Source organism: Emydura macquarii, unplaced genomic scaffold, assembly GCF_026122565.2.
Source record: "Emydura macquarii macquarii isolate MOO-44397 ecotype Brisbane River unplaced genomic scaffold, CSIRO-AGI_Emac_v2 contig_3113, whole genome shotgun sequence".
Lineage (NCBI taxonomy): Eukaryota > Metazoa > Chordata > Testudines > Chelidae > Emydura > Emydura macquarii.
This window is the reverse complement of record NW_027133250.1, coordinates 120827-263084: the sequence shown is the minus strand read 5'-3', so window position 1 is coordinate 263084 and position 142258 is coordinate 120827. Positions and strand designations below refer to the sequence as shown.

Genomic DNA, 142258 nt, shown 5'->3' with positions numbered 1-142258 from the left:
GGGTTTGTACTCAGCATGGCTTAGCCATGCCCGTGCAGATGCTACCCGTGCTATACTGCTATTTATACTCGCACTAGCTCAATGAGAGCTTCATGACTATGTGTACATGAACAGGGGAACCACACCCTCAGTTTGCATTGTAGTCATAGCCTGTCAATACAATTATGTGCAAAAAGGTCCAATTTTCAACTAGAATACTCCCCATAGATTATTTTACATGGGAGGAAGTGGCTCTTTATTAAGACATGCACGCACGCACGCACACACACTTTGTTCTCAAAGCAAAAGTTGGAAATAGTGAAGCAATATTGTGTGTGTTATTCTTTTCTTTTAGATATATTTATATATATCTTGTATTTCTCTTAACTCTGGTATTTCATAGTAGTACAAGCATCAGGTCCTCTTTCTTTCAATGCAAAAGAGAATGCAGATTCAACAAATCACAGAATTGAATATTGTGTTATAGCATTATAATGTATAATTAATTTAGAATAACAGGTGCAATGCCAGTACAATTTTTCTACCTAACCTAGAAGCGCTCCAAATAATTCTAAAGAATTTCTATATTTTGGAAGGCTTATTTCTTATCTTTGTTACATAAATGTATTAAATAGAAGAAAAAATATGATAAAAAGCAATTCCTAAGAGTTAAAATAAGTGGGGTTTGAAATTCACTTAATTAAACATAGAAAATCTATACCAGTTATGTTTTTAGACTCAGAACTTGATCTCCTCTAATTAAAAAATGGACTAAAATTTGTAATACAGCATTACCAGTTATTTGATACTGCAGAGAATACATTCAGAGTTGGAGTGCAGAGAATACAGAGTTAGAGAACTATTTTCTTTATGATAATCTGGAAAAGATAAAAGAATTGCTAGTAAAGTTTGCAGGTGACACAAGGATTGATGGAGTGGTAAATAATGATAAAAATAGGTTAATTCTCCAAAGTGATCTGGATTGCTTGGTGAGTTGAGTTCACTCAAGCAACATGTTTTTTTGTTTTTTTTTTTAATATGAGCAAATGCAAGGTCACACATCTAGGAACAAAGGCTATAACTTTCCAAAATGGCCTAAGTGACATAAGTCTCACTGATTGATATGTTTTTGAAGAATGTAGTGACACAGAATAAGGGGACTGTATCCTAGAGAAGTAACGATTCTGAAAAGGACCTATGGGTCATGGTGGAAAACAATTGAACGTGAGCTTCCCATGTGATGTTGTTTGAACAGGGTTAATGGGGTTATTGGATGTATAAGAAAGGAACTATTTAGCAGGAGTATTACCACTGTACGCAGCATCAGTGAGACTATTACCAGAGCCAGTGTCCAGTTCTGACATCTGTACTTCAAAAAGGATGTTGATAATTTGAAAAGAGCCTTACAGTGAGACATTAGATAAGATCAATATTTATTTAGCTTATCAAAGAGGCATCTTGATCGTGGTCTGCAAATACCTTCACTGGCAGAAAAATTCTGATAGCAGAGGGCACTGTAATGCAGCAGACAAAGGCAGAATAAAACCCAGTGATTGGAAACTGAATCTAGAGAACTTCAGACTGAAAATAAGACACAGTTTTTTTTATCAATGAGGAAAATTAACCATTGAAACAACGTACCTAGGGATTTGATGGATTCTCAATCACTTGAAGTTTTAAAATCTAGATTGGATATTGAGACACTGGGCCAGGAAGGGTTAAGCCCAGCCCACTGAATAACCCAAACGCAACCTTTGAGAACACATTGAAAGGAAATACAAATGGGAGTTAGAGCCATTCATTGTAAAATCAATAAAACTTTGAAGTTTAAACGTATATGTTAGAAATTGGGACATAAATAATGGCTATGTATGTCTGTATTTACCTATAATCTTATTAGTGATTACTAATGTAACCAAATAGTTCATCTATCACCATATTCTGTTAGTTCAAAAATCAAAAGAAGGTATTAACATTTAGATGAAACTTGAGTGTAATAATACTATTGGTTTTATTTCTCTTTCAAGTTTAAGTAGTAACTACCTGTGAATGGTTGTAAATTGCCAATTGCCTTGTGCTAATGTAGCTAGTTACCAACGTGCATAGAAAATAGGAGATATTACTTCAAAGCCATGAGGAATTACCTATTATGCACCCAAGGACTACCTGCTGTGATATCTGCTGTCAAGATGATATCAATAAGCTTGCACAGATCTATAAAAGACTCTGAAGTCATGATCCTTTTTATCTTAGGACTGTTTGAATTTCATCGAGGGGAGTTCAAATCACTAGCCTAAGTTCCCGGTTATGAGATTGGTTCACCCTGCTATTTCTTGTGGAAGAAGTTATACAGACTTTACACATGGATTGTGTATGGGACTATAACCTGTGAAATTAATCCTAAAATAACTTTGTAACTCAGTTATCATCTCTATTTTGAAACTGACTTATGGACTTTTATTCTCATCCATATGTATAATGATCTTTTAACTAATACTATCTCTTTCTTTTTAAAATAAATCTTAGTTTAGTTAATAAGCATTGGCTTTATGTGTGTATTTGGGTAAGATCTGAAATATTCATTGACCTGGTTGGTAATGTGCCCGGTCCTTTGGGATTGGTAGAACTTTTTTATATATATGATAGACAAGATCTTCAGTAATCCCTATCATATTTGACTTGGCTGTCTGGGAGGCAGCCAGAGGACTGGATAGCTTTAAGGGAACTTGGTTTTGGCTTCTGGATAACCAGTGAGGTAATTCAAAGCTGTTAGTTGCTGGCTTGGTATATCTTATCGAAAAATAACCACCAGTATTTGGGGGTTTGCCGGTCCCATTCTTTGCAGTTTACCCTAAATTGAGCAATCTCAGCATGGCTTCCCTAGAGGCCAACATCACAGACATCTTTCTAGAAGATCTGGTCTAGCTCAGCCAAACGTTAGGGACTGAATGCAGCAAATATTGGGTGAAACTTTAGGGCCTTTATGCAGAAGCTCAGGCTAGATGATCAACTGTTATCCTCTATGTGGATCTGTTACCCCGGGGTTCTGCCAACCCAAAGCTTGTGGTAACTTTCCTTTGTGCGAGGTGATGTCAGGAAATAAGTCCAATGGAGACACGGCTGTCCAGGCGATAGCTGGACTGGTAGAAACAGTATAACAACAGTGCTCCTACTACAAAGCAATAACTTTATTTAGGCTCAAGCACCACATGAACATGCTCTTATTTTGAAGGTATACTTTTACTTAGGGTCAATCACTTACACATGTCTGCAACAGGTTAGTAAAATACCCCAACCCTCAATCCTTAATAATTACCGAAGTCTGGGGCAGCTTTCGAGTGGAAATTGTGACGGCTTTCCAATTGGCCAGATTTTCCAGCTGTCATTGTAGGATCCCAAAGCTGAGCCCAAACAGACATCCCCCGCCTATTTATTCTTGTTAGTAGACAATAAAACATCAAAGAAAAAGAAAAAAAAAGTTTCAAAAGCTAGATCTAAGGTTACCAGAGTACTTAATTAGCGAGGTACGTTCTGACAGAATTTGCATATTTTGAGGCCGGGACAAACACCTCCCAGAGAGCATGCATAAATCAGCTTATTGGTCTTTTCCTGAAACGCAGATCCCAGCTCATCCACCAGAGCATCAGGGAGGGGCACAGGGTTGGGCAAAGGTTGCGAAAGGGGCTCTCCTTCTCTCCCGGCTTAGTCATGCCGAGGCTGCACAGGCCTGCTGAAAGGCCTACCAATTTTGACTGCTGTTAGCAACGAGTATGATACACTATCACATGGTCCTTGGCCCTTTTACTGATCTATTCAAAATCTCCCCATACAGATCAGCCCATACAGGGAGATACAACACGCACATTCCTGGTGGGTTACACACATTGATGAGAGCGCAGAGAGGTTCTTGGTATCACAAATCTTGGTTTTTGTTTCTGGTTCTAGGAGCATATTAAAGACAGCACAGGTAAGTACAACAGCAGCCCCGACTGTCTTCTGTGGGAGTAAGCCTAGGACTGCCAGCTACAAAAACTTGAACTAAAGAGCCAGACCTCTTAGCACCAGTAAACTGCTATGTTGTGCTGAAATGGATCTATAGATGTAGTCTATGCCCAGCCAGTAACTAGTCCCTTTCGTGTACCCCTGTAGTGTGCCAGACTCCAAGACTCCACTCATACTCAGGTCTCCACAACTCTGAAACTGGGCTTTAAGGTGCCAGCAATCTGTGGCTCCTGCAGCAAATCCAGCCCATCCAAACTCCCGTGGGAGGCTTGCTCTGCACCCATTCAGGTCACAATACTCTCAGTAAGTATTTGCAGCAACTTATGGACTTTTAGCCCCATTAGCCACGTGGGATACAGAATATGACAGTCTTTAGTTAGCTGAGAAGCAAAGTTTAAGACACAGGCCATACTGGCCAAATGCCAGGGCTTTACCCAGCCAAGCTACTGTGGAACACCTTGGCTCTGTCTCTTGTCCCTGTCTTAATCCCAGGTCAGCCCCTGTGCCTCTGTGAGCATAACTTTCAACACAACCACTGGACCCTTTCCCCCTTTGCTCTCCAGCTTGGGGACTTTGCTTTGCTTCCCTGCAGAAAAGTGAAGGGAAATCTTTTTTCTTGTTTGTTGGCTGCTTAGTGTGAATGTCTTGGACACCGAGGTTTCCATTGTCTCTTCTGGATCCTCCACTCACACATGTAGAGACTTTATTTCAGTCTGTTTCTTAATGACTCTGGTCTCCCCCCAGGTACTTATGTGGGTCCAATACCTTACCCCAGTGATTCTCAAACTTTTTACCTCACACCTCCCCTTACCCCTTTTACCAACCACAGTTAAGAGCTGGGGCTGGGAGCAGGGCCGTGGGCCAGGGCCCAAGGCCGAGGCTACAGCTGGGGGTGGGTTTGTGGCTGGGAACAGAAGCGGAAGCAGAGATGTAGCTCGGCTGCGGTCGGGGCCTGAGGCTGCAGATGGGAGTAGGACCACGGTCAGGAGCAGAGCTATGTCCAGAGCAGGACTGGAAGCAGAGCCCTGTCCAGGGACCGTGGACAAGGCTAGAAGTGGAGTTGGGGCCGCAGTTGGAGGGGGCTGGGTGGTGCTCCCTCCTTGCCTGCTGTGGGCACTGGCTCGGACCCTCTCATGCCCCCCGGAACATTCCTCCACACTCTCTGCCCCACAGTTTGGGGACCTCTGCCTAATCCCTTCCCTCAGTGCACAGGATAGCAATAGACAGTCCACAAGGCATGCACAGGAATCATAAACATATCAGCAAACCACATTTGCCACATGTGGTCTTGCTGCCAGAAGGTGACACAGAGTCATACTGTGAAGGTAACTTTATAGGTCATTGTGGGTGGGGGGGTCTCAGTCTTACATTTTGCTTCTCAAAAATCATATGACAGCCAGAGCTTTTCACACCTGCAATAGGGACAAAAATAATAATAAATTCACAAAAGTTGTCACCATTGGCATTTCAACCTAAGCACATGAGTCAAAGAGCGGATTAAATGAACTCACCAAAGATGACGCATGGCTAAGAAAGAGTAAGAACCTTGAGTAGTGACCCCATTACCTTCAAGCTGTGATCCTGGCTAAAAGCGACATAAGCTGTCTAGAGGTGATTTTGTGTCTCTCCTCTGGACCTGAAACTCGAAGGTGACAGAAAAACTATATTTTATGAAGGAATTTTTAAAAATGTTGAGCTCTGACTCCAAAAATCCTAATTTAAATGGACTAATTATCTGGATCTAAGCCACCTGCTTTGGATGAAGACACTAACACTTGGGGGAGAACCACCATGCACTAGATAATATCTTTCATTGTTATATAACCAGAATAGTACCTAAATTAAACAAGAAGCCTGAAATCATCTTCAAACATTTGATCACCCAGGGGAAAAACGACTTTTTAGGCACAGGGCTGGTACCTTACTGAGACTACCCCAAATGGCTGGATGAGGCTCACTCAGATTTTCAAACCAAAAATTAAATTGTAAAAACTAATCTTGCACCTTTGACCATCTCATCTGCATTCTGAGCACTAATTTAGCTCTTCTACTACTTATTCTAATAAGCCAAACATGTGGTGTTAAGCGGGGGAGGAGGGGCGGGATATGTGATACAGCATGGTCAGAAGGCAGCAAGAGAGTGATCCTATTGGGTTCTGGGAGGCAGGCACCCACCCACTGCTGTAGGCCCCTCCACAGCCAAAGGGGATGAGCTAGTGAGCCCAGGACTCAACTAATTATGGGGGACAACAAATGAAAAAAACCAGGAACAGGTGTGGGGGTCAAAGGGTCACACACAGGGAATCAGAAGGGGACACTAAACAGAGAACTCCAGATGGCGCCCACTGCTCCTCAAAGGTGTCCAAGGAATCAGTGGATGCAGCCCAGAGGAACTCTGCCTGGATGTGTGATGGATAGAGGAATGAAAATAGGCCCCACAGTCACAGAGCCAACATCCTCTCCCTGGTGTTATAAATGGCCACTTTGGCCAGGGCTAGGAGGAGGTTGATGTGGAGGTCTCACGACTCTGTGGGGCCTTGGATGTGGTGTGCATACATCAAAAGGTGTGTGGAGCAGTGCAGCCAGAACCTCTGGAGAAGGTTCTGGAGGAGCCGGAAGAAGGGCTTTAACCTGATGCACTCCAGGTAAATGTGTGCCAGGATCTCCCTCATGCTGCAGAAGGGACAGGTGTCGGGAAGGGGAGTGAACCATGTCAGGTACCCGCCCGTGCTCACAGCTCCAGAAGGAGCCACTAGCTTATATCCCCTGCTTGCCGTGCACCCAGGGTGGAATACAGATTGGCCCACTGGGGTTCCTCACCCTTGACAGGTGGCAGAACATCCCACCACTTAGTATCAGGGCAGGACATGAGGGCGAGGGAATGAAGAGTGTGGAGCACAAATATGTACAGATGTGCCCAAAACCGAACCACCTGTAGCTCTCGCAGCCAGCTCGAGGTGTGTGGAAGGTATGACTGGGATGGGAGGCCTCACGGGGCAGGGGCCTGGTGAAAAGATCTGGAGGGCCCAGCGTGAGAGGAGGGTGGGGAGCACCCTCTTGCAGGACCTGCTCGATGTAGAATCGAGAGGTGGGCAACAAGGCTGCCCTCACCTCCTAAAGTACATGCCAGGGGGTTCAAAAGGTGGAATCCCATGCACCAAGCTAGTGCCTGGGAACCCACTCAGTCCCCCCGGTTGTAGTCCAGGAGGTCCTGATCTTGGTGACTTCCATCAGGATCAGCTTCTGGCACATCGAAGGGTCTCCGCCACCCACACACCAAGATGGGGATAAGGTAGCAGGGGCTCCGCGAGGGCATTGGACCCCTCAGCGGTTGCCACAGACCTGGTTGCAGAGAGCAGCCTCCAGGTCCAGAGGAGGCCCTGGTAGAAGACCGGCAGCTCAGAGAGGACTTGAAGAAGACCTCTCGGATGGAGAAAAAAGAGCTGCCGGTCATATCGGAGCCCTTGGAGGCGGTGGAGGAAGGTGTGCGGCAGCGTACTCCATGCCAGACTACCTGCACCATAAAGGAGTCTCTGAAGGGCCTGGAGGTGGAAGACATGGACCTGACTGCGGAGGCAGCACAGGACCTGCCCCCCTTATTCCAGGGGGAGATTCAGAACCCCCATAAAGAACTCCAGAATTAGCTTCTGGAGATAGGCCAGGAAACTTGGGGTTGGGCACAGGATGTTGTGCTGATACCAGAGCATGGACAGGACTAGCTGGTTAACCACCAGTGCCTTCCCCAACAGGGAGAGGCACCGGAGCAGTTCTGTCACCTCTGCAGCCACTCAGACACCCTGCCCTCCAAACCCTGCCAGTTCTCCAGCAGGGAGGGATGGATGGTTGACAGATAAATATCCAGATCAAGCAGCAGACCCGTACTTCACTGCATTGCCTAAAGCACGGGGGGGAGGGAGCTCTCCTGCCATCCAGCCCCGACCATTAGGCCAAAGCTCTTGACGCAGTTGACCCGGGTGGAGGAGGCCACCAAGTAGACAGACTGGCAGGACTCCACCTGCACTAGGTCGCTCGGGTCCTGGAGCATGAAAAGCACATCATTGATGTACACGGACAGCACCACCCATAACTCTGGTTCATGGAGCATCACTCCCATCAACCTCCAGTGGAGGAGACAGAGGAAGTGCTTGATGGCCAGAGTGTACAGCTGGCCTGACCAGGGCCATTTTAAGACCTTCGTAGGCCCCCTGACCAAAATAACTAATTTGATTTTAAGCTATTATAAATAGTTTTTTAAATAAAAATAAAAAATTATATATACAGTTTTTTTTGTAGGCCCTGAAAGTTTCGTAGGCCCTAGGCACTGTGCCTATTGTGCCTAATGGATAACATGGCCCTGAACCTGACAACGGACAGCCATGACGTACTCCTCGCCTGAAACAGACTGGTTCAGTCAAGGCGAAGTTGAGCCTCACCAGGTACTCTGCGGGGGCGCACAGCAGCTGGAGAAAACCCATGAAATGGGGCCTGAAGTTGAACACATGCAGAGTGCCCAGGAGACACCCGTGGCCCATCCTGTCGAATGCCTTCTGCTGATCCAGGGACAGGAGGGTGAATGACAGACCAGCCCTACACCTTAGCTCCAGGAGGTCCCAGACCAAATAGAGGTTGTCAAAGATGGTATGGCTCGGGTTGGTGAAGGTCTGGTTGGGATGGACCACATCCACCAGCACGGACTCCAGCGGCAATGAGAGAGCCTTCGCAATGATTTTATAGGCTGTGCAGAGGGGCGAGATGGGATGCCAGTTCTTAAGGTTGCAGAGGTCCCCCTGTAACAGAGACCCACAGGAACAGTGCTCTGGAGTTAGGACACAGCCAGTCAGGACTCTAGTGCTTCAGAATCTGCCCACTCGGGTCTCCACACACCAGTGGAGCCGGCTCCTGACTCTGGCCTTGCAGCATTCAGCACCCGGCTCTGTCTGAGATGCCCCTGGCCAGGATTCTGGGAGCCCTAAACATCCCCCAAGGGCCATGCACCCCGCTCTGCAGTAAGAAGCAATTCACAGGCAGCGTGGAAGTCAGAAGGGTTTATTAGTTCTCAGGATCACAACACAGACAGACTTTGTTAGCAGCTTAACTAGTAGTTACAGCAACCACCAACTGGGGTATCGGAGCTCTGCTCTCGGGCCCCACTCCTCTCGACCTCTCACATGCAACTGACTCTGCTCCCAGCCACCCCCTTGCTCTGGTCCCACCCCGTCCTTCGTCTCTTTCCCAGGCAAGGTGTTACAACCTGTTGTGGCTGGTTTGACCCAGGAGGTCGGGGGGCGGGAGGGAGGAGTGTCTGTCCATGGTCTGCATACATGTGGCTGGGAAAGGCCCATCTACCCGCTAGTGGTCTCTGCAATGCTCACACACCGAATCTCGTCACTAGACTACATGAGTAACATATGAGGGAAACTGAGGCATAAACACAGCCCTCAGAGGAAACATTGGGGCATCTCCACTTCATCACACCCTCTTCTTTGGCAGCAAGGTGAGCACAACCCACCTGCAAGACAGGGAGCACTCCACTCATGGACACGAAGATCAGAAGGGACCAATATGATGATCTAGTCTGACCTGCACAACGCAGGCCACAGAACCTCACCCACCCACTCCTGTAATAGACCCTCTAACCTAAGACTGAGTTATTAAAGTCCTCAAATCATGGTTTAAAGACTTCAAGATGCAGAGAATCCACCAGCAAGTGACCCATACCCCATGCCACAGAGGAAGGCGGAAAACCCCCAGAGCCTTTGCCAATCTGCCCTGGGGGAAAATTCCTTCCCAACCCCAAATATGGTGATCAGCTAAACTCTGAGCATGTGGGCAAGACTCAGCACCCAGAAAAGAATTCTCTGTAATAACTCAGAACCCATCCATCTAACATCCCTTCACAGGCCATTGGGCATATCTACCACCAATAGTCAAAGATCAGCCAATTGCCAAATTAAGCTGGCCCATCAAAGAATCATAGAATATCAGGGGTGGAAGAGACCTCAGGAGGTCATCTAGTTCAAACCCCTGCTCACAGCACAATCAATCCCAACTAAATCATCCCAGCCAGGGCTTTGTCAAGCCTCAGCTTAAAAACCTCTAAGGGTGGAGATCCCACCACCTCCCTAGGTAACCCATTCCAGTGCTTCACCACCCTCCTAGTGAAAATCTTTTTCCTAATGTCCAACCTAGACCTCCCCCCCTGCAACTTGAGACCGTTGCTCCTTGTTCTGTCATCTGCCACCACCGAGAACAGCCTAGCTCCATCCTCCCTGGAACCCACTTTCAGGTAGTTAAAGGCTGCTATCAAATCCCCCCATTCTTCTCTTCTGCAGCCTAAACAAGCCTAGTTCCCTCAGCCTCTCATAAGTATTGTGGCTCCAGCCCCCTAATCATTTTTGTTGCCCTCCGCTGGACTCTCTCCAACATCTCCACATCCTTTTTGTAGTGGGGGGCGCAAAACTGGACACAGCACTCCAAATACAGCCTCACCACTGCCGAATAGAGGGGAATAATCACTTCGCTCCATCTGCTGGCAATGCTCCTACTAATACAGCCCAATATGCTATTAGCCTTCTTGGCAACCAGGGCACACTGCTGACTCATATCCAGCTTCTTATCCACTGGAACCCCCTGGTCCTTTTCTGCAGAACTGCTGCCTAGCCCATCGATCCCCAGTCTGTAGCTGTGCATGGAATTCTTCCATCCTAAGTGCAAGACTCTGCACTTGTCCTTGTTGAAGCTCATCAGATGTCTTTTGGCCCAATCTTCCAATTTGTGTAGGTCACTGTGTATCCTATCCCTACCTTCCAAGGTATCTACCACGCCCCCCAGCTTAGTGTCATCTGCAAACTTGCTGATGATGCAATCTACCCCATCCTCCAGATCACTAATGAAGATGTTGAACAAAACCAGCCCCAGGACCGGCCCCAGGACTGACCCCTGCGTAGCTTGCATAACTCCCGTTGACTGCCGCCGAATCTCCAGGTAAGTGAAGACCAGGGCTTAAAGAGCTCCAGTTACTGTAAGGTGAATAACCACTCCCTGTTCAAGTGGTTGGTCACGCTGTGTGGTGCACGTCAGATAATTCAGAAGCAGTGACTTTGTTCAGCTTGTAGCACAGCATTAAGCAACCTGAGATCCATTTTGACAGCCTTGGAGTGGAAATGGCCACATCCTTTTTGCAAATTAGACAAACAGAACTTGAATGCCTTAGTCTTCTGCAATAAAAGGCCAGGGCCCTAAGAACATCCAAAGGTGTGTAACCTCACATCCTACCTGCAGAGGTGCCACTTAGCATAGGACCCAGGTTGCTATGAAAGTTCGATACCATTTTAGGAATGAATCTTGGGCGCACTCTCATAAACACCTTGTGCTTGTGGAACATTCTGGAGGGGATCTGCCACTGACACCCCAGCTTCTCACTGACATGATCAAACCAGAAATGCCAATATCATGGAAAGATGCAGGAGGACGCATAATGACAACTGTTCAAATGGCACCCCATCAGAATAAATAAGACCAAGTTCAGGTCCCAAACTGGCACATAGAAGCCAGAATAGGCACAGTGAACACTTGTGTGGTGTATCTTGGGCCACAAGTGGTGCAAAGAAACTGAGATGGCAATGGTCCAGCACAACTATTCACACAGTCTGCCTGGGGCATGAGGAGAGCAGGGGTGTTGGCACACATTGAGCAGATGCTGCTAGAAAGAATTCTTCCGTCTCAGATGCATGCACAACCTGACATGCAGAATACCTAGGGACAGGCACGCCAACATTTAAAAAAAAAAAAAAAAACAGTCCAGAGAGAGTCATTTTATTATAGAAAAATAAATCAACCAATCCCATGTGTGCATTAGTTGGATTCAAGTGCATGAGAAGTGCATTTTTCATCCTTTTGCATTCAATCACTCAAAAACTGCAGCAACAGGCAACAAATGCATACTCTGGAGTGGAATGTTGCTACTAGAGTCTAACTTAATTTTACTTTATTTGTTAAGAAGCCTTTTTAAAAACCAGTGATGGGATTTATATAACATATCATGACACTATGAAAAGAAGTTCCTAGCAAAAATGAAACCCACAGTGAAAAGGTTAGAATACATTTTTCTACAATAGAACCTCAAAGATACAAACACCTCAGGAATGGAGGTTTTTCGTAACTCTGAAATGTTTGTAACTCTGAACAAAACATTATGGTAGTTCTTTCAAAAGTTTAAAACTGAACCTTGACGTAATACAGCTTTGAAACCTACAGTGAAAAAGAAAAACGCTGCTTTTAACCATATTAATGTAAATGAAACAAGCACAGAAAGATTCCTTATCTTGTCAAATCTTTTATTTTAAATTTTCTTTTTTAGTGCTATAGTTTACATTTAACTATATTTCAATTTTAAGTAATTTCTCTTGCTTCTTTTCTTAGTGTTCGTTATGCACGAAAAAAAAAAAGCCAACACAAATGCTCACTGATTTAAAAGTTCACTCAAATAACACTCAAAAAATGCTGCAGCAAAACATGCTGGCACTAGTCTTTATAACGACAATTAAACTAAGTTTGGATACTTTTTTTTAATTCTGTAGTTCTTATTCAGGAAAATTATGTGTACTTGAAAACAATCTTTAATGGTACTCTGTGGCCACCAGCCCACTACCAGCACCCTTCCATTCCCCTCCCCTGGCACTGCCAGAGGTGCTAGCAGAATCCTGGAGTGCAGCCGCAGGCAAAGCTTGGGCTGCATTAGGGAACAGGCTGTGGCCCTTTAAAACTTCTCCAGAGTGCAGCCTGCAGACAGCAGCTCTGATTCTGACTCCCGCTCCAGGCCAGGCTTTGGCTGCAACACCAGTAGCTTGTCCCTCTCCTGAGGCCAGTGGGGAGGATGAAAACAGTGTCCCGCCACTCACATAGGGATAGAGTTGGGGACAGGAAACCCAGATGTGTCTATTGTAGCTTTAAGATGCAATCCAGGCACTGTGTAGTACCGGTTTGTGGTTTTTCCCCCTCTGCTGCTTACTTCTGGGTTCACAGGGTGTTCGGTTGATTGGTCAGTTCGTAATTCTGCTGTTCGTACCTTTGAGGTTCTACTGTACTTTGAATACAGTTGCTTACTAAATTATTTTAAATCTGTTTTCCAAACCTTCGTATTTTCAATATAACCTGTATTTTTTTCTAGTATGTTCACATTAGAGTCATGGTCCATGAAAACCCACTTCTACATTATTTATGTCAGAACCCACTGTCACAATTATTTTAAAAATTCAAACGGGCTCTGACCTTCCATTCACAGGGAGTGGAGAAGTGAGGGCCTACTTCCAAGTCCTGCTGCCATCTCTGCTGTTTGGACGTGAACAGAATTCCTCTCTCTCAATCTCACACTTGACTTATATGATCTGAGTTAGAACTGCAATATTGATTTGTTCAAAGTTGTTGTATTTCTTTCAAGTGCTTCTATTGCTGCCTCCCAGCACGGAAGTCTGAGAAGGGAATGTTCACTGACTAGTAAAAGTTTTCATTACATGTCATGGTCTAACAGGTCCATGGGGTTTGTGACTAAAAGGTTACTGCAAAACAAAATAGCATGGACTGCTGGAGTCACAGGGTGTATCCCAAGGCAATCCTCAAGGAATAAAAGGCAGAAGAAAAGCTGGAGTTTTAAGTTATTAGGAGGACATAAAACCTTCCATGCTAACACATGATGGCCTTTCTTCCTCACATTCCCAGCCCCAGGAGTTGGAACAATTGTTTTAAATTCTCTTTAAAGCTAGATTTGGAATACCCCATACTGCTGATTATCCAAATAGTCTGAGGGAACATGGTTTTTATTCAGATAATCGGGAGGGCAGGAGCCATTTAGCAGTGGGGTGACCTTCCCTGGGGCTGGGGACTCCTCCTCAGTCTTGGCCAGGGGGCTCTGATCTGCCCCCAGTCACTCTTATGACAGCAGGGCTGCAGAGGGCTCTCTGTGCTACCGCAGGGCTGGTGACACTTGATCCCTGAAGGCGTAAGATGCAGGGGGAAGGTTGAAGTTCTGGCTGGGTAGAGACCCATGGTAAAACTCTGTTGTGCCTCAAAAGGACCACAGACTCCCTCCCACCATCTTGCTCCTACAGGGATAGGGTGTCACCATCAACACAGGGAGTCCACTGTATCTCTGCTCACTCACTCCTATGACAGCGGGCCGAAGAAGAATCCCTGCATTGTCGCAGGAGCTATTGAGCTGCAGAGTGGCCTCCTCCATGGCCAGGGATTTCTCCTCCCAGTCTTAGCCCATGAGCTTTGCTCTATTATCCAAACATCCACATTTGACAAATTCCTCCCTTGCCCCTCAGCATGAGCTCTATGGGGGAGGAGGATGGGATTCAGACAGTGCAGAGGTGCAGATAACAGGGTATTTGGGTAAACAGGAGTATACTGCACTGAACACCTCATTTTAGTGTTTCGTTAGAAACAGAACTAAGTTTAGTGGCTAAGTGTGCATTGGCTAATTAACAGGGGCAATCTAAGCCAATGTAAGGCAGGTTTAAACTGCTCTAGCTGTCCTCAAACAAAGCTAGACTTCTCACTGAAATGACTTTAAAAATCACAGTTAGTTAAACGAGTGCAACTTTTTTGCAGAGCAGCCCGATGCCGTGATAAGGCCCCACATGTGAACTGTTGGGAACTGGTGACCAGCTATGACACAAGAAATATCCAACAAGCCAATCAAAATACATCTTTGAACAGTCAGTCAACATTTTACCTCTCTCCCCCTAATTAACGATCTATTATTTGTCCCTATCTATTTGTAACAGCTCTAAGGCCTGGTTTACACTACAGAGATTTTGTGGACCAAAGTCAGCTTTTGGCACGAAAACAGTGGTGCACTACATACACTACAATACCTTCCTCACCACCCAAGCTCCCCTAATTTGGCAACAAAATAAAACCACCTCAACAAAAGGCATAGAGCTTTTTGCAGTAACCTTTTAGTGACAAAGCATCAGCGTAGACACCGCGCTTAGTTATGTCATGGTAAATGATCTCCAGGTGTCACACACTGCCCATCCCGACTGCTCTCGTCAGCAGTGAACTCTGCTGCCCTGCAGCCAGGCATCCACCCTTCCCCCTTTAAAGTCCCGGGAATTTTCAAAATTCCACTTCCTGCTTGGTCAGCATGGAGAGCTCACATCGCATCTTCCCAGCTGACCAAGGCAGCTCCATGCAGCAAACGCTCTCCTGCATGGAGCACACTGGAGTTGGATCTGCTGAACATATGGGGTGAGGAGGCTGTGCAGTCCCAGCTCTGCTCCAGCCATAGGAACTTCAATAGCTAGTCAGATTTCTCGTGGCCTGGTGGAGAAGGGCTGTGAATAGGACATGCTGCAGTGCCATGCAAAAATTAACGGGCTGCGGCAGGCGTACCAGAAGGCTAGGGAGTTAAACCATTGCTCTGGTGCAGACCCAAAGACCTGCTGCTACTATAAGGAGTTAAAAGCCATCCTTGGCAGCAACCCCAGCTCCAGCACCAAGAGACCTATGGATACCTCTGTGGGTTCGGAGACAGTGGACACTGGACTCAACACACAGGCAAGCAGCATATGGTCCTGGTTTGAAACTGCTCACATGGAGATGCACCCTAGCATTCCTCCTTACTCTCAGGAAATATCAGCTTCTATGGCTCCTGTGCAAGGAAAATGGTGGCAGAATTTATAAGTTTGTCCCAAGCTACCTGCTATCTTTCCCTTAACAATCACCCTTTACTACAACTTGAGGGGCCCCCCTTTTAAGGTCAGAACTCACCATGCTTAGGGCATTCACCGAGCTGTGTGTTTGCCAGGGGACAATGAGAAAGAGGTGTATTTTACTGTAATGAATCAATGTTGTTATGGTACTAACAATCATGCTTCCGTTCATCATTTCTTGTGCTTCTACAGATGTGGCCTTGAGGGGTACCCCTTGCACTCCAGCAAAAAGTCTCTCTGCTTCATAAGAAAGTGACCATGGAGGAGCAAAGAGGACATATTTCAAGAACTGTTCCATCCTGAGAGGCAAAAAGAAAAAAAACCAACACAGGGCATGGAAAGTGTGTGTAAATGAAAATCATAAAAGAGAGGCAGGAGAGGAGGGGGAACCTGGAGTGAGTGTTAGCAGGTCACAAGCGGATTATAAAAGCCATAGAGGAGCAAATGGAACTGTTAAAAAGTCCCTGATAACAATACAGACTAAATTCATGTGTGCTCATTTCCTTTCCTCCTCCCCCCCTCCAATACAGAACTGCTTTTCCCAAACTCCACCCACACATTCCTTCCAACCTCTTGGCCTGTCTTGGTACCCAATTCACTCCAGCTCTTCAGAACGCTTCCAATAGCTGGAGTTACACACAGCTGTGAGAGCCCACACTGCCTCTCAGTCCTCTCTCCCTTCCAGCCTGGCATTTTGTATGTGTTGCAAATTATTTAAAAAAGACACTCTCTGAAAGATAAGCAATCTTCATTTATCTTCTACAGATGGCGGTTGCTGCTGAAATACAGTTGCAATTGGATCATTTGCAGACTACAAATCATGGCCAGGAATCATCCAAATGTTCACACAAACTGGCTTGCAGTCATGGCACAGTGTTTACAAAGACAACTTATTGGTACTCATTATCAAAATGGTTCCTCAAGGCCTCCCTGATTTGAATGGCCTCTCGTGCTCCTCTAATAGCCCTGACTGATATCTGGTTGCTCCAAGTCAGCCACTAGGCGATCCAAACAAACATTATGGAGCACATGGTAGGCAAAAGACAGTTGCTCACCTGTAGTAACTGTTGTTCTTTGAGCTGTGTTGCTCATGTTCATTCCATTCTAGGTGTGTGTGCACCAACGTGCACAGTTACCGGAACTTTTTTCCCTTTAGCAGTACCCATAAGGCCAGCTCCAGTGCCATCTGGCATTGCATGCTCATCCTGTGGTACAGAAGGGACAGCCGGCCGTGCACCCTCTCAGCTCCTTCTCACCATCAGCTCCGACAACAAGGATGGAGGGCGGGTCACGGAATGGACATGAGCAACACATCTCAAACAGCAGCAGAAACTACAGGAAAGCACCCATCTTTTCTTCTTTGAGTGCTTGCTCATGTTGATTCCATTCTAGGTGACTCACTAGCAGTACCATTGGAGGTGGGCTTGGAGTTCATTGATTCACTGTCTGCAGTACCACTCTTCTGAAGCTGGTATTGCCTCGAGCCTGCTGCACTATAGCATAATGGAATGTAAAAGTGTACTGAGGACCAAGTACTGCTTTATAAATATCCTATACTGTAATCTGCACCAGAAAAGTTGCTGACGAGGCTTGTGCTCTGGTGGAATGAGCTGTGATAGCTGAGGAGGCAACAATCCTGCTCTCTTAGCATAGTCTGATACAGGAGGATATCCATGCGGAGATCCTCTGGGACGAAACAGGAGAACCCCTTCATTCTGTCAGCTAGGGCGACAAAGAGCTGGGAAGTCTTATGAAAGGGCCTAGTCCTCTCAATATAGAAGGCCAATGCCCGCCTAACGTCAAGGGTGTGCCATCTACGCACTGGCAGGAAAATGTCCTGGTTAACATAGAATTGGGAAACTACTTTAGGCAGAAAAGGATGGGTGCGGCCGCAGTTGGTCCTTGTCTTTGCAGAAGATGGTGTATTGCAGTTCTGAGGTCAAGGCCTACAACTCAAAGACTCTGTGTGCTGAGGTGATAGCTACTAGGAAAGCCACCTTCCATGAAAAGGAGCATGAAGGAGCAAGTAGCTAAAGGCTCAAATGGGGGAAATTTAGGTCCCAAGGGGGGAGAGGGTCCTGGACTTGAGGAACGAGTCTCTCTAAGTCTTTAAGGAACCTGCCTGTCATATAGTGGGAGAAGATCGAGCTCCCCTGTATTGGAGGATGAAAAGCTGAGATAGCTGCAAGATGGCCTCTTATTGAGGAAATAGCTAGACCTTGGTGTTTTAGAGGCAGTAGGTAGTCCAGAACTGTCTGTATCGAGGTTTGAATAGGTTGAAGTCCATGCACAGAAGCCCAGAAAGATAATCTCTGCCATTTCGTCAAATACAATGCTCTGGTCGAGGGTTTTCAGCTGCTTTTTAAAACTTCTTGGACCTGCGAGGAACATTCCTGCTCATCCTCGTTCAGCCAGCCAACCTCCATGCTGACAAGTGCAGAGGTCAGGTCTGAGTGCAGCAACCTGCCCTTGTCCTGCGACAGTAAATCTGGTCAATGCGGAAGCTCCAGTGGCGGGGAGGGGGTGATAGAGCGCTCCAGCAGGGTGGACAACCAGTGCTGCCATGGCCACCCGGGTGCTATTAGGATAACGTTTGCTTTGTCCTTCTTGATTTTCAATAGAACTCTGTGAATCTCCGGAGTCGGCGGGAAAGCATACATGAGAGTCCCTGTCCAGGACAGGAGAAAGGCATTGGACAATGACCCTTTGTCAAGCCCCCAGATGGAGCAGAACTTATTGCATTTCCTGTTCAGGGTGGACTTGAAAAGGTCCACTTGGAGTTCCCCACTTCCGGAAGAGAGAATGTGGCACCTGAGGATGTTAGCGACCATTCATGGCAAGGTAAAATTATCTGCTGAATCTGTCCGCCACCGAGTTCCTGACCCCTCGTAGGTGAGAAGCCATGGTGTGGAAATGGTTGAGAATGGACAGGTCCCACAGGTGAATAGCCTCCTGACATAGCTTTGAAGAGTGGGCTCTGCCTTGCCTGTTGATGTAATACATCGCGGTGGTGTTGTCCATCAGAACCTGAACAACCTCACCGTCTATATATGGAAGAAACGCCTGCCATGCTAACTGTATCTCTCTGAGTTCCTTGACATTTATGTGGTGCTCACAATCCCCTTGGGACCAATTTCCCTGAGTGCTGAGCCCTTTGCTGATGTAAGTGCCCCACCCCAGATCTGAGGCATCAGAGTTCAGCGAAGGACTCAGGACCCCAAATGGCATTCCCTCTGTAACAGACTGAGGGTTGGACCACCAGTTCAGGGAAACCAACACCCAGGGGACAGTCACTACTCAGTGCAGACGTGCCTGCTCGGGGACTAGACAGACATCAGCCATGGCTGTAGCAGTCTGAACTGCAGCCAGACATGCTGCACTATGTAGGCCAGCGACAATGTTGATTTTTGTTCATTTATCAACAGGCCTAATCGGTGGCACGTGCCGATGACCAGTGCCAGACTGCGTTGCATCTGGGAATGGGATCTGCCTCTGACTAGCTAATCATCCAGGTAAGGGTAAATCTGAACACCTTGACATCTCAAATATGCGGCCACCACCGTCATGCACTTTGTGAATACCCTTGGGGCCGATGAGAGGCCAAAGGGGAGCGCTGTTAATTGATTGAGGTCCTGACCCACCACAAACCTGAGGAACCTTCAGGGAACCTCCAGGGAAGATTGATATATGGAAATAGGTGCCCCTCAGGTTGATGGCTGCATACCAGTCTCCCGGATTCAGGGAAAGGATGATGGAGGCTAAGGAGACCATGCGAAATTTCAATCTCTTGAGATATTTGTTGAGAAGCTGCAGGTCGAGGACGGGCGTGAGTCTGTCCTTTGCGTTGTGGACGAGAAAGTAGTGGGAACAGAAGCCTTTTCCCCAACGGTCTGCAGGGACTTCCTCCACTGCCCCTAAAGCTAACAGGGCCTGCATGCTTGTGAGAGGGGTCCCTGAAGAGGGACGGGGAATGGGGGTGGTTGGGTGGAGTTAAGGAAGATTGCAGGTATACCCTTTTGCAATGATGCTGAGGACCCAACAGTCCGATGTTATGCAGTGCCATGCCTGGGAGAAAGGGAAAAAAACGGTTTAGGAAAGGTCTGGGGGTCAGATCCTGGAATGAGACTGTTATGCCGCCCTTGGGTGCAGCATCAAATCTGCTCCCATTGGGGTGGCTCAATGACCCCAGTTGTGAGGCTGAGGGGGTTAGGGCCTGGTGGTGATTAGATCCTCTATCCCTCTCTTCTCCTATAGGAGATCATGTAGGTCCTTGGAACTGAGGCTGCTGTGGGGGTGGCGGAAACTGCCTTCTCGATGAACTATGGGGCGGAGAGGCCTAGGGATCGCAAGGTGGCCCTTGAATGGCCCATGAAGCCTTGCACCCATTTGGTCCGAGAAAAGGGTAGTGCCATCGGACGGTCCTGGATGGAGGTCTGCACTTCCTGTGATAGACTTGTGGACTGTAGCCATGATGACCTGCACATAGATATGGCGGAAATCATTGATTGTGCCGCCAAATCTGCAACATCCAGGGACGACTGAAGGGCTGCCCTTGTCACTGCCTTCCCTTCTTCCAAAATGGTGGTGAAATTCTGGGAATGTTCCTGTGGAAGGAGTTTGGTGAACTTAGCTAATGAGTTCCAAATATTAAAGTTGTATCTCCCCAGGAAGGCCTGCTGGTTGGCTATTTGGAACTGCAGGCTTGCCATAGAATAAACTTTACGGTCGAACAAGTCTAAGCACTTCGCCTTGTTTTTTGGGGTGGAGCCTGGTTGTTCATATCTGTCCCCCTCATTGGCTGCAGCCACTAAGAGAGATCCTGGTGGAGGGTGGGCAAAAAGGTATTTGAATCCCTTAGTGGGAAACATAATACCTTTTCTTGGCCCTTTTCGAGGTTGGAGGTAGTGAAGATGGGGTTTGCCACAGGGCCTTAACTATTTTAACACTCAGTCGTGCACAGGCAGTGCAACCTGGCTTGGTGCCACTGTAGCCAACACATTGAACAAAATGTCCAAGGTGTCTTGGAGCTCCCCAACCTCTAAGCCCAGGTGGGAGGCCATCATCTTCAGAAACTCCTGGTGTGCCCTGAATTCATCCAAGGGTACCAACAGTTCCACCACAATTGCCTCATCTGGGGACGATGGGGATGAATGCAAAGCTGGGGGAAGAAGGGGTGGTCACATCTTGGTTCTGGGCTCAAAGAGATGCACGTGGCTCTGAATTGCCCTCAAATTCCGAGTCCTGTGACCTGGTAGGCAGCACTGCAGACTGCTTCACTGAGAAGCGGAACTAGCAGGGCCCCAGTGCCATGGGAAACCCCCACAGATTCCAATAAGGCCAATGAGTCTGCCATTATCTCTGGGGCCAGAGAGATGTTGAAGGCATTGCTCCTCCTCTGTGTTCCTTGTGGCAGTGCTGGTGCTGGCTTAGCTCAGGACTATGCTCTCTCTCTGATGCCAAGGAATGGGAGTCTGTTCCCGATGACCAAGGCGGGGCTGCAGACTCCTCCATCTAACCCTTCCGCGGTACCGGGGAGCGATGGTGCAGGGAGGGGGACTGGTGCCTGAAACCGGTGGGTCGGTGCCTTTCTGATGACTGCCCTTCCAGAGACTGGTGAGGAGATTGGGATTGACGGTGGGAATCCCCCCAATGGTGCCAAGTTGGTGGTGACTGGTACCAGAGGATAGACGACTGGCGGTGCCAGAAGCATGACCACTGTCTGATCTTTGCGCTGATGAGGGAGAACTTGAGCAGGATCTTGAACAGTGGTGCCAAGGGTGGGGGGGTGATCTTCTCCGCGTTGGTGATCAAGATACCAAGGACCCCTTTTAACTAGGCAGAATGGGTGAGTGAAGCGGATGATGGGGCAGCCCCATTACTGGCTCTCCCTTGGAGGCTGGTACTTTGCCTTTGTCCGGTACAGAGGACCCCAGTGTCAGGGGCACAGGCAAGGTTATATGGTCCTGTGCTGCCTGAAATTCCAGTGTCAAAGGAATGGCCAGGTGGACAGAGCTCCTCACACTGGCGAGGCTGAGGTGGTTCCCTCAGTGGGGAGCTGGTCATTTGGGGTTCCGGGGAGGGTAATTGGCCCAATATGGGTCCTGTACCCTGAGCTCCTTTCTTGCTCCTCTTGGGCACTGATGAGTGGCCCCTCTTGGCACAGTGCTTCTTTCTGTACCCCGACCCTGGCGATGCCCAAGCAGTGCTGGGAGGTGCTCAGTGCCAGCTGTGCGCTCTGTACTGAAGCTGTCATACTCAGCACTGAAGCAGTCTGGGAGGGCTCCGAGGTTGGTCTCAATGCTGCCTCCCTGAACAAGTCCTTCAGGCGAATATCCCTCTTTTCATGTCCTGGGCTTGAAGCTTTACAAATAGCACACGTGTCTTTTCTATGTGCTTCCCCCAGACACTTAAGGCAGCCATCATGAGGGTCCACTCTGTGGGAATGACTTATTATAGGTCAACCAGGATTTAAACCCCAAGGTCTGGGGCATGGCCTGACCCCAGGCAAGAGCCCTTAACTATCTATACTAAACTATTTACACTAATCACTTAAGATTAACTAATCTAAACCTATCAACAGAACAAAGAGAAAAAGGAAATTATTATCTACAAACACAATGCTTTGCAGTTGCAAGCAAGGAGGAGTTCCAGCAACCGTCACTGGTGGAAAGAAGGAACTCAGAGGGCATAGGGCCAGCTGCCCCTCTTATTCTGCAGCATAAATGTGCAACACCAGAGGGGGCCGGAGTCAACCTACAGGTACTGCTAAAGGGAAAAAAGTTCTGGTAACCATGCACATTGGTGCACACACACCTAGAATGGAATCGTTATGAGCAAGCATTCAAAAAAGAACCATGGGAATAATTTCCTCATTTAGATCTAACCTACCACATGGGCATCACCAGCATGCTTTTAATCTGCCGAACGCATATTTCACAGTCATTCAGCACCTGTTCATCCTGTTATTGAAGCATTCCTTGCTGCTATCCAGGTTGCTCATATAAGGCTTCATGAACCATTGCAGTAAGGGGTAGGCTCTCTCTCCTAGGATCACTACAGACACTTCAGCATCCCCCACTGGAATCTTTTGGTCTGGAAAGAAAGTTCCTGTTTGCAGCTTTCTGTACAGGCCAGCATTCCTAAAGATGCATGCGTCATGCAGCTTCCCTGATCACCCAAGTGTTGATGTCAGTGAAATGTGCCCGGTGATCCCCCAAATGCCTGTAGTACGATAGAGAAATACCCCTTTCTATTGATGCACTCCGTTGCAAGATTGTCCAGGGCCAAAATTGGGAAATGCATGCCATCTATCACCCCGCCAGTTAGTGAATCCCATTAATGGCAAAGCCATTCACTATTTCACGCACATTTCCAAGAATCTCAGTCCTTCATAGCAGAATGTGATTAATGGCCCTGCACACTTGTGATAACACAGGCCCAACAGTGGACTTTCCAACTCTGAACTGATCTGCGACCAACCAGTAGCAGTTTGAGTTGCCCACTGCCACATGGCAATCGCCAGGCGCTTCTCCATTGAGAGGGCCGCTCTCATTTTGCTGCCCTTGCTCCGCAGGACAGGGATGAGCTCTGCACAGTTCTGTAAAGGTGGCTTTGTGCATTTGAAAGTTCTGCAGCCACTGCTCGTCATCCCAGACGTGCATAATAATGCAATCCTACCACTCAATGCTTGTTTCATATGCCCAAAAGCGACAGTTCACCATGTGCAGCTGCTCCATGAATGCCAAAAAGTAATCCAGTGTTGTTTCTTTCCATAGCACACAGCAGGTCAGGCTCCTTGGATTCCTGTGTAGATTGGGAGCCCATGTTATATTGCATGATCATCTGCAATGTGTTCAGAACACTCATCACAACAATGGAGAGCAGTAGAGGATCCATCCTTTCAGAGGTGGGAGGCACATGGTAAACAGGAGCCACTGAAAAATGCTGCAAAACGCAGTCGGAAACCCACGGGATGGAAAACACTGCATCATGGAACATTGGGCCCACACCCGTGATGCACTGCAATCATCTCTGCCTTTCCACAACTCACAGCTGCAGAAGATGGCAAGTTTCACAGTGGGATAGCTGCCCACAGTGCACTGATCTCACTGTCGATGCCAGAGCACCAACTTTAGACATGCTTCTGCGACAGAACGAGTGCTTTGTGAACAGGCACAAGGATTATAATTATAATGCTTTTTGATCATTGCTATAATTTGCATCGACAACACTAATGTAGACAAAGCCTTATTCTCTCAATTACTTTGCCTCGCATTTATTTATTCTACTTCCCTACACACCGTCTCTTTTTTTCCCTGAAAGCCTCATCTGACAAAGTTCTTGTTTGGTTTTCTTTTCCATTTCCCCAAAGTTTTTTTTTTTTATTAGCCTCAACTTTTTGAAAATTTCATCTTGGAATTAACCACTTGTTCCTTGAGTTCTTTTGTCAGAAATTGTAGATTTGATAAATGTAATAGGATTTCATTTTGAATTTGAATTGTGATTCCTCATTCTGCAGTACTATCTGAGTTTCATTCCCATCTGTATGAAGTCTTAAGGTATAACATGGGGCTATAATTCCTATTATTGTTGATTAATACATCTTTATTTGGTGATCTTATTTTCCTATACTCATATGTTTGAACACTTTTGACCCTGTCAGGCAGAAAAAGATCTAATGTGGTTTATCTTAGTTCTGGATAAAGTTATCCCCACAATATGCAATGTAAGAACACTTGTGAATCTTATGGATAAGCTGTATTCATTACCCACAAGGTAACTAGAGAATTTAGAATCCCTCCACATATTGTTTCTTGTGGCTGAGGTAGTTAGAAAGCTGGTCCATGAACTCCTCCAGTCATGGGTAACGTAGATGTAGCAGATACCTAAGGGTAGCTTTTAAAAATTATTCTGTCTTAAATACATGCCTGAAATACATAATCCCTTTAAAAAAAAAAATCAATCGTTTTATATTGAGAGATAGCAAATATATACAGAACGTATTAGAATTAAAGTAATAAAGATTATGCCATCAGGTTTCAGTTATGTTCACTATGTGACAAATTCCATCATACTTTATATATCTGTTTGGTTCAAAATCTGGAAATTGCCAGAGTGTTACACATTTTAAAATGGGATGTGCTCTTTGGCTATATGCTCTTCTCCTAAGTCCTTTCATTGTAATGCTTATTGAAGAGAGTTAATGAAAGTTTGTTTAATTTATGTATTTTAATAAAGTACAAAACCATGCGTTTCAGGTATTTAAACTATTTGCAGAATTTTCATATTTAATACATTGCCAATGCATGTAATAAATAATGCCCCCCTAATTCACTAACTACAACCAAAAGTAAACCAAATTAAAATTTCTGTAACAAAAACTAGGAAGATTTACTGTAGGGTAAAACAAATACAGGTGAAAAACTGTAGTTTATTGAAACTCATAACTCAAAAAATATAAGATGCTGTAGTGTACAATATGTTACACAACGCACCCTTAGGTGCACATTCAAGTCAAGTAAGAACTCCATCTTTTCCCAAACCCTGGTACCCTAGTACTTGTTCCATATACAATCATGCACATTTACTTTGCAAGAGGAAGCCCCCAGTATTCTGAGGTGTTAATTAGCACCAAAAACAGCACATTTCATTTTTAAAAAAAATGAAACTGGGGAGCTAAATTAACTTAGCTAATACTTTTTGACAGACACATTCATGGAATTAAACAGCCTACTCTAACCTAACCAGTGTGTGTACTGTACCAGTTTCTGTTCTAGTTTGCAATTCTCCCCATATAGCAGTAGTGGAGAAGTCTGTTTCTAAACAAACTACTTATGTACTTCCTACACAAAGTTCATCTGTCTTTTTTGTTGGAAATAAGTCTATAAGATGTGTGGAAAACCTGGATCTTTCAAGGACAACTACTGGTCGTAAGTAATGAAGCTGTTTTAAGGCAAGGTCTCCACAGTCTGTTAGTGCCTTGTCCAATATGGCCCTCAAGTTTTCTAAAGAAGGGACAGATGTCGACTCAGTTGATAATAAAGGCTGGATTTCTGTTAGCTGCCCATGCACTGCAGTCCCATGATTTTGAGGTATGCTTACTTCTGTGTTTTCACACATAAAGTTGTTTACTATCACACCCCTTTGTAAGTCTCTATCTTTTTGTAAGACACCATCTATCTGCAATTGTTCTGGAGACTCCCATTCATCTAGTTCATCATCATCATCGTCATCATCTTTTCCCTCACTTTCCTGAATAAATTTTAGAAATGAAGATTCAAATCCCATTGGTTTATATGCCTTTAAATCAAATGGTCTGGCCAATGAATGCTTCTGAAACTTGTTTCTTGTGGTGTGGAGTGCATTTTTTTTAGCATTCTGATGTACTGAGCTGTGTTGCCAGCCTTCTGTCTCTTTCTCCCTTGGTAGCTGCAAAGGTAAACTGGTAAAATAAGAGCTGTTTTCTCTTCCACTAGTTTCAGGCAAACCTTCAGTTTTACACAAAGGCTCTGTTATACCACATTCTTCAAAACAACTGGTTTTTGAACTATGGTTGTATTTTAAAGTGCCTGAATACAAAAAAGCACCCGTGCCAAAAACCACATTGTTTGCTGCACTTCTATTTTGATTTTCATTGTCTGTATCTTGATGTTCATAAGCAGTGTTTGGAACACAACATTTTCCACTTTCATTCAGGTAGTCTGTGTGCACTGTATTTTCCTGTTTAAACTCTCTGGCTTCCTCTTTATTTAACGATAGCTCTGTTTCCAAAGAGGGTTCCTTTTTAACCATCGTACCACTTTTAACACAAACTACCAGATTCTCAGTCCGCTGTTCTATATAAATATTGGTCATCTGATGTGTGCGTTTATAATGCCTCACTATACTGCTTTCCAATTTTACTACAGACAGACATCCTTGAACCATGCAAGGGTACTGAGTCTGGTTAGAGTTCTCTCTGCACATTTTCAGGGCTTCCTCCTTTGTTTTAAAATGAATCAAATGTTTTTCTTTATTTTTGCCCATTTTTTTAGATTTTTCTTTTATCCGTTTCTCATTCTCCTCATTCATATTACACTGATCTTTCAAACAGCCTTGTTCATTTTTATCTTTAAGCAGATCATCCTGCTCCTCTTTATGATTTCCAAAGAGACTACCATAATATTCACTATGGCGGAAATATACATGTTGAGAGTAATGGCTGTAATTTGTGAAAATCCTATCACAGCCATTAAGGTCACAATGAATTTCAAAGTCTTTGTTTATTTCTTCTTCATTAGCATGCTGTTCTAGCAAGTGAACTTTTAGCTTGTTAAAAGTATGAAATACAGCAGGGCATTGAGGCTGATTACATCGAAATCTTGCAGATTCAGTTTCAGAAAGCACTTTTTGATCCTCTAACTGATCAAGGTTATGAAAGTCACTGCAATGCTTAGCAAGAGTCTTAGAACATAAAAAGCGTTTACTACATTCTTTGTATTTGCATGCAAATATTTTTTTACATTTGACAAGTTCCCTTTTAGTTCTTGCTTTGTCTTTTTCTAAACAGAGCTGCTCTTTGTTATACTGATGTACAGTTCTATAGTGACGAATCAAGCCTTTCTGATTGGTAAAGGCAGAGTTGCAACTTTTATGAATACAATGGAACGGTTTGTGGTATTTATGCAATATATAACATAAATTTCCTTTGGCAACTGTTCTTTTACTTCCTCTCCCTTCTCTTGCTTCCAATTCTTCCCTGTGGCTGTCAAGCGAGGATATTTTAGAGGGTTTTCCAGTTATGTTACTATCCGTGTCTTCACTGGACTCCAAATCAGTTTCTGAACTACACTCTTCCTTCTTAGGGCGGCGCAGTTGTTTAGCAGATTGCCCAGTTTGTTCAATATGTTCTTCATCTCTATTGGTATAGAACCCAGGTGTTGAAGCAGCATTATTTTTTAGCTTGTCCTCTGCACATGCACCTATATGCTCACATTTTTCATTAGGAAATAGCTTGTGTGTTACTCTCTCATTGCCAATTTGATGTTTGTTTCTATAATGAATTCTAAGGTGTGTTTTTCTTGTAAATGATCTTTGACAAATATGGCATTTAAATGGTGAATATCGATGTTGAAACATATTTAACTGAAGAACCATTTCCTTGGAATAATTATGCTTTTTAACATAATGCATTAAGAGAGCTTCTCTGGTCACAAACTCATATTTACAACCTTGACGTTCACAGAAAAATGGTTTAGCTGCCAGTTGAGTGAGATACTGGGTAGGTAAGTTGTCTTGTTGGTCTTCAAAATGAAGTTCTGAGGTAGTTTCATTGACAACTGATTGAGGACACTTGGCATCATTAGATGGATATGACTGTAGTGACCCTAAAAAAGGCTTGTGTATTAAAGTGGAAGAATTTGCAGTGAAGTTAGACTTTAAACTTAAATGTTTTAAGCCCAACAGAAGTTCCAACATGGCATCCTCAGTATTTGGCACCTTAGAACCTTCATAAAAGGAAGTTTCTGGGAAAGGACAAATTTCTTCTTTGAGACAATTTTTTTCTTTAGGATTTTTTGTATACGGACTTTCTGGAGAGCCAGTATTTGTATCCAAATTATGCCTAAGATCCCCAATAATTTTGCTGTTTTGACTATCATTGATTAGATTAAAAATATCTTTACTTTTGATCCCCATCTTTTTTTTAGGTTTGAAATGGTATGGATGAACCCTTCGAAGATGTTTTTGCATACTTCTGGCATTTTTGTATGTTGAACTACATCCTTCAAAACCACAGGTAATTTTTTTCCCATCAAAACAAACTGCCACATTGGAGCACTGTTCTTTTAAACCTGAGGGGTGAAAGATTCCCTCATGGGATATTAAATTCCCAGGAATTGTCTGATTCTGAGCTATTGTTTCTCTCAAAGGGGATACCTGCTTTTTGGTTACTACACTGGAGGTTTTGTGGCTTCCAAAATAAACACTGCAGTTGCTTTCACTATCAGTTTCGTCATTGTCAGAGACGGTTTCTTCCTTAATTTGTAAGATTTCTTGAGAACTTGTTGACCCCACAGACAAAGAAAGATTTTCATGTGAACTGAAATTATCTGCTTGATCAAGCAATTGAGACTCAGGAAGATAACTGCATCTCTCTTTTGAAATAGGCTCTTCAAATTTAACTGATATCTCCTTCATTTCGCCATTTGATATTGCAGTATTATGCATTGCAAGGTGATTCTGAAATTCTGTTTTTGAGTAATAGAACTTTTTACAACCAAGAAAATTACATGTGTATGATGCATCCCTAAAATGCTGAGCTTCATGGTGGTAAAGCTGTCCCAGGTCACTAAAAACGATATTGCAGCCATTTAATTCACACTTATAACGTAGATCTTCATGCATTTGCTTGTGATTAAGTAATTCATTAACTGACCCAAATCTAGCATAACAATCCATAGACACACACATGTAAGGCTGAGGACCACAATGCACTCGTTCATGCTCCTGCAGATGAAAGGATGTCATGAAGTGACGTCGGCAAAAAGCACACTTCTCTCTTCTGTTTTTCATATCCAAGTAGTGTTTTGCATTTTCATCATTGTTTTGATGTTCAGCCTTTAGATGTACACTTAAATATTTAAATTGCTTAAATACTCTAGAGCAGTCTGTGCCAGGACATGGATATATGTCTCTATCTTGCAGATGATAATTTTCTAACTGGCTAAATGTGACATATTCATTTATGTCATTTTTGCTTTTTTCAGGTGGTTGCGGTGGCTGCTGCTGCTGTTCAGGTAATGCAGAAGTGTTCCTGGATGTACTGGTCTTTTGTGATGATCTCTCTTTTTTCAACAGTATTTTCTTTTTTGGTCTGTGTGTTCTACTAGGTGGCATTTTAACATGTTCCATTACATGTGGTACAAAAAATTCCTTTCTCTTGAACTTTTTTGTACACACTGGACATGTATAAATACCATCTTCCATGTGCATCTTAGAATGATGTAGTATTCTAGCCTCTATACATTCCCTTTTGCATAACACACAGAAGAATTTGTACTGGAGCCATCTCTGATATCTTTCAGACGATCCGATTGGCTTTTTCATTCTTTTCTCTTTAGGTTGATTTGTTGCCTCTTTTCCTTCATAATATTTATGTTCTTTAGTCTCCTCGCAATCACTCAAAAGAGTTTCTAATATGTCAGTTTCATTGACTAACATATCATTACAACTTGCATCATCTTCAGAATCAGAAACTTCTTTCCCTAAGAGTTTAAGACAATGTCGTTTTAAAGTCTTCCAGTCCCAAAATTCAGGATCAAATGGCCAATATGCTTTTAAAGCTAACAGAAGCTCACAACGGAGTGAGTTTGGAACCAGTGCATTTTCTTCATCAAATTTCTGATCTGGTTGCAAATACAACTCTTCCAGCACATTATATCCATCCAAACTTGGCTCGAGCAAAAACTCTGTGAGCTGGCATGCTCTTCTAACTTCAAGGTCCACTGGTAAAAGGCATGCAATTGTTTTACATACAGATGTCTTCATTTCATCATTTCCATTTGATCTGATTTGAAGCGCTCTCACACATAACAAAATAGACACAGCAAGACCTGCTTCTTCTGCCTGTGTGAAAAAAAACAAACACAAAAGTTACTTTTCAGTTCTTTGCTAGATGCATTCTTTCCTGAATCACACACACTGTGGAACAACTGTATTTACATCTTGAAGTCTGCTTGATGGTAGAAGTGATGTTTAGGATAGGTACTATAATACTCTTAGTAGAATAGGCAATGCCATATACAGAAATAAAATAATGGCTCTAACTCCTACTCCCTTGTTTGTACATCTAAGGGCCGTAATAGAACTTTTTTCCACTGCCTCACACCAGGAGCTCTTGATGAGTTGTTTTTCTATTATTCCTAAATCATTTTCAGTGTCACTGCTTTCCAAGGTACATTCCCCCACTCTGTAGGTATGGCCTGTTGTCCTTGTTACTAAATGTATAACTTTGTATTTGGATGTGTTAAAATTCATTTGACTAGCCCAATTTACCAAGCAATACAGATGGCTGTGTGTGACTGCCCTGTCATTATTTACCATTACACCAAACTCATCTGTATCAGAGGTGATTTCATATTTACTTCCAGTTCATCAGTGAAATTGTTGAATAGCATTTTGCCCACTACTAAATCCCTTCAAAACCCCGCTATAAACACCACATTGACAACTACTTTGAGATCTGTCAGCCAGTTCAGAATTCAATTAACATGTGCTTTACTGATAGTGTATAATGCTAATTTTTAACTCAGAATATTGTGAAGTACTAAATCAAACACCTTACCAAAGTCTAAGTATATTACACCTTTGCAGTTACCTTTTTCAGCAAAACTGGTAATCTCCCCAAAGAATGAAATCAGATGTGACAAGATTTAGTCTCCCGCCATAAAACCATGCTGGACTGATATTATCCTATTCTGTATTAATGGAATCCCTTATCAGCTTTTTCCATTATTTTGTCTGAGACTGAAAGCAGGTTAACCTGTCTATAGTTATACAGGTCATCCTGCTTGCCCTTCTTGAATAATGGCACAACATTAGCACTCCTCCTATCTTCTGGAATTGCCCCAGTATTACAAGATTAAAAATGTATTTAGATGCACGTTACCCTATGCTTTATTTCATTACGGGCAACAGAAATATGAACACAAGCATTTATATTTACTTGTATGTAGATGTAGGAAATAGCTTCCTGGTGTGGTAGGCCAGTTAAATACAAGGAGCAGCATCTGAGGTGGTAGGTCCTCATAGCTGGGATTGTAGCATTTCCCTTGCCTTCTTTAAGGGTGGCTAGCGGTGGAATGGATCATGGGGCAAAAGGTTTGTAGGCAAGGGCTAAGCACCCTTCTTGTAAAATAAGGTATCAATCTCCCTCTCCCATCAAAGGGGTGGGATTTGATTTGCAGGGATTCCAAAGCACTTCTATGAGGCTTAGTAGTAATTCCTGGGTGGCAGCATACCAAGGATCTTGGCTGTGCAATGAAGAATCACATCAGCTGTGATTAAGTGGGTTGGTTATGCCCTGGAATTTTTTCAGAGGGTCTGGACGCAAGCCAATAGGAAAGATGTGCTATGGGGAGCCTGGAGCAGCCCTTCCCAGGACATCTTTGCTCTTAGCTGTTGTCACGACATGTGGTGTCTGAAAAGTTGTGTAGGAATTACTGTTTCTAATTGTGCTTTTGAATAAAGTTCTGGCCTTTCAGTCAAAAATTCCAGATATCTGCATCTTCACTGGCCCATTTCCCTTTGCAAATAGTAATTAAGATAGTAATCACAGTTGTTTCTCAGATGAATATGAAGCACACAGCTGTAAAATAGTATTTTTAATGACTGTGGCTGATCTGTTTGACTGTCCTTTACGTAGCAGTGCAAATATTTTGTATTTTTGGATGTGACGCCCTCAATTCATGTTAACAATGTCAAATATTTTCTGAGCAATGAATGCACTTTATATTGTTAACATGTAATGAGAATGTGTAAAGAATTTATCGGCATGCAGATTTTAAAATTCAATATATTTCCAGTTCAACAAAGACAAAAATGGAAAACAATGTTTCCATAAACTAACATAAGAATGTGTTTCCAGGCACAAAGTACTTACCTGCACTTAGTAACAGCATAATAAGATGTATTAGAGCAAAATACTGATAGAAAGTAACTGATAATGTTAATGATGTAATTTAATTCTATTGTTGTATGTGGTGGTGTTGTAGCCACGTTGGTCCCAGGTATTAGCAAGACAAGGTGGGTGAGGTAATATCTTTAACTGCACCAACTTACGCTTGTCTGTCTCACCAACAGAAGTTGGTCCAATTAAAGATATTTCACCACTCACCTTGTCTCTCTAATTCTAAACACTCACACACTTGCATATATACACACCTACATATGTATGCCAAGGTATTTTAAATTATTCTTGTGTCATACTTTATCTCTATACTATTTCCTACAAAAGCTTAGAAGACCATTAAAGTTTGCAAAGTCAAGAACTCAAAAGTTGGGAAATATCAAGATTAAGACTGCCTGTGACACATTCATTCTGCCTAGTCTGTGTGTTTAACTACATGATCAGATCCTATTTTTCCCCCCATGAGGACTCTATGGTGCTCAGTGAATAGGGTGGCTGTTCAACATTTCTTTTCAAATTCATAAAATCAACCTGTGGCCTTATTTGCTGCCCATTCAAATCCTGTACTGAAAAAGCAATTTTTAGATTTCTTCATGGACTTTTCTACAATGCACTTACCCTCTGTAGTATCTGAGACTTCACAAACATTAATTTACCTTCACAACACGCCTGCCAACCCTTGACTACACTGGAAAGTTTCTGGTATAAACTAAGGTGTGAATTTAAAAACTGCTATAGTAATACCAATATTAACCCTCACATGGTTGCTCCTATCCTAATATGGAATGACTTTTTTCAGTTTAGCTTAAAGCACTTCCCAAACTAAATATAAAAAAGCCTCTCTTTTACTGAAATAGCAGTGTCTACACAGATGGCTATATCAGTATATCTGGTAAAATCTTCCAGGCATACAAGGCTTCAGATAAAGGAATATTAGTCCCATTTTAGAGCTGAAGAACTGAATGAGATACACACAGAGGTCAACATTTATGGAACTGTCCACAAATTTTGGGTGCTCAATGTCAGATATCTACACTTATTATGAGGTGCTGATTACCTCCTAGCTCCCACTGCCTTCAGTAGGAATTCTGAATGTTCACTCCTTCTGAAAATCAGGTTCCCAGGTATTTCAAAAGCCAGGCACCAAGAAAATGAGGTGCATGTTATTGCACAAGAATCTTCAGATATGACTGCTAAGTGACTTGCTCAGCAAAACAAAGGAAGTCTGTGGCAATGCCAAGAATAGACTAGTTCCCTTGCATCCCAGACCAACACCTTAACCATGAGACCATTCTTTTTCCTCTTGCCACCCACTGTCTTTTTCATCACATACCATATAAAATTAATGAGGCAGGGATCCTAGAGACAACATTCTCAAATACTACACACTCCTGTCTCATTCCCTGAGTACTGAATAAGGCAGTGTTCTGTGGAAAAAAATAGTATGTGAACATGTAATTAAAGACTAACGTAATGCATAGACAGATAGATGGGGCAGAATTAAGGTTGTACAGGCTATATACAGGCCCCTAAATGTGCCCTTCCTTAGCCTTTGAGTGCTTTCCTTTGCAACCTTTATGTCTTTTTGTATGGAATGTCCTAATTTTAGTTAAACAACAAATTCCATCATGTGCAACTGTAATGACAACCCACATAATTTACCATGATTTGAGCCTAGAGCCTCCACATGAAGCCTCTACCACTTTAGCTGAAGGAGTAACTATTAGTTGGGAAAGGAATGTGGTCTAGCATTTAGGGCAGAGAACAGAGAGAGGACTCCTGGGTGTCATTTGCTTGTAAATGATGTATTACATTACATAACGCGAGTCCTGTGGCACCTTAAAGACTAACATTTATTTGGGCATAAGCTTTCATGGGCAGAAACCCACTTCATCAGATGCAATTTACATAGTGCTTATACAAGTGTGGATCTCAAAAGGTGGGTAATGCAGGAGTAGCCCCATTTTACAGAAAATGGAGACACGCCATAGCATATTCATTCAGAGAAAGTGTTCATTCAAAACCATGCTCTGAAGTGTCCGTAGCCTCTGTTTGCCAGGGCAACAGGGGCTAGATCACTTGATGATTACCAGTTCTGTTCGTTATCTCTGATGCATCTGGCACTGGTCACTGTGAGAATACAGGATACTGGGCTAAATGGCCAATTGGTCTGATGCTGCATGGCCTTCTTATGTTGTGGTTAAGTGGATGAAGCTTGCGTGTGACATATCAGAAATCTTGGTTTTATTCTTAGCTCTGTCAGAAGATATCTTGTGCAACCCTTCAGATTGTTACCTACCTCATCTGTAAAATGAGAGGATGATACTTCCCTTCTTCCTCTCAGGCCTGCTTAATAGGCTGTGATGTGCACAGAATTTATTTTAGGCTGTGGAAGAGAAGGCTAGTGCACCTAGGTTGTGATGTGCACAGAATTTACTTTAGTCAGTGGAGGAGACAGGCAAATGCACCTTCTTAGGCCATAGGATATCTGAGAATAGGGAAAAGCAGCAGCAGCAGTTTTTTCTGTGTCCCATTTTGAGTTCTAGCTCTGTGCTTATACGAATATGATGCAGGAAGCTCAGTGGGATCTGGGAGTATGCACAGTGAGTTGGAACATTCAGAAAATTAAGGTACATGTATACATTTCTACTGTGCATGTGCAAGTGATTGGTTTTCAGCATGTAAGTCAATGAAAACTGGATGGTTTTTCAGAGGAACAGCAAAAGGCACATCCTCCAACATCAGGACAAACAGACTTAATTTCAATTTTCTGCTCCGATCCACAAAGATGTTAGAGCAATTAAAAAAATTATCAGAAAACATTAGCAATCAACCTAGTTTTTGTACCCTTGTCCTTACAAAGTGTTAACTTATTTTTGCTAATTTCTTACTCCCCCAAAAAAATCCAATCTGAGGCAGAAAACAAGCATGGAAAATTTCAGTCCAAACAGCTGATATATATCAAAGTTATAAGCATTTGGAAACAAAGCATTGTAAAATAAAGTATTAAGATACCTTAACTATAGGCATTACTGTTGCTTTGCCCATTAATAGTGTCCCACCAGATTTGTCTCCTTTAAACTACACAATCCTAGTCTTTTCTATCTCTCTTCTTGCAGAAGTCTTCCCAGGCCTATCATAATTTTGTTACCCATCTCTGGAACCCTTCTATTACTTTTTACAGTCATAGTGACCAGAACTGAGTACAACATTCCAGATGAGGCTGTCCCATTGATTTTACATGATGACACCAATACTTCCATTGACATAGAAAGTAACACATCAGATTGTTTGCTTTTAGACTGTCGCTGCACATATAAAAAGATTTTTTTACTGAGTTATGCACAGTTATGTTTAGATTGTGTGTGTGTATTTACAAATAATCCAGAACCCAGCAATGTATATAGCTCAAATTATTCCTTCTAATGTGCATTACTTTGCATTTGTCAGCAGTGAAATCCATCTGCCATCATGCTATCTGTGTCAAATCCTGTGTGGAGTTCCTCAGTCTTTTCGAGTCTTGACTAACCTAAATTACTCATCTGCAAATTTTAACTATCTTAATGTTTACCACCTTTTCCAGTTCTTTATCATACATTTTGAACATCAGTTATAGGATATATCTTGGGCCCACACCATTACGCTTTTGGGAAAAAAGGGATCAATGATAATTTTAAAAACTATTATTACAAGTCATACTTCAAAGCAGACTTGTATTTTAAAGTTAGTGAGTATGGTGCTCCTTGTTTGAGGAAATGTTAGTTGAGCAGTCTATGAAAAGTGCCCAGGTACTACGCTGATAGGTGAATTACAAATGTATGTAATAATTATAAAATAGTGTGATGATTTTTTTAATGTTTTGTATGAATTCAGTATGTGCCTCAGTTTCCCTCATGTGTTGCACAAGTATCTAGGTGGTGGGACAAGGGTGGGTGATCACTGCAGAGAACCCTAGAGGGCAGGTATGAATGCCGTCTAGCTCTCTGGATGCAGAGAATAGCTGGACACTATGTAACTTGGCAATAGAGGGCTGGGGCCCATCATCTGTAAGGAGCCAGCCCAAGGAGCTGAAGAATAAAGAGAGATGGAGGCCAGGTGGCCGGTTTGCCCAGGAAAGAGACACAAAGGATGGTGGAGGGACAACTGGGAGTGACTGAAGGAGGGCTGCTGGAAGCTGGTCAGTCTGCTGGTTTGGGACTCAGGTAAGGAGACAGCTGAGGGCTCTGGGTCCCCAAGTTGGACTTTGCTGAATATTCCTTTCTGTGCTAATGAGAACTGTTCTTTGCTATGTCCCAGACAACTAAAAAAACCTTTCTGTTTTCAATGTTGGCTGAGAGCCACTGCTGACTGCAATGTTGGGGTGCATGACTCTTTCGGGTGGTGTAAGGCTTCCCCAGGTGTCCTATTCAGGTGAACTCACTGCAGGGAGCTCAGTGTGAAGATGAGTGCTGAACGCTCCGAGGTCAGACCCAGGAGGCACTGAAGCCAAGGAGGCTTGACCTAATGAGTGTGCACCCTGAGAGGTTGTCACACTACAAGAGAGTCCTGTCTGAACTTCATTCAGAGCAGTTCCCAAGCACTGAGCCTGTGCACTCATGACACGTAGTAAACAATAAGATTATGACGTCAGTCAAAATTATGTTTTTTAAAAACTTCAGTTATTCAAATTTTATTGTTATTAGCAAAGCAAAAAATTAAGTTATGTTCTCTGGTGCAGTTTGTACATGCACTCAATAATAAAATGAAATTAACTGCAATCAGCAGACTGCAACAAATTACTTACTTCAGATTGTATGACTCTAATCAGGAAGAATAAGTGTTGGAGAGTTTTAGCTATGATGCCAAATTGCCGACATCTCTCCAAAAAGGAATCTAAAGAAGGATCAATTCTTCTTTGCAACTTGCTCCAGAACAGAGTCAGCTCCCTGGGAAGAGAGTTCAAAGCAGATTGTAAACATAATACAAGGTGATGGAACTGTGAGAGATTTGTTTAAAATCTTCACAATATGGTGTCAGTCCTAAAAGCTACATTAATTACTTGGGAAAAATCCTTTTTGTCAGATATTATTAATTAGGCCTCTTCTTCCTACGCAGCTAACATAAGGTTAGTACTACCATAATCTTACTGTTATTAAACAGAAATCAGAACAAAACATACAAGCTTACTATTCTCTCTTCAAGAGTGGAAGATTGTGTTCTTTGAAGATTGTTACGGGAGAGAAAACTGCTTCCCAGATGCATGCTCCAACCAGTAGGCTACAGAGTAACTCTTATGGTTGTGTGCGCTCTCACTCTCTGGCCCAAATGACTCAGAGCATGCACAAACTCATCCAGGATGTAGGAGACCAAGGATCCAGTCCCTTGCTCTGATTACTAATTATTTATCCAGAGTGGAACAGCTTCAACAGGAGAAACTGAGGGAGCCTCCTATCAGAATATTCTGTATCCCAATGGTTGGGCACTCACCTGAGAGGTGGCAGATCCCCATTTAAATTCCTTCTCTCCCTAAGAAGGAGGGACTTGAACTGAGGCTCTCCCACATCCCACGTGAGTATCCTTACCCTGAACTAAAAGTTATGAGGGAGGTCCTCCTAACTCCACCTTCACCACCAGCCAGTTTGTGTGAACTCACCTGAGAGCCTAATCCTATAGGTGATCTTTGAGAACATCTACTGGATCAAGCCCCACACACAACTTAGGCATTCAGCCATCTATCGTCTTGATTTGTGAATCTCTCTAGGACTTAGGCGGAAGATAGGCATCTGGATGCCTAGAGGAAAGCAGCAGAGCACACACCCAGAGGCAGAAATATAGGTGCCTAGGGAGCTTTTACTGCAAAACTTTAGGCACCTGATGAGATCAGAAGCCTACAATGTTTAGTAGGAGTTGAAGTGGCATTGCAGTGGCCATTGCCAACACCAGGACGTGGGCACCTAACACCTTTTGTATATTCAGGCCTATATTGGATCCAGCTGACATTAGGTATCCTGGATCTGTGCACGGCAAGGATCCGTGCACGTGCTTCAACGTTGAAACTCACTTCAGAGGGCTAAACCGAAGAAACCTGTGCCAAAGTCAGTGCTCGCCACCATACCCACAGCAAGGGACCTGTCAGAGGAGAGTTCTTCAGTGTTGATAGGCCATCAGTGCTGGAAGGTAGCCTCATGCTTCTTCCAGCAGTGAAAGGATCTTGAAGAGTCTGCCATGTTGACTCCTCAGAATTGGTTGACCTATTTGACTCTTCCCTGGCCTCTGGTGCCAAACCTCCTTCAGACACCAGGAGGCCTCTTCTTTCCCCTGACCTAAGCATAAAGCCAAGAACATGTTTTGAGTGTCTCCAGCACTGAATGTGTTTATTCAGCAGCACACATGCAGGGAAACATGACGTGATGCTGATCCAGATTCTCCAGTGCCACAGGCCCCCTGAGCCCCTTTTTGTGCCACTGAATATCCCCAGATCTCAGCTTTGAAGCTAAAAACTATTTCCTGTAGCATTGCCATCTTGTTTCGGGCCAGATCCATTTGGATCTCTTCCTGGATCCAGACAAATAGGAGAATTCTTCTTCTGGGTCTCCATTATGTACAGTTGGCCTACTGTCATATGAGGTGGCTTCTGGAACAGGAATTCCCTCAACTCCATGGGATTTGCTTCCTCCACTGTGTCTCTCAGGAATCAATGTTCCAAGATTTGTTGTGGGCGATTTACTACCTGCACCAATGTCACTGGACTACCATCCCCTTGGATGATGGATCTCTAATGCCCTAGAGCCTTCACACTATAAATACAGGAAGGCCAAGCCTGCCATTTTCTTGCCCACCAGGCTCTCCTGCATCTCCTTTTTTTACATTTATTGGTGACCAATCAGACCCTTGAGCAGAAGTAGGTGCATTTCTTGTTTGACTTTGTGTAGAACAAGTCTATTTGAGGGGTGCCCCACTGAAGAAATACGTGGTGCAATGTGTTGGAGTCTATTTCCCACTCAGTCTTGGAAAAAGTGTCTGCTGAGTGTGTCTGTAGTTACATTCCGAATCCCTGGGAGATACGTCACTGTGATGGTGATCTCGTTGCATATGCACCAGTTCCAAAGCCTGACAACTTTGGTGCAAAGGGCGGGGGACCTTGGTCCTCCCTTGGCGATTAATGTAAAACATGCATGATAAAGATCATAATGAACAATATATATGTATTTGCCCCTGATTAAGAGCAGGAATTGGAGACAGGAGTACCTGACTGCTTTGATTTCCAGGAGATTGATGTATAGCATCGCCTTTTGTGACATGCACTTGCCCTGGATTGTGAAAGTGTCTAGATGTGCTCCCCATTTAGCAGAGAGGCATCCGTCGTTATAACCAGCATTAGGAGAAGGTGTGTAAATGAACTCTTGTGCACATGTTGTGATGGTCTTTCCACCAGTCAAGGGCTTGTTTTACGAAGGTAGGTATGGGAAGAAACTTTTCATTTCAAGTGTCACCATTTTGAATTTCTGTGCCTTCACATCAGTGTTGAGTAGCCTCAGGTGTAGGATGGGTCTCCAATCTCTACTCTTTTTAGTACCAGGAAGTACCTTGAATAAAACCCCTCCCTCTGTGCTACGTCCTATAACTCCCAAGCTTAGGAGTGTGTATTTCTTGACAAAGTGCGCTCTTGTAAGAGTTCCCTGAAGAGGGATAGGGAAGGGGCGTTCATTGGTGGAAGTGAAAGAATGGTTACTTACCTCGTAACTGTTGTTCTTCGAGATGTTTTGCTCATGTCCATTCTGAATTAGGTGTATGTGCACCGCATGCACCGGTGCTGGGAATTTTTTCCCCTAGTAGTATCCATAGGGTCGGATCTAGTGCCCTCTGCAGTGGCACACATATGCTCTCATATATAGGTCTTTGCCGGCCCCCACTCCCTCTAAATTCCTTCTTGCTGGAACTCCAATGGGGGGGATGGAGGATGGGTTGAGAATGGACATGAGGAACACATCTCGAAGAACAGTTACGAGGTAGGTAACCGTTTTTTCTTCTTCAGGTGCTTGCTCATGTCCATTCTGAATTAGATGACTTACCAGCAGTATCTCCGGAGGCAGGTAGGAGTTCAACGCTGTGACGATTGCAATACTGCCCTTCTGAATTCCGCATTGTCCCAAGCTTGCTGTGTGATGGCATAGTGGGACACAAATGTATGGACCAAAGACCATGTAGCAGCCAGAAACGCCACAGAGGAAGCTTGCACCCTCATCAAGTGGGCTGATATTAGTGCTGGAGGTTTTACTCCCACCTGTTTGTAGCAGGCCCGGATGCAGGCCGTGATCCAAAACGAAATACAGTGCGCGGAGACTAGGCTGCCTTTCAAAGAATCAGCAATTGCTACGAAGAGTTGGTTTGAATGTCGGAAGGCCTTAGTCTTGTCCATGTAGAATACCAGAGCCCTTCTCACGTCCAGGGAATGGAGATGCCTCTCTTCACTTGACCTGTGCAGCTTCGACTAGAAGACCTAGTAGAAAGATATCCTGGTTCACATGAATGTGGGAGACCATTTTTGGCAATAACGTCGGGTGCAGGAGTAATTGGACCTTGTCCTTGTAAAAAACTGTATAAGGAGGTTCCGACGTCAGGGCCCTAATTTCTGACACCCTCCTTGCTTAAGTGATGGCTACCAGAAAGGCCACTTTCCAAGACAGGTGCATGAGCGAGCACGACACTAGGGGCTCGAAAGGGGCCCCCGTCAATCTAGAGAGGATGAGGTTCAGTTCCTATTGGGGAACCAGATCTCTGACTGGCGGGAAGATCCTCTCTAATCCTTTCAGGAAACATTTCACCATCTTGTGGGAGAAAACTGTCCTACCTTGAATGGGAGAGTGAAACGCCGAAATTGCCGCCAAATGGTCCTTAATTGACAAAAAAAGTCAGGCCTTTCTGCTTCAGGTGCAACAGATATTCCAAGATCACCTGCTTTCGTTTGGGAAATATTCTGATGTGCCAACCAATGCATAAAGGACTTCCACTTTGCTCAGTAAGATGTCCTCATGGAAGGCTTTCTACTTTCCATTAAGACTTCTTGGACCTGGGCTGAACAGAGCTGCTCCTCTGCACTTAGCCATGCAGCTTCCACGCTGTCAAGTGCAAGGAGGCGAGGTCTGGATGAAGTAGTCAACCTTTGTCCTGGGAGATGAGGTCTTTGCCTCTATTTTTCGGCACAGACCCAGGCGTTTGGCCCTGTTTGTCGCATTTATTTGCCGCCATGACCATGACCTCACCTGATGAGGGGTGGGTGTACAAGTACTCGAAGCCTCTGGCCGGCATGTAGTACTTTTCCCACCCGCACGTTTGAACATGGAAGGCAGCGAAGCTGGGGTCTGCCACAGTGCCTTGACCAACTTCATAACCCCCTCATGTACAGGGAGGGCTATATCTTGGAGGGAGCTGCTGATACTAGCACCCCAAAGAGGTCATCAGCTGGCTCCTTGAGTTCCTCAATTTTGAGTCCCAGGTTACTCGCCACTTATTTCAGTAAGTCCTGGTGGGCCCTGAAGTCTTCCAATGGGGCCGACACGGAGGGGCCTGCCACTACATCATCTGGGGAGAAGGAAGAAGAGGCTTGTCCGGGGCGGGGGTGGGGGGGAGGGGGTGTCTCTCCAGTTCTTTAGCCAAGGGAGTCCCTGAGTAGCCCCTTCTTGTTCCCAATTCACATACAATTCCGGTGCCGCTCCCTGGGTCCGAAGGACACAGCCCCGAGGCACCGGTGGTCGACCAAGGCTACGGTGTTGTAGGTTGAGGGAACCACCATTGGTTCCAGAACTGCCAGGGCCCTTGCCACTGCCCGAGGCCAGGAACCCATCTGAGGCAGTATGGTGAAGCCCATTGGATGCGAGGCGGGGTGGGCTCTCGGTGTGGCAACCACCTCTCCCTCCGAGTCCAAGGAGGTGTCCCGGGTGACCATGGCAGGGCTAACAGTGCTGGTCTGCCCGTCTTCCCTTGACTGCCGGTACTCTGACGTCATGCAGCAGTGCCGGGATTCTTCCCGCTGGGAGTCCTGCCACCATGTCTTATCCCTTGGCTTTCTGTATGGGGTCGGCGATCGGTGCTGGGGTTCCGGGGACTTGTCCCACGAGTCTGATCACGCCGCTATCTGGGTGAGCAGGAGCCTTTCTGCGAGTGATGTCTGCTGTCTGGGGACCAGTGCCAGCTCCCTGGGGAATGTTGGCAATGTTCTAACAAATGGGCTGGAGCCGGAGTGCAGGATCCTGACCTCTTACGGTGCTGTTCTGGAGACCGGTACTGTTGGCTCAGCGACCGCCTTCATGCAGGCGACTGTTGAGGTCACTCTAATGAAGGCTTTCTCCTCGACGAGCCCCCCAAAGGGGTTGATGGCTCGTGATGCGCTTGCCTCTCTTCCCTAGGTGTAGGCGGCACTGGAGCTGCAAGCAAGTCCTTCATTGTCCGGAAAGCTTCAGGAGTGGTGGGAATCACCAGGTGCCGTGGACCTCTACTGCTACTTGGGGTCAGCGGTGGCACGGGCACCGGACTCAATGTCCTTACAGGCGGAGTTCCCTTGATGCCAATAGAGGCAAGCAGCCCGATGCAGGTCTCCCTAGCGCCCTGCCTTCTTAGCCGGCTTCAGTGCCGGTGATCGCCACCTTTCCTCCTGGCTCTTCCTTGAACACTTCTTTGGTACCAGGGACTTTGACCGGTGCCGAATGGACTGCAAGACCGTAGGTGCATTCTTTGTCAACACTATTGTGCTTGGTGTTGACTCCTTGGCTTCGACGTCTGCATAAGGGCCAACGCCAACAAAATGTCTTTTAGGCTAATGTCTGTCCTTATGCGTTCAGGGACGAAAACTTTTGAAGATCTTGTATTTTTCCCCAAACACATGTCTCACCCAAACACTTTAAACAAGTTAGGTGAGGGTCACTCAGGGGCATCGGTTTTTTGCAGGAACACCAGGGTTTAAACCCTGGGGATTTGGGCATGCCCTGACCCTTGGGTAAACGTTAACGAAACTAACCAACCAGGCAAACAACAGTAACTATATACACTGATTTAAAAAAAAGAATCAGTAGGAGAAAAGTCGCTTGCATGAGCAAGCGTGTATTCCAACACCATCACTGGTGGTAAGAAGGAACTGAGAGGGGGCGGCCAGCAGCGCCCTATATACGAGCACATGTGTGCGCCACTGCAGAGGGTGCTAGAGCTGGCCCTATGGATACTAACTAGGGGAAAAAATTTCTGGCACCAATGCATGCGGCGCACATATACCTAATTCAGAATGGACATGAGCAAGTACTCGAAGAAGTAATAAAAGTGGATGGTGTAACCTGCTTGTCCATAGCGATCGACTTCCCAGCTTGCCTGAAACAGTGAAGACAGTCGCCAAAGGGAGGAAGGCTGGCAAATCAGTGCAGCTGAAGAGGATGAGGATGGCAGTTCAGTCCAGACCCTCAACCAGCCTATCAACTTTGCTGCTTGGAGGTGGAGGAGTATGAGATGGAAGGCTGAGAAGAGGATTGTTTCCTTCTCTGAAATCCCTGCCTTCTCTGGTGTGGCTCATATGACCTCTGGCAGGTAAGGAATTGGAGGGGGTGGGATCTCTAGTCCATTTGAGATTTGCTGAATTTTCTCTTGTAGGTGGGAGTTTAGATACCTAGAAAATGCAAGGTCTCTCTAGAGTCCTTCAATGTTCACAGAGGCTCGTCCGTGCTATCTGTGAACCACTCAGACCTATCAAAAGGAAGGTCTTCTACTGTACTCTGGACTTCCGTTGGGAATCCAGAGAGTTGGAAACAGGAGGTTCTCATCACTATCGCTGCAGCAACTGAACAGGCGGCATCATCAGGGGCATCAAGGGAGACTTGTAGGGTTGTCTTGGCAAATAGTTGGCCCTCTGCAAAATTACCTGGAGCTGTTGTCTGTGTTGTGTCAGTAGATGATTGACAAACAAGGTCAACTTGGTGTAGTTCACATGGTTATATTTTGCCATCAAAGCCTGATAATTGGCTATTCTAAATTGTAATGAAGCAGAGGAGTAAGAATTTCTCTCTAGTAGATCCAGGCAGTTGAGGTCTTTGTTGTGAGGCATGGATTTAGCGTGGTGCTGCCTACCACGTTCATTCACTGCATCCACTACCAAGGAGTTAGGTAAAGAATATGAAAATAAAAATTCCAAGTACTTTACTGGGATGTAATACTTCTTATCCGCTCTTTTGCATGTAGGCAGAATAGAAGCTGGGGTGTGCAGGATGATCTTTGATGGACCTAGATGAGCCTCTGTGACCTTGGTCTCTGGAGGGGCCACACTGAGATCACTCAATTAGGACAAACTGCAAAGAATGAGGTAAATAATCCTCAATACCGGTGGTTATTTTAACAATTAAATTTACCAAGCAGCAACAAAACAGCTTCTATATACCTTATTAATTACCCAGAAGACAAAAACACAGTCCCTTAAAGCTATCCACTTCTGGGCTCCCACTCAGATAGCCATGTCAGATATGATGAGGATTACTGAAAATCTTGTTTATCATATACAGAATTCTACCAATCCCCAAAACCTGGACACATTACCCACCAGGTCAATGAATATTTCAAATCTTACCCAAATACACGCTTACAGCCAATTCTTATTAACTAAACAAAATTTTATTAAAAAAGGAGAGAGAGAGAGAGAGAGAGTATGGATTAAAAGATCATTATACATACATATAAGAATAAAATCCATAGATCAGTTTCACAGCAGATAGGATTAGTTCATAGGTTATATAATTCAACAGACAGTCCATATGCAGAATCTCTAATTTCTTCCACGAGTAATAGCAGGGTGATCCAGATTGTAGCTGAGGACCTTAGTCTTGCGACTCAAGCTTCCCCTGTCAAAAGCTTAAGCAGATCTAAGATACAGAATCAGAGCCCTACTGTCCTTTTTATAGACCTTTAGCAAGCTTATTGATATCTTCTTGACAGCAGGTATTCCTTGAGTGATTAATAGGCAATTACCATGGCTTTGAAGTAAACCCTTTTTCCTATGCACACTGGTAACTAGCTGCATTTGTATAAGGCAAAATTACCCATCACCAGTCTTTTACAGATAGTTTACTACAGATTTCAAAGAGAAATAAAGACAGTGATATTACTACATTCAAGTTCTATCTGAATATTAATATCCCCATTTGATTTCTGACTCAACAGAATATAATGACAGACAAGAACTATTTGATTACATCAATAACCTCTAACAATATATATATGTAAAATAGGGATGTAAAAATCCATTTAATTAAAAATCCGTTTCAACATTCTATTTTTAGATGGTTAAACGGTTAAATGTTGGGGGCTAAATCGGGATCTGTGCTGGGCTCAGCTCCTTACTGCCAAGTGAGAGCTGCCTAGCTGTAGCTCCCTGCATCATGGTAGATAGGCAGCTCTCACTTGTGGGGAGCTGAGCGGAGACCTGCTGCAGTTCACCCTCCCGGTGCTTCCCCACCAGCAAGCTCTCGCTGTCAGGAAATCAGCCCAGCTGCAACAACCCCCCCAGCACTGCCCCCCATCCTCCACTGGGCTCCGCGTCTCCTCGCAGAGAGCTGAGTCAAGCTGTGGCTACCCCACCCCACCACTGCAGGGACCAGGCGGGAGCTGCAGCCCACCTCCCGGCTGCACGCCAGGACCAGGCGGGTGGCTGCTGCCAGGGTCCCAGCTTCCTGCTGGGACTGGTCGGGAGGCAGGTGGTTACAACCCACTGTCCGGCTGTCGCAAGGGTTCTGGCTTTGTGCCAGGACCGGCTGGGAGGTGAGTGGCTGCAACCCACTTCCCGGCTTGGAGCAGGGACCAGGCAGGAGGCGGGTGACTACAGCCTGCCTCCCAGCTGCGCGCCGGACCAGGCGGGAGGCAGGCCCACATAGTGTGGTTTGCCCCAAGCCCTGGATGACCCTGCTTGCTGGTAGGAACCAGCCCAGCTGCAGCTTGCCCCCATGCGCTGGGCTCTGCACCTCCCCACTGTTCACCAAGCCCAACTGCTCCCCCCTCGAGGGCTCCACACTTCCCCACCAGCAAGAGCTGCCCAGCTGCTCTCACTGGCGGAGAGCCAGCCCAGTTGCTCCCCACCCATTTTAAACAATAATCAGCTGTTTAAAATGTTTAAACCATTGTACCATTTAAACGTTAACCTTTTACATCCCTAATGTACACACAGTGATTGTATTTGTCTAACATGGCTTTGATAGCTATTTACAATGAATGGCCCTAATTACCATTTAGATATTCCTCTAATGTGTCTCTAAAGGTTGAATTTGGGTCATGTAGCCTGTTAGTGGCTTAACCCTTTCGAGCTCAGTGTCACAGCTTCATTAACAGGCAGGGCAACATGGGTAAGGCAACGTGAGGGTGAGTGAAGGATGTTGAGCAGCTTATGATAAGGCTCTGTTGCTTCCTCGAAGGGAATCTGTAGGCCGGGAGTCTGCAACTCTTGACCAGGTCTTGGAAATGTTTAAAATCATCCACCAAGAGATGAAGAGGAGATGTTGGCCATAGGGGAGATCCCTTCAGCAGCTCTAGTCTCCTATGCCTTGAAGGATTCCCTGAAGGATCAGATCTTCTGGAGGGAATAGCTGATGCTGGTTGCTCCTCTCTATGGAAGATGGCACTTGACACACTGGGAAATTGTTGTTGATAAGCTGCCCAGAGTTGCCAATATGGCCAGGAAAGAGGTGTATACAGTACAGGAGGCGGCAGCCAAGAGTGCTCATACCAGCAAGGGGCTGGTGGTAATCATGGGCCACAAACAGTTGTAGCTTCAGAGACTTCTGGGAAGGGGCCTCTGTAGGAGTGAGGAGGAGAGCCCTGAACTGACACTTCAGAGACCAAGATGAGGTCTTCATCAGTTCACTCAGGAATAGTGGAGTGCCTGGAGAGATCTGAGATTAAAGGTGATTGTTTCAGAGGCTGAGGGTATTACAGGCTTTAGGAGCTCGGAGGGAAGTGTGTTGCTGATGGCACTGAAACATGGTTGGAGCCTGAGTGGGCTTCTTTGGTACCGAGGAAGAGCTCCCTCTCGTCACCTCAATCCGAAAATGGTACTAATGGTCTCTCCAGGCCTGTGGCTTTGCTGCTTTGTGGTCTAGCCATGCTTTGGGTACCTGAGAAACCAGAAGCCTTGATGGTAACTGATTGAAGAGCCAGTGGTGCTGGGGTAGGTGAGGAAACTGACAACCTTGGCTTTTTAGAAATAGGTTCCCTACCTGGCGAACCTAGGGCACATGTTCTTTCAATGGTTATGAGAGGAATCCTGTGTCTTCCTCTTAAGATGCCCTGGAACTGTGGTGTGGCTCTGAGGCAGCAAACTTGCTTGAGGATTGATGTACAGGGAGAGACCCTTGGCCTGAGTCAGAGGCTGTATGTAGAGAGCTCTCCATCATGAGGAGGTGAAGCTCTCTCTCTCTATTTTTTCTGGCTCTTTATTTCAGTGCCAGACAGAAGTTGCACTGCTGAGCAACATGAGATTCCCCAAGGCAACAGAAACAGCGTGAGTGTTGGTCACTCACCAGGATTGCCACCCAGCAAGGCAGACTGTGCTTGAAGCCAGGAGAACTGGAAATAACCTCCCAGTAAGAAATAGTAGTAACTAATATCTATCTAAACACTATGCAGAGAAAGTGAGAAGAATTTTTCTTTTTTAAAAAGAAAGAAGCTATCTCAAAAGTATTTACTAACTATAGAAACTAGCACGAATACTACTACTAAATATCAATGAGAGAGAAAAATAGATTTGAGGATACCTCAACAGGATAACTGCTAGAGCGCCATCTCAGGCTGTGGCTATTGAGAAGGAACTAAGGGACCAAGCCGATGTGCAGAAAGAATAGCAAATATGGCAGGCCACCATCTTGATTTAACAGAAATCTTTGGTGAGCTTAAAGACAAAAAGGAAGCTTACAAGAAGTGGAAGTCTGGACACATGACAAGGGAGGAGTATAAAAATATTGTTCAAACATGCAGCAGTAGAATCAGAAAGGCCAAAGCCCAACTGTAGTTACAGTTAGCAAGGGATGTGAAAGGTAACAAGGGGGGTATCTACAGGTATGTTAGCAACAAGGTGATGGTCAGGGAAAGTGTAGGCCCCTTACTGAATGGGCTTATTTAGTCTGTGGAAGAAAAGAGTGAAGGGGGATTTGCTAGCAGTCTTCAACTACCTGACAGGGGGGGTTCCAAAGAGGATGGAGAGAGGCTGTTCTCAGTGGTAGCAGATGACAGAACAAGGAGCAAAGTTGCAGTGCGGGAGGTCTAGGTTGGATATTAGAAAAAACTTTTTCACTAGGCGGGTGGTGAAGCACTGGAATGGGTTCCCTAGGGAGGTGGTGGAATCTCCATCCTTAAAGGAGATTTTTAAGGCCCGGCTTGACAAAGCCCTGGCTGGGATGGTATAGTTGAGGTTAGTCCTGCTTGGAGCAGGGGGTTGGACTAGATGACCTCCTGAGTTCCCTTCCAACCCTAATCTTCTATGATTCTATGAGGGCAGTTCTTCTGCACAGTGCCATATAACGGCTTGGGGCCCAAGACTGACTAACAGCATAAGTATGCCGAAAGGACACTGCTATGAGAAATCTCTGCTCAAATACACAGGGGGCACGAGAGCACCTACAGTGGAGCAGCCAGAGCAACATTACTCGAAGAAGAACTACAAGCTGTCATGGCTGAGCCTATAAACTCCACTCCCAAATTGTTTTGTTTTTGTTTTTTTTCCCCACAAGAACAAGGTTTTCAGACATCCCCATTCCAATTCCCTTTTAAGGTAGTCTTGGGATTTTACTGTAACCAGACCATTAGCCTCCTGGAGATTTTCTCCAGATCCTCAATCACAACAAGGCTTCACCCTTACATAGATCTCTCTAGCTAATAGTACATTGCTCTAAGAAAAATAGACTGTTGAGTATGAGGACCACTGAAAAGGAATTCCAGCACTCCCTATCATCTATCCAAACAGATCAGACTTTGTACAGAGATCTACTACACCTTAGCCAAGGTTACTGGGCCACAGCTATGAGCTTATTCAGCAAGAGTCAGAGCAGCATCTCTGCGCTGCTTCTGCCACATTCCCATTGAGATATGTAGGGGTGCAAAAGCTATGTAGCACTTCTACCTGAATTAGGCATGCAGATCTGATGTTAGGATTGGGAGAGTATTTTTGAATCATTGTTCAGTTAAGAACGCCTAATCCCAGCATTCTGGGGATTGTAATGCTTTCCAAATTCCCATCAATGAGACTGTACAGAGGCCACCTGGAAGAAAAAGATTTCTTACAATAACAGAGTTCTTCAGGGGTGTTGCCCCAGCACATTTACTTTACCCAACCCACTTTCACTTCTTCCATATTGACCTATCAATCTCCTTTGGCTTTGGGGTTCAATGGAGGAAACTGAAGCACCTGAGTTACATGGATCTTACATAACCTTGGTCCCTAAATAGTCAGTGTTAAGACCATGTACTTGTGCAGCTTCTTGAATGTTTCTGTGGTCCTAAGGTGCTGGTCATGAATCCCAATAGTATGCAAGTGCAGAGGCAACAACCCCAAGAACTCCAGTTACCCATAATAACCTCTTTTTCAGAATGTATATTTTTACAAACTGAAGCAATTTACTTTTTTGTTAGTAGCTCAGCTATTTGGCTCTTCACTGCCTCTAGGGTTCTCAAATGAATGTCATGGAATTCTGGAGATTTTATTTCTCAAGAAGTTCCATCATCTCTTTTTTGATACTTATCTCACAATGCCTCACTCTAGCAGATTGAAAAGTGTGATTTCAGATAGGTCACTTCATCACTGTGTGTTCAGAGGAGGTATGGTTTGCATATATTGTAGAGAAGCTAATTTTACATACTGTTTTAATTTAGTCATCACTTTCTATTTTGGTTTTGATATGAAAGAGTGGCATTTAAAATTCATGGTAAACTGTTGGTTGCACTTTTTATAAACCATATGTGAGAAAAAAATATATATTACTTACCAAGAGCAATACACAGTTGCAGTTTGAAGTTGCTGAGTAAGGTAGGTTGTACAAAGAATAAATGCAGTGTTATCTTGCCCCTCAGATTCCAAATTACATATGATCTCTAGTACTTCTTTGCAATCCACTTTGGCAATCTAACAAAAACAACATTATCAGGTCAAAAAGAACAATGTAGAGTTTTTCTACTTGCATATATTCCTAGCTTCTTTTAGACATGTGAAAGTCAAGATTTAATTAAAATCAGGATTAATATCTCCTAGAGAATACTAGTCTCAAGACCTATTTCTTCCTCTACTTTTTCTTTTCCAGTGATTCGAGTGAGTCTCTTAATACATGCAAGGATTTGTGGAATTGTTTGAACAGTACACTCTAGAACAAAACAGTACACTGTAGAACAAACAGTACACCACAGACAACCTTCCATAGCCCTAACTCTGTCCTAGTAGGAATCCCAGCCTTCTAGAACTCCATTCCCCAAACATAAGCAAATGAGATTTTCAAAAACTTGCCATCTCAATCGGATGAGTATTACAACAGTGATTGTGATCATTTGTATTAATAGGGAAGCAGTGATTGAATTAGATATTCACTAAGATATTTACCTTCTAGTGTGAGATGCTTTTTGTTTACATTGTGACGCAAATTCTCTTTCTGTTGCAAGCACTTTGTTCCACTCAGGATTTCAGTGAGACTACTCATACTTAAAGTCACATATGGGAGTAAGAATTTTCTGAAAGTGGTAGATTTTATAAAGTTTACACCAGGAGTGTTTCCTAAAGTGGAGGGAGTTTGAAGGACTAGGTAACAGTATGTGGAAGATGTACAAATTAAGATGGGCAAGCCTTTAACAAAAAAAAAGACAGAGGTGGGAGGGGAGGTGGAATTAATTTATGTTTCTTAAAGTTCAGGGAGCAATGCCCTATGACTGGCTCAAATGTTGCTCCTTCCAGGGCTTCCTTGGGAGGACAGACCCATAAGGAACACCATGAAAATGGGCAGGGGATAGCAGTAAGAGACAATTGTCTCAGGGTTAAGGCAACTGAGTATTGCACTGGAGAACTGGATTCTATCCTTTTGCTACCCATTCATTCTCATCCACAGGATTCCATCTAACACTATTAAAGGACGAAGAACAAAAAAGGTTGCACACACCACCTTCCCTCTACCCTCTTTGAGGAATGCTTCAGTTTGCACATAGCATATTCTCAGTGGTCCTTGGGCATAATAAGATTCAGGAGGTTCCAGATCCTGGCATACACTCACACACTTAGCTTACTCCGCAGAAAGAACATACACATGTTCAATTTAAGAACCACTTCACAGCCTTTTACAACTCACTTACACTTACTCACAGGATACCATCTCACTTTCACTTAACCAGCATTAAACAATTCGAATCCTCTCATATTCCACCTCACTGCTGACAATACCCTTTACAATAAAAGCCCTATGCCCTGCTATTGACATAACCTACAAAATTCTGAACAGAAATAACTGCACCATGCATCTTGAAGGTACATATTCACCTCTTCCCTTTCCTCACACAAATGAGAATGGAAAACATAGAACTCATATCAATCACAGCCCTATCTCACACCTCATAGTAATCCACAAATGTCCCCCTACCAGAAACACATCTTTACCAAACAGACTCAACTACTGCCTCCAACATTTAGTGTACACTTAACACACTGACTGCAGCTGGAGTATCCACATAATTACCATTGGCTGCTGAGAGCTTCAGGGGACCAGAAGGAAGGTGGAAGGGGCAACCTTTTTCCCCTCCCTTTAACATTGTTAGATGGAATCTATGGATGAGAGCAAATGGATTGTAAGAGGAAGTGAAGATCTTGCCCATTTCAGCAACTGTGAAGTTGGCAGAGTAAAGGTATGCGTAGTTGGCCATGCAACCTTAACTGCGTTTCCTGGTTTTCAGAAACTGGAGTTTTGCTCAATTCAGTGTTTTGCAAGAAGACAACACACCAAGCAACCTTAACTCTGCATTAATGTCATTTTTTTGGCATTCAATTTCCCCCCAAAGTCTCATACTCAAACTAACTGACACCAAGTTTTTAAGATTTCAGCTCAAACAGTGAATTCAATAAAAAGTAACAAGTATGTAGAACTACGGGGTTAGAGTGATAACAGTTTTGCAACCTCAATTACAATGTTCACTATTAGCATAGTTGTTACCATATCGAGAAAGGAACAGACTTTTGATCAAAGTACAGTAGAACCTCAAAGATATGAACTCCTCGGGAATGGAGGTTGTTTGTAACACTGAAATGTTCGTAACTCTGAACAAAACATTATGGTCCAGTACCCAGTGCAGCAATCTGTGCCAAGGTAGCACCTGGCAGCACTGCCTGGTCTGCAAGCAGCCCCTTGCCCTTTTCCTGTTTCTTGCCTTTGTGCTGAACTGGGGGGCCTGCCCCGCACCCTTGGCACTGCAAGCCCCAGCCCTCAGCCACCTCTCCCCAGGGCCTCGCCCTGCTCAGTGCACTGCTTGCCATGTGTTCCAGAGGCAGCATGTGGTAAGGGTTTGGTGCCCGCTGGTGCCTCTCCCTCCCCTGCCCCTTTCATTCCCAGAGGTGCTGGCAGGATCCAGGAGCGCAGCCACGGCAAAGCTTGGGCTGCATTGATGCACAGGCTGGAGCCCTTTAAAACGCCACCAGAGCGCAGTTGACTGCCACTCCAGGCCAGGCTTTGGCTGCAACTTTGGTTCTTTGTAGCAGCATCAGCAGGGAGCTCTCTTTCACGGGCTCTGTGTGAGTGTGAGAGAGTGTGAGAGTGATAGAGAGAGAGAACAGCTTCCCCCTCCCAGTGGGGTGGAGTGGGAGGGGGTGAAACAGCACCCTAGGCTTATAGGAACAGCGCAGATCCCAGATTGTTTCTGCTCTCTGTGTATGCCGACCTTGCAATACAGGGCACAATATTTCCTTTCTTTCCTCCCCCCCCCTCCCCTCCACCCATCTGCTGCTGCCTGATGGCTTACTTCTGGTTTCACAGGGTGTTCGGATGACTGGTCAGTTCATAACTCTGGTGTTTCTATCTTTGAGGTTCTACTGTAGTAGGAATGAGTCAAAGGTTCAAGGCCACTAGACTCAAGAGGAGTTTGCCCATGGCTTCCCAGCCCTCCTTTTCTACATTAGTTTTCACTCTTTTATAACAGTCAATTTATTCCTTTGAATCAGAAGATTACAGTGGGCAGCTTGAAGGGTAGACTTTAGTTTTATACTTCACTTGAGGCATAGGAGGATGTAGTGCATGCAAACCTTTCTGTTCTTTTGAACATGTGTGTAAACCCACAAGAATAGACTGTGTATAATACGTATGTGTGTAGCAACGATAACATTAAATGCACTCTCAAACTACAGCCTAAAGTCTTGATTCAGTTTTTCTTTAAAAAACTCTATAATCTTAGCATTAACAAAATTAATTTAGAAATGCACTTGATAGAAACTTCACACATTAATAGGAGCTATGATTACTAACCTCTTTAATAGAGTCTTCATTAGGCAGCGTAGAGCACAAACATGTGATGTAGGCTTGGCGAAAAGATGATATATTTGAAATTTCTGGAGAATCTGCACACAATTTTGACAAGAAAGTAGCTTGTGGAATGCAGTTTGACTTCATCAAGTGTTTTATTCGCATCTGCAGAAAGGAAGGCCCTTCTCGTGTAACTAATTTATTGGCTAGGAAAAGGAAAAAAAAAAAACCTTTGAGAATACACCAAATTTACAGGCAGCACTTAACTGAAGTTGTCCCATTGCATTCACATCACTATGATTTTGTAAGAAAGAGGCTGAGGTCTGGTTAATGTTTAGATAAGAAATACGAAGTCGTCACTGCAGTAGAAAGGAACAGTAATGAATAAGTAGAGGTGTTTTTCATATAAATTAGTACACAAGTAGTGCACCTGTGTAACAGTAGGAGAATGCTGTGCTACAAAAGTGGTGCTAGTATCTAAATAAGGGATGGTAGCCTTTTTTGAGGCAATAAAAAGACAGTGTTAGGGGACATTGGCAGCAACAGCACTACTCAGATCCTATAGTACTTTTCATATGAGTAGAAAAACAGGGTTAATTACCAGTAACTGTTGTTCTTTGAGATGTGTTGCTCATGTCCATTCCAATATAGGTGTGTGCACGCCACAGTGCACGGTTCCCGGAACTTTTTTCCCCTTAGCAGACCCCATAGGGCCGGCTCTGGTGCCCCCTGGAGTGCCGCGCCCATGCTGCACTGCCGGCCCTACGCCCCCTCAGTCTCTTCTTTCTGCCAACTGCGACAGTGGGGACGGGGGGTGGGTGTGGAATGGACATGAGCAACACATCTCGAAGAACAACAGTTACTGGCAAGTAACCCTGTTTTCTATCTTCGAGTGATTGCTCATATCCATTCCAATATAGGTGATTAAATAGCCATACCTCGGAGGTGGGTAGGAGTTACCGGTGAGCTGCGCTTAGCAAGGCTCTGCCGAATCCTAAGTCCTCTCTCGCCTGCTGAACGATGGCGTAGTGGGACGTGTGGACCAACAACCAGGCGGCTGCTTTGCAGATGTCCTGCAGGGGCACTCTCTCCAGAAAAGCCGCAGATGAGGCCTTAGTTCTGGGTGAATGCGCTGTGATGACATCCAGCAGCGGCACATTCACCTGCTCCTAGCAGCACTTGGTGCAGGATGTGATCCACTCGGAGATGTGCTGGGTGGAGATCGGTGATCCTTTCATCCAGTCCCCCGCCCGTGGCGAGGAGCTGCGCCAATTTCTGGAACGGCCGTGTCTTCGATGTAACAGGTCAGGGCTCATCTCGCGTCTAGCGAATACCATCTCCAAACCCAGACCGCGCGGTTTGGGAAACACAGGGAGAGATCAATTGTAGTTACAACGAGGTTCGGAAACCAACCCAGGCAAGGAGGCTGGGCATGGCCTCCACTGCAGTTTATCCGTATAGAATAGTGTACAAGGGGGCTCCGAGGTCAAGGCCTTAAGTTTGGAGACCCCCCAAGCTGAGGTAATGGCCGCCTGGAAGGCTACTGTCCATGAAGCGCGGCAGAGGTCGTGAAGCCATGGGTTCCAAAGGGGAGGCCCCTATGAGTCTCGAGAGGACCAGGCTGATATCCCCGGGAGGCACCGGGTTGCGGACCTGGGGATACCGCCTCTCCACCCCCTTGAGCACCCTGACCAACGTGGGATGGGAGAACAGGGATCTCCCCGCTAGCGGGCAATGGAAGGCCAAAATAGCTGCCAAGTGGACCGTCAACTAGGCCAGCACCAGACCCCGGAGTACTCCAGGGTCGCCTGCGGAGGCAAGAGGCTGGCGGAATGCCCCGGGACTCCGCCCAAGAGGTAAACCATGACCACTTAGCTTGATACACGACCTGTGTAGAAGGGTCCCTGCAGCCCAGAAGGAATTGTGGGACCTGCACCGAGCAGGCTCCCTTTACCTCCGTCAGCCACAGAGCCTCCAGGCGGAGAGCTGCAGGGAATCCAGGACCGGGTGCAACAGACCCCTGTGGTCCTGGGAGAGATGGTCATGCTGCCTCGGGAGCCCCATGGGTGGGGGCGAACGAAAGTTCCAGCAGCATGCTGAGCCAGCACTGGCTTGGTCAGGCCTGAGCAGTGAATATGACATCTGCCCTGCCCCTGTTTATGTTCAGTAAGACCTTTGGCAGGAGTGGAGTAGGCGGGAACGCATACCTGAGGGTCCCCGTCCCATTACTGAGGAACGTATCTGAAAGCAACCCAGTCTCAAGACCCCGGTGCAAGCTGAGCCTTGGCACTGCGCATTCCCAACTGACACGAACAGATCTGGTTGGGGGACACCCCACTTCTGGAGGATTGCAGTCACTAACCCTGAGTGCAGCGACCAGTCGTGATGGGGTAGAAATGACCTGTTGAGGCGATCCGCCTCGTCACTCTTCACCCCCATGAGGTGAGATGCACTCCAGCAGAGTCATGCCTCATGGCAAAGCCCCACGGACAGGTAGTTTCCTCGCAGAGAGGCCGGGAGGGCGCCCCTCCCTGCCTCTTCATGTGAAATGGCTGCAGTGTTGTCCGGCAGCGCCTGCACCACTCTGCTGTCAGGGATCGGAGGAACAGCCTGCACGCTAGGCGAATGGCTCTCAGCTCCCCCACGGTGACCTGCAAGCACTTTTCCTCCACGAACCAGAGCCCTCAAGTGCTCCCATCCCACATACGAGCTGTTGGAATTAAGGTGACCGACGGGATCAGTTCCGTGAAGGGAACGCCCTTCCCTACTGCCCTGGGGAATCTCCACCAGTTGGCCTCGGTATATGTGCCAAGCAAACACCCACTGAACTGGGTGGTCCAGTTCCCCACCTGCCCAGGGAGGCTAGGGCAGGTGGGGAACTGGACCACCCAGTTCAGTGGGTGTTTGCTTGGCACATATACCGAGGCCAACCATGCCTGAAGTGGCCTGTGCCTCAGGCGAGCTAGCCTCACTATGTATGTGCAGGCCGCCATGTGGCCTAACAGCAGTAGGCAGTGCCTGGCTGTTGTCATGGGGCATCGGTGCAGCTGGGAGATGATAGAGACCAGCACCTAAAAACATGGCTGACGCAGGAAGGTTCTGGACTGGGGAGCGTCCAGGGTGGCCCCAGGAACACTATGCGTTTCACTGCGGTCAGTGGACATCTGTTCGTTCATGAGCAGATCCAGCCTGCTGCACGTGGAGCAATGTAAGTCACACTGACCTGCACTGGGAACCTGGACCTACCCCCATCAACCAATCGACCAGGAAGGGAAAGATTTGCACACCCTTTCGCCTGAGGTGGGACGCCATTACCGCCACGCAAGTTGTGAACACCCTTGGAGCTGAAGATAGGCCAAGGGGCAGGCTGTAAATTGGTAGTAGGAGCCAGCCCCTGGTGACTCCGGAGGATGGACCCATGAAAGCATGCGTCCCTGTAGGGCGAGGGCGGCATACTAGACTCCTGGATCCAGGCATTCTGGATAGATTGCTGCACCTCCTGGACGGGCCTGATGGTTGCAGCCATGAGCACTTCCTCATGGAACTTGCGGGGGCTATGGCCCTACCCTCCGCGGCAGCAGCGTTGTTTGGAGCGCTGCCTTAGCCAGTGTGATTCTTCCATGCAGGATGGTGGAAGCCAACCTCAAGGTAGGGGCCCCGCTATTGGGCAACTCCTGGTGCGCCCTAAAATCTTTCAGTGGCACCATGTGGCCCCCAGAGACTGCCTCGTCCAGGAAGGGGTAATAGGACTACCGAGGCAAGTCTTGCGGGTGCTCCCCTTGCCGAAGGGGTGCACCCGTGGGAGGGTGTCTCCACGGGGTCCGACTCCTCAACCAAGGAGTGGTGTACATAGGCCTCAGACTGTGCCAAGGCACAGACTGTACCCGTACTAGCACTTTTGTCGCCTGCTTGGACACCTTAAGGGGGCGTCGGCTGTTCCAATGACTGCCCCCCCCCCCGCGCGGGACCCCGAGCCACCACACAGGCGGTTGTCCTAGGTCCCGGGTGCCCTGCCCATGCTAGGGACCGTGCTTCCGCAGCCCACCGCTGAGGGGAGCTCCAAAGAGCCACTCAGCCTTGTGGATAGCTGCAGCATGGCATGGAGTCCCGGTGCCATGTGGACGCTGGTGCCGCGGGGAACTGCGGCGCAGTTGCAAGCTCCGGCCCCTCTTGGGGCTGCGGTGCCGGTAGAGCCCCACTGCCCGCGGGAGCCCCCATGCCTTTGGGAGCTCCGGCCCGGGGTTTTGTTTTTTTTTTTGGTGGCTGCGGTACTGCAGGAGCCCAGCTGCTGCCGCGGGCTCCGGCCCCACTTGGGGCAGCGGAGCCAGCGAGAGCTCCGCTGCCACTGCTTTTTTTTTTTTTTTTTTTTTGGGTGCAGATCCGGGGGGAGCCCAGCTGCCACCCAGGGCTCCAGCACCACCTGGGGGTCCGGTGCCGGGAGAGCCCTGCTGCCGCCGGGAGGGGCCCCACTGCCGACCCGCTGGGGGAGCGTCCTTGCTCTACCCCTGGTGGCCGCCTGGCGGGAGATCTTCCTCCCTGTACCGGGGATCTCCACCGTCCTTCGGAGGGACCCATGCGGGCTTGCCCCGGGACCCCAGCCCCTTCTCCCTTGGCGGGGGCAGGGGGCACGACACGGAGGCACCATAGGCCGGCCAACAAGGCTCATGCTGCCAGCCTCTGCGTTGGCAGGGGCACTCTCCCACTCCGAAGAGTCGGGGGTGGACCCCTGCACAGAAATGCAGATCCGGAGGGTGCATCTCTGTCCTCGACCCTGCCCGTACCCACGCGCTCTCCTCGGTGTCGGCACCGGGGATGCTGCTCCATGCCAAGTGGAATCCAGTGCTGATGGTGCGCTCCGCCCCGAGGGGGAGCAGGATGACCCAGACACAGAGCGGAATGCTGAGCTAGGAGCAAGGCTTTAAACCTGATCTCCCTGCTCTGCTCGCTGCTTAAAGCCTTGCATATCTTACTCGTCTGCTGTCCCCCCAAGCACTTAAGGTACCGAGTGGGGGGAAAGACTGGGGGGGGGGGGGGGGGGGTTTAAACCCAGGCGGCCGGGACATAACCCGGCCACCTTAAGTCCGTCAGGGACTTCTTCCTAAGCTACAACACAACTACTTAAACTAACTAGGTACTTTGACTAACAAAGAGATCAAAGAAGGGGAATGGTACTTGCAGAGAGCAAGTGCTAGTTCCATCCGACCGTCAGGGGCGGAAGGAAGAGACTGAGGGGGCGTAGGGCTGGCAGTGCCTCATGTGCTGCGGCATGGGCACGGCACTCCAGGGGGCACCAGAGCCGGCCCTACGGGGTCTGCTAAGGGGAAAAAAGTTCTGGGAACTATGCATTGAGGGCGTGCACACACCTATATTGGAATGGATATGAGCAATCACTCGAAGATGGAATATTCTATTTGACCAGGACACCCATGGTAAAATTCTGTTGATTGACTAGATTGACTATCTACATGTTTTCCTGTACTTTAAGTTGGATAAGTTTAATATATTTTATTTCTACAGCACCTATTAGAACTAGTAGATTTTCTAGTAGGTTTTCTACTAGTAGATTTTCTAATAACTAGAAAACTAAGGGTTTGTCTACACTGCGCAGCTCTGTCGATGCAGGATATGCCAGTTACATTATTTAAGTAACGTAACTGAAGTCGATGTACCTTGCACTGTCTTCCCTATGCTATGTTAATGGGAGACGCTCTCCCATCGACGTAGCTTGTGCTTCTTGTTCTGGTGGAGTATGGAGTCAATGGAGTGTGCTCGGCAATTGACTGAGCGAGTCTTCACCAGACCCACTCAATCAATGCTGCTGCATCGATGGCTGTGTCACCAGCTGAGCAGCCTAGTGAAGATAAGCCTTAAGTATCTCAAACAATACACGAAACTCTATATATTTAGCCAAAATAAAAGCATACTTGATTAAATGTGTTTAAAATCCAGTTATAACACTAGCAAAAAAAAAAAAAAAAAGACAAAATATAGAAGTTCTTTACTAAAATTAATTCTGTGGTACTCTGAAAGAAGGAAAGCACTACTTGAGTTCTAACAGAAATTAATTTAGGGAAGTTTTATGGCCTGTGTTACACAAGAGGTAGATTGGATGATCACAGTGGTCCCTTCTGACCTTCTACTCTATGAATCTATGAAAAGCATTCTAAATATACAGGACTGCAGAAGTATAAAAGTATTCACATTCTAGCCCAACCGAATTTTGGTATCTAAAGCCCTCATCTCTCTCACCCAACGAAGTGAGCTAACAATATTATCAACCCCAAGTATTAAAAACAAAATCAAGAGATTTTTAAAATAATATTCTGGGTTCTTTTTCTTTCCCTTCTGGAGTTGAAGCAATTTTTATTCTGGCTTGAACACAAGTAGTTTAAAACATCGTACTTGGTTTGCCTGGTTTCCTGAATAAAAAAGCATCCTCTGATTTATTTGAAGAAATCTGGTATTGAAATAAAGCTATGGATGTTACTTCTAACTTCAGAATTACACTTTCATAAATAGCTGTACAAGCATCTATCTGGACAGATGCATAATACAAGACATCTATAGGGAGCAAGGGGTAGGGGTAAAGAATCTCACAACTCTTTAGCAATCCATGGATGATCCCTTCCTGGTGACCAGTAGAACAAAATGTTTTGGGGAATTGTGGAGGGAATCTCATTACAGAGTACTACCTGGAATGAAAACATAGGAACAAATGCTCTACAGGACTTTTGAAGCTTATTCAGAATAAATGCTATTCAGATAGTCTTTACTGAAACACTGACCCTCTAAAAAAGGCAAAGGTAAAACATACTCTTACTATTTCTGAGAAACATTCACCAGTGTTTTCTGACTGGCAAACCAAAAACAGATGTTAAGACTGCTTAAGTACAGTACTAAGAACACATTGATGACCTAATCTCTGATGTAGTGAAGACAAACTAAAGGCTGGAGTCAAATGCTGTCCCTGCAAGCCTAGAGAAATCATCAATATGATCACGTACCACACTTGTATAACCCATCACATTAACAATTATTGCTTCAGAAAAAACTTTTAGGCCATTGATCAGTGTGTTATATTCTAAGGCCAAAGTTCACAAACTTAAGTCCCTCAAGTTAGGCTCCTAATACTGTTACAATAGCGATCACCAGGTGGCACTGCTGAATAGTGTAAAAAAGAAACAACAAAAGCACACCAGCAGTATACAGTCTGAAGAACTGCTTTTTGTAACAGCTCCTCCAAAAAGAAATCATCACAAAACTAACAATACAGCATAAGAGTTTACTCTATCCTTTAATCAACTACTACTCAATCACAGTTGTTTTCTGGGAACCACTCTTTGGGTATGTCTACATTGCAGACAGACATGCACTGGCTGTGGCTCAAGCTAATGTGCTAAAAATAGCATGGCTGCAGTGGCACAAGCACTGTCTCAGGCTGGCCACCTGAGTACAATCCCATGCAACATCCTGGGTACATACACGGGTGGCTAACCTAAGCCCTGGCCTGCATTGCTGCAGCCACACTGCTATTTTTAGTGTGCGTGCTCAAGTAAAGCTTGCATGTCTAGCTACCCATGCTGGGATGCTCGCTCCCAGCTGCAGTGTAGACATACTGATTGGTACCTGAGCTAAGATTCCTTAAAAAGAGGGGGGGTGGGGGGGTGGGGTCTGCAATCCATTTGTGACTACTTATATTCCATGAATGGTACTAATATCTACAGTTCACATCACTGAGTTCTTCCCTTAATGGGTGACACTCATAATGTCCCCAAAATATACTAATGTTTAGCAGAAAGGTGATATTTATTAGGCACCTAAAAGATCTGATTTTCAAAGATGCCAAGCTGATGAAGCTCTCATTAACTTCAATAAGATTTGTTGGCATTCAGCACTTCTGAAAAATCATGTTACTTATTTAAATGCTTACCTGTGGATTTAGAGTCTCCACTTTATATATCCAAATTTGAAACAGTGTGGCCAAGATTTACATCTACAGTACTGACCAATTACCTTCCTTCAGCTGCTAGTGCTCCACATGAAGGACCTGGAAGAAGGATGACCTATTGCACTATTTGGCTCAGGGGCCATGTTTGATACCACTGTGTTAAAGAAGTACCCCCAAGAAATTGTGGGAAAAAATGTAGCAAGTGTGGCTGAGTAGAGGCAACATACATTAAAGTCTTCAGGCACTAGTAAGCAACCTTTTTTCCTCCTTTGAGAGTTGCATCTGCATATGACCCATCTTGGGAATGCAGAAAGTAGTAAAGGCAAAAAGAAGGGCTTCAGTTAAATGGAGATTCTTCCACTCTCTATCTTACCCTGATGTGATACACAGTATGGGTATCAAATACAGAATAGTGCTGTATAAGAGTAAGAATGAACCTTGTCTACCCTAGAGAACTAAACTGGTAGGAGTGCACTAGCGTAGAGTACCAACAGTGCAATAGCTTGTCCATGCTCGTCATACTGTTTCAGTTGCAGGTCAGTAGCAGTTTTGCTTAGCACCCATATTTGCGCTTAGCTAGTATTGCTGTTGCACTGCCTTTGGGTACCTGTCTCAGTTCCCAGCAATGACTTCTGGGATATTTCAGAAGCCTTCCAGAGGTCCATGAGAAAACTGGAAGACATTAAGCTACCATAGTCCCCTACTACCAGCTCTAGTTATTCTCCCTCAAAATGGAAGCTAGTTATGAATGCTCAATTCTGGTTCAGCAAGGAAGGTTCTGCTGAAGCGAAGGAAAAGCAGTCTTGAGAGAAGAGAGGGTATTCCAACAGTACCTGCAGACTGAGTTCAAAATGTAACATTCATGGCACCTCCCCCTTCATTGTCTCTGCACATAGGTGTGTACTGTACTTGCAGATAAGATGCCGCAGGTGGAGTACCACTCCTGTATGTAGACAACAGGGACCTCCCTAGCTGAGGCCTTTACGTGCCACTGCCATATACATGTTAAATAATTATCAACAGCATTGCCCCAAACTACACAGAGTGCCTCACATTTGGATATACAATTCTTCCCTGGTCTTGCAGTGGAAAGGGGTGTCAGAGGAAGGCTGTTACGAAGTTTTACTGCTGTTGTCCTGACCGATGCTGTATCATCGGGCAGGAACTTCAGGCACAAGAGATGGGGGAAATTACTGAGCCAAACCGTCAATTTTATTTCTACCTTCTTACTCTGAACTTTTCCAGCTGAACCTGTATCCCCCATTTGCTTTTCCCTCTCATTTCTGAAGTCCACCTGCAGGATTTCCTTGTCATCATCCCAAAGAGATACTGTTTTATCACTCATTGCTCAAAATGCTCATCCTGCCTGCGATGATTTCGGGAATTGCCTGCACAGTCTATGAATTCTATTTAATAATGGGGGCTCTTTATATGTATCCGACAGACTACAGGCTCCCTTTTGGATATGGGGTTCTTTAGCTTATTTATTTACTCTTTACCTCCAGAATGAACTGAAATTCCAACAGGGTGGTGGTACACGGCTGACAATAGAGGTTTGTTAAATTTGGAAAGTTCTCTACTGAACTACAAACATCCTAGACAACAGATTGGCTTCTACCCTGGAGAACTGGTTTGTCTGTGAAAGGCTGCCTGACAATGAAGCCACCTGGTGGGACTCTGGGCCTCCTACTGAAGCTGACCAGGAGTCACCTGATAGAAGAGACTGGAAAGTTATAAGGAATTTTTCATCAGCTTAAGCTACTGAGAGCTACTGCAGGAGCAGGATGAGGTGGGGGACACAGATGGTATCCCAAGGATTCCCAAGGGAAAGGTAAGCTAGAGAGAGGAAGTGTGTTCAGGATGTTTGTTTTCTACATCTCTGCCCTCTGTGTGTTTCTTGTGCTTAAGTAAGAGCAATACCGTGTTAGAGTCTATGCAAAATGACTGTATTACATGCTACATGTGGTCCCTAGAAAAGGAAAACCAGAAGGCTCACACCTTCAAGTGAGATTCTGGAAGAAGGGCTGCTTAAATTACAGGGACGTCTGAGGCGTCAACATTGAGCTCAGAGATGAGGCTGCTGGGCCACATGGTTGCAGCTCTGAAGAGAGAGTCCTAGACAAAAGTGTATCTATGGACCCCAAGACAGTGAGCTGTGACTGGACTCTGTCCAGGCTCTTGGAGACCTAGAACACCCAGAAATTCAGCCTTTGGGTCCCATTAACAATCTGGTGGGCTTCTGGCAGTGGGAGTCCAACCACATCTGTGACACTCACTGCCTTTGAACTATGATTCTCATTGTGTGTTCAACTAACTGGCAAATTCAACCATATTCCCTATTCACATTTCTGTACATATCCATGAATAGGTCCTCTCTGCTTCTCCTCTTTCTGTATGATGTTCCACCACAGTGAATTAAGTCTGACCATACCCACCCAGCTCAAATGTATGTCCATACAGCAGCAGTTGTCATTACAGTCACAAAGACATGTTAGTGCTAACAAACCTAGCAAAGCTTCAGCCATCATGTGAAATACCAAGGAATGGGACAAAATTTATTTCAGTTTCTAATTCTAATGGCTATTAAAGTGGGCTGCTTTACCAAAGGATTAACAATGGTAAGAACATGACATTTCTGTCATAACATGGAGCATAAGGAAAGGCCATGGATGATACTTTAATGTGATCAATGAAGCGGTGGTGGGAGGGCCACAGGATGATTGATGCATTTCAAACTAAACACCACAGGTTATTAACACAGGCCACCAGAACCTTGGGTGATATTCTCTTTGGGAGAGTCCTAGTCAGGGGAAGGAAAAAACTGGCAGAAAATTTGACTCCAAGACTAGAGAGACTGCAAGAGATTATTTGGGGGCAGAACAAAATATGATTTTGCCCACAAAAGTGATTGCCAGACTGTGGTACTTGCTTTATGAAATGTTTTCTCTCTCTCCTCAAAAGTTCTGTGGTTTGACTTGCATAACTCTTCACCTCTTCTGAACAATGCGTTCACTGCAGGCAGAGAGAATTTTAAAGATTACATGCAAAGGGTAAGAATAAGTGCACACGTGCTTATTTGCTCCTTTAGGACAGTGTTTCTCAAAGACCAGTCCGTAGACCAGCACCCATCCCTGAGATCTCCCTGACACAGTTTAGGAAGGCAGCAAGCACATCCCTCATATCAAAAAGCTTGAGAAACACTGCTTGCGGGGATGTATATAGAAAGCCTGAATATAATTTGTTTGTTTACGTTCGTAATTGGATCATACCTAGACTGGAAGCCGCCTGATGGCTGAACTAGTGCAATGGTCGTATTGCAAGAGGCAAAAGAATGAAGCTGAGCTGTTAAGAGGGGAATGAAGTTTCAGACAGACTGTCTTAAAACTAAAGTTTTTGTTTTGTTTTAATACCTATTTGACTTAGATGAGCAAACATTATGACTAAAGGAAGTCTTTAATAAATATGAACAGCCTCACCCCTTCAATGAGGGTGTTAAGACAGGTCGGCAACCTTCAACAAGGGCCGTGCCAAATCTCCCGCCCCCCTGCCCCGTCCTCTCCTACTGCCACAGCGGCGGCAGGGGGAGGTGTCTGCGGGACCATTCCCAGCAACAGTGGTGGGTCTGCGGGCCCATTCCTGCAGGGGCTGTGCTGTTCCCGGCCAGGGGCACTGCTTGGCCCATGTGGAGGAGGGGCGGGATTGTGTTGGCGGTGGAGGGGAGGGTGCGGTGCTGCTGCTCCGATCCGCAAGCATGGTTCAGGCCAGCGCGCTGCGCACTGCTCCAAGTCACAGGTTGCCAACCCCTGTGTTGAGGGCTATTTATTTATCTATTAGGATCCCTACTCACAGACCCCATTTGTCTTTGCACAGCACCTAGCACAAACAAAAAGATGTTATGTGCCCCAAGGAACTTGGTCTGATTACAGGACAATAGGTGGATACAGGTGAGTAATAGGACATAATGAGACAATATTGGTTTGCATGACAGGCAGTGGTCTCTCAACACCAGCAGCCTAATTGTTCTAAGCATCATGGCAAAGAAGAGTTTTAAGTAGGGATTTAAAGATGAGGTAGCTTTCCAGATGTTTATGAGGGGCACCTCCCAAGCACATGGGACAGCATGAGAGATGGCACAAACGTGCTTGTTTGAAAACTAAAGTGGGCAGTGGAGGCTGGCATCGTGGGCCAACTGGATATGAGCATCAACAGCTTGATAGTGAATGAGAGATGATGGATAGGGTAAGGAATGAAAGGCCTTGAAAGTGAAAACAAGCAGCTTATGTTTGACACAAGAGAAGAGAGAGAGCCAGTGGAGGTGTTTAAGGAGAGGGGTGACATGGTCAAAGTGAGGGGCTAGGAAAATGATCTTTGCATCAGCATTCTGAATGGATATGAGGAGGCCAAGACTGCATTTGTAAAGGCCAGAAAGGAGGATATTTCAGTAATTGAAATGCGAGGAGGTGATGAGCTCAGACAATAGTTTTAGCTGGGTGGATCAGAAAGGCTGTATCTTAGAGAAGTTATGCAGAAAGAATTGGCTAGATTCCTTCTTGCTGTCACCTTGCCATTCTTTCCATCTATGAGCAGAGACCAGTCTCATCTACAATCAGTGGTCAGTGCCCTGGAAAGACTTGGTGGCTTTCCCTACAGGGCTCTGCCACTGCCATCTCACCCGGAATGGCACTGCATTGGCCAATGCCAAACAAGTCAGCCATAATTCTATGATATGATGTTGAGACCTGTTGATGGAAACTGGGGTCTGTCATCAATGCATCAAGAAGTTGGTCTCTGCTATACTTTGAGGAAGAAGTTACTCTCCTCATTGGCATTGTTGGCCAGACTACCTAGGCCAGAGTACTGGGAAGAATTAGATCACAGGCAGAGCAGCACCAATGTCCCATATCACGGCCAAAGAATCACATCTTTGTACCCTGATGAAGCAAGATTCTCAGCACTACTCCTTGTGAGAATTGCCAAAACTGACAATAAACATTGATTGTACTGGAGAAAATCTCAAAAGCTGTTTGGCATCTTGTCATCTCCTGATCCAGCCAGGATTGCCCTCCCCATGAGTAAGGGACTGCTCCACCTGGCCAAGCTCTTGTGGCAGATGTCAGCTATAACAACACCCACAACAAAGCAAAGTTAAATGAGTGATACCAAGTCCCTCCAGGTTTTGAATACTTCTGTTCACACTGCCACCTGGGCTCTTTGCATTTTTCTTTTACTGCCAATATTAAGAGCACGCCGAAGGCTCAACCATTCTGGAAGAAAATTGTACTCCTCTGTATGCTTACAACTGTGCATAGCTAAGTGCCAGGTGTTGAGCTGGGGACCAGTTCAGATCAATTCATGTGCCCACAGCTGTGCAGCCAGTAACCATACCAGTGAAGGCCAAAAGTCAGTATCTTCAGCGCAGAGCTTTTGTTTATTGAAAAGTAGGCATCACAGACAAATAGAAAGGACCATACAATGGCTCTCCTTAGTAAGCCTCAATTTCCCAAGCATAAACCCTCAGTAACTATGCTGGGCCCGCACAGTAGCCTGATCGGTAAGCCCTTCAGGATAGCTACCACTCCTAGGTGAAGACTGTCTCTTCCTCCTTCAGGTTCCCTCATGTTCTTGGTCTATTTTCTGAGTCCCTTGTCTTGGCTACCCCAAGGCCCTCTGATCTATGGTCCCTCGGAGCAGGGTCTAGGTTACCCCGAGGCCCTCTGATCTTAATCCTTCTATTCAATAGCATCACTGGCCCTCTTAGATATAGATACCATGTGGTCTTCCCAATACTTATAACCTTTTCCCAAAGAAGTCACACATCCCCAAAATATGCTTTGTCAGCAAAATATGTAGCATATTCCAATTAATTTATAATTTGGGAGGGGGCTGCAGGGATTGGCTGATATTCACTTATCGTGGACTACTCCCCTCCGGGCACCTGATGTCACGTCATTCTATAGGGTCAGTTGACCCAGGTCAGCTAGCCCCAGATTCGCCATTACACGCTTCCACATGTACACACCAGGCAAACTGGCCATTGGCTGACTGTGACCATTGTTCTTCCACATCAACATAACTGCTTACACAGGATCTGGACAAACATTTGTGACACATACTGATGCCAAGGGCAAGTTTGGCCTTTTCAGTGATTTTCCAGTCTAGTGCTATGAGGCCCTGCTCCCAGAATATTCTAGCACTCAGGCTCACCAAACTTGTCCATTCTGATACTATATAGTGATTCAGCACCATCTTATCACCAGGTCTTACTGTACATGTACAGTAGATCCTGCTTAGTAAGAATCCTGATATTCACAGCTTCTGGTTCAGGACACCATATTGCTGGGAACCAATCCCATCCTGTTAGCGTCAATGGTAATGGGTTTTGAATATTGGCAACAGCATGCCATTTATTAGCATCTTTTATAGACCAAAGAGGCCACCCTGAAATAGGTTTGTGAGGCTGCAGTCAGGGTAGGAAGTGCTGGATCATGTCTTCTCTGGCTGCAGTCCCACAAACATCTCTGCGGCCCATGCTCAACACATCTTAGCACTTCCTTCTGAGTCTGCAGCCTGAAAATTTGCTAGCACCCAAGGAATACATCACAGGTAAGGGGTTGTGGGCTCGGAGGGGAGGATGTAGGCAGAGCAGCAGCAGGGAGCTGCAGCCCAGATGTCAGAACTACATGGTACCTTTCCCTTCTATTTCTGGGCTGCGCCCTGCCGGGAAAATGCACAACAAAGGAAACACTGGGACTTGCTGAGCCTTGACCTCCAAAGAGCTCAGGGAGAGGTACCATGCAGCTCAGTGGGACGCCAGCACCTTTGCTCCCTAAGGAATATCCCCATATCCAGGGTACAATACACCTCCCCTCTGATGCCTTTCCCTCAGACAAGTTTGCAGGGTTGCTTTCCGCTTACTAGTAACTATTGGATAATAGCAACTTTTTGCTTTCAATCAACGGATTGCTAATAAATGGAATCTACTGTGTCTTTCTTTCTAACCTTGGACAGAGTGACCCACTTCTTCTCCAAAGATCCTGTGTGACAAAGGAGTAGTTTAAGAACATACTTAAGGAAGGCCACTTGGTGGCCAAGACAACCTTACAGGCAGTGATAGCAACCTCCAGCACTGCAGCCAGATCTCTGGCCACTGTGTTGCCTGGAGCTACAATGCTTTGCTCGTCGTTATTTAGTATCCAGACTGCGATATGCCGTGATTGAGGATTTGCCCATTGACGGCCTGGAGCTGTTTAGCAAGATTGCAGACAGTGCTCTGTGCTCATTTAGACATACAAGCCACCCTGGGCTCCCTGAGGATTAACACCTCCGACCTACACTGCAAGCTATGCTGCCATCAACTCTAGTTGAAGCAACCTGAGTACTATGCCAAAAACAGAAAGCGGTAAAACAGAAAACATCAGCCTTTATTGTTTTGATAACACACCTCACTCTTACAACACATCAGCAAATATGACGCGATTGTCAGGAAACACATCAGATCCAGGCAGGTCCTTTGGACGCCACCTTGCACCATTCCACTGGATGTGGTCTATTGTAACATTGGGGAAATGGATGCTAAAGACCATTGCCCATGGCTACTACATCTCTTTTCAGGGACTCATGAGAAGGGACACAGTTACAAGATATGGCCTCATTCCTTCATCCAGGGACAATATAAGAGGTTCCACCAGAGTTTGGGGAAGAGGCTTCTATTCCCATTATTTTCATTCTGATGAAGAAAGGGGGGGGGGGGGGTGTCTTCATCTTATTCTAGACATGAGGAAGCTCAGCAAATGCATACGCTTTCACAAGTTCAGAAAGGTAACCTCTGCCTCACTCATTCCATTTTTTCAAACCCAAGATTGGTCCATGGCTCTCAAGTTGCAGGATGCATGTGGCCATACATCCTGTCCCCAGGAAAAAACTAAGACTTGCATTGAGGCCCAACCATTACTAATACAAGATTTTGCCCTTCGTACTTTCTATGGCAACAATAATAGTCACAAAATTCCTGGCAGTAGAGGCAGCACATTCATTGGAGTTTATCAGATTGAAATTCGACTCCAGGACAGCCATACGCTTACCTCACAAAAGATTCCAAATCATGTTCCCCCTAATCAATTAACTTCATTTCAATCCCCAAATTTCAGTAAGGCCTTGTATCTATCCTCTGGATCATGCAGCATTGTGGCACCACATACAGGACTCCATTTTTGTTCTCTTCAGTCCTGGCTGAGGATATCTTATACCTCAAGTAGATTATCTGATTTCAGTTCCTCAGAAGGTTCTTGTTTCAACTGGTGGAAAGACAAGTTGTGTAGGATTGACTCCTTCACTCCTTTGTCAATGAAGACAGTCGCAGATATATTGTTGTTGGACTAAGGAGCCCACATAAATGGTTATTTAACTCGGTGTACTTGGACTCAGCAAGAATCATTGTTTCATAAACAAGCAAAGGGGAGTACAATCTTCCCTGTTATGCACAGAAGCAGTAAAGCTCTGGAATATGGGTAATCCAATGATGTATACACCATCAGTGGCTCACCTACCATGTGTGCAGAACACACCTAGTGAACTGTTTCTAATTCATTGGTCAGGAATATTAATGTTTCCACCATAGAAACATACAAGATTAGGGTTGAAGGGACTTCAGGAGGTCATCTAGTCCAACCCCCTGCTCAAAGCAGGACCAACCCCAACTAAATCATTCCAGCCAAGGCTTTGTCAAGCCAGGCCTTAAAAACCTCTAAAAATGGAAACGCCACCTCCTGAGGTAACCTATTCCAGTGCTTTACCACCCTCCTAGTGAAAAAGCTTTTCCTAATATCTAACCTAGACCTACCCCACTGCAACTTGAGATCACTGTTCCTAGCTCTGTCATCTACCACCAATGAAAACAGCCTAGCTCCATATTCTCTGGAACCCCCTTTCAGATAGTAAAGCCCACCTCATTTTTTTCTTCTGCAGACTAAACAAGCCTAGTCTCCTCAGTCTCTCATAAGTTGTGCTACAGCCCCCTAATCATTGTGTTGCCCTCCGCTGGACTCTCCTATTTGTCCACATCCTTTCTGTAGAGGGGGGCCCAAAACTGGACACAAACGAGACCACTCCAGTGCCAAATAGAGGGGAATAATCACTTCCCTCGATGTGTTGGCAATGCTCCTACTATTGCAGCCCCATATGCTGTTAGCCTTCTTGGCAATAAGGGCACATTGTTGACTCATATCCAGCTTCTTGTCCCCTGTAACCGTCAGGTCCTTTTCTGCAGAACTGCTGCCTAGCCCGTCAGTCCCCAGCCTGTAGCAGTGCAAGAGGTTCTTCCATCATAAGTGCAGGACTCTGCACTTGTCCTTGTTGAAGCTCATCAGATTTCTTTTGGCCCAATCCTCCAATTTGTCTAAGTTACTCTGTATCCTATCCTTGCCTGCCAGTGTATCTACCACTCCCCCCAGTTTAGTGTCATCTGCAAACTCGCTGAGGGTGCAATCCACACCATTATCCAGATAATTAATGCAGATGTTGAACAAAAACGGCCCCAGCACTGACCCCTGGGGAACCTTCGCTTGTTATTGGCTGCCAACTAGACATTGAGCCATTGATCACTACCCATTGAGCCCAATGATCTAGCCAGCTTTCTGTCCATCTTAGAGTCCATTCATCCAACCCATACTTTAACTTGCTGATAAGAATACTGTGGGAGACCGTACCAAAAGCTTTGTTAAAGTCAAGCCATATCACATCCACTGCTTTCTCCACATCCACAGAGCCAGTCACCTCATCATAGAAAGCAATTAGGTCAGTCAGAAATGACTTTCCCTTGGTGAATCCACGCTGACTGTTCCTGATCACCTTCCTCTCTTCCAAGTGCCTCAAAATAGATTCCTTGATGACCTGCTCCATGGTTTTTCTGGGGATTGAGGTGAGGCTGACCAGTCTGTAGTTCCCCCAGTTCCTCCTTCTTCCCTTTTTTCAAGATGGGCACTATATCTGCTGTTCCCAATCATCCGGGACCTCCCTTATCGACACAAAATTTCAAAGATAATGGCCAATGGCTCTGCAATCACGTAAGTCAACTCCCTCAGCACCCTGACTAGTTGTTTCCCCATTCTGTAACGGGCCCACACTTTCCCTGACCACCTACTTGTTACTAACATACCTGTAGAAACCTCTCGTTACCCTTCATGTCACTTGCTAGCTGCAACTCCAATTGCGCTTTGGCCTTCCTGATTTCATTCCTGCATACTCAAGCAGTATTTTTATACTCCTCCGTAGTCATCTGACCAAGCTTCCACTTCTTGTAAGCATCTTTTTTGTGTTTAAGCTCACCGAAGACTTCTTTGTTAAGCCAAACTGGTCACCTGCCATATTTGATATTCTTTCTGCACATCGGGATGGTTTGTTCCTGCGCCCTCAATAAGATGTCTTTAAAATACAGCCAGCTCTCTTGGACTCCTTTTCCCCTCATATTAGCTTCCGAGGGGATCCTGCCCATCATCTCCCTTAGGAAGTCAGTCTGCTTTTCTGAAATCCAGGGTCCAGATGCTGCTATTCTCCTTTCTTCCTTTGTCAGGATCCTGAACTTGGCCATCTCATGGTCACTGCTGCCTAGGTTGCCACCCACTTCTACTTCCCCTACCAAATCTCCCCCGTTTGTGAGCAGCAGGTCAAGTAGCACCAATTCCTCTACTTCCAAGGATTCTGATAAAAGTCAAACGCGATGAGCCAAGAGATACTCTTGTGACTCCTATATGGCCAAGACAGTGTTCGTTCTCAGAGCTTCTCCTGTTGTCTGTCCACCTTGCCTGTTTGTCTACCTTTAAAACTGAACCTCTTGATTCAAGATAAGGATGGATTTGTCACCCAAATCCACCCTCCTTACTTTTTTTGGCATCCTCTTTGGATGGATGTTGGAGTTACATGTCTTGTCCCTAAGTGTATTCCACTATCCTTTGCCTTGTATTCCTGTACTGCGATGGCAGCTGGTCCTACGCTGCACTTTATACTACCAATGCAGTGCATGAGATAGTTCTAGGGTTCATGTATGGACCAAACAGGCACTGCCAGCAAATGTTACCTGGTCTCCACTGCATAGAGCACCAGCACACCTATAGTGGAATAGACATCAGACTCCAGATACTGCACAGATAAGTAAGTTTTCTATTGCTGTCCATTGTTGCTGTTGTAGAAACGTACCTAGAAAGAAAACACCTGAAATCCTGGTTAGTCTGCTTCTGTGTGCCCATTCAGATTTTTGCTTTGTAAGCTGGTCAGCACAGTCATGGAGTGATCAAACACCCTGCCTGATCAAAGGGCCTGAGAACCCAGTCAGCAGGACCCCCACAGAAATGCAGCAAACAGACCAAACACCTTGCCTGGTCAAAGACCCAAAAGCCTAGAGTTACAGCCTACACAGAGACCTGACAAGTAGACTAGTTCTACAGCTCGTCAAATCAGTTATCTCCGAAAGCAAGACCCACAGCTACTCCCATTTTGCCTGCCTTTATAACATTTCTGCAAAATATTATGTTAGGCTACCATGCTCAAGAGAAAACATCCTACAGTGTACTACCAGCTGGCCCAAGGCTGCTATTTGGGCACTGGTATGGGAGAAACTATCTAGGGCCAGTTGAGCTCATTCATACACTGTATCCTTGGTGGGAACTCTGCAGAACAACCCAAGATCCTCATATGGTTACAGAGACAGCAGCAGGACTAGTTTTGTGAATCAGGCAGAAAAGAAGTGGGCGATGACTTTCTGCCGGTGTTACTTTTATAGTAAAATATTGTGACAATGGGCAAATTAGGCAAGATTGGGCAGGGAAACGACTTTTCCAAGTTCTCATGAGCAATGCTGTTAGCATTTGAGAAAGAGCAGGTATCATGTGAGTGGAAGTATCTGCTGCCTCCCCATCCTTTGCTCCTTTCCTCTGGCATTCTCCACTCTGTTTCCATTGCACAAGTGGAAGCTGCCATGTTCCACTCCATTCCTTCCAGTCTAATGCCTCATATTTCTCAAGTCTTGCTTCCTCTCTACCCCTCTTCCCAGCTATCCTGAAGGTGCCTGATACGTCCTTATATGTTATACCCTATACAGTACATAGTAGTTGCCTGAGTCAAGCCATGCACCTGGACAAAAAATTGTAATCAGGCAAGTTGAAGGAAGGAGAAAGAAATCAAATAAAAAAGTAGTACAAACTGCAATGCATAAAGGCTAAAAAACATTTTTTCAATAAACTTCCCATTGGACCCTCTGGATTGTATCTGTTTGCCCATGTGCCAGCCTATAGTAGATAAATAGCATTATGCATTTATCTGCTTGCAATCACAATTCAGCATGTTAAATGCATCAAAATCCTACATCCTAAGCAAATGTATTGTAGCTTTCTAAGCAGTCTGAATGAGAATGAGTTGAGAATGAAATTGGTGTTCATAAAAAATTGGTCATAAGTAGAGCTATGATTCTGTCATCAATTTTTAATAAATCTCACAGCAGAGGTGAGGAGGAAAAAAACTTATGGAAATGTGGGGAGCAGGGGGCCCCATGTGAGGAGTTGTTTGGAGTGCAAATCTGCGCCCCCAGCGATGGCTCTTGTCCCATTATGTGGGGTCTAGCTCCCTGCTCCAGGCATTGGGACCTGGCCCGTGCGGTCACAATATCACACAGGTTTGATGTTTCCACACTTCCATACATGGAATCAAAGGGCCATATTTGATTGGCATTGCAATCTAGCGCACAGGGTCTCAATACCATTCAAGTTCGGCACATCACCAGTCAAATTTGGCCCTCCGCCCCTCAGTATCGATCTATAGAAGAGTGGATGCACCAAACTTGAGTGGTCTTGTGACCCTGTGCATTAGGTTCCAACACTACTTGAATTGGGGGTATTTCATGGACTTTATTCAAACTCATGGTTTCCATGACCACTGTGATATGACAAAATTGTAACCTTAGCCATAACCAATAATGCACAGATACAAACTGAGATACCCATTCCTTTTAGCCCTTACTTTCTCTTAGTTGTCATTAGTTCCACATTGGCGGGAAAAGAATGAAACATTTTTCGGTCACTTTTTTTTTTTTTTTTTTTTTTAAATATTGGTTCTTTCAAAGTACTCAAATTTTACTATGATACAAATGATCTGGAGTGGAGATGCATTAGTGATGATGATTAATGGAAAGCGTGCCAGTGAGACAATTTCATGATAAATGCAGTTTATCACATGGCTAGCATCACACAGCTCCAACTGAAATACTGCCAAATTCTGTAATAAATGAGAAATTCAAATCAGGGTTGACAAGTACCACCCCCCACCCCCACCCCACCCACCAAAACAGTAAGTTTACCAACAGTTTATTGAACACTCTGTTATAAATCTAGTTTTCAGAATCTCAGTTCTTACCTTCTTCTCCTTCTACTGGCTGCTGTGATAGAATCTTAAGAAGAACTGGATTTTTCCACACTCCTTCCCTAGTAATGTCAACCAATATTTGGAGGTTATTATTCCCAAATTCCAGTAAAGCATCATGTGAATCCTATATAACAAAAACAAAAAAAACACCACAAACATTAAGAGAATTTTAAGAAAGATTAAATATTAAATCTAACTAAGGAAAGAGGCAACAAATTATATTCTTTTGGCATTATACCATCAGAAAACATGTTTAACACCTTTCAACTACATTATGATCATTCTTGAATGCTTCATTTCTATTTTGCTATGTTGGGATATTATGATGTTGCTCATTAGAAAGCTGGCCCTAAGTTCTGCAGCTAGGTCTCCAGGTTTATGAAACCATCAGGCAGCTTCAATTACAGGATTTTAATGAATTAAATGAAAAAAGAAATGTCCCTGTTATAGCCCTTGCACTATTTATTTTGTATTAATTAAATAGGTTTACACAGTTTCTTCATCTTCTATATGCCTAGAAAAATTTGAGTTGCAACACAACTAAACAGAAGTTCTCAGAGGGGAAAATGGTGGTCTTGGCAGAAGAGTAGGTATAGCTAGGGTTTTTAGTAGCAGATAAAATGTGGGGTGTGGTTTGGGATTGTGGGATAAGGACATTAACGTGGCTGTGTCTCAAATGGTCAGTGAAATTAATGTAGATTCTTAAACTGTCATCTTTCAGAGTTAACACTCCATTGAGATGAATAAGGCCAGTTCACACCTCAGAGAGAATGGCTATTTACCTTGAAGTAACTGTGGTTCTTTGAAATGTTGAAGAACTTGTGGATCCCACTGTAAGACTGCATGTGCCTAGTGCACAGGAGATTCATGCACTCAGCTTTCTCATGCTCCCATGCAATAGCATAAAGGGTAACACAACCCTCCCTCAGTTCCCATGCAATTCAAAGACCGTGTTAGTGGAGGACTCCTAAAACAAGGACAGAGGTGGGATTATAGGATTCACAGATTACATCAACATTGAAGCATTTTAGGTACAGTAGAATAACTACCACACTCTGTGTATTTCAGTGTGGATCCAGCCCCCCAGCCCCAGGGTAGGTGATTGGCATGCACTCTTCTGGATGGTGGAAGGAGTATCAGCTGCATTAGTCAAACAAGGATTGTAGCACTGCTCTCCAAAACCTGGCATCTGCTCTAGCAACTAATGCTTGACAAAAAGTCAGGAGGTTGCTCCATGTCACTGCCTTGCAGTGGAAATTGGAGATCTCTGAAGCAGGTGGAGAATGTTCCTTGAGCTCTAGTAGAGTAAGTCTTGATGTTCGCTGGGATAGGTACAGAGTCAACTGGTAACAATGAGATACATTGCATTACCTAGTTAAGATATTCTTTGTGATGTGATAGCACAGCCTTTAGAATGGCCCTAACTGTAGCCAAAAATAACTGGGGACAAAAATCTGAACAGCTTGGTTCTGTTGCTGTAGTAAAACGACATAAAACAGACGTTCCCACAGCATTAAATGTCTCTCCACATGAAGAGTGGAGTTTCGTGAAGAAGACAGGCAGATTAACTATAAATATGAAATTCTGAGACTTGAGGGATCAACTTAGGGTGAGGTTTCAGCACCACAGCGTCCCTATGAAACATCATGTAGGGAGGATCAGCCACAAGTGGTTGACACTCACACTCTCCTGGCTGAAGTGATACCATCTAAGAAGAACATCTTCAGAGTGATGCTAGGTAGACCTTGAAGGTAGTGGAAAATAGTCTAGAGTATATCAGAGGCAGCAAATACTTGAGGATCTTCGGTACCCAAGCCTGCATGGGGTCCACACTACACTGGGCCCTCCATATTGAGTTCCTTTTTCATTTAGACAAAGATGTCCTTCTGGTAGATGGGAGTCATCTTCTGTATCAGGATCACCTGGACTTGCCTAGCACAATCCCCATCTGTCTTACTTGGGATCAGGAAAATGTGTGGAAGAGCACCTGGTTTCCAGAGCAAAAGGAAGGTGCCTGTTAAAAATGCCAGGCTCATGCCTCTTCTGGAATTTGTTCTTGTTTTTGTTTTTTTGGGGCATTTAGGACTGTCCTTCGCGGAGAGCCTGTGTTCATAGAAAGGCATTCCCCTACACCCAAAAGATGGAATATCGGCTCTGTGATGGATCTCTGCAGGGATGATAAGGTCTGATGGAATGAGAACCTAGTTCTCATGGGGGACTTCAATCATCCTGACATCTGATGGGAGAGCAAATCAGCAGTGCATAGACAATCCAGGAAGTTTTCGGAAAGTGTTGCAGACAACTTCCTGGAGTAAGTGCTGGAGGACCACGTAGTGGCTGTGCTCCTCTTGATCTGCTGCTCACAAACACGGAAGAATTGATAGGGGAAATAGAAGTGGGTGGCAACTTGGGCAGCAGTGACCATGACATGGTAGAGTTCAGGATCTGGACAAAAGGAAGAAAGGAGAACAGAAGAATACAGATCCTGGACTTCAGAAAAGCAGACTTCCTCAGAGAGCTGATGGGCAGGATCCCCTGGAAGGCTAATATGAGGGGGAAAGGAGTCCAGGAGATCTTCCCGCATTTTAAAGGAACCTTACTGAGGGTGCAGCAACAAACCATCCCAATGTGCAGAAAGAATAGCAAATTGGGAGGCGACCAGCTTGGCTTAAAGAAATCTTCGGTGAGCTTAAACACAAAAAGGAAGCTTACAAGAAGTGGAAGTTTGGTCAGATGACTAGGAAGGGGTATTAAAAAAAACTGCTTGAGCACGAAGGAGTGAAATCAGGAAGACCAAAGCACAATTGGAGTTGCACCTAGCCAGGGACATGAAGGGTAACAAGAAGAGTTTCCACAAGTATGTTAGGAACAAGTTGGTGGTCAGCGAAAGTGTGGGCCCCTTACTGAATGGTGAAGGCAAGGGACATCTGATGTGGGAAAAGCTGAAGTACTCAATACTTTTTTTGCCTCTGTCTTCAGAGACAAGGTCAGCTCTCAGAGCACTGCACTGGGCAGCACAGAATGGAGAAGAGGTGAGCAGTTCTCTGTGGTGAAAAAACAGATTCAGGACTATTTTTAAAAGCTAGATATGCACAAATCCATGGGGCTGGACGCAATGTATCTGAGGGAGTTGGCTGATGTGATTGCAGAGTCACTGGCCATCATCTTTGAAAACTCATGGTGATATGGGGTGGCCCTGGACGATTAGAAGAAGTCAAATATAGTGCCCATCTTCAAAAAAGGCAAGAAGCAGGATCCGAGGAACTTCCGACTAGTCAGCCTCACCTCAGTCCACGGAAAAATCATGGAGCAGGTCCTCAAGGAATCCATTTTCAGGCACTTGGAAGAGAGGTAGGTGATCAGGAAGATCAGCATGGATTCACCAAGGACAAGTCATGTCTGATGAACCTGATTGTGTTCTATGATTAGATGACTGGCTCTGGGGATGTGAGGAAAGCGGTGGACATGATATATCTTGACTTTACCAAAGCTTTTGATATGGTCTTCTGACATATTCTTGCCAGCAAATTAAAGAAATATGAGTTGGTTGGATGAATGGAGCATAAGGTGAACAGAAAGATGGCTAGATCATCGGGCTCTATGGGTAATGATCAATGTCTCAATGTCTAGTTGGCAACCGGTAACAAGCGGAGAGCCCCAGAAATCGGTCCTGTGGCCAGTTTTGTTCAACATCTTCATTAATGATCTGGAGGATGAGGTGGATTGCACCTTCAGCAAGTTTGCAGATGACACTAAGCTGGGGGAAGTGGTAGATACACTGGTAGGCAGGGATAAGACACAGAGCGATTTAGACAAATCGGAGGACTGGGCCAAAAGAAATCTGATGAGGTTCAACAAGGACAAGTGCAGAGTCCTGCACTTAGGATGGAAGAATCCCATGCACTGCTACAGACTGGGGACCAACTGGCTAGGCAGGAGTTTTGCAGAAAAGGACTGGGGATTACAGTGGACAAGAAGCTGGATATGAGTCAAGAATGTGCCCTTATTGCTGCAGTAGTAGGAGCATTGCCAGCAGATTGAGGGAAATGATTATTCCCCTTTATCCACAGTGGTGACACCACAGTTGGAGTAGTGTCCGGTTTTGGGCCCCCCACTACAGAAAGGATATGGACAAATAGGAGAGAGTCCAGCACAGGGCAACAAAAATGATTGTTGGGGGCTGGAGCACATGACTTGAGAATACGGACAACTCAGGAAATTACAGAGTAGTCATTTTAATTTCAATACCTGGGAAGATTGAAGCACTGTCATGGATGGGTATAAACTGTTCAGGAAGGACAGGCAGGGCCGAAAGGGTGGAGGAGTTGCACTGTATGTAAGAGAGCACTATGACTGCTCTGAGCTCCAGTATGAAACTGGAGATAAGTCAGTTGAGTGTCTGGATTAAGCTTAGAAGCAAGAACAATAAGCGTGATGTCGTGGTGGGTGTCTGTTACAGACCACCAGACCAGGAGAATGAGGTAGATGAGGCTTTCTTTACTCAACTGGGGAAAGTTTCCAGTTCACAGGACCTGATTCTCATGGGGGACTTCAACCACCCTGACATCTGCTGGAAGAGCAATACAGCAGAGCACAAACAATCCAGGAAGTTTTTGGAGAGTGTTGCAGACAATTTCCTGGTGCAAGTGCTGGAACAACCAATGAGGGGCCGTGCTTCTCTTGACCTGCTGCTCACAAACAGGGAAGATTTGGTAGGGGAAGTAGAAGTGGGTGGCAACCTAGGCAGCAGTGACCATGAGATGGTCGAGTTCAGGATCCTGACAAAAGGAAGAAAGGAGAACAGCAGGATACGGACCATGGACTTCAGAAAAGCGGACTTTGGCTCCCTCAGGGAACTGATGGGCAGGATTCCCTGGGAGGCTAATATGAGGGGGAAAGGAACTCAAGAGAGCTGGCTGTATTTTAAAGAGACCTTATTGAGGGCACAGGAGCAAACCATCCCGATGTGCAGAAAGAATAGTAAATATGGTAGGCGTCCAGCTTGGCTTAACAAAGAAGTCTTTGGCGAACTTAAACACAAAAAAGATGCTTACAAGAAGTGGAAGCTTGGTCAGATGACTAGGGAGGATTATAAAAACGCTGCTCGAACATGCAGGAATGAAATCAGGAAAGCCAAAGCGCAATTGGAATTGCAGCTAGCAAGGGACGTGAAGGGGAACAAGAAGGGTTTCTACAGGCATGTTGCCAACAAGAGGAAGATTAGGGAAAGTGTAGGCCCCTTAGAGAATGAGGGAGGCAACCTAGTGACGGAGGATGTTGGTAAAGCCGAGGTACTCAATGCCTTTTTTGCCTCTGTCTTCACAGACAAGATCATCTCCCAGACTACTGTACTGGGTGGCACAGAATGGGAAGGAGGCGAACATCCTGCAGTGCTGAAGGAACAGGTCCAAGTCTATTTAGTAGGATTAGACATACACAAGTCCATGGGGTCGGATGCAATGCACACGAGGGTGCTGAGGGAGTTGGCTGAGATGATTTCAGAGCCATTGGCTATTATCTTTGAAAGCTTGTGGCAATTGGGGGAGGTCCCTGAGGACTGGAAAAAAGCAAATATAGTGCCCATCTTCAAGAAAGGGAGGAAAGAGAATCCAGGGAACTACAGACCGGTCAGCCTCACCTCAATCCCTGGAAAAATCATGGAGCAGGTCCTCAAGAAATCCATTTTGAGGCACTTGGAGGAGAGGAAGGTGATCAGGAACAGTCAACACGGATTCACCAAGGGAAAGTCATGCCTGACAAACCTGATAGCTTTCTATGAAGAGGTGACAGGCTCTGTGGATGTGGGGAAAGCAGTGGATGTGATATACCTTGACTTTAGCAAAGCTTTTGATACGGTCTCTCATAGTATTCTTATCAGCAAGTTAAAGAAGCATGGGTTGGATGAATGGACTATAAAATGGATAGAGAACTGGCTAGAGCATAGGGCTCAACGAGTAGTGATCAATGGCTCCATGTCTAGCTGGCAGCTGGTCACAAGCAGAGTTCCCCAGGGGTCGGTCCTGGGGCCGGTTTTGTTCAACATCTTTATTAATGATCTGGAGGATGGGGTAGATTGAACCCTCAGCAAGTTTGTGGATGACACTAAGTTGGAGGGAGTGGTAGATACCCTGGAAGGTAGGACTAGTATACAGAGTGACCTAAACAAACTGGAGGATTGGGCCAAAAGAAATCTAATGAGGTTCAACAAAGAAAAGTGCAGAGTCCTCCACTTAAGAAGGAAGAATCCCATGCACAGCTATAGACTGGGGACCGACGAGCTAGGCAGCAGTTCTGCAGAAAAGGACCTGAGGGTAACAGTGGATAAAAAGCTAGGTATGAGTCAGCACTTTGCCGTTTGTCAAGAAGGCTAATAGCATATTGGGCTGCATTAGGAGGGGCATTGCCAGCAGGTCACGGGAAGTGATTATTCCCCTCTATTCGTCATTGGTGAGGCTGCATTTGGAGTATTGTGTCCAGTTTTGGGCCCCCCACTACAAAAAGATTATGGACAAGTTGGAGAGAGTCCAGTGGAGGGCAACAAAAATGATTAGGGGGCTGGAGCACAAGACTTATGAGGAGAGGCTGAGGGAACTAGGCTTGTTTAGTCTGCAGAAGAGAAGAATGAGGGGGATTTGATAGCGGCCTTTAACTACCTGAAAGGGGGTTCCAGGGAGGATGGGGCTAGGCTGTTCTCGGTGGTGGCAGATGACAGAACAAGGAGCAACGGTCTCAAGTTGCAGGGTGGGAGGTCTAGGTTGGACATTAGGAAAAAGTTTTTCACTAGGAGGGTGGTGAAGCACTGGAATGGGTTACCTAGAGAGGTGGTGGAATCTCCATCCTTAGAGGTTTTTAAGCTGAGGCTTGACAAAGCCCTGGCTGGGATGATATAGCTGAGGTTAGTCCTACTTTGAGCAGGGGGTTGGACTAGATGACCTCCTGAGGTCCCTTCCAACTCTATGATTCTAAGATTATTATGCAAATATTCAAGGTGTAAGTAACAGTCTGCATGGATTTGTCGAGAACAAATCATGTCTAACCTACCTAATAGCTTTCTTTGACAGCGTAACAGGCCTTGTGGATGGTGGGGAAAACTGTAGCTGCAGTATATCTTGACTTTCGTAAGGCTTTTGAAACTATCTCACATGACCGTCTCATATACAAACTATGAAAACAAACATCCTAGATGGAGCTAATATAAGGTGGATGCATAACTGGTTGGAAAGCCATTCCCAGAGAGTAGTTAGCGGTAGTTCAGGCAAGCTGGAAGGGCATGCTGCAGAGATTGGTCCTCGGTCTGGTATGTTCAACATCTCTATCAATGATTTAGATAATGACATAGAACAATGGTGCATAAATGTTTCCATTCACACAGTCCTTACCTTTCATGGAATTGGTCATGTCATCCTTTCCCTCCCCCCCCCTCTATTACTTGTAATCAAAAGTAGTCCCTTATTCTGGGCTACTGCTGGCAATGGCACTGCCTTCAGAGCTGGGCAGCTAGAAAGTGGCAGCTGCTGGCTGGGGCATTGCCACCCTTACTTCTCCACTACCATTGGCGGTAGCGCTGCCTTCAGAGCTAGGCGGTTGGAGAACGGTAGCTGTTGGCTGGGGCATTCATTTTGTTTGTGGGGCGGGAGGCTTATTTTTTTAAATTCTGCTTCCATCTTGCCCCCCATTACCCACTATATTTTTATCCTGCTCCTGCTATTATGGCAATGGATCCTATGGGACCCCAGTTTCTTCATGCCCCCCAGTTTGCACACTATGGCATTGAAAGTACTCTTATCAAGTTTGCGGACAATATCCGCTTTGAAGGGTTGCAAGTGTTTTGGAGGATAGGATTAAAATTCAAAATTATCTGAACAAACTGGAGAAATGGTCAGAAGTAAATAGGATGAAATTCAATAAGGAAAAATACAGACTACTCCACTCAGGAAGAAACAGTCAATTGCACACATACAAAATGGGAAATGACTGCCTAGGAAGGAGTAATGAGGAGGTGATCTGGGGTTTATAGTGGTTCACAAGCTAAATATGAGTCAACCATATAACATTGTTGGGGGAGGGGTGGGAAAAAAACCAAAAAAACCCACCCACACCCACACATCATTCTGGGATGCATCAGCAGTACTCCGAGGTAATAAGGCCTGGATTGGAGTATTGTGTCCAGTTCTGGGCGCCACATTTCAGGAAAGATGTGAACCAATTGGAGCAAGTCCAGAGGAGAGCAACAAAAATAATTAAAAGTCTAGAAAACGTGATTTATGAAGAAATATTGGAAAAACTGTGTTTGTTTAGTCTGGAGAAGAGAAGATTGAGGGGGGACGCAATAACAGTTTTCAAGTACACAAAAGGTTGTTACAAGGAGAAGGGAGAAAAATTGTTCTTGTTAAACTTTGAGGATAGGACAAGAAATAATGGGCTTAAAATGCAGGAAGGTAGGTTTAGTTGGACATTACAAAAAACCTCCTAATTGTGAGATTAGCTACACACTGGAATTAACTGCCTAGGGAGGTTGTGGAATCTTCATAAATGAAAGTTTTTAAGAGCAGGTTAGACAAGAATGATTTAGTTATTACATAGTCCTGCCTTCAGTGATGACCTATTGAAGTCCCTTCCAGTTCTACACTTTTATGGTTTCATGATTGTATAACAACTGATTGTCTGCTCAGGCAGTCGTCAGGTCATTGCTAACCCAGGGGTGGTGATGAACCATGGTGGTCCTTGTATTAATGGCACTATGTGCAGAATCTGATTGCCTCTGGGGTGTGATGAGCGGATGACTCTTTGCTAATTTATGTAGTGCGCTGCAGAGGTGTTGTCCATAAGGATTTCCAGTGGAATTTTGAAGGACAGGCTAGCCTGATAGCTGTGAGGGTGTATCTTCAGTTGGAGCTGGGTGAGTGATTGTCAGCTTGGGTAGCCATACATACACTAGCTCTCAATGAGCTAGCATGCTAAAAACAGTAATGTAGCTGTGGTAGCATGAGCAATGGCGAGTGGTGGGAGGGGCTAGCCACCTAAGTACGTACCCACCTGAACCTGGGGTATGGTGTCTGTTTGGGGGATCGCTGGCCGATGTTGGCTCTTTCAGCTCCATTTTGGTTGTCGTTTTCTCTGGTTTTGAAGTGACCCACATGGATTTCTCAAGCAGCTGTAACACGAATCTAGTGTCCACGGACTTGCAGGTTCTGGAGGAAAACGATTTGTACACCAAGCGACAGTTTGGGATGTGCCTGAGGAAGAGCCACAAGAGGCTCTGGCTATGCCCACCAGTGAGGGGGATGAGTATCACAGGATGAGCAGGGTTTGAAATGTGATGGAAAGTCCATCATGAGGTTGATGCTCGGCACAAAGCACTTTGTCCTATTTGTGCGGGGTGCAGATGGCTTTTTTGGAACATCCAATTAGAGGAAACCAGGGAAAGTAGAAGGGGGAAGATAACATTTCTTCACCAATTTAGTTGAAGAGTCTGTGACCATGAAATGGCACAGGATGCATGCACAGCCCTGATGTATGCTGCTAATAAAAAATACCTGATCTTGTGCTTATGAGATGCATGTGCACCTACAACACAATCCATGCTGCCACATACTCGAAGGTTATCTGCAGACTCAGGCACACATTACATCAGTTTATATTCAGTTCAAATTTTTAAGGTCTGTGTTGCAACTATCAATCTATGAACCTTCAACATGGAGAAGCTACAACCTCAGCCTAAAGTATAATTTTCCCAATGTGCAGTTAAGGAAGATGGAGAAAACTTTTTCCTCACACCGTAAGAACATAATAGCCAGACTGGGTCAGACCAATGGTCCATCTAGCCAAGTATCCTGTCTTCCAACCGTGCCCAATGCCAGGTACTTCACAGGGAATGAACAGAACAGGTAATCATCAAGTGATCCATCCCATCAGCCACTCCCAGCTTCTGGCAAACAGCAATCCCTGCCTATCCTGCCTAATAGCTTTTGATGGACCTATTCTTGACGAATTTATCTAGTTCTTTAGAGTCTTGACCTTCACAACATCTTCTGGCAAAGAGTTCCACAGGTTGACTATGCATTATGTGAAGAAATATTTCCTTTTGCTCATTTTAAATCCGCTGTCTATTAAGTTCATTTGGTGACCTCTAGGTTCTTGTATTATGAGGAGTAAATAACATTTCCTTATTTACTTTCTCCACACCAGTCATGATTTTACAGACCTCTGTCATATCCTCCCTGCATCATCTCTTTTCCAAGCTGAAAATTCCCAGTCTTATTAATCTCTCCTCTTATGGAAGCTTCATACTCCTAATCATTTTAGTTGCCCTTTTCTGTACCTTTTCCAATTCCAATATTATCTTATTTTTTTCGAGATGGGGGCAACCAGATCTGCACCGAGTATTCAAGATGTGGGCGTACCATGTATTTATAAAGAGGCAATATGATATTTTTCTGTCTTATCTTTCCTTTTCTTAATGATTCCTAACATTTGTAGCTTTTTTGACTACCGCTGCACATTGAGTGGATGTTTTCAGAGAACTATCCATGATGATTGCAAGATCTCTTTCTTGATTAGTAACAGCTAATTTAGACCCCATCATTTTATATGTATAGTTGGGATTATGTTTTCCAATGTGCATTTCTTGTCCAGGCACCCATTTTTGTGATAGCTCTTTGTAACTCTTCGCAGTCTGCTTTGGACTTAACTATCTTGCAAAGTTTTGTATAATCTGCAAATTATGCCACTTCACCATTTACCCCCTTTTCCAGAGCATTTATGAATATGTTGAACAGACCATGAAATACTTTACATCAAGGAAGTAGAGTTATTACTGATGGCATTTAAAACACTGGCTACACATATGAAAATCAAACTTCCCTCTAGTGACTACAGCACACAACTTAGATTCATGTTGTTACAAGAGTCAGAACCCATTAACCTGAAAGTTAGTTAGCTTTGCTTTTCTGGAAATTTGCCTTTCATAGATAGAGTTGGAAGGGTACACAGGAGATCAAGTCCAACCCTCTGCTCAAAGCAGGACCAACCCCAAATAAATCATCCCAGTCAGTGGTTAGTCAAGCTGCATCTTAAAAACCTCTAAGACTTGAGATACCACCACCGCCCTAGGTAATGGATTGCAGTGCTTCACCACCCTCCTGGTGAACATTTTTTTCTTAATATCCAACCTAGACCTCCCCCCACTACAACTTGAGACCATTGCTCCTTGTTCTATCATCTGCCACCACTGAGAACAGCATAGCTCCATCCTCCCTGGAATTTCCCTTCAGGTAGTTGAAGACCGTTATCAAATCCCCCCTCACTCTTCTTTTCTACAGACTGAACAAGTCCAGTTCCCTCAACCTCTCCCCAGAAGTCATGTGCTCCAGCCTCCAACAATCATTTTTGTTGCCCTGTGCTAGACTCTCTCCTATTTGTTCACATCCTTTCTGCAGTGGGGAGCCCAAAACTGGACACTACTCCAACTCTGGCGTCACCACTGCAAATATAGGGGAATAATCACTTCCCTCGATCTGCTGGCAATGCTCCTACTACTGCAGCCCAATATGCTATTAGCCTTCTTGGCAATAAGGGCACACTGCTGACTCATATCCAGCTTCTTGACCACTGTAATCCTCAGGTCCTTTTCTGCAGACCTGCTGCTAGCCAGTTGGTCCTAAGTCTGTAACAGTGCATGGGATTCTTACGTCCTAAGTGCAGGACTCTGCACTTGAACCTCATCAGATTTTTTTTGGTCCAATCCTCCAATTTGTGTAAGTCACTCTGTATCCTAGCCCTATCCTCCAGCGTAGTATCATCTGTAAACTTAGTATCATCTGTAAACTTGCTGAGGGTGCAATTCACTCCATCCTCCAGATAATTAAAGAAGATGTTGAACAAAACCAGCCCCAGCACTGACCGCTGGAGCACTCTGCTCGTTACTAGCTGCCAACTAGACATCAAGCCATTGATCACTACTCGTTGAACCTGATGATCTAGCCAGGTTTCTAACCATCTTTTAAAGTCCACTCATCCAACCCATGCTATTTTAACTTGCTGGCAAGAATACTGTGGGAGACCAGATCAAAAGCTTTTGCTAAAGTCAGGACATATCACATCCATCGCTTTCCCTACATCCACAGAGTCAGTCACAGAAGGAAATCAGGTTGGTCAGGCATAATTTGCCTTGATGAATCCATACCGACTCTTCCTGATCACCTTCCTCTCTTCCAAGTGCCTGAAAATGGATTACTTGAAGATCTGCTCCATAATTTTACCAGGGACTGAGGTGAGGCCTTCCTTCTAGATTGCACAGTAAGTCACTTTGTGGTTATCAAGCTTTAAACTTTCCTGAGGAACATTTAGTATTTTCTCCCTCACCCTCTCTACTCAACATCTGTAAATAAAGCATTTATTCTCACTAGGTGTAACCTTCCATAACTGTTGTTCTTCGAGATGTGTCAAATGGGCTTTCAGAGTAATCGGAAGGGTGATCTTTACCTGATCGTAGCTAGTATGGATGCAGGAAATTCCCTGTGACGAGACAGATACACCTTTCATTTGCTAGGCCACCACTATGAAGAGCTGCATGGATTTCAGGAAGGGCTTAGTTCTCTCTATATAGAATGCCAGTGTCCATCTGACATTTAAGATGTATAGGGGTCTTTCCTCACTAGAGCAGTGTGGCTTCGAGAAGAACACTGGCACAAAGATATCTTGGTTGACATGAAACAGTGACACTACCTTTGGTAGAAATGAGGGATGAGGCTGCAGCTGGACCTTATCTGTGTAGAATACAGTATAGGGAGGCTCCGAGGTTAGAGCTTTGGTTTTGGAGACAAGCCTTGCTGAGCTGATCGCTACCAGGAAGGCAACTTTCCAAGACAAGAGAAGGATGCCAAGGGCTCAAAGGGGAGACCAATGAGTCTGGACAGAACTAAATTACAGTCTCATTGTGGAACTAAAGAGAAAAAGGAGAGCAGCAGGATACAGACCCTGGACTTCAGAAAAGCAGACTGACTCCCTCAGGGAACTGGTGGACAAGATCCCCTGAGAGGCTAATATGAGGGGGAAATGAATACAAGAGAGCCGGCTGTATTTTAAAGAAACTTCACTGAGGGCGCAGAAACAAACCATTCCACAATGTGCATAAAGAATAGCAAATGTTGGCTTAACAGAGAAATCTTCAGTGAGCTCAAACACAAAAAGTAAGCTCACAAGAAGTGGAAGCTTGGACAGGTGACTAGGAAAGAGTATAAAAATATTGCTCGAGCATGCAAGAATGAAATCAGGAAAGATTACAATTGGAGTTGCAGCTAGCAAGGGATGGGAAAAACAACAAGAAGGGTTTCTACAAGTATTTTAGCAACAAGAAAGTGGTCAGGGAAAGTGTGGGCCACTTACTGAAAGGGGGAGGCAACTTAGTGACAGATGATGTGGAAAAAGCTGAAGTACTCATTCCTTTTCTTGCCTTCACAGACAAGGTCAGCTCCCAGACTACTGAACTGGACACCACAGTATTGGGAGAAGGTGAGCAGCCCTCAGTGCTGAAAGAACAGGTTCAAGACTATTTAGAAAAGCTGGACATAGAATCAGAGTTGGAAGAGACTTCAGGAGGTAATCTAATCTAACCCCCTGCTCAAAGCAGGACTAACCTTAGCTAAATAATCCCAGCAAGATTTTTTTCAAGCCACAGCTTAAGAAGCTCTAAAGATGGAGATTCCACCACCTCCCTAGGTAACCCATTCCAGTGCGTCACCACCCTCCTAGTGAAAAACGTTTTCCTAATGTCCAACCCAGACGACCCCCACTGCAACTTGAGACTGTTGCTCCTTGTTCTACCATCTGCCACCACTGAGAACAGCCAAGCTCCTTCCTCCCTGGAACCCCCTTTCAGGTAGTTAAAGGCTGCTATCAAATCCCCCCTCATTCTTCTCTTCTGCAGACTAAACAAGCCTAGTTCCCTCAGCCTCTCCTCATAAGTCTTGTGCTCCAGCCCCTAATCATTTTTGTTGCCCTCCACTGGACTCTCTCCAACTTGTCCATAATCTTTTTGTAGTGGGGGGCCCAAAACTGGACACAATACTCCAAATGCAGCCTCACCAATGACGAATAGAGGGGAATAATCACTTCCCGCGATCTGCTGGCAGTGCTCCTACTAATGAAGCCCAATATACTATTAGCCTTCTTGGCAACCAGGACACACTGTTGACTCATATCCAGCTTCTTATCCCGTTACCCCCAGGTCCTTTTCTGCAGAACTGCTGCCTAGCTCGTCGGTCCCCAGTCTGTAGCAGTGCATAATATTCTGACATCCTAAGTGCAGGACTCTGCACTTGTCCTTGTTGAACCTCATCACATTTCTTTTGGCCCAATCCTCCAATTTGTCTTAGTCACTCTGTATCTTATCCCTACCTTCCAGGGTATCTACCACTCCCCCAGTTTAGTGTCATCTGCAAACTTGCTGAGGGTGCAATCTACCCCATCCTCCAGATCGTTAATGAAGATGTTGAACAAAACCGGCTCCAAGACCAACCTCTGGGGAACTCCGCTTGTGACCGGCTACCAGCTAGACATGGAGCCATTGATCACTACTCGTTGAGCCCTATGCTCTAGCCAGTTCTCTATCCATTTTATAGTCCATTCATCCAACCCCTACTTCTTTAACTTGCTGATAAGAATACTATGAGAGACCATATCAAAAGCTTTGCTAAAGTCAAGGTATATCACATCCACTGCTTTCCCCACATCCACAGAGCCTGTCACCTCTTCATAGAAAGCTATCAGGTTTGTCAGGCATGACTTTCCCTTGGTGAATCCATGTCGACTGTTCCTGACCATCTTCCTCTCTTCCAAGTGCCTTAAAATGGATTTCTTGAGGACCAGCTCGATGATTATTCCAGGGATTGAGGTGAGGCTGACCGGTCTGTAGTTCCCTGGATTCTCTTTCCTCCCTTTCTTGAAGATGGGCACTATATTTGCTTTTTTCCAACCATCATGGACCTCCCCCAATTGCCACAAGCTTTCAAAGATAATAGCCAATGGCTCTGAAATCACATCAGCCAACTCCCTCGGCACCCTCGTGTGCATTGCATCTGGCCCCATGGACTTGTGTATGTCCAATCTTTCTAAATAGTCTTGGACCTGTTCCTTCAGCACTGTGGGATGTTCACCTCCTTCCCATTCTGTGCCGCCCAGTGCAGTAGTCTGGGAGCTGACCTTGTCTGTGAAGACAGAGGCAAAAAAGGCATTGAGGCATTGAGTACCTCTGCTTTTTTGCACAAGTCCATGGGACTGGATGCAATTCATTCGGCTGCTGAGGGAGTTGGCTGATGTGATTGCAGTGCCATTGGCCATTGTCTTTGAAAACCTGTAGTGACCAGCAGAGGAGGACCCGGATGATTGGAAAAAGTCAAATATAGTGCCCATCTTTAAAAATGGGAAGGAGGCAGATCTGGGGAACTACTGACCAGTCAGCCTCACCCCAGTCCATGGAAAAATCATGAAGGAGTTCCTCAAGCATTCCATTTTTAGGCACTTGGAAGAGAGGAAGATGATCAGGAACAGTCAGAATGAATTCACCAAGGGCAAGTCATGCCTGACCAACCTGATTGCCTTCTACGATGAGATAATTGGGGGAAGTGGCAGATGTGATACACCTTGACTTTGCCAAAGCTTTTCATATGGTCTCCGACAGTATTCTTGACAGCAAATTAAAGAAGTATGGCTGGATGAATGGACTATAAGGTGGATAGAAAGCTGGCTAGATCATGGGGCTCAGTGGGTAGTAACCAACGACTCCATGTCTAGTTGGCAGCCAGTATCAAGCGGAGTGCACACAGTCCTGGGGCTGGTATTATTCAACATCTTTATTAATGATCTGGACAATGGGGTGGATTGTACCCTCACAAAGTTTGCAGATGTCACTAAGCTGTAGCGAGTGGTAGATATGCTGGAGGGTAGTGATAGGATGCAGAGTGACTTAGACCAATTGAGGGATTGGGCTAAAAGAAATCTGATGAGCTTCAACATGGACAAGTGCAGAGTCCTGCACTTAGGACGGAAGAATCGCTTGCACTGCTACAGACTGGGGACTGACTGGCTAAGCAGCAGTTCTGCAGAAAAGACCTGGTGGTTATAATGGACAAGAAGTTGGAAAAGAGTCAACAGTATACCTTTGTTGCCAGGAAAGCTAATGGCACATTGGGCTGCAGTAGTAGGAGCATTGCCAGCCGATCAAGGGAAGTGATTATTCCCCTCTGTTCGGCACTGGTGATGCCATATTTTTAGTAACTGTCGTTTTGGGCCCCCTGCTGCAGCAAGTATGTGGACAAGTTGGAGAGAGTCCAGCAGAGGGCAACAAAAATGATTAGGGGGCTGGAGCACAAGACTTATGAGGAGAGGCTGAGGGAACTGGGCTTGTTTAGTCTGCAGAAGAGAAGAATGAGGGGGGATTTGATAGCAACCTTTAATTACCTGAAAGGGGATTACAGGGAGGATGGAGCTAAACTGTTCTCAGGGGTAGTAGGTGACAGAACTAGGAGCAACGGTCTCAAGTTGCTGTGAGTGAGGTCTAGGTTGGATATTAGGAAAACCTTTTCACTAGGAGGGTGGTGAAGCACTGGAATGGGTTGCCTAGGATGGTGGTGGAATTCTCCATCCTTAATCTCTAAGGTCGTCTTGATATCCCTGGTTAGGATGATTTAGTTGGGGTTGATCCTGCTTTGAGCAGGGCATTGGACTAGACCTTCTGAGGTCCCATCCATACTTAATCGTATATGATTCTATGATCTTGCTCATTGACATATTGTATTTCTGCCATGTTTTCCTTCAGCACCCGCACTACCTTTCTCAACACCTGGGGAAGGAATACCTCGCAAGCCCGGCAGATTGTCGTGAGCTCTCTGATGTTCACATGTAACCTTAGCTCCTCCGAGGGCCAGAAGCCTTGCGTCTTGACTGGGCTGAGGTGGGCCTTCCATTCTAGGTCCGAGGACAGGGACTGTCCACCAAGCCAATGAGTTAAGTAACAGGGGTGGGGTTGTGAGGACTATGTCCAGGCTGTGTCTCACTAGGAAGGAGACTGACGCAAGTCACATTTGAAGGGGTCTGAGGTGTAGCCTTGCATATTGCGCCACATAGGTGCATGTCACCATGTGACCCAGCAACCTGAGACAAACCTTGACTGTAGTGAGGGGGTGATTTGTGACCTGAAGGATCAGGTCTGACAAGGCTTGGCATCTGGCTGGAGGCAGAAATGCTCTGGCCCAGACTGCTCTGGTCGAGGACTGCTTTGACAAACTCTGTCCTTTGCACAGGTACCAACATGGATTTCTGCTCATTTACCAGCTGGTCCAGATTTTGGTAAGTCATCTGCAGTACCATGATATTGTGCCGGATCTGAACTTTCAAGTGATGCTAGATGAGCCAGTAGTCAAGGTATGGGTAGATCTGTATTCCTCAATGTCTGAGGTAGGCCGCCACCACGACTATGCATTTTGTGAAGACTCTTGGCTCGGTTGATAGGCCAAAGGGGAGGTCCGTAAATTGATAGTGGTTGCCTCCCCCTATGAAATGCAGGAAGTGCCTGTGGCCATGGAATATAGAAAAATGGAAGTATGCATCCTTTAGGTCGAGGGCAACGTAACAATCTCCTGGATCCACGGAGGGAATGATGAGAGGCTACAGAAACTATACAGAACCTTCGTTTCTTGAGATACTTGTTGAGGTGGCCCAGGTCCAGTATGGTCGCAGGACTCCCTTGGCTTTCAGTTAGAAAGTACCAGGAGTAAAATCCTTTCCCTCTCAATAGAAGGGGAACTTCCTCTACTGCCCCTACCTGCAGGAGGGCTTATACCTCCTGGGTGAGGATTTGATCATGAAGGGTCCCTGAAGAGGGACAGGGATGGAAGTGGGGAGGAGGGATTGAAACTAATTGATGGGTCTAAAGACTGTGATGGTGTTTAGAACTCACTTATCCGATATCATGGCCACCCACGGAAGGAGGAAGAGGGAAAAGCAGTTTCAAAAGAAAGACACAGATGGATCCTGGTTCGAGACTGTTAAGTTGTCCCCCATGGATGCACCCTCAAAAGATCTGTCTGCCACTTGGTGGGTCTGAGCTCGACTGGGGTGCAGCAGTAGGTTGACTCCGACGGTGCTTAAAGTGTTTGTTTTTCTTCCTACAGGGCTCATTCCTAGTCTGGCCCATGAAACGCCCTTGCTATTGGGGCCTAAAATGCTTTCTGGATGCTGGAAGGATGTATAGCCTCAAGGAGCAGAGTGTGGCCCTAGAGTTTTTAAGATCATACAGTTTGGCGTCTCTCTGGTCAGAGAATAGGGCTGTACCATTGAAGGGGAGGTCATGGATGGACCTGTTGGACCTGGATGAACAGACAGACTGGATGACTGCAACCACAAGGCTCTCCTCATCAACACTGCTGATGCCATTGTCCTGGCAGCTGAATCTGCTGCATCAGAGGAACTCTGGAGGAAGGTTGGCTTGGGCTACTGATTCACCCTCCTTTAGAATGGCTAGAAATTTCTACTTAGACTTCTGGTGCAAATAGTCAGCGAATTTGGCCATGGAATGCCATAAATTACAATCGTATCTCTCCAGCAATGTTTGCTGGTTCGACATGCAGAGTTGGAGGCCCGCAGTCAAATACATTTTTCAACAAAAGAGGTCCAGTTTTTTTGCTTTGTTATTTTTAGGGGTTGAGCTTGACTGCCCCCATCTCTCTCTCTTGTTGGCTGCTGACACTACAAACCCTGGGGATAGAGGGCATATTTTTTTTTTTTTTTTTTTTTTTTTTTTTGGCTCCTTTAGATGTTGGGGACAGGGAGGAGGTGTTCTGCTATAGGACCTTAACCAACTTGATGATCAAAGCAAATCAGCCGGCTCCTTTAACTCCTCTGCCTCTAAGTCCAGATTCGCTGATACTCTTCAGTAGTTTTTCATGTGCCCTGCAGTTGTCTTGTGGGACTGGATGGGCCCATTATTGCCTCATCAGATAATGAAGATGAGGATGCTGGTAGAGGAGAAGTGGGTGATTGTTCCCCCGTAACTGGGACAGCCTCTCACAGGGGATCGTCAATGCCCGTTCTGCATGGTCTGGTTCTTCGTCCGAATCCAGGGGAGGGCATATCACTGTTGCCAAGCGCCTCTCAGATGTCTCTGAGATAGACTAGTGCTGCAACCTAGGGACTATGGGACACCCCCGTGAGTTCCAGAACTGACAAGGTCTGGCCCATTGTGTTGGCAGCCACAAGCCCAGTGGTAGGGCAGGGGAAACCCAGCAGCTGTGGCAGGGAACCCATGTCCTTTGTGGAAGGCACTTTCCTCTCCCTCCGACTCCAAGACTGAAGACCACAGTGGTGCCAATCTTCTCTCTGGCTTCTTGGAGCATTGGGTGCAGCGTTCTGGTGCTAGAGAGTGGTGTTGGGATTCCACCGACTGCTGCTGAGTCTCCCTAGGATGCCAATGTTCTGGCATCCGGTAGAAGCACTCTGGAGATTGCCACCTCTAGTATGGGGATCAGTGCTGGGACTCTGATGCCCTGTACCAGGGTTCTGGTGACTGGTACCGAGAATCCAGCTGACGGCTACGGTGCCTTGGAGAACAATGAGGTACTGGCGACCATTGTCAGGGTGTCAGAGAGCTGATGGGACAGCGAGCAGCGGCACTCAAGACCCATGTGGGGTCCCCATCATGGGCTTGCCCCTTGACCTGCTCTTAGCTGACTGAACCAGCATGGTGTCCCGGCATGAGGATCTGTCCTCCCAAGGAGTAGGCAGTACTGGGAGTGAAAACAGGTTCTTGGCCACCTGAAAGGCTTTGGGGGTGGATGGAACTGCAAGCTGCTGGGGGCCTCTGCGGCTACCCGGTGTCAGAAGTCGGTCCCTAGGTGGACTGGGAGCTCTAGGGGGTGAGGCCGCATTCGACAAGAGTTCCGGGGAAGATGAGCGGCCTGGCACAGGTCTCGAATTGTCCCCTGCTCCCAGTTTATCCCATGTAGGTGACAGGGACTGCCCCTCTGCTGGTGTACGTCGCTTTGTGCCGCTTCTTTGGCACCAGGGATGGTGATTGGTGTCAGGATCAACTCGGTACCAGGGGAGCACTTTGGGTCAACACTGATGTACTGGGCACTGAGTCTGAACAATCTGGCTCAGAGACCGGTCTGAGGGCTGACGCCATCAGAAGCGCTCTTAGCCTGATGTCCTGGTCCTTTTTTGTGTGGGGTCTAAAGCTCCTGCAGATCTTGCACTTGTCCAAAAGTGACAGCTCTAGTGAGGATCATTCACGGGCATGGGCTTTTTACACAGTGCGCATAGTTTGAAGCACGGGGACTGGGGCATGCCCCATCCTTGTGAAAGGATAAACACTTAACTACTAAAATCTAATTGAACTGCTTAACAACTATATACGCTACTATATAAAAACTACTAAGGGCTTGCTGAGGCAAGGACGTTCCAGCACCATCACTGGCGGTAAGAAGGAACTGAGAGGGAGGGGGCTAGCGTCATCCTATATACTGGTGCACACACATGCCTTTACACGGGGCACTAGAGCCGGCCCTATAGATACCACTGAGGGAAAAATCTCTAGCACTGGTGCATGTGGCACACGCAAGCACTCAAAGAAGAACCCTGTTTTACAAATAAAGTGGCCTTAGAATACCTGAAGCAAAGTTAAGTTTTGTTATCCATCTGGGAAATTCTAGTGGTCACATAATCCAATCCCACTCATCCATCCAAAACAATATTGCTGAAATCATCCTCATCTGATCAGTCTATCTCACTCCAATCTTGGAATTCTTCCACTGACTTCCCCAGTTCTGCCCTAACTGCCACACATACAAGGTCATGTTCAGTTATGCCCTAGCCTCCCTCTTGGACCCTGTCTTTTACAGCATCCCCATACCTCTAGCCAACGAGGCCAACCTTGTAGTTTACTTCACCCATATCTGTGCCTTTTTCCATGATGCCCACATGAATAAAGCTACATTTGTAATTCCTGCTCTCCAGGACACCACCCTCTCATTCAAGTCCCTCCTATAAACTCACTTCTTCTGTTCCGCATACACAGACTCATGTATTCAAAGCCAGAAGGAACAACCATGATCTTCTAGTCTGACCTTCTGTATAACATATGACACAGGACTTTCCCAAATTAATTCCTGTTTAAAATAGAGCTCATCTTTTAGAAATACATCCAATCTTGATTTAACAGTTGCTAATGATGGGGACTCCACTACAACCTTTAGCAATTTATTGCAATCATTAATTATCCTAATTATTAAAAAATTGTGGTTTATTTGCAGTCTGAATTTGGCTAACTTTAACATCCAATCATTGGATCATGTTACAACTTAAGTTAGTAAGCAGCTAAAACGGATGGAGACGGCAAGAGTAGACAGAAAACTCTAGCTGAAATACACTTACCTGTACAGACTGATTGAATCCTAACCATACTTCACATGGCAATTCACTTTCAGACACAGAAAGCAGTAGTTCAAAACAACTCCTGTAACAGAAGAGCTGTATAAGTAAGATGCTAAGACATTGCTGTAGCAGTATCAGGAAATGGCAGGTCTTATTCCCAGCCATGAAACTAACTTAAGATGCACTCATGGTTGAGAGTATGTCTTAGTAGTTTAAGGGTTAAAAAATATGGGAGGGGGGGAGAGAAGAAAAAGTTACAGAAATGTAGTAGATATCCCAAAATGAGGTATTTAAACCCAGGAAATTCAGAGTTAAGATTAAACATCTAAGAAATTCAAACTATGTTAAGGTAAAAAAATTGCAGAGTTAAAGACAGCCAAACAATCTTAACTTTCTCCTACAGTGACCTCATGAAATAACCATACAGTGACTGAGGGATTGTAGTCTTTGTGATTCCAGATTACATTAAACTGATTTTTAAGAGTCACATTAGATTTAATATATCCCCCCGGCCCCCCCACACTCCTTTGCAACATTACTAAAGGGCAAAATTAAGGTCAAGTTAGCATTTTACAGTATAAGCCTTAATATCATTTTAATTGCTTTGTGTGATGCTGTATAATTGAAGATGCCCATTTATACCATTGATATTACCACTGTTGTACAATTGCAACAAATTTTGCACAAAGTTTCTCATGTAAGGTGTCAATGGAAAAGTTACAAGATATCATGTACGACTGTCCTGGTTAAATCCATGTATCATCTTTGTATCTGAAGTCATGAATACTGGCTATGTATTCCTATGTAAAAAATGTGTCATATGCCTGGGTGACACCCCTCAAACAGATTTATATCAGGCCTAGTCAACTATGTGTTGATGGCCGCGTAAGGTCACTCCACTCTCACAACGGGTCACAGAAGAAACTCATCCCATCCACACAGCTCTTCCTGAGCAAGGAACCAATGGCCACCCATGATTCAGCAAAACATGTAGGGCATGTGACATACTCATGTGATCCTGGATTCCATCGTGTTCCACTAACTTTCCACACAAAGGGGCTGTGGGCTTTGTGTGAGACAGTAAATTTCCATGCACATGGCAGAGATTATAGAAGACTCCTGAGATCTCCATTTTGCCTCTTTCCTGCTTTAATTCTCTGGACTGTGGATTTACAACTAAAAGGATTATCTTGAACTATAGATTGAGGACCTTCCCATCTTTTGGAAGTTACTACAGAGACTTCAGCAAGCCAGCAGTCTAGTCCAGTGGTTCCCAATCCTTTTGGCTCAAGGGCCCCAAAATCATTTTTATAACCCTGAAGGGCCACCAGTCTCCACCAGCAGGCCCTCCCCTCCCCCACACCCTCAATGCAGCCAGACAGAAGGAGAGTTAAGCAAGGATGCGGCCTCCTCGCTGATCTCCCATCTCCTTGGCTGCAGCAGGGAAGCCACATGCGTCATGCAGCCTTGTGTACTCCACCTGGGTCCCTAAGCAGTGACTCCCTTCTGTAGCCAGGGGGACAGAAGATCAGTGCTTCCCTCCATCTGGCTCCAGCAGGGACCCCAGCGCCTATGGACCTAGGCAGAGCACTTTGCTGTGCTCCCTGCTACAGTCAAGGAGAGGGGAGTGCTGATCTCCCATCCCTTTGGCTGCAGCAAGGAGCCCACACTAGTCTTTTAGCCCCACGGAAGTGCGCTCTGCCTGGGACCTTAAGCAGCAGCTACTTTCTGCAGCCAGCAGGAGGGGAGCCGTAGGCCACATTGAAAGCCCGCACGGGCCACAGGTTGGGAACCACTGGTCTAGTCCATCACTGCTACAGACCTGACTGCAATTATTTGCATATATATGATCTATTAACCATTTTAACTCTATTATTTTCTTTTATTAATACATCTTTAGTTGGTTTACTAAGGATTGGCAGACCACATGACATTTGGATAAAATCTGAGCTATATATTGACCTGAGGATAATTATCTGATCCTTTGGGATTAGAAAGAACCTCACATATGGTCAATTAGGTTTTCAATAACTCTTCACTATATCAGACCTGTTTGTCTGGATGGGAGCCAAGAGCTGAACTGCCTAAAGAGGACTGTGTTTGGCTTCTGTTTAACCTGTGTGGTACTGCAGAAGCTCTTTTGTTACTGGCTTGGTGAATCTAATTGCAGAATAAACCACGAGTTTTGGGGATTGCAAAAAACAGGGCGAACAGTTTGCCCTGAGTGTGACATTCTCTGTGATCCATCCCAGGCACCCCATCACACTTTGTGTGAGAATTGTCACAGTACATTGAAATTTAAAACAGTGTCTCTGGAAGAAGCATGTTTAAAATGGGATGGAGAATGAACAGGGAGGCTCACAGGACAGGAATGGAGGGAGGGGTTAGTAGTTTAGAAGTCTCCTCTAGCCTCCAGTGATGTCCAACAGGTAAATGGCCAATTGAGTAAGCTGCCTGTTGCTCCACCCTTCATGCAGCCTCATGGAGAAACTGTCCCTCTTTTACTCTGTGTCCTCTGGCGTGTGTGTGGGGGGAGGGGGGGCTGGCCTCTGTGGAGCAATTCTCTGTGGAGCTGCTCTCTACAGGTAAGTTGATTATTGACCTGACAAGGCATATGAGACTCACACAAGTACTGCCTGGATGAAGGAGAGTCACTTCCTCCCAGTCCTGTGGGTAGTACTGGGTCACCTGTGTGGCGAACAAGGAAAGCTCCTGATACTTTCTATGCAGGGCAAGATGCAGCTGAGTAGGGTTACAGACAGGAATGTGGCAGGAAGGGTGGTAAGTGGGGACCATCCAGAAATGGTTCCTGTCTGGGGAAAAGAGATTCCATTTCCTGCAACAGCACAGCAGTGCTACAGTAACTGAGTTCTGCATGACAGATTTCCCTTGTAGACAAGCTGGGTCTTTAGCACATGGGGCACTTTGCTGCACAGGACCTTGTCTTTGCAGTGACAAGAGGCAAGGGCACAGACAGAGCTGCAGGTGATACCAAAGCACACAGCCTTGATCTATAACAAAACAAAGTTTCTCCTTGTGTCAAGGCTCCTGGTAATCACAAGGAAGGCAGCCCGCCCAGCATGGCTCAATAGTTCCTGTACTACAAGACTGCTGAAGGTGGAGATGCCTCCCTCCTTCCAATGTACAGCCATCTGAGGCAAATCCCTGCCTCCCACCCTTCTCCCCAGGAGAATCTTCCAATGCTTCCCCATGACTCAAAAGGTACAAGTTCCTTCCACAGGCAGTGCCTGTTTGATGAGCCTCCTGCAGCATTTCAGACCAGCAGTTCACTACTGGTGATACAGAAGGGGACTGCCAGCTGGGGAAGCTGTGTGGTACCTCAGCTTTGGTGATTATTCTTGGGGTAAGTGGCCACCCAAACCTCCTGCATTCAAAAATCAAGAAAAAAAGAGTGGAGGGCTTGTTCCTGATGCTGTCTCAGAAGCAGCTCTACCCCACAGGAAGCTTGCCTGAACTCAGTGAACCACAGACAGTTCACTAACTGGAGCTGCTGCAAGAACAGTCTCCAGAAAGAATGGAGTCAGAGTGTGTGTGGAGGGTGAGGGAAAGGGCTGTGTTCACATTTAAGCTAGGTCAAGAAAGATTTTTAAGGACTGTCTAGGAACAAGACTCCCATGATGCTTTGTAGTTAAGAGGAAGCTAACTTTAGAGAATGGAATTTTACCAAGCAGTAATCCTTAGAATAATTTTGAAACAACTGTTGAAGATATTTTAGCAATGTACTAACAACAAAATATAAAATGAATTGCACTAGAACAGGGAACTTTTGAAACATTCTAAACTAAGAAGTGTGCACCAAAAAGAGGAAATAGATAAGGACCAGAATGATACCTAGTAAAGGTAACAAAGGTATAACTGCCCTAAACTCACAGGGTAAGTAACATCATCTGCAGACTGGATGCAAACCATCAGTGAACTATAGGGAAAGTTTTCCGCAGCTGGAGGTAACTGTATGCCTCTGTGTATGTGCTGTCTTTATTAACTGTTAAAATCAATCAAAGCTGACTTATTCGATGTTTGTTATTACTGAATTAATCTGGACTTGAGAACCCCTCTGACTAAACATATAATCATAGTTAAAATTTTTATCAATTATTGGTTGTCAATAAATTGGCTATTGATCATTGACAAATTGATAATTATAGACAATTGATAGAGGGTTAGAGTTCTGCCAAAAGATGGGGAGAATAGTCAGTAGTTTGGGCAGCTGCTGGAGGCCATGCTCCTGAAACAGCTTCAGCACCAGCTCTTCCTGTCATCCCATTATTAATTCGAAAAGGAAGATGGCTGTCTGCTATATTTGCTGTATTATTTCTACCAACTGCATTGAGGAAGTGGGCTGAAGCCCATGAAAGCTTATGCCTGCTGAAATTAAATTTGTTAGTCTTTAAAGTGCCACAGAACTCTCGTTGTTTTTGATATTGAGCTGTGACCAAGTTCTCTACAGATTGATTTTTAGGCAAGTGATCACCAGCCCAGAGCCTCTATAAAGGTGTTCTGACTACATGGATAGCAACAAGACCCTTTATATCTACACTGGGGCAAAATGTGGTGAGAAAATTAAGACAAAGAAATTTCAGTTACAGAGCCAGCAGAAAATATTTTGCTCAAAGCTATGTCAGAAGACCTAGCTAGCATAAATTACATTTTGGGCATTGTTTAGTTGACCCTGCAGTACCTTGAGTTCCCGGACATCAGAGGATGAAGAGCAGATTTCAGCTTTGAAGAATCAATTCTCAGCTGCACAAAACCATGAAACCAGAACAAAGGTTGCTGGGCCTGCAAAACAGATCCCAGTGCTGCAGCACAATTCCCTGAGGACACGGAGAGTTAAAGCAGCTGAATTCCTTCAGGGCACATTGCAGCAGATCCTAAAGCTGCCCAACAAAGGGACATCAACCTAAGGATCACACAGGCAGACAGGTCACTGGCATCATTGGCCATGAAAGGGACCCAGACTCCCAGTAAAACTCCTATTCACTGCTGTTACTTAGATTAAGGAAAAATAGTCACTATGATCATCTAGTCTCAACACGTGCATAACACAGGCCAAAAAATGTCACCCAGTGATTCCTGCATCAAGCTCATAACTTCTGGTTAAGCTAGTACATTTTAGAGAGACATCAAATCTTGGTTTACAGAGAGGGAAACTCCACCATATCCCTTGGTAAATTGCTCCAATGGTTAACTATTCATGGTAAAAAATTGTGTCTTGTTTCCAGTTTGAAATGTCTAACTTGACCTTCCAGTCACTAGATCATATAATGTCTTTGTCCACCAGGTTAAATAGCCCTCTACTATTAGAAACCTTCCCACTGTGTAGGTATCTATAGGCTGTGATCGTGTTAACCTCTTTGATAAATTGACTGAGCTCCTTAAACACATCAATGTAAAACCAGGTTTTCCAGACAAATCATTTTTGTAGCTCTTCTCTGAATCTTTTTATTTGTCAACTTTAAGTATTTAATAGAATACTGTACCTAGTTACTGTGATAGTCTAAGAAATACCACCTCACTACCTGTATTGTTCTTAATTAGCCATTTCAGTGACAGCAGAGCACTACCTGCTAGAATTTAGTTTGCTATTCACCACAACCTTTAAGTCACTTTTGGAGTCATTGCTTTCCAGGATACAGTCCTGCACCCTGCAAATATCACCTATGTTGTTTGTTCCTAGATATAGGATCTTGCCTTTGGCTATATTAAAACTGAATGAGCCCAGCTTACCTAGCAACCCAGATAGCTCTGTATAATTGACTTATCCACATTATTTACAATTGCAATCTGTAGCATACGCAAATCTCCCAAAGCAGATACAAATACTAAATAATCTGCAGGACCCTATTAGAGACAGATGCACTGGATATTTTCCCATTAACAACTACATTTTGAGTTCTGTTAGCTACCTTTTTTCCCCCAAGGAATGTGTGTCATGGGGATTTTGTATAGTGCTGATTTCTAGTCAGAATATTACACAGTACTAAGGTAAAATTGTTTTTCAGTCTAAGTTTACAAATGCTTGAGGGACCCCACTAGAAGAATGGTATCTGATGACTGTCCATTAACAATTACACTGATATTAGCCAGTTTCCAATACATTTAACATACATTATATTAATTTTTGTTTCAGAATAACAAGCAGCAGTACTCTACAGTGCTTGATTGAAACCCAGTAAGATCAACACAAATTTGCAATTTCATGAAAAAGTGGAATCAAGTTTGTCCAACAAGACCTATTTTCTTGAAACCATGTTAATTGACATGAATGATGATCTTTTAGTTTTGTAACAGCCATTCCATTACTTTTGGTTGGAATTGGTGTCAGCCCAACAGGCTTATTACTACTTCCATCTTTATGAAACTTTTTCACTAGTCCAATGTTTATTCAAAATTAACATCAGTAGCACAAAGATCCCCTCTGCAAGATTTTACAACTCCTGGGTGCAAGTTTTCCAGACTTGCATCATGATTTATATGATTACATCGTCCAGCTTCTTTCCAAATACTGAAATAATTAACACCTACAGTCTTGTCTAAATCATTATTGCTTTGCCATCTCCATCCAGTAATGAACCTATACCATTGTTAGTTCTTTGTTCCTTTAAAAAAAGTTCCTTATTTCCTTTAACCCTACTGACTATGGATTTTTTTCCCCCCTCAATAACTTTAGCTTCCTTTAACTATTGGATTTCTTAGTTTCTAATTCAGATCCACTGCTGTCAACTTCCCCTTTTCTCCCCTCAAGTCCCCAGTTAGATATTGTCTTTTTTATTTTTTCTTGCTGCTTTCACTTAACCTCTAAAACAGGATTTTCTGTGCTGCAAAGCTCAAGAGTAGGGAGAGCCCCACTGAGGGACCTACCCCAGAAAAATCACCCTTCACATCACTACAGCAAGAAAAGTTGTGGAGCAGCACCATATCCTAAGAAGTCAAGAACCCATCTAAAACTTTGGCTTTCCTCTCCATCTTCCTCCTGGCCTCAAACAGCCTTTGACACAGAGGTCACTTGATCAGTTTTGTCTTGTTTTGAGGAGATATACACATACCCAAGAAGGAGTCCTGAGACAGATGTTCCTGCTCCAAGAAAGCAGCATCTGGAGGCGAGGTCTGCAATCATAAATATCTGCTTCTCGGATTAATGCCTGATGCTGCAGCAACAGAAGATGATTGTTCACAGATCGCATTTCAGAACAAATCTGTTCCTAATGTTAGCCAATGCAGTTGATATCTGCATTATGACTGCAGATTTAACAATAATATACCTGTCCTGGGTTAGCAGTTACTTCCATTAGAAAATTGTTATCACATGATGTTTTGATACATCACTTCCCAAACACCTATTCCCCTCCTGCTTGCCAGGCATACTGAACACCTGATGAACAGGCAGGCAAGTTACTCAACCTATCATCCACAACTAAATGTAATCAAATCCCTGCCATCAAGAATTCTGAGCGGAACTTACAGACCTTGTTGCTAAAGAATACCCATTTACTTTACTTTTATGAATCACTATATTCTGTTGAGCCCCCTCCATTCACCCAAGTGCTTTATGAAGTCATTTGATCTCCCCACATGCCCTCGGCTAAAAGAGGATGACAATCATAGAATCACAGAAGATTAGGGTTGGAAGGGACCTCAGGTCATCTAGTCCAACCCTCTGCTCAAAGCAGGATCAACCCCAACCAAACCATCCAAGCTAAGGCTTTGTCAAACTGTACCTTATAAACCTCTAAGGATGGAGATTCCACCACCTCCCTAAGCAACCCATTCCAGTGCTTCACTACCCTACTAGTGAAAAAGCTTTTCCTAATATCCAACCCAGACTACCCCCACTGCAACTGGAGACCATTGCTCCTAGTTCTGTCATCTACTACCCCTGAGAACAGCCTAGTTCCATCCTCCCTGGAACCCCCTTTCAGGTATTTAAAGGCTGCTATCAAATCTCCCCTCACTCTTCTCTTCTGCAGACTAAACAAGCCCAGTTCCCTCAGCCTCTTCTCATAAGTCATGTGCTCCAGCCCCCTAATCATTTTTGTTACCCTCCTCTAGACTCTCTCCAATTTGTCCACATCCTTTCTGTAGTGGGGGGCCAAGAACTCGACACAGTACTCCAAATGAGGCCTCACCAGTGCTGAATAGAGGGGAATAATCATTTCCTTCAATCTGCTGGCAATGCTCCTACTAATGCGCCCAATATGCCATTAGCCTTCTTGGCAACCAGGACACACTGTTGACTCATATCCAGCTTCTTGTCCACTGTACCCCCCAGGTCCTTTACTGCAGAACTGCTGCCTATCCAGTCGGTCCCCAGTCTGTAGCAGTGCATAATATTCTGACATCCTAAGAGTAGGACTCTGCACTTGTCCTTGTTGAAGCTCATCAGATTTCTTTTGGCCCAATCCTTCAATTTCTCTAAGTCACTCTGTACCCTATCCCTGCCCTTGCGGGTATCTACCATTCCCCCAGCTTAGTGTCATCTGCAAACTTGCTGAGGGTGCAATTCATCCCATCCACCAGATCATTAATGAAGATATTGAACAAAAGTGGCCCCAGCACCAACCCCTGGGGCACTCTGCTTGTTACTGGCTGCCAGCTAGACATCACTACCCGTTGAGCCCAATGATCTAGCCAGCTTTCTATCCATCTTATAGTCCATTCATCCATACTTCTTTAACTTGCTGATAAGAATACTGTGGGAGACTGTATCAAAAGCTTTGCTAAAGTCAAACTATATCACGTCCACCACTTTCCCCACAGCCACAGAGCCAGTCATCTCATCACAGAAGGCAATCAGGTGGGTGAGACATGTCTTGCCTTTGGTGAATCCATGTTGACTGTTCCTGATCATCTTCCTCCTTTCCAAGTGACTCAAAATAGATTTCTTGAGGACCTGGGTCCATGATTTTTCCGGGGACTGAGGTGAGGCTGTAGTTCCTTCCCCCCCCCTTTTTTTGGGGGGTGGGGGTGGGGGGAAGAAGATGGGCACTATATATTTGCCTTTTTCCAATCATCTGGTACCTCCCACAATAGCTATGAGTTTTCAAAGATAACGGCCAATAGCTCTACAACCACATCAGCCAACTCCCTCAGCACCCTCAGATGCATTGCATGTCTAGAATTTCTAAACAGCTCTGAACCTGTTCTTTCAGCACTGAGGCCTCCCCTCCGCTTCCCCATTCTGTGCTTGCCCAGTTCAGTAATCTGGGAGCTGACCTTGTCTATGAAGATAGAGGCAAAAAAAGCATTGAGTACCTCAGAAGCTAGAAGCCCTGTCAAATTTAGCAGAGCTGTGATGAACAATCCTTTAATGAGAAACTAGAAGGGGGTTTTCTCTCTCTCACCATTCCAACTATTCTTACCTTAATATAGTGGAAGCCCAGATAAATGTCCCTTTTGCCCCCCAATACCATTGATGCATATCAACTATAAGATTCTTGACGAATATTTTTGTCAAGAGACAGAAAGTTTTCCCAACAATTGTCAATGACTGGAGGGTTAACTCACCTAGTAAATGGAGTATGAGATAGACTCTGCATATTCACTGTGTGTGTTAACAGCTGCAACTTTGACAGCGTAACACAGCAGCAATGTCCATTACCCCATCCTTCCTCTTCCCTCAGGATTCAAGCAGGTTCTGAAAGCAAGGTGTTGCCTGCAGCCTCAGTTCCTTCCTCCACTACTGCAGAGTTAAGAACTAATTAGGACTCCACAGAAGAAGTGAAGTTGGGCAGGAAGGGTGAACATGCAGAGTCCATCTCAAAGAACACTGGTTACAGATACGTAATATCCATTTCCTCTTTGAGTGTCCTGTGCATATTTCAATTCTTGGGATAGTTTGGTAAGCAATATCCCGTAGAGCATGGAGGGACTCAGGGTCCTAATTAAATAATCACTAAAGCAGATGTCTCTCAAACTGAGCATCAGAGCCAGATGACAAATCTAAAGCATATTGCTTCATACAAGCATGGATATATCTTCAAATGGCAGACTTACACGTTTCAACAAGTAGGACACTAAGACATGCTGAAGAGATAGCCACTGCTCTAGCAAAGTGCATTTTAAATTCTACCAGAGGAGAAAAAGGTTTTTTTGTTTTTTGTTTTGTTTTGTTTTTTTAAATAAAACTCTCCTCTATGCATTGGCTGATGCATCCAGACAGCAACTAAGCCAAAACAGCCTGGTCCTTACATAAGAAATGAAAAGTTTAGGAGAGGTTCTAAAGTCCTTTGTCCTAGTCAAATAGCAGGACAGTGCTTTTTAGAACCCAGGCCTATGTAATCCAGATGAGCATGTGGTTTGGAAAGAAAACTGGTAAATTCACCAATTAAACACAAATACAGATACTGCTTTTGGAAGAAATTTAGGATGTGGTCTAATACCGTTATCCTGTAAATGATCGATCTGCCATAAACATGTAACTCACTAATTCATCTTGCTGACAATTGTTGTCTGAGCTATACTGGAGCAACTATGAACACTGTGGCTGAGGCCAATCTTCTTTACTATCTTTTGCATAAACAGCCATCAGTCTTACCTTCCCCAATTTAAAAGGACCACCAGATTCTTTTTGGCTACTCTTGAGCAAAAACAAGGACACTTAGATCTCTTTGCCACTAGGCACAATACCATGTCCAAGATACCCCAAAGACTGAAGAGGTCTTGAATTACCAAGTCCTTCAGCAACCACTCAAGCAACTGAGTCAAATCTCTGCTGAGTAGATCCATGAGCTTATTGCACTGGCCTGCTACATAAATGGCAATCAGATAAATGCTGTGGGAAATACACCAGTCCTGAAGCTTGATGGTCTCCTTGCAAAGCGGATACAAGCAAGGTCCCCAACACCGCTTGGTCAAGTAATGCATCACTGTTGCGTCGCCAAAGGCAACCTATACCATTCTGTTCCAAATGTGAGACAGAAGTCCCCAGAACTGGATAAAAAGCTCTCAGCTCTGACAGATGTAAGCATAAACAATTTTACAATGACTAATATCTGACAGATCGCACTCCCCATCTGCTTTTGGACACATCTGAAATTGTCACTTGAGGAGGGGGTGGGGGGGAGAGGATTGAACACCATCCTTCTTTAACAGTGTGATTACATCCCGAGAGAAATGGTAAAATCTTTTCTGAAGTAGTTTTCTTGAATACACTATTTTCGTTTGATTTGAAGTTGTGTGACACGCCCCAATGCTGAAAAGGCCTTATTTTGAGTCTGGTATACAGTGTTATAAGTTGAAGCCAATGGTCCAGTAGATAGAGAGCAACTATCATGCTTTGAGAGGTTTTGATGTAGCATGTGAACACTACACAGCAATTTCCTGAATGTTTCCTCTGGTAAAGATGCCCTGCCTCCCTGGAAATCTAGAATCACCCTAGAATGAAATTTCTGCTGGAAAAAGTAAGGACTTAAGAGACCGAGCCTCTTGAATAAGGAAGATGTAAACTGAATGTCCTTTATAAGACCTTCTCTAAAAGTGGCTTTGAGAAGTCAATTGTCCAAATACGGGTAGACCAAAAATATCCTGCCTTTTTACATGGGCTGCTACTGCAGACAGGCATTTAGTAAAAACCTTAGGCACAGTGGGAAAGCCAAACGGTAGTACCTTGCTCTGAAAATGGTCTTGACCAAATGCAAAATGAAGATACTAGTGGTGTGATGGTGTATACAAACATGCATCTTTCAAACAGACCTGCAAACCAGTCTAGGGTGGAAAGGAAAAGGATAATAGATGCAAGAGTCAACATTCTGACCTGGAATTTCTTGTTATATTTGGAGTTCCCTTATATCCAGTATTGGCTGAATACTTTTTTGGTATCAGGAAATATCATTAATAAAATCCATGGTTTCTGAACTCTCTTGGGACCCCTTCTATGTCCCTGCTTGCATCAGGGCACGTATTTCTACTTTTACTCTCATAAGAGGGGTTCTTGAATAGGAAAGTGGGGATGGCTGAATAGAGGATGGGTGTCTAACTGAATGATATACCCTTCCTTTAGCTCTAAAATCCACTTGTCTAAAGTGATGGACATCCATTCATAGGGGCAATGAGTCAGGTCAAAAAGGTCAGGAAGTAGGTAAGTCACAGATTGGTTTGCAGCTCTTGATCCTTATGTCCAACCTGTGGCCTAACATTTAACAAAGACAGCATAATCAAAGGATGTTTTATCTTCATTTGAGGTTTGAACATATACTTTTAGACTGTGAAGGTGACTTGTTGCTGTTGATATTTTCTCCTCTGGCTATAAATAAAAGATAAGGAAACAGCAAATGAAATTGTTTGTGGAACCAAAACATGGTACAAAGTCTTCCTTCTATAAGGCTGTAAGAGACCCAACAACCTTGCCATGGGTAACTTGCATCTTTCACCTTTTCCAAGACTTCATCTGTTTTGGTACTAAAATAAATCATCTCCCTAAAAAGGGGAAATCCTCTATCCTAGCTTTAGTCTCAGGAAGAAGAGAAAAAGATATTAATGATACAAAGGATCCGAGGCTTATAGTGGATCACAAACTAAATAAGAATCAACACTGTAATACTATTGCCAAAAAACAAACATCCTTCTGGATGTATGAACAAGAATGCTGTACGCAAGACACAAGAAGTACCTCTTCCACTCAGCACAGATGAGACCTCAACTGGAGTAAGTGTGTCCAGTTACCGGCACCACACTTCAGGAAAGAGACAAAATTGGAGAAAATCCAAAGGAAAGCTACAAAAATGAGTAACAGTCTAGAAAACACAACCTAAGAGGAAAGATTGAAAAAATGGTTTATTTAGTCTGGAGAAGAGAAAACTGAAGGACATAAGTCTTCAGATATGAGAATGATTGTTATAAATTGTCCTCTTTATCCACTGAGGAAAGGACAAGTAGTAATGGTTTTAAATTGCATCGAGGGAGATTTAGGTTAAACATTAGGAAAAATTTCCTAACTGTAAGAGTAGTTAAGCACTGGAACAAATTATCTGGGAGGTGGCAGAATTTCCATCATTGGCGATATTTTTTAAAAAGGTTAGACAAACACCTATTAGGAATAATCTAGATAATACTTGGTCCTGCCTCAGTGTAGGGGACTGGACTAGATGATCTATCAAGGTCCCTTCCAATCGTACACTTCTGTGATTCTATGCCCACAGAGAGTTATAGCAGATGCAACTGTCCTTTAAGCAGTGTGAGACACTGCTGTTGATATGAACAATGCAAAGATGTTCTTTGACTCTCTCAAAGCAGTCTACTGACCATCTAAATCTGGTACAGCTCCCCTGAAGTTGGCAGATGGGATAACCCTCAAAGATAAGGAGGGAATCATACAGAGTTGGCTGAACACTTCAATAGTCTACTCAATAGACTATCCACAGTTGATCAGGATGTCCATGATCAAATACTCATAAAAGAAGATCTCAATCTACCTCCATCAGTTGAAGAGGCTATGAAAGCCATCAAACAACTGAACTATGGCAAAGCGCATGAGCAGGATGGTATTCCCACAGAACTATACAAAATAGCAGGACCAAAGGCTATCGAGGCATTTCACGACATCCTGAGTAGTATTTGGGAGGCAGAAGAAATGCCAGAAGACTTCAAAGAAGCTACTATTGTATCACTGTTCAAAAACAAAGGCAGCAAAACTGATTGCAGAAACTAAAGAGGCATTTCTCTCTTCTGTACAGCAGGGAAAATACTAGCTTGCATTCTACTGAACAGATTTAATTGCATTCGTATCTGAAGAGAATCTGCCAGAAGCATAGTGTGCTTTCAGACCAGGTCGTAGTACTATGGACATGATTTTTGTCATAAGGTAGGTCCAGGAAAAATGTTTAGAGCAGAACATGGACCTGTATGCAGTTTTTATTGACCTGACCGAAGCTTTTGATATGGTCAACAGCTATTCTATATAACTGGGCTGCCCAAGAAGATTCATACAAATCATCCATCTGTTCTATGACTACAAGACAGCAAGTGCTTTCTAATGGTGACTCTGACGTATTCGAAATCTTGAATAGAGTGAAGCAAGGCTGCATACTTCCTACAGTGCTGTTCTATCAGTTCTTGCCTGTGTCCTCAGCCATGCCACAAGGGACTTGGATCAGGGGATATACATCGGCTAACAACTCGATGGCTCACTCTTTGATCCTTTGAAGACTCAATGCTAAGACTAAGACACTGGAGAGATTTCTCATTGAGGCGCTTTTTGCGGATGACTGCACCTTGATGGCCCACGGACATGACATCCTTCAGGTCATCGTTGACAGGTTTTCTGAAGCATCTCAGCACTTTGGCCTTACCATCTATCTCGGCAAGACAGAGGTCTTGTTCCAACCAGCACCTCATTCCAATGTCCCAGCACCAGCCATCTTCATACACAGCATACAGCTGAAAAATGTAGATCAAACATCTGGGCAGCACCATCTCAAGTAACAGTTTCCTGGATAAGGAAATTGCCTCCAGAGTCAGTAAAGCTAGCCAGGCCTTGGCCAAGTCCAAGCAAAAGTCCTTAATCACCACAACATTCGTTTCTCCACCAAATTGAAGATCTATGGTTCCAGCATCTCTCCTATATGAATCTGATACAGGGAGTCTTTATAGACAGAACATTAAACAGTGTGAGTAATTACACATGCACTCCCTCCATTCAATGATAGTTCGTTGCCAGGACAGAGTGACCAATATTATTAAGGTCCCTGAGAGAGCAAACAACCAACACTGAGGAAATGCTATTGAAAGTACAACTTAGGTGGACTGGACATGTCATCAGAATGGAAGACCATTGTCTCCCAAAACAGATCTTGTATGGGGAGCTGAGGCAGGGCAAAAGAAAGAAGGGCTCTCTGTATAAGCGCTTCAAAGATAAAGTGAAGAGTAGTCTTCAGTAGGCTGGCATCAATCTCAAAGAACTCGAGCAAGTGGCTCAAAACAGGACTCCCTGGCAGTCTCTAACAAGATCAGCATGTAACAATTTGAGCAGGATCGACAAAATTGTTTCCACACCGCACGTGAAAGAAGCCATAGAGATGCATCATCAAACTTCACAGATACAGACTTCCCAGCCCTCACTGTGGCCAACACTGTGCACCAGGGTTCGGACTTCAGAGTCATATAAATAGCCATAGCTGAGAATTGCAACTATCATCATCGTCAGTGACAGACTACCAACACCAAACTGAAGGATGCTGAGAGTGCATGATTTGCCACATTTTGTTAACAGAGTATTTAAGTTTCTATGGATCTTCTGGAAGAACTTTTATAAATAGAAAAATATTTTCCCACTGATGGAATTGATAGTGACTTATCAAATGACAATTTGCCACTCATTTAATGAAACAGATACAAATATTTTTCTTCCCAAGAAGTCCATTTTCTTACCCTCTCTATTATAGGGCACAGAATGCAAATAAAGAAGATCTAACATGATCCACTGCCTGTAAATTGAAGACAGACAAATTCAGATTGGAAATAAAGCCTACATTTTTTTTAAACGGAAGTAATTAAGCAGTGGATCCAAGGGTTGTGGTGGCTTCTCCATCTCTGACAATTTTTAAATCAAGATTGGATGTTTTTCTGAAAATATGCTCTAGGAATTATTTTGGGGAAGTTCTATGGTCTGTGTTATAGAGGTCAGACTAGATGATCACAATGGTCCCTTCTGGTCTTGGAATCTATGAAATCCTGTCTTAGATTTAGGGACTGTTGGCTGCCATTACCAATGAATTGGATGAGGATGCACATGAAGGCATGTAGTCTCTCTTTATACAGTACCTAATACAGTTAAGTCATCTTTTTTTAATCTGGTTGACACAAGAGATTAGACCACACAGATTTTGCTGGTTGCTAAAGTCCCTCTAAAATTGATAGTGACACTTTATTTTTTGAAGTAGAAGCCAGAATTTAAAAAACTGCACATGCAATGTTGCTGTAGTGGTGTCAGTCCCAGGCTATTTGAGAGAGAAGGTGGGTGAGGAAATACCTTTTATTGGACCAACTTCTGCTGTCAACCTCAAGAACTGCTCTGTGTAAGCTCAAAAGCTTGTCTATCTCACCAACAGAAATTAGTCCAATACAAGATATTACCTCACCCACCTTGTTCCTCTCAAAACCAGACAAGCCGTTTCCTCTAAAGTAACCAATGGAAATTTTATGGTAGTCACCATTCTGACAAGTCATGAAACTGTAAAACAACCTAAGAAAGTGATGAAGCTGAAGCAACACCGACACTTTGTCAATGGAACACTTCCCTTCTATTTCTTGATTCACTGAAGCCAATTTGAGTCACAGGCTCTTCTTCCTCCTCTGGTAACGCATCAAGCATGAGGGTGGGAAAATGCTCTATATGAAAAGGGTGAGCAGATGAATGCCAATATGATCAAGTCACCAAATGTGGCATGTCAATTTTGCCAGCTACCAAATTCTGGCATTGTGTCATATTTTGTGGGGTGAGATAACTTTAGACTGCCTTATGAGGCACAAACGCTCTGCCTTGATTAAAGCAGCTAGTGGGACCTCTATAACTCTGACCCAATCCAATCTTAGATCAGAAAGAAATTATTGGAGAAGTGACCAATGACAACATCTGAAAAACAGAATGAGGAGATGGTCTTCCTAGGAGAACTGAATTAAGTCTTCACTGATGGAAAAGAGGTATCTGAGGAGCTCTCTTATAAGAGACCGAGATGGGAAGTCTGATCTTATTTTTAAAACATATTTTTTAGTTTTTTTATCTATTTAAATTTGCAGTTGCAGGAAATTATGGACGGTCAGATAATTATTTGTTGACAGTAGGCACTGAGATTAAAAAAGTTAAAGCTTTGTAACCATTGAAACACAAACTGTCAACACCACATGTGAAAAGATACAAAGTAATATCCTTAAATCAAATGTTAAGTTATGAGCCAGATTTTTCTTACTTTGCCTATCTGTACATTTTGGTTATGGTTGGAAATATTTTTCAAGGGTTTGAGTGAACAGCAAAATCACTGTATACTGACATTTACTGACAACAATCCTTCTAAGCCTACTTATGTTGCATTATTTCAATCTCAGATTTAACAGATCTAGCTGCCATGGCCTCTTTTAAAGAGGGCTTGAAGTATGTTTAGTCGTTCTGTGCTCGGGACTGAAAGTGCTGCCTATTGCACATGCATTTAGAGAATGTCCTTCACCCAGACATGCAAGGCATCTGCAGTGAGCATCCCATGTCAGGGAGACTGCTGTACACAAAGCACACCGTTTAAACCCCAATGTCTATCTTCAGTTCCGCCACTGACATAGTATAATTACAGAGAGCTTTTCAGTACCTAACAGCTCTAAAACTGAAACAATAACTGTACCATGTAAATTAACTATATTACCCTTGGCACTACAAAAAAAAAAAAAAAAAAAAAAAGTGTGGATCCAAAGAGATTCACATCCAGCTGCAGCTGGATGAAACTGAGGTAGCAGGTGGTGCCATGTCCCTTTTGTAGCCTCATCCTCAGAATGTGCTCAAACGCTAAAGCAGCGGTTTTCAAATTCTGAGCTGAGCCCTTTGACTTACAATTTGTCATACCCCCCCCCCCCAACTCAGACAAAAATAGACACATGCAAAAGTACGCTTGATAACCTACTCAAACTAACGAGACACCTTACTAGAACTTTAATTTGCCTATACCCAGAAGTTTCAAATACACAGATACTTAAGGTGTTTCTCTGCAGACAGTTTATCAGTTTGTGGGGAGACCATAGAAACAGACACTCTGAGGTTGTTCTCCACTTCCAGTCATAAACAGTACTTTGTTTTTAGCACAGCAAGCGCAGAGAATCCGATCTCACACAAATAAGATGAGCCAAACTGTAAAAGAGCTTTGATTACACATTTTGACAAAGCTGGATATTCTAAGCCAACTTTCAACCAAAAATTCCCCAAAGACATTTTAAAATTGAATTTCTAGTGTCCTATCACTCTGATGATCAATCAGATTCTCCTGAATGTCATTTGAGAGATGGGACAAGATCACTGTAAGCTACAAAAGGCTGGATAATCCAGTCATTCAGGGGTGCATTTCCTTCAGGAAAATATTTATTCAAACTGGCTCAGAGAAGTCAAGTGATTCTTGATTGGCTCACAACACTCAATTGTTCAGATTCTGTTTCCTTGATAGCGACAGTTAACACCAGGAATGGAATGCTTAAATCAGTTTTGATTTTTGTTTTCCAGAGATCTTGTTTTCTCCTGAATGCCGATATCTTGTAGTGCAGATCAAAAACAGTATTTTCTGCTCCTCGCAGTGAGACATTTAGAGAATTCAGTTTGTCAAAAATATCAGCAAGGTAAGCCAAAAGCACAACCCAGTGCTTTTACAGTGTGTCTGCACTGCTGAAATTCAAATCCAACAGAAAAAGTTGAACTCATTTCTCAGTTCATAAATGCATTGCAACACTTTCCCCCTGGATAGCCACCTGAATTCCATGTGGAACACCGAAGTATCATGCTCCGCTCCCATTTTTGTGCAAAGCATGGCAAAGAAACTTGACTTTGTGGGCTGCGTCTTGATCAAGTTCACAATTTTAATAGCAGAACTCAGGACATTTGTAAGTTCCTGATCCATGTTTCTAAATGGTGTCTAGTTTTGTTGGCTTCAGGCTATCGTTTGCTAAAGTTACTGCACACTGAGGCCTAATTTCTCCATTAACTGCAATGGAAGTGAAACCAAAATTCAAATATGCTTCATCATATTTTCTTGTTTTTGCAGATTGTTTTCTCTGTATCAACTTTAGTCATTTCAGCTTCTGGCTTTCATTTTGGACTACCACCATACTTTGGCAATAAATACCAATCCATTTTCCACCACACAATGATAAGAAAAAACGTCAAACTCATCAGCGAATAAGCATTGCACAACTTGCCTGTTGTCAGGACAGCACATGACACTAAACAGGAAAGGGAAAGATAGTTGTTGCTGTAGAAATGATTAGCTGGTAGAAAGACTCCCTTTGTCTGCACCTGGCGGCAGTGCTTCCTCTTTTGGCCCCAGGCAGCTATCTATGGGGGTCACTTGCTCCCAGCCCCGTGGCAGCAGGGCAGCGGTGGGGGCTCCCAAGCCCCCCCGCAATGTTCCTCCACACCCCCCAGGGGAGCACACCCCGCTTTGAAGATCTCTGTACTAAAGAGAGGGATAGAAAGGGTGCGTGAGTGCTGTAAGAGGTAATAGTATCAGTAGGCTCCTCCATGCTGCACCACTGCATGCATCCCAGTCTTGCAATATGCAGAGGACACAAAGTTAGCTTCATTAGATAGTGATACAAAGCGAGTTACTTACAAACAACTGATAACCCTTGTATTCATATCTCCAGACTCCACTGAGTCACTGTGGCTACAGAGACAGAAGCTAGAGAAAGCCTTTGATAGTGTAAGGTTGAAATTACCTCTTTCTAATCTCCAGGGGTTTGGATTTAGCCCCAAATTCTGCTCGTGGAGCAGTCTCCTCTATAGTGACGTCTTGGCTTTTCTATGTGCAAATAGGGCCTAACTTCTGGCTAGTTCATTCTCAGGCCTGGTCTACACTACACAATTAGGTCTACCTAAGGCTGTCAGTGTACATACTACAGCCTTGTCCCACCCATGTAAGTGCCCTACTAAATCAACATAACTCCACCTCCATGAGAGGTGTTGGCCTTATGTCAGGGTAGTTAGGGCGACACAGTGTCTCTGTAGACACTGCTTTACTTACATCTGTTGGCTATCTTGTCAATTTCATGGCTCCAACTGCCCCCAGCTGCCCCCACCCAGCTGGACTGCTGCCCCAAGGTTCCCTCTTCCAGCTGGGAGTGGGGAGGTGAGAAGCCCTGGCTCTCAGCCGGACACACTGCCCATCTTCAGTCAAAGGAAGCAGTGGCTGTAGGTTGACTTAAGTCTGTAGTGCAGACATGCTCTCAGTCAGGACACAAGACAGAGCTGACCTCATCCCCACTTGTTTATTATTATTTTGGAGCCTTTGGCAGTCAGCTGTTGCCATTTAGCAAAACATACAGGCTTCTGTGAGCTCAAGATGGGCACAGGGAGTGCAAATTTATACTGGTGATTAACTACAGGAATGGGAAAACCCCTTCTGTCAGTGTAACACGTTTCTATACTACTAGAGCTACAGTGGCATAGCTGCCACTGTAACACTTGTAGCACAGACTGGGGCCTTGTCTACACTAGCGCTTATGCTGGCAAAATTTGTCGCTCAGGAGTGTGAAAAGGACACCCTGCTGAGCAACATAAGTTTTACTAGCATAAGCACTAGTAAAGACAAGCACATAGCCAAAGTCAGTGCTTAGCATGTCATACCTATTTAACACCATTACTTATCAGACAACTACTTTACACTAGTTCACTTTATGCAGAGTCCCAATGAAAGAGTCTTCATTCACTTATTAGGTTAAAAGTATCAAAAGTGTTCTGTGGGGAGGGATGAAAAAAACACTTTCAATTGGGGAGTGTGGTACAGTGGTGAGATCTGACAGGTAGGTCAGTACTCTTACCACTGTAGCCTCAATTAGTTGCCCAAGTAACAGCTGATTGAACAACTAGTTCATGAGAAGGAGAGGCTGGGGAGGTAAGGAAATAATTAGCCCTCAGATCTGATTAAAGCCAGGAAGAAAATGTTACAAGACAGAGGAAGAGAGGGCAGGGGAAGACTAGAATGAAAGTTCCATGGAGAGGGAGAGCTCTTTTCCTCCGAGGGCCCTAGTAAAAAAGGGCTTAAAGAAAACTGTGGTATTGCACTCTGCTGGTGTGGGCAGAAGGGTTTACAGTAAAATACAGCCTGCACACAGAAAGATAGTAGGTCTGATCAATTTCTGGGGCATCAAAGAACAAGGACAGAGCATGGCCCCATCACAGGGAGCCATGGGCTATGAGTGAACCGCTCACTGGCAAAAAGCAGTTTTGTGGTCTTCTCTGACAGCAAGTGAAGGTAAATATTACATAATGTGGTAACTCAAGACTTCCATTAGAAAGTAAATGTATCTGTGTAATCTCCTTTATTCTATGTGCTAATGCACTCCTAAAACTATACATTCTTCCCCACCCCCCCCCTTTCTCCCTAACCCCTACCCCATTCTGGATATCTTTTCCCTCACCTCATGCTCTTCCTTCCCCTTCTCCTCCCTTCCTAAGAATTCTCCCTCCAAGGAGAAAAAAAACCCCACTTATTAACCTTTTGTAACTGTTATTCTTCAAGATGTGTTATATATGTCCATTCCACTATCAGTGTGCGTGTGCCCCACACAGTTCGTGGAAATTTTTTCCCTCAGTGGTACCCATGGGGGCCACTTGAGTGTCCTCTGCTGCCACGCACCTCTGGTTTTGATGTAAGGGCCCACCTGACCCCGAGCCCCCTCAGTTCCTTCTTTCCAGAAACTCTTCTGCAGAGGTAGGAGGGCAGGTCATGGAATGAACATTTGCAATACATCTCAAAGAACAACAATCTTTGAATGATTGTGCATGTGCTTTCCACTCTTCATGACTCTCAAGCCGTTAAATAGGAGAAGGGATCAAAGTCCGTGTATAAAGACTACAGTACAGCTCAACCAATATGGCATCACTTCTTGAATATTGAATGACATAATGGGAGGAGAAAGTGTGCATTGATGACCAGGTTGAAAATTACAGAGGTCCAGGACAGGGATCTGCATAGGAATGACACTGAGGAAGCTTACAATCTTGTAGATTGGGCAGCCAGCTTGTCTGGAGGAGAGACCCCCGCCAGGTAGTAACGTGTGGATATGAAAAGTTATCCCAGATTAAATTCTCTGTGGAGACTGAACAACCTTTTATTCTGTCTGCTATGGCCATGAACAGTTAGATGGACATAAGCTGAACACTGTCTATAACCTGCTATATAAGAACTACTAATCATGGTATGTAACCCATCATTTAAATCAGCTTCTGTACCAGATAACTTGAGGATAGCTAATGTGACGGCAATTTTTAGAAAAAGGCTCGAGGCAATCCCAGCAACTAAAGGCTGGTAAACCTAATTTTAATAATAGACAAATTGGTTGAAACAATAGTCAAGAATAGAATTCTCAGACATGTAAATGAACATGATTTGTTGGAAAAGAGTCAACATGGCTTCTGTAAAGGCCAATCATGCCTCACCGATCTATTAGAATTCTTAGAGGGAGTCAACAAATATGTGGACTAGGGTGATCCAGTGGATATAGTGTACTTAGACTTTCCGAAGGCCTTTGACAAGGTCCCTCACCAAAGGCTCTTAAGCAAAGTAAGCAGTCATAGGATAAGAGGGAAGATCCTCTAACGGATCAGTAACTGGTTAAAAAGATGGGGGGGAAAGGGTAGGAATAAGTAGTCAGTTTTCAGAGTGGAGAAAGGTAAATAGTGGTATTCCCCAAGAGTCTGTATTGAGACCAATGCTATTCAAAAGAGGTAAACAGTGAGGTAGCAAGGTTTGAAGACAATACAAAATTATCCAAAATTGCAGTGGTAAATAATGTGGTCAGGTCACTGATTCAGAGCGATCTGGTTCGCTTGGTAAGCGGGGCACAAACAATGTGAATTTTAATACAGCTAAATGAAAATGGAAGCTGGGAAGACCATGCAAAACTTGAGTCTCTTGAGGTATCTGTTGAGACGTTGCAGGTCTAATATGGGCCTTAGACCCCTTTTTAATTTGGGAATGAGGAAGTACCTCAAATAGAACCCTCTCCCCGCTATGCCCTGAGGGACCTTTTCCTCTGCTCCCAGGCTGAGGAGGGCCTCTACCTCCTGAATCTGGAGTTGCCATTAAGAGGGGTCCCTGAAGAGGGACGGAGGGGGATGGTTGTTGGGAGGGGAAGAAACTAACTGGAGAGCATAACCCGCCGAAACTATGACAAGGACCCAGGGTCCAAAGTCATTTTGGCCCACACAGACCGGAATGGAACTAAGCATTTTAAAAAGGGCGAGCAGGATCCAGAATACAGGCTGGGGCACCGCCCTCAGGCACACCACCGAAAAAGGCCTCTTTGATTGGCTGACCGCCAAGATGACCCATGCTGAGGGGCTGAGCAGGAACTCGAGGGCAGATGGCATCTCCTAGACCCCCTATTTCTGTCCCACTGCCTGTAGGTCGTGAACGACAGTGGTTGATCCCTCTGCTGTCTCCCTGGAGTCATGCCTGACGCATAGAGATCTGTGGCATGTAAAGGCCCAAGGAGCAGAGTAGATGGGGAGGGCTACCCACACCGTGGGACCCACCACTAGTGGATTAAAGAGGCTGTCCAACACCCCTTTAGCTCCTTCACCTCTAGCCCCAGGCCATCCTCTCCAGCAGCTCCTGGTGTGCTCTAAAATCATCCAGGGCACTGAGTGGCCCTGAGAGACTGCTTCATCTTGTAAGGAGGAGGGGGATTGGAGAGGCGCAGCGGGAGGTGGTACCTCTTCCCATTGACAAGCGGTCCGCACAGAAAACATTCCAGCATGTGAAGAATTGCTCAAAGAATTTCATCATTGTGTGGCATAATGAAGCTGCTGCTTCACACTGCTCAGTGGAGTTTCTTCATAGTTTCCATGAGGTGGCTAACACTAAAATTATCTTGCATGCCATTAACATAACAGAGAGGGGCTAACGATGGATTTTTGCACAAGTCAGATGATTTAGTGCTCTCAGAGATGGTACCAAAGACTTCCACAATATTTTGTTTTTGTGCCTGTTTCTAAGGAACAGAAACACTGTATATCCCTCAGAGGTGTGTTCCTATCACTCACCCGGTTAAAAGCCACTGTACCGCCAGGTTACCATGCTCCTTCAGGATGTGAAACTACTTTAAGACTGACTGAACAGACCAAATTATCTTACTGGAAGCCATTTGATTCAGGCACCAAAGATTCCCTCCTCACTTTGAAAGTGCTTGGAAAAAGCTGGAATGGTCACTGATGAGGTCATAAACGCACTGGAGGCATTCATATGCCAAGTTTACCATTTGAAGACCAAAATTACAACACTTGCAGAGCTACGCTGGTGGTTGTTTTCCAAGAAGTAGACAAATGGAGAAATATGCCACCGAAGGGTGCATTTATCCTTGCTATCAAAAGGGCAAATTATCAAGCAACAGAACAGGTCTGTGATGATAGGGGAGGGTAGTTTTGGATGTGCTCTATTGGGCTTGGATAAGTCTTGAAGGATGGGCTTACCACACCAGTTGTGTGCGAAATACCACATGCTCCCAAATCAATCCTTCAGCTAATCAAATGCTTGTGTACAAAGATCAGATGCTCATTATCCTGCAAATGTTTGACCAGCAGCCTGCCTTGTACAGAGAGTGCAAGTACAGCGTGGATGAGGATCAGTGAGAATGTGTCTAGCAGTGGTGCCCTACATGGAGAAGACACTGATGATGACTAAGGCTTTGTCTACACTAGAGTTTTATTAATTAACACAAGTTACACCAACATACAGCCACCCTTGTAACCAAACCGCCATTGCATGTCCACGCTATACTCCTTACGTCAGAAGAATGTATCCACAATAGCAGCTCTTGCATCAACACAGGGAGCAATGCATTGTGGGTAGCTATTCCATTGTGCAACTGCATGCAGGATGCTTTGGGAAAGATTTGCAATATCTCAAAGGGCAGGCACAGCATCACATGATGAAGGTTTCTGAACCCCATCATTCCATGGGCATCCTACTAGATTGCCAGCCGCTTTTCAACTGCCCTGTCAACCAAACTAACAAGACTGAACACTAACACAAGAAGCTCACAAGAAGCCTGTCTGCCACTGCGGTCTTAGTGCCGGGGACAGCAGCGTTAATGTTTTGATTCTGTGATCCCCTTCGAGTTCTCCCACAGCCTCCTCTCCTCACAGACCCAGAAGATCCACCTCCTCCCCTGTAGTGCAGGCAGGAGTGCATTGCTGGCAGAGCTGTCCCGCTTGCTCAGCTGTGCAGCAGCTGTGTGGGCTCTCCCTGCTACACAAATTCAAAGCTTCCTGGGTCTTTGAAAGGGGAAGGGCAGGGCAGGGCAGGGCAGGGCAGCTCAAAACAGCGAGCAGAGTGGTCATGGTGAGCATTGTGGGATAGCTTCTCGAATCCAATTATGGCAATGTACTGAATGCAGTGTCTACACTGACACGTTGTCACTAACTTTGCTGCAAAAAAGCTCTATGCCTCTCATCGAGGTGGTTTTGTCAGCAAAGCAGGAGAGTTTTGTCAGCAGGAGGGGCATTGTAGTGTGTACACCTACAGTGTTTTGTTGCCAAAAGCTGACTTTTGTCGACAAAACTCTAATGTAGACCAGGCCTAAGTATTTTCAGTCCTACATGTCAAGGACAACTTCCCTAGGACCAGCTAAGATCAATATCTTTTTTTTTTTTTTTTTGTAAGCAAGATATTCTGGTGTTAAATTAATGACTTTTAAACATTTCCTAGAATGTGTGTCTATCTAACAGTCCTAGGTTTATCATATTTGGTACCATTGTTCTCACGGGAGAAAGGGCTTTAAAAAGATACCAAACAAACCCATTTCCGACAAAACTGTTATACACAAACTGGATGACCTGGAGCTGGGGGAAGGGCAAAGGAGAAAGTCAATGAGCAAGTCACCTGTGTCACACCACAGAGGGTGACACCAATGAAATTATGATTTTGTAGATTTTTATGAATCAAAATGACATCTCCCTTACCTTTCATTCATTAACTTGCCCAAAGAATGAGATTTCACATGTTATATACCTTAACTAAATAAGATCTAACAGCTGGAAGTTGACACTAGACAAATTCAGACTGGAGATCAGGTGTACATTTTTAAAAGTGAGGGTAATCAACCACTGGAACTTAACAGTGGTTGTGGTGGATTCTCTATTATTGGAAATCTGTCAATAAAGATTCATTTTTCAAAAAGATATGTCTAGTTCTAACAGGAGTTATTTCAGTGACGTTCTAGGGCCTGTGTTATAAAGGTCAGTCTAGATGATCACAATGGCCCATTCTGGCTTCAGAATGTATGGGCTTATCTATACAAATGCTTAGCTTGCAGCAAGCCAAAATATAAATGTACCCCACACTAGTCTCCTGCTCACTAAGTGTCCATGTAGATCCTGCTACTACAGACTAAAAGTTCCACAGGACCCTCTGATCTAAGTGCACTACAGAATTTTCAGTTTGCAGAAACAGGGTCCACACAGACATTTAGTGTGTGTAAGGCTAATGCGGAGTAGACTTACACCCCTGTGTACTATGAATTAAGTGTTCATACAGACAAGACCTGTAACACAGCCAAACCTCAACAAAGTTTCACAGGACATGCAAAAAGCAAATCTCTAGCCCCAAGGATTTATTCTCCAAGGATTTATTCTTGCATTATTTCAAAGACCAGTTGCATAGAGTGGAGATGTTGATAGCTTCTCAAAAAAACTTAATATTTTATAGAGGAAAGTGCTGGACAACCTAAATATAGGGACTGCTTCCAGCTCCCCGTACAATTGTTAAGGCTTTCTCCTTCCATCTACAACCCTGGCTGTACTTTCAGCAGCAGACTGTGGCACAGCAATTACTTTCAGTTCTCATTTTCTAATGAGAAAATGATATCAGGAGCCCAATGTAGTTTTTACAATATGAAGTAAGCTCAAAGTGGCCAGTGGGCAAACAAACAGGTGCTGAAAGAACAGCTGGGCTCCTGGTAGAAGAGGCAATTTCAAATTGCTATTCTTCCCTTTTATCTCTAGTTAGTTCCTTTCTGTATTCCACTTCCTTTCTCCATAGGGAAACTTTGCTTTAAAGCAGCCCAGTTGTTGCTGAGCAGTACAGCTTGGCTGCAGAGGCAAATAGCTTATTCCCTTTGAAGCACCACTGCTAATGATCCTCCTGCAGCAGCATTTCAAAGGGAAGCAGCTGCTTCTTTGCAGACACATCACTCCACTCAGCAGCACCTGGCCTGAGTTAAACACTTTTCTTTCATTCTTGTCTCTGTTCCTTACAGTATAGAGAAAAACAAGAGGAAAGGATGGAGGCAGGCCAAGAGGGGAAAATAAGGTTTTAGCAGTCAAGTCTCTACAGCTATTCTACTGAACAGGGAGACAAATGAAGAGAAAATATTCTCTCCATTTCATCCTCCCATTTCTACTCATTTACAACACAGTGATTTCCCAGATTCTTTATGCTGATTAAATCCCAGACCTAGAGATTTGAACGTTGATGCACAGCTATTATATTGTTTTGCAAAAATCAACGTCCACACCAGACTAGCAAGGCCACAGATCATTCAAATGGCAAAAAAGTATTTTAAAACAATTACGAGGGGAGGAAAAGGGAGAAAATAGCGGTGAGACAGATAAGGAGCCTAATAAATTGACCAAGAGCCAAGACACTGTATGCAGTTAAGGTCCATAACCTATAGACAAGGAAATGTGTATGATACCAACTGTCCCTACGATACTATACTAAGACTCTGTTTCACCGTTGATCTCTGTTACTTCTACACAGACTGTCACAGGCATCTGTTGTCTTTGCTAGCTGGAGCTTGTTAGAGGACTGGGGACATCTGATTCTCCCTTCTAATTACTTCATGGAAATTAAAAAGGAAAACCTATGGAAATTTAACAAAGATGCAGTTAAGCCATCAAAAATCAGAAAATATCTACGATAAAGTTGAAAATGTAGTCTTTCTACAGTTAACTCTGCCCCCATACGCTGATGCTTACATGCAACCAAGCCCAAAACATTTACAATTTTAAATATAGGTGGAGTGCACAACAACAACTACAATTAAGATGCCTGAATGTTTTGAGTATAAAGGCTCAATATAAATACTTCTTCACACAAAGCACAGTTAATCTGTGGAATTCGTTGCCAGCAGATATTGTGAAGGGCAAAAGTAGACCTGGATTCAAAAAAGAATTAGATAAGTTCATGGAGGTTAGGTCCAACAACGGCTATTAGCCAAGATGGTCAGGGACACAACCCCACGCTCCAGGTGTCCCTAAACCTTCAACTGCCAGAAGCTGGATCTGGATGACAGCGGATGGATTAGTGGATAATTACCCTATTCTGTTCATTCCCTCTGAAGCATCTGGCACTGGCTACTGTCAGAAGACAGGATACTGGGCTACATGGACCATTGATCTGACCCAGTCTGGCTATTCTTATGTTCTAACAAGTGCTCAGAACTTGCCCAAACTTTCCCATTTTAGACTAGAAAGTCAAGGTGGGTGAGGTAATAGAGTTTGGTCCAATAAAAGATATTAGTGGAAAAGACACTTTCGAGCATACATGGAGCTCTTCAGCTCTGTCTGACATTTCACAGACTTGGTCTGTGCATGATTGATTTATTTTTAGTTCTGTTCATAAAGCAGGGCTCAACAAATTTGCTTTGGAGCTAGGAGCCAGCCCAAAAATTAAGCAGCCAGACAAATGGGCCCAGCAACGGGGCACCTTGGCCAGAGCGCAGCAACCGCTGTCCCCTCCCGGCCCCGCCCCTTTCCCACAACATGGGTCAAGCGGCAGGGCGCCCTGGCTGGAGCGCAGCAGCCGCAGAGCTCCCCCGTCCCAGCCCTGCCACATGGACACAATGGTGCCCTGGCCAGAGTGCGGCAGCTGCTCCCCCCAGAGAAATACTAGGTGCCAGAATTAAATTTCTAGGCAGCATGACGACCTGGTACCTGGGGTTTGTCGAGCCCTGTCATAAAGAACTGTTCAAAATAAGTTATACTATTCAACAACTGCACTCCACTCTATAAAGTGAAGTCATCGTCAGTTTGGGGTTTTTTTTTTGTTTGTTTGGTTTTTTTTTAAAGAACTGATTTATGCAAGCATCCTTTTGCAAAACTAAGCAAGTACACAGACATGAACTCCCCTCAGATCCGAGCCTCATATTAGTGATGGCATCACATCAGACAGTGAAAATCAGTATCAGCAAGAAACAGTGAAAATGACCATGCAAATTGCTCTCAAATACAAAATAAACAAACCTGAAAAAAGAACATTTTCTCTAATCTTTTTGTTCTAGTAATCTCAGAGATTAGGTATAAAAAAATTTTCAAATGAAAATATAGTTTTCACATTGACAGTGCCCTTTTAATTTTCACGGGATATCAATACATGTAGATACATGAAATTCAACAAGGACAAGTGCAGAGTCCTGCACTTAGGATGGAAGAATCCCATGCACAGCTACAGACTGGGGACCGACTGGCGAGGCAGCAGTTCTGCGGAGGACATGGGAGGTTACAGTGAACAAGAAGCTGAATATGAGTCAACGGTATGCCCTTATCGCCAAGAAAACGAATGGCATATTGGGCTGCATTAGTAGGAGCGTTGCCAGCAGATTGAGGGATGTGATTATTCCCCTCTATTCAGCACTGGTGAGGCCACATTTTGAGTGGTGTCCAGTTTTGGGCCCCCACTACAGAAAGGACGTGGACAAATTGGAGGGAGTCCAACAGAGGGCAACAAAAATGAGTAGGGGGCTGGAGCACATGACCTATGAGACAAGGCTGAGGGAACTGGGCTTGTTTCGCCTGCAGAAGAGAAGAATGAGGGGGGATTTGATAGCAGCCTTTAATTACCTGAAAAGGGGGTTACAGGGAGGATGGAGCTAGGCTGTTCTCAGTGGTGGCAGATGACAGAACAAGGAGCAATGGTCTCAAGTTGCAGTGGGGGAGGTCTAAGTTGGATATTAGGAAAACCTTTTTCACTAGGAGGGTGGTGAAGCACTTGAATGGGTTATCTAGGGAGGTGGTGGAATCTCCAATCTTAGAAATTTTTAACGTGTGGCTTGACAAAACCCTGGCTGGGATTATTAAATTGGGGTTGGTCCTGCTTTGAGCAGGGGGTTGGACTACATGACCTCCTGAGGTCCCTTCCAACCCTAATCTTCTATGTTTCTATGATATAGGTTCCAATACAGCAAAGTGCTTAAGCATGTGACTAACTAAGCACATCAGTAGTCCCAGTGGTTGCCTAAAGTTAGGCACATGCTTAAGTACTTGCTGAACTGAGCCCAAGGTTTAATTCCAGACTGGTACTTTTGATGTTGCTGGTTCTTTGCAACCACCGTTCATGTGCTGAAGCCATTCTTCGGATGCAATGTATTGCTTGGTAATGCAAACATAATTTTTCTTAAGTGTTATTTTGAATCTTCCATATTTTGTGGGAGGGGAAAACAAACAACTTTTCAGTTCTGCTTGATCCACCAGAAGACCAATGGAGATGCATCCCTTGCAGACTACCAGACGTAGAAGGGAAGCTCAAACAATCCATCTGTTTTAACAGAAAAGTGTTCTCAGAAAAAAAAATTATGCTTTTTAAAAATAGACTTTTCAGTCAAGAATAAAGGATTAGAGATCTCCACTTTTGTTTTTCACAAGACACTTCCTGTTTAAGCAATATGAGGAAGTGGAGCAATATGGAAATTCTCAGCTTTTAACGTAAGTGAGATTCTCTTACAATTAATCCAATTCTCAAAAGAAAATCCTGAAGAAGCTGGGAATGCACTTGTGGGGAGAAAAAAAGAAACTTTCTCCTTATGCAATTTCATCAGTTCTCTGTCCAAGCAGCAAGAACACTACTCCCTCATGGAATACGAAGTCCACAATCCCACTAAGTATTTGGTACCTTTGACTCTGTGCTTAAATTCTCACTTTCCATCTGCACAGTATCTTGCAAAAGGAAGGGAAAAAAATTGATTAAACCCACCATGATTTCCCTCCACCCCACCAACAGCTTAGAGATCTCACTTCATTACACATCTAACTCCCCCATCCTTTCTAAAACTTTACCTCTATTGTCTCTTTCTCATCCTCCTCTAACTTTTTACCTTCACAATACAAGCATGTTTGGTTTCCCCTAAACTCAAAGTCATCCCTCAACCCTACCTGCCTCCCCAACTACTGCCCCATCTGCCCACTCTCCTTCATTACTAAGTTTGTTGAATCTGCAGGCTACAACCACAGTACTGAATTGCTCCCCTCTAATCGATCTCTTGTCATTTTCATTCTGTATGAATAAAGGAAATGATTTTCCTTCTATCTGTTAAACATGAAGCTGGCATAGGAATTTGATTTTTTTTTTTTTTTTTTTTAACTTCACTGAAGAGGCCCTAACAGCAGAAAGAGAGGTTTCAGAGATGGGTGACAAGTGTTCATATGCAGTGTTGCTGGAGCCACATTGGTCCCAGGATATTAGAGACAAGGTGGATGAAGTAATATTTTTATTAAGACCAACTTCTGTTGGTGAGACACAAACTTTTGAATTTGCACAGAGCTCTTCTTCAGAAGAAGACAGTACAATGTGGTATGATCTTTCCTGAAGATATATTACATGAAACATGATTACCTGGAAAACTATACTCTGACCTCACACCACAGACAGAACAGGCAAGTTACTGATTGCCATGATCATTGGAGTCTTGATTTTGTGGTACAATGTAATTATTCAAGTCACCTTCACAAAAGAGGGCTAGTTAAGTTAGAAGCTTGTCAAATGTCTGGTTAGTGAAGACCAGATTTAATATTTTCCCAGGAAAGTAATATTTGTTCCCCAAAACTATCTGAGATGCAATAGAACCTCACTGATCTGCACACTTTAATTTGAATACAAGACATCTTCATAGGCGATAAAAACAGAAGAGACTACTGTGATCATCTTGATCTTAACACTTGTCAAAAGAACCTCAGCAGCAAAGTCCTATAATATGTACTATAACTTAATTTAGCAACATATATTAACATACTAATGAATGTATTTTAGTGTAATTAGAACTACAAATTATCAAATTAAAATTTAAATACAAGAATAATATATTTTATTGCTCACTCACAGATTTGCAAAATTGGGTAATCTGCAAAGTAATGAGATTCTGTTGTACTCATTTTAAGAGATTAGTGCACCAAATTAAACTTACAGTACTAGCCTGCCAAGTACCAAAAGGACATCTTCACATTCTGTAGTCAAGTACGGTCGTGCATTAGCAAAGCTTTGGATGGAGATTCGATACACTTCCAAAAAAGGCAAAATATGTTCCGATGCACCCCGTGTGCCAGCATACTGCAGTAATGTCTGAAAGAAAATAAGTTTTTTATTAAAATTTTCATATGAAACTTTACATCTAAATGCAAAAATCTATACTACAGCAATGTTAAGATTACATAGTAAAAAAATCATGGAAATGACAAATTTCCACTGTAAAAAGTGACTGGAAAAATGGCAACTTTTTACTCAACCAAAGTTCTCTACGTGTGGTTTCCTGAGATAAGGGGTATTTAAAAATAAGCATTTAACTATTTTTATTAATTTTAATTCTGTTAGCATAGTAGACTCTACTGCAGAGTAAACTAGATTCTATAGTGACCCATGAATTAGGAGAACTGTTAACTAAGATCCAGTCGCAGAGGCAAATCTACCCTCAACTTCATCTGTGCAACTCCTCTGAAGTCAACAGAGATACACAAGTGTAACAGAGCAGAATCTTCATTGCTAGTGAGAATTCACAAGCAAAATAAAATACATTAAATTACATAGCAAGGTTACAATGGTATTTGTTAGCATAAATATTTAGCATAATATTTAGGTACACAACATGGATACAAAGACACTGACAGAGAATCATCTTAGAACCCAAAGCAATGCCACTTTGAGTACCTGAGTAGTACTTCTTGAAGTGGAATCAAACACCTATAGCTCTGCTCCCTTGTGCATGAGCAACGCAATTCAGGTAGGCTTGACACAATTAGATTTTTGTTTAAAAATCAGTACGTGTGGGTTGCTAAATCAATTTCACAACATACAAATAATCAAAATATACCGACAGGCAACAAAAGAAAAATGCTGCTTGAGAACTTAATAGTTTGATTTAAGGATTTTACTTTGTATATTTTGACATGTGATGTCAACAATTTGTCTTTTACCATTATAAAGCTTGAACTTTTTAAATTTCAAGAGCTACTATCATTAAATAATTGTCTGACAATCTCCCACAACTGTGAAAATTCAGATTTTTATCAATCTAAAAAAAATGCTGAAAAATAAACACTGATATTACCCATTGAATTATAAAAAAAAATAAAAAATAAATTCTGCAAAGCCTAAATACAGCCAAGTTGAAATCTAGGCCTGGTTTCTACCACAGAGCTAGGTCGATGCAAGGCAGCTTACACTGACCTAACTATCTTCACTAAAATTTCACTCCCACTGACAAAACTTGACCACTCTGCCGACTTAACTCCACCTCCACAAGAGGCGTAGCATGAAGGTTAACATAGTTAAGTCAATGCAGTGTCAGAATAGACATTGCATTACTTACATCGACTTTAGTGGCCTCCAGGAGGTGTCCAATAATGCCCCACCTTGACCACTCTGGTCACAGTTTTGAACTCTGCTGGCCAATGGCCAGGTACATGCCCCTCCCCTTTAAAGCCTCATGAATTGTTTAAATTCCATTTTCTGTTTGCCTGTCTTGGAGAGCACACGTAGCAACTCTAGAGCATGTCTAGCAACTGCCCAGCTGACCATGCTGCAGACATGCTCCTACCTGGACTACTCAGGTGGTGTTGGATCTCCTGGGTCTGTGGGGAGAAGACGCTGTGCAGGCACAACTCTGATCCAGCCAAAGAGACATCAACATCTATGAGCAGACTGCTTGGGGCATGAAAGAGAAGGACTACAAGAGAGACCAACAGTGGTCTCACCTGAAAGCCAAGGAGCTGTGACAGGCATACCAGAAGGCAAGGGAGGCTATCAAATGCTCTGGTGTGGACCACAGATCTGCTACTTTTACAAAGAGCTACATGTCATCCTCAGCAAAGACCCCACCTTCACCCCCAAGAGCCCCTTGGATACTTCAGGGAAGCACAAGTCATATACTTCCTCCATGAACAGTGAGAAGAAGCTGGTGGTGGTAGAAGAGGATATAGGGGCATGGGGGCAGGAAAACGGGAGCTCCAGTGGCGCAGCAAGCCAGGACCTGTTTTTGGCTCCTGGGCAGTCTGCAGGAAATGCTAGTGCTTCTCAAGCAGCAAAGAGACATAATGCACACTCTTGTTGACCTTCAGGTTCAACACTCTTGTACTCACTTCCTTCTGCAAATCAGAGAGAGCTGCATTCCGGGACCTCCCTACACCCTCTGCCCCTATATTCCACATGGGGCTGCCGCACTACCCGGGGAGCGTACAGGCAATCACAGCTGTACATACACCAACTATATCTCTCACAAGTCAGCATACGTGTCTATAAAATGAAAAGGACTGTTCTTTCTCCTTCAAAAGTTTTCCCTTCATTTATTAAGTTTTATTCAGTTATACATGTGTCTGCTTTGCATGGGTATGCAATGAAAGTCTGTTTCTGGCAACTTAATTCATCTTCTTTAGTTCACAACATACGCAGGCTGGAACTGACATCATCCATGGATAATAGCAATTGGTGCATTTATAACGTGATATTACAGTATACAGCATTCATTACAAGGTTCATACCAGGATGCAAAAGAGCAATGCCAGGCACAGCACCCTACAGCAATACACATTACTCTGGCTCACTACTTAAATGGTCTTTCAAACCTTCCATGAGCCGGATAGCTCCACACTGAGCTCTTCTTATTGGCCTGGTATCTGGCTGTCCAAAACCAGCAGACAGACGTTCCAGCTCTGCCCTCCACCCCGGAAGAAACATTTTCCTCTTTGCTTCACAGATATTATGCAGGATATAGTAAGCAGCTATAACCGTTGGGATTTCCCCCCCTCTCCCCCACTGAAGTTCAATCTCGCAGCCTTTCAAACAGCCAAAGACATTTTTAACTATCATTCTGCATCTGCTGAGTCTGTAGCTGAAGCGCTCCTTGGTGTTGTCAAGGTGGCCGTCATACGGCTTCACGAGCCATAAGAATAGGGGTAGACTGGGTCTCCCAGGATCACTGTGGCATTTCAACATCCCCAATGGTAATCCACTGGAAAGAAAGTCTGGAAAGAAAGACCCTATTTGCAGCTTTCTGAACAGCCTTGTGTTCTGAAAGATAAGCACATCATGCACCTTCCTGACCAGCCTGGATTGATGAAAAAAGCATTCCTGGTGATCCACCAGAGTGGATAACACCACTGATCGGTAGCAATCTGGTGTTGCAAGTTTCCACAGAGCAATCACTACTCACTTCTCCACTGTCAGTGCAAATCTCATTTTGGTGTTGCTGTGTTGGAGGGCTGAGGTGAGCTCTGCACACAGATCCAGGAATGTGGCCTCACACATCTGAAAGTTCTGCGGCCACTACTCAGCATCCCAAACTTGCACTACAATGCCATGCCACAATGCTTGTTTCTTGGGCCCAGAATCAGCATTGCACCACCTATAGTTGCTCCATGAATGTCACCAACAACTTTGAATTGTTTCTTTCTATGCCCCACAGCAATCTGGCCACCAAGGAATCGGCATGTTCCTCACAGCTCTGCAAATACTGAAGGATCAGGCCCTACATGCTCGTAACACTCATCACAATAGTGCAGGATCCATGCTCCTGACAGATGGCGGACAGCAAGGAAGGATGTGTGCATTTGCACGGATTTTGAAAAGAGGTGTGAAACATTATGGGATGGAGAACACTGCATTATGGGACATTGAAATCATCTTCCCAGTCACCCCTGCACAATTCATTTGGCCCCATGAGGCACTGCAAAGCCTTCCCAAAACAGGCTGTGTCAGATGGTGGCAAGTGGCATAGTGAGATAGCTACCCATAATACATTGCTCTCTGCATCAATGCAAGCACTGCTAGTGAGTACACACACCATCAACACAAGGAATGTACTGTGGACACACAAAAGCAGTTTAGTTACTGCAGCGGCTATATGTTGACATAACTTAGGTTGACAAAATTCTGTAGTGCATACAAGATTCTAAATTAACAGAACAAATTGCAAGTAATACAAATGCTGAAATCCCCTTGACAATCAATCGCATTTTCTCATTTTTTAAACCATCTCTCCCCTGTTGTTTTGTGACTATACACCAAGTATGGTCCAGTAACTGTGGGTGCTGGATTAGGACTCAGGAGACCTGAACTTTATTCCTAGCTCTGCTAATGACCAGCTGCATAATATTGGGCAAGTCACTTCCACCCTCTGTGCCTCTTTCTCCTCCCATCCTATGCCTTTCTTGACTATTTAGACTGAAAACTCTGAAGCACAAACTGTCTCTCACTATTTATATGTACATTGTCTAGGTCAACGGGCCCTAACCCTGGTTAGCACCTCTAGGCACTATTATAATACTGATAAGGTGCTGTAAAATGCATGAAAAATTAAGCAAACTGAAAAGATAGAACAAATAAGGGTATTACACTTCTGTATAAAACTTGAATGAGTGATAGTGTTATCATGTAATTGAAAAGACAGACAAATTTAGCAGAAGCAGCTACAAATACCTCAGATTTCCTTCCTAACCCTCCTCCACCTCAACCCACCCTTCCACCTCCCACTTCCCCCATTTTCACTTGGTCATAACAGACACTAACCTTTTGAACTGAAGTTTTTCAAGCCTGGGTTATCTGAAGTCATTCCAAGTACAGGTGTGAAAATAAAAATCTTTTCCACACCTGGAGTTGTGGTGTGGGGAATTGGATTGTGCTTGTTAACTCAAATGGTTGGGAAATGAAAGATTAAGTTTAGTATGGCCAAGAGTAGCAAAATTTTAAATAACTTTTTGAAGAGGGACTGAGGTTGATCTTGGGAACTACAGACCTTATTTAGAGAAGTCTGACTTCTGTACCAGGTAGATTGATTTAGAGAGCAATGAGAGTTATTATCCAACTAATGCTGTGTCTACATTACAAGTTAGGAGCATGATTTCCCTGTTCTTGTACACATACTCGTGCTAGTTCAAGCATAAATAGTTGTGATAGGACTGGTAGAAGAAGTGGAACCACAACTCAGCCATGTCAAGTGCACAGTTCAGCTGTGCCTCCGCTGCCACTACTATTACCAACAGAGCCACACTGATATTTATACTTATGCTAGTGTGATGAGACCTAGCATGAGTACGGGTACATGAACAGGAGAATCACACACCTAGAGCACAGTGTAGACATAGCTTAAGTTATCATATGTTATGATAAAGACTAACCTTATGATAAAGACTAAATACTGCATAGTATTTGCACAGAAAAAACATGCCTTCATGCTCCAGTGATCAAGCAGAGCCAAGATATTAAAAAGACAGCTAGAGGCTGTGGGTGCCCAATTTGATATGTTTAAAGGGGCCTGATTCTCAGAGGAGGGATGTTTAGCACTTACTGTAAGCCATCTCAAGCCATACTTCCAAATAATCACTAATTGCTTTTGGAAATCTTGACCTTGATACATTCAAAGAATTCTGGCAAAGTGGATAAGAATGCTAGATGACAAATAATTGCCAAGGTCCCTCACAAGAGGTTACTATGGAAACTAAATCATGGGATGAGAGGAAAGATAGTGTTATGGATCAAAAATTGCCAAAGACCAAAAGCAAGAGTAGGAATGAACAATCACTTTTTATTCTGGCAAAAAGTTAGCAATGGAGTACACAATGTTTCGCAGTGAGACAAGTGTTAAAATATTAAGCAGTGATTTGGAAAACCATGTTTCCGGTGAAATAATAAAAATATATATGTGTCCACTGTTCTAACCTGGCACAGCAATTTCTGTGTGACAGTGCCTTTATGGAAGAGTTCCTTAAATTGTACTATGGATGAAATCCTATAGGATTTTCTATAAATTAATCCTAAAGCCCTACTAAATGAGATATCTCATTCTCTCTCTGAATTCTATATAATTCAATTACAGTGATATTCTCTGTTAAATTACAGTTAAGGCTGCCAAGTGAAATTCAAGAAAAGTCTTACCAAACAAACACTTCCTTAGTAGTAAAAAAAATTTAGAAATATGGAGATCACAGGCACATAAACACCACCAACCTTAACATATAAATTCAGCACACAGACCATTAAACAGAAAAGTTCTCAATGAGCAGCCTTAAAATAACTAACTCTGCCCTGTAATAAAGAAAGACTTTTCTTTTTAGAAGCATTTATTTAATGGTATAGTTTCTTAAGTTTTCCATAATTTTAAGTGTAACACAATGTCTGTCATAAAAAGAAATCTGATTTTCATGCAACCATATACAATCTATAGATATTTTAATAATTTAAGACTACCTGAATATCATCCATAATTCCAGCCAAGAGTAGTAGATAACTACGTTCAAATAATAAGCTCCAGTTACCATGCCAATTAATTCCATAACCCCAACCAAATACTTCATTAAGAGACATAGCATTGTTGAGGATAAAACATAACTTACAGTGGATCACAAAAATTCATCCATTACATGAGAACAGGATGTATGCAAAATGAATCAACAGATATAATTCAAGGAGTATAATGTTAAATTGTCATCCTTAGAGGTTTTAAGGTCCGGCTTGACAAAGCCCTGGTGGGGAGGATTTAGTTGGGGTTGGTCCTGCTTTGAGCAGGCAGTTGGACCTTCTGAGGTCCCTTCCAACCCTAATCTCCTATGATTCTATGAAAAAGGCATGTAAGGATACAACCATCTCCAATTAAAGCCAAAAAAGAACTAAGACTTCAATAAGAGTTAGACTGGACCATGAAACAAATTCAGGGGGAATGTTAAGGTTGTTTAAATCATTGAGATATTTTCTTTTTACTAGCCAGTGTGCATGAATTGCACTTGAAGTTACTGTCATTTTTCTAGATTTGTTCTAAAAGTATTTTTATAATGTATTTTGAAAGTTATCTATTATGCAATATTTTAGGGTGGCTCTGATTTAAAAAAAGATTACTAAAATGGAGATATATAGGAATTTCAGTAATCCACTATGGAGATTCCTTAGAAATCTTTCCCTGAGAAACAAATATGCAATTTACTCTAATATTACCTATCCACCTATTCAGATAGGTGCTCATCTCTAACAATCCAGAAATATCTCTATTGCAAATATCATTTGCCCATAGATTTTTAAGATCTAAAGGGAACATTGTGATCATCTTGTCTGACCTCATGCATAACACAGGACACAGAGCTTCACTCAATTCCTGCATCAAGCTCATAATTTCTTGTCCAACTAGAGGCATCTTTCAGAAAGACTTCCAATTACGATGTAAAGATTAAGTGATTGTGAATGAACCACATCCCTAGGAAAGGTGTTCCAAAGGTTATTTACCTTCACTGCACTTTTTTCCATTTTGAATTTGTGTAGCTTTAACTCTTGGCCATTCAGTCAGGTTCTGTCTTTGTCTGCTAGAATAAGGAGACCTCGGCTATCGAAAATCTTCTCCTTGACTTAAGTTTTTAAGTACCAAAACATCTTTTGCTTTTCTCTTCAATAAACAAGTTATATTGAGCTCCTTAAGTCTCACCATAAGGTAGGATTTCAGACCTAGGAATTGTTCATGTACCTGTTCTTTAGACCTGTTTCAGCTCTTCCAACCAGGGCTCCCACATGGTGGGGAAAAAGGGTACACTCTACCAGGGCCCAGCGGCCCTGGCTGCAAACCGCAGGGGTATGTGTATGGGAGGGGGCCCGTGTTACAAGTCTGTACCAGGCCCGAAAAAAATTATGCTTGGGCCCTGCTTCCAATATCCTTTTTGGAGTGGGAAAACCAGAACCATTCCTATCTACCAAACTTGTCATCTCAAAAAACAAAGGTTAGTGAAAATCTGATTTCCATAAAACCTCATTTAACTCATCGTTATGCTCCTTACTGAGTCCTGGATCAGCTGTTCCACTATTTAGCTTCATATAGATATCTTGCTAACAGGCCTATAATTACCTGGGTCATCCTGTTGACATATTTTAAATGCTGGCTCAACACTAGCTTTTTCTAGAACTTTGGAACTTGCTCCATATTCCAAGATTTATTAAAAATGTCACCTGTTCTGCCAGAGAGAATGCCATCTTCTAATAGATATATTTTACATTTTAATACACCCAAATGCAACCTCATACATCTAGGAGCAAAGAATGGAGGTCATGCTTAAGAGGATGTGAGACTATACCCTGGAAATCAGCAATTCTGGAACAGAATGAGAAGGTGTGACTGATAACCAACTAAACATGAACTCCCAGTGCAATGCTATGTGCAAGAGGGCTGATATAATCCTTGGACGTACTAGTAGAAGAACACTGAGAAGAAATGAGGTTGTATTACCTCTATATATAGCATTAGCAAGACCACTCCTAGCATAATACAGTGGCTCTCAACCTTTCCAGACTACTGTACCCCTTTCAGGAGTTTGATCTGTCTTGCAGACCCCTAAGTTTCACCTCACCTAAGAACTACTTGCTTACAAAATCAGACAAACACACAAAAGTGTCATAGCACACTATTACTGAAAAATTGCTTACTTTCTCATTTTAACCATATAATTATAAAATAAATCAATTGGAATACAAATATTGTACTTACATTTCAGTCTATAGTATATAGAGCAGTATAAACAAGTCATTGTGTGCATGAAATTTTAGTTTTTACAGATTTCGCTAGTGCATTTTATGTAGCCAGTTATAAAAGTAGGCAACTATTTAGATGAGTTGATGTATCCGCTGGAACACCTCTGCATACCCCCAGGGGCACATGTACCCCTGATTGAGAACCGCTGGCATAATGGGTCCAGTTCTGGCTTTCACTCTTACAAGAGAGTGTCAAATTCAAGAGGATTATGGAAGAAACTATAAGAATGCTTTAAGGTCTAGAACACTTGTCTTACAATATGGACTTCTGAAGCTCAATCTATTTAGCTTGTCTAAGAAAAGGTTGAAAGGTGATTTGGTCATAATCTGTAAATACCTACATGGGGAGATGATAGATTAAAGAGCTCTCTTCTATGAGATAAAAGCAGAACAAAATGCGATAACCAAGAGCTGAATCTAAACAAATCTGGACTAAATATAAGTTAAAATGAGAGGGTAATTAACCATTGGAATAATTTACCTAGGAATGCGGTGGATTCTCCACTAGAAGTCTTTAAATGTAGACTGCGGGCAGTTCTACACTTAAAATACTGCATTGACGGCGCTGCACCAATGCAGCGGCGTCGCTGCAGCGCTTTAATGAAGACATTCTACACTGAAGGGAGAGAGCTGTTAGTTATTCCACACCTGTGAAAGGTGAGAACTGTGTCAGTGGGAGAAGCTCTCCCGTCAACATAATTATATCGACCTAAGCACCAATGTAGACAGCGCTATCACTCAGGGGGGTGTATTTTTCACATCTCTGAGTGACATAGCTATACCGAAGTAACTCTGTAGTGTACACCTGCCCTGTATCTTTCTAAACTAAGTTATGGGTTTGATGAAGGAATTACTAGGACAAATTCTATAGCCCTCATCATGCAAGAAGTCAAAACAGATCAACATCATAGTTCTTTCTGACTTTAAAAATCTTTGAAACTATATATTTTATCTGGTAACTGCACCCCTATAATATGCTAACCTTATTTTGGAATGGATAGTGATGCGGTTTAAATAGGTGATTGTTATTCTAGTTAGAAAATTGTGCTAGCTCATTCTCTCTAAACATTGCAGATTACAACATATGAAATACTAAATTTGAATTGATACTGAACATAGAAATTACATCTTTGACAAATAGTTTGGAGATGCCTGTGTGGATTTTGGAAAGTTCTTGGATCAGATGATCAGTCACAGAGATCAAAAACTGTCATCAAACCATAGGCAAGACAATAATCCACAGCCAAGTGGGATTTATTCTGCTTCAAACTACTTGGATGCTCTGGCAATTTGGTGCCAGGCTAGAAATTCTACAGAAATTTCTTTTACATTAAATAATTTTAATTGTATTGACTACAAAGAAAAAAAATACAAAAGCATAATTACTTTCATATTAAAACATCTTACTAAGTCTCTGCATTTTCAATATAATGCAAATTTTTGTACCGACAAACACAACTGCATTAATACTGAGGGAAGCTGCTGAAGGATTAATTGTGCACCCACAAATGCAGTTTACAATTATAGATAAGGGCATTTGCTGGATGTTTCTGCTCAAATGATCACTGAAATAGTTAACAATATTGACATTTAGATTGTCAAATTGAGATTTATAGTAACTAGATAAATTTACCCTCCTCAGAGGTACTGACTTAGACAAGTGCCTTGTTTACAACCTTAATGTTGACAAGATGGGAGTGAAACAATTTTTCTTAAAAGAACGCTTACATTCCGAAGCACCCGTTCGATGACAAAAATATACCCTCACAGCGCACACCCGTTACTGATCAGCCGTGTGCACAAATTAAACACCTTAAACATAAAGGAGCTCATGCCTGGGGCTGGAACAAGCTCCCAATAAACCAGTTCTCCTCCCTCGGGTCCAGAGGCGCATTTGCTCTAGCGGGCTAGGAAGCGCGGTTACACCGCCACCACAGGTGCTCTGAAAAGGGTCTTGCTAAAGGCTTCGCTCGCCCGGACCGACGCCTCTGCGCTGGCGGTGCCAGGCTGCCCCAGCACAACCGCCCAAGGCGAGAAGGCTCCGCACCACTGCAGGGCAGGCAGGCAGGCGCTGCGCGGCCTAAGGCGAAGGTTGCGCGCTCTACCCAGCGCTGCGGGCGAAGCGCGGTGTCTGCCAACGCCAGGCCCGCACGGCGCTGCGCTGCGCCTCGGCCCGCTGCCTGCCCAGGGCCACAGCCCACCGCCCGGGGGACTGCGTACGGGACCCCCGGCGCCCGCGGCTCCCGTCTGGCCTGGCCCGGCCCAGCCCCGCTCACACCTGGCAGAAACCCCGGCAGTAGGCCCGGGACGAAGCCTCCGAAACCTCCTGTTCGCGCAGCTCCGCCTGCAGCTGCCAGAGACGGGCGCGAAGGGCGGCCACGAGCCGCTCCATATCGGGGCGCGGAGCCGCCTCGGCCTCAGCGTCCGCCATCCGCACCCGGCCCCACCGCGCGTAGGCAGCGATCACGTGACCAGGAGCAACCACTGATGACCTCATCGGACTGGAACGGCGTCACATGACGCACACGTGAATGGCTAATCCCGGAGCTCACGAAGCCACGTGACTCAGAAAACCGACGCACGGGATGAACGTTACGTAGTGACGTTCTCAGGCGGTGCCATGTTGATAGCACGTTTTGTATGGCGGGCCCGCCCTCTCGCCCCGCCTCCCGCCGTGCAGCTGCCCGAGGCAGCAGGGGCCCGTCACTGGGGTCGGGCGGGGAGTCGGGGATAGCTAGGGGAGCGTCCGTCCTTGGTTACTGTTGGACCCGGCTCGCCCAGGCCCGCTTTCCGATGCAAGCTGGGGTGGGCCTGGGTTCCAGTGGCTGTGCTGGCCATGGGAGTGGAGCCGGCTTGGCAGCCCTGGCTGGGCCCGTTCCATTGGGGCTCGTCCTGTTCTGGGCAGGGGGTGGGACTAGATGAGCTCCTCAGGGCCCTCCTGACCATCACCGGTCAATGCCACTGACCCTGGGCCACTGAGGCCAGTCACTGGCTGAGCCGCAGGCAGGGGTCGGGACGGGACCACTGCCCAAGTGTTGCTCAGGCCAGCAGGCAGTGGGTTCATGGGCCACTGCTGCCGTATCTTTGAGGCTGTCCAAAGGTGGGTCCAGGGTGCTACTGCCAGGGTATCACTGAAGCCAGCAGGGGTGAGGCACAGTGGGGTTACCATCCATCTGGCTTTTCCCAGACATGATCTCTTTTTTGGTAGTTTGCCTTCTGTCCAGACTGAGTTCTCAAATAAGCGGAACTGTCCAGGATTCAGAGCAGATGTTGCAGCTCAGAAAGAGCCAGCTCCACATCCCAACTGGACTCTCCGCTGCATCTGCCGGATCCTGCCTGGCCTGTAAGCAGAGCCACCAAGTGCATCTTGGCCAGACCCGGGCCCTGTCACATGTCTCAGAGTCAGATCGAAGGAGTGACGGCCAGGTCCTAACTTCCTGCCATGAGGACTGCAAGGAGGCACTGACTGATGGGCTGTCACTGCATCCTAGCACTGTACCAGCTGCCCTGCCACTGTGACGGGGAGTGACACTGCCCCGACCTTGAGAGTGATGCCTCCAGCATCACTCAGGTACTCCTTCCCATACACACACATCCCTCCAGCATCCTCAAATACTCACTTCAGTACCCCATCCCAGTACCCACACCTGTCCAGAATCCACCAAATACCCCCCAGCTCCTACTCAAGCTCCCTCCTCCACCACTGCAGTGTTCTCTATTTGGGAACTTGAAGTATGTTAACCCTAGGCCAGAATACCACTGTCATTCCATCTCTGAGGCCAGCAATGGATGGGGCCTAGGTTGCCACTGCCACTGTATCTATGATGCCAGATAAAGTTGGAGTCTGGGTTTCACTGCCACAGTCTGAGACAAGCAGGGGTTGGGCTGGATGCAACTGGCACTGTCTCTCTGAGGCCACCTGGGGGTGGTGCCTAGTTGCTGCTGATACTGTATTTCAGAAGGTAGCAGGGTGGGGCCTGGGAGCAGCTTCCACTTTATGTCTGAGTCCAGCAAGGATGCAACTCTCTATATGTCTCAGGCCAGCAGCAGGTGAGGCCAATGCGCCACTACCTGTAACACTAAGCCCAGCTACTGTGGCCAGGGTGCTACTTCCACTGTGACTCTGAGCCCAACTAGAAATGGGGCCTGTGTTCCATTGTCCTTTCAGCAAAAAAATGTTTTTGATTAAAACCCTTGAAAAAATTTACAGAAAAACAAAATTGATTTTTTCAAATAAAGTAGATTGAAACGTTTTTCAACTAAAAAATTGCATTTATCATTAAAAAAATGTGGAAAAAATATTGACCAGGAAACTGAAAGTGTTCTTCATTGACTAAAATCAATTAAAAATATATTTTGCAAAAAATCAATTTTTTTTTATTAAAAATGCAAAATAGAAATTTTGACCAGAGACCCAGAAAAATGTCATTTTTTCAACTAAAAAAGTCCATTAACTTTTTTCAGCCAAAACTTTGATATTTTTTATAGAAAATGCCTTGAAAAAAATTGTCGCCCCAAAACCAGAAAATGACTAATGGTTGGTTAAAATATATTCATGCTAAAAATCATTTTTTCAATAAAATACCTGAAAACGGTAAAAAACCTGGTAAAAAGCTTATTTTTAATGAATAATCAATTCAAATTTATTTCAAACAAATAATCAACTTTGGATACAAAATGAAAAATAAATTTTTTGCCCTGAAAAACAGATGCAAGTTTTTTCTTTGACTAAAGATCAATTAAAATTTTGTTTGGCCAAAATAATCTATTTTTACATTAAAATAATGCTAAAAAATATTATGGTCAAAAACCCAGAAAAACATTTTTTTTCACCTAAAAAATTAATAATTTTTTGGAGAAATCATTTTTTTGATTAATACCTTCAAACATAATTTCAAAAAAAAAAATTGCAAAAAAGTCCTTTTTTGAACAAAAGTCAATTAAATACTTTTGGCTAAAAATCGATTATTTTATTAAAAACCTCAATAAAATTTTTGACAAAAAATGGAAAAAAGCTGATGTTTTATTAATTAAAAATCCATTTCATTTTTTGGAGGGAGGTCATAAATTGATTGGCCACAATATGATTTTCAGATTTTAAAAATGTGAAAAAAATTGGCCAAGACCTCAGAAAAAAGTCAATTATTTGAATAAAAATCTATTATATTTTGACAAAA

At 44.4% G+C, this 142258-nt stretch overlaps 1 protein-coding gene across 3 annotated transcripts; it reads right to left on the bottom strand.

The window, feature by feature from the left end:
* Nucleotides 1-24913: 24913 nt before the first annotated feature.
* On the bottom strand, nt 24914-139563 carry RLF (RLF zinc finger). Of its 3 annotated transcripts, XM_067530811.1 has the most exons (8): nt 139360-139558; nt 128497-128651; nt 96616-96697; nt 75181-75313; nt 53838-54040; nt 50340-50476; nt 37148-37289; nt 24914-30302 (listed from the first exon to the last, which is right to left on the bottom strand). In XM_067530811.1, the coding sequence occupies exons 1-8, from the start codon at nt 139510-139512 to the stop codon at nt 25530-25532; spliced, it is 5778 nt and encodes a 1925-aa protein (XP_067386912.1). In that variant the 5' UTR covers nt 139513-139558; the 3' UTR covers nt 24914-25529. The 3 variants fall into 3 exon arrangements, with proteins under 3 accessions (XP_067386912.1, XP_067386913.1, XP_067386914.1); XM_067530812.1 differs by lacking the exons at nt 24914-30302; nt 37148-37289 and adding an exon at nt 43160-44669 and having other exon boundaries at nt 139360-139563; XM_067530813.1 differs by lacking the exons at nt 24914-30302; nt 37148-37289; nt 50340-50476; nt 53838-54040 and adding an exon at nt 74862-75042 and having other exon boundaries at nt 139360-139555.
* Nucleotides 139564-142258: the final 2695 nt, after the last annotated feature.

Bases quoted from the DNA above. Each gene is read 5' to 3' on its own strand.
- RLF (XM_067530811.1), bottom strand. From the start codon at position 139,512: ATGGCGGACGCTGAGGCCGAGGCGGCTCCGCGCCCCGATATGGAGCGG. The intron at 37,290-50,339 runs GTAAGTAATATA...CTCTCTTCCCAG, and splicing joins GCAACTGTGTATTGCTCTTG to GGAGCTGACTCTGTTCTGGA. The intron at 30,303-37,147 runs GTAAGTAATTTG...TTTTTCACACAG, and splicing joins TTAGAGTCATACAATCTGAA to GCAGAAGAAGCAGGTCTTGC.